Source organism: Notechis scutatus, chromosome 2 (genome assembly GCF_049901735.1).
Source record: "Notechis scutatus isolate UNSWTSFEM ecotype Mainland chromosome 2, rNotScu1.2, whole genome shotgun sequence".
In the NCBI taxonomy this organism is placed as follows: domain Eukaryota; kingdom Metazoa; phylum Chordata; class Lepidosauria; order Squamata; family Elapidae; genus Notechis; species Notechis scutatus.
This window is the reverse complement of record NC_142010.1, coordinates 211,603,181-211,747,359: the sequence shown is the minus strand read 5'-3', so window position 1 is coordinate 211,747,359 and position 144,179 is coordinate 211,603,181. Positions and strand designations below refer to the sequence as shown.

Here is a 144,179-nt window from a genome sequence, read left to right as displayed (position 1 = left end):
ACCTCCTCCTCCTCCTCCTCCCGAGTGGACTGAAAGCAGCTGGGACTGAGGAAATGAAGCCAAGCGGAGCTGAAGCCACTGCTCGCGTTGTTTTCTGAGCCCGCGAGCCTAGAGCCCAGAAAACAACGCCAGCCACCACCACACCACCACCTCCTCCTCCTCCTCCCGAGTGGACTGAAAGCAGCTGGGACTGAGGGGAAACGGGCCAAGCGGAGCTGAAGCCACCTCGGCTCGTTGTTTTCTGAGCTCTGCACGCGTCAGGTCCTTGTGTATGTAAACTATACAAACAGAATGTCGGAAATAAAAATGCCTGGGGGTAATGAGAACGGTGCGTGCCAGCGCGACCGTCCTCATTACCCCTATGATTTTCAGTTTTTACCCCATTTGGGGTAATTTACCCCTGTTCCCAGACCACTGCTTTAATTTATAAGACTGAATATTTGGGTATGAACCAAAAGGCAATAGATCAGAATAATAAAGGTATTGTCCGGTGATGGGATTCAAAAAATTTTACTACCGGTTCTGTGGATGTGATTTGGCGGGCATGGTGTGGCTTGGTGGGCATGGCAGGGGAAGGATACTGCAAAATCTCCATTCCCACCAGGGAAAGGATCCTGTAAAATCTCCATTCCCTCTCCACTCCTGGGGGAAGGTTACTGAAAAATCCTACTCCCTTCACACCCCACTAACCTGCTTTCCAGTTCCGTTCTCCTGTGCAGGGCAACAAAAGAAGACCAAGCTGATCAGCTGGGACTCGGGAGGCAGAGAATAGATGGAGGAAGGCACGGGTGGGATTCAAATTTTTAACAACCGGTTCTGTGGGTGTGGCTTAGGTGGTGGGTGTGGCTTGGTGGTCATGTGACTGGGTGGCTTGGTGGTCATGTTATTGGCTGGGTGTGGCCAACTCAATATCACTCACATCGAGGCACGCATCTCCTCACCTGGCCTCTCATGACTGTGGGGATGCTATAACAGTCCTAAGTGTGAAAAATGTTATAAGTCACTTTTTTCAGTGCCATTGTAACTTTGAATGGTCACTCCACACAAGCAAAGTACCAGCAAAGAAAGGGAAAAAAATTCCAGAGACATTCCTGAGACAGGAAGTCTAGTCCTGCCAAGAATGTAATAAGGATTAACGGAGTGGCAGTTTCTATAAGCAACACCAAAATGTTTCCTTCCTTCCTTCCTTACAGGATTAGGCCAGTAATTTCTTCTAACAACCGGTTCTCTGAACTGCTTAGAATGTTAACAACCGGTTCTAGCGAATAGGTGCGAACTGGTAGAATCCCACCCCTGGGGGCAGGGCCAGTCAAAGGTGATATTTGCTGGTTCTCCAAACTACTCAAAATTTCCACTACCGGTTCTCCAGAACTGGTCAGAATATGCTGAATACCACCTCTGGTATTGTCCGTTTTAAAAATCATTTCATTCATAAATCATATATGTCTGTATACAAATAACAGGTCTTGAAGGCAATGAATTACTGGGAAATTGCAAACTTTTCAGACCCTACCAAGCAAATGTGAAATATGACAGGATTGTGTAGAATTCAAAATATAAAAAATGCTGCTTTTCCTTTTTTAAAAATCTGCCTTTGATTTATTTTTTATTTTTTGAGAAAATGAATTTGAAAGTGAAGCACTATAACTATGTTTTAATTTAAATATATATATTTGCTAATAGACTAGATCACAAGTATAACAAATTCTGTATAAGTTATTATTTCTGCAGTTCAGGTCAGATGTAATTACAAACAGCTTCTTATGTATGTAGTGCAAGGGGTACAGGAAACTCAAATGACCAGTACTTCCTATTGTATGCAATACCTTTCATGTTGCATCTTGCAGTATTTTTGTTCCTGTTATTAGGAGAAGTGGGCATACACAGATCTTGGTGACAAATGAAAAAGCTTCTACTTAATCCCAACAGCAGCAGCAACAATAAAATGGCTGAAACTTAAGTCATTTATTCTGTTTGCCCAGATATATAAAGTTTAAACCTCCCTTTAGAATTGTTTTTAACTTAATTTGCATCACAATTTTGCCCTTCCTTTTTTGGCATATATATAAACAGTAAAGGGAGTTTTGCTGAATAACTATACGACATCTTGCAATAATTGTAGCTAAGTGATCATATTTAAAATAATTCCAAAGAAGAAATGCTTGCATATCAGAGATTTGTGCTAAAGATTAAACCTGGAATGATACAGGACAATAATAATATGCACTAAGGCTCTCATCCAAATTATGAGTTTTACATAGTATAAATTCTTTGCTGGCATTTCTTATGGATTCTATAACATACCGTGGAGGCAATTTTTCAAAGGCACTTTGTAATCTGTGAGAATACAAAACCTGATCTGATCATGACATAAATAAGTATCTTGTCTCTTGTCTATCTGCACATAAAAAATGTATATGTGAAGACAAGCAGACAGAAAGAAGCAAAGGCTCAAGAGAATACTTTAAAACCGTGAATCAGAATGTTTGCTTTTAAATGCATTTGGGAGTTTGCTGTTCGTTTAAGGCATGATGAATTCACCAGCTCATCAACATGGATTCCTAGGCACCTTAAGTAGTATGTGGCAACAGTCTTCATGGTATGAATAGCAGAAAACACTTAACGCCCAAAAATGCTGCTGATTTTGTACCATGGAACTGAATAATTTTTGCAAAGAGCCCAGAGATTGAACCTTTTAAAACTAATCTAAGAAGATAATAGCATTTCTTTATCCAAAACTTAATATTACCTTCATCTCTCATATGTTTAATAAAAAATAAATCTGATCCTGAAATAAGGAAAGGGAATTTAAGTAAAATTAGTAATAACCATTACTTTAGCAGGTCTTGCTATTTCTCTTAATGAGCAGACTATGATGAAAGATTAAACAGGAAATGTTTGCAAAATTTCCTCAAAATACACAACAATCTAACCAAAGAAATTGTGCAAGGGACTTGTGTAAGAACCACCAATGCACCTGCACAAAAGAAAGTTGTACTAATGTACAATAGAGGTGCATAAATGACAGATATCATGATTACTTGAGAAAATTGTACTTTTTTATTGTTCATCGGAAATTTGAATGAAGGAGTTGAAAAAAATATAACCTCTTTTAAAATATACAGTTTCTAGTCTTATTTGAGGAAAGATGTATTAAATTATGGGATGGAACAAAAAATGTGCTAAAGATAGCTGAATTAAAAGTACTAGATCAGGGGAGTCAAACTTGATTTCATTGAGGGCCGCATCAGAGTTTGACCTCGGGGGGCTGGAGTGGGCATGGCTAGAGTAGGCATGGTCAGCTTGATGTCACTTATGTTGGAGGCTCCTATGGTGGCCTGAGCACTCTGCCAGTGAAAACGGGCTCCTGAGCTCTGTTTTCAGCTGTGATGGCCTCCTGCAGCCCTCTGCCAGTGAAAATGGAGCCAGGGCAGCTGTGTGAAGCCCCTGAGCTCCATTTTTGCTGGCAGAAGGCTGCAGAAGGCCATTGTGGCTGAAAATTGAGCCTGGGAGGGCTACATGTGACCCTCCCTAGCTATGTTTTTGCTGGCAGAGATACCATGGGCTGGTCCTTCACTGTTTCCAGGTCAGCCCTGCGGGCCAGATCAAAGCACCCCTGTTCTAGATAATTTTGCATATGTACAATATCAATTGATTTCATTCTCATCCTATTTGTGTTCTCCATTTACATAGACATGTGTGCACACACAAATGAAAAGTTATTTTCATATTGATATGCAAATCTTAATAATGCTCCAGATTTTTAACAATTGTGGTGAATGATCAGGTGCAAAGACGATGGTAACCTTGAATATGAATAGTTATGAAGAAAAAGAGAAAAAATTAGAATTTAACCTGCTGAGATTCCCTGCTGAGATTCCCTGCCCTGTAGGATAATTTTTTTGCATTTATGGTTAGGCCTAAATTCTGAATCGTTTGCAAATCTAGGTCTAGCTAACAGAAGTGAAGATATTTTGTTCCTTGCTAAAGGTGTGTTGGATGGAAAAGAAGATCCTATCTAATGTTTAATGTTCCATAACAACCTCCACTTAGCAATATATTTTTCATTTTGTTACATCCTGCTGGGTGGAAGCATATTGTACCTGAAAAATCAGTGGATGTGAAATGACTTCCTGGCTTGTTGTTTCCTGGAATGTAATTAATCCACAGATTTTCCTAGTGTTATTGTGGCTTATTTTTACTTTCAGATAACTACATTATCAACATTGTGTCCCCAAAGCAATTTTGCATGTACCCTCTTCAAATGGGAACATGGGAAAAACAAATGTGGTTCTTGAAAGATCACCTTTGAATTCATTTAATGAGATGCATGTGTTTCCGTTGCATGGGTTTAACAAATGGAATCATTTTGCAACATCTTCATTGGAATCTGATAGTGATTATACTGGGGAGATCATTTACAAGACCAACTTCCTATCCAGGAGTTGTTTTCTATGGCACTAGCATTTTGAGAACAAAAAAGGGAAAGTGATTCTCTTGATAATTACAGAAATAAGTATTCACTTGAAAATTAAAAATTATTCCCAAAAAAACTTTTCTGACTTGAAATGTATTATGCCAAACTATTGTTTTAAGGCCCTTTTAAGGATTGTTTTCTAGTTTTCTATTGGCCTCCATTTTACTTCTCAAGTAAATTTAAATTAAATCAATAGCTAAATGCCCCTTGCAGTCTTTTTGAACAATTTCCTGAATGTAAAATATATGAAATGAAAGCGATAATGGACTGCTATAAAGAAATCTGTGCAGCTATGCCAAATCAAATTCAAATTTATCAGACTCCTTTTTCTCTTTATTTGCTTATTTTGGAGGACTGCTGAGTAGTGGAGACCTACTAAGGTCTCAAACCAGTAGGAAACAGAGATTGAGGTTTAGTTTGATCAGAGAATCAGAGGTTCAAGTTTCACTCCAGCAAGAGGGGGCAGAGGAGCTGGAAAATGCTTTAAGGCTACATGAAATGGAGAAGACACAGCTGGTGGGAGCTCTTCCGGTTTATTCTTACTCTTCTGGAATATTAAATGTGCTTAAAATAACAGCATTAAAAATAATATGGAATTTAAAAATTCAGACAAGCGTTGAAGGAGATTTGTAGGGGTGGAGAGGAGACAGTCATTGCTTTGAGTCATTGTCCTACAAGGAAAAAAAAAACTCATAGAGCAGGGGTGTCAAACTGGTGGCCCGCAGCCTGGATGCATCATGTGCAGGCCACGCCCACCCCAGCTCCGTGACAGCAACATGACGCTGCAAGTTGACACCCGTGCCATAGAGATTCAGCCAATCTTTAGAGTCATGATATATCATCCATTTAGAAATAGGTTCATAGTCAGCAACCTAAGACTTAACAAGTTCCTCTAAAACTGATCCAGGAAGGACCAAGGTTGCCTGCAGGGTCTGGCATGCCCATTGTTTCCAGAGGCTGGTAACACGTTTAGTGGCTGCTTTGCCTTGGATTGCGAGCATTTATTTTCTCTACTGGTCAGCAGCTACTAGCTCCTTGTCGTTTATCCAGCAATGGCTATTGAAGTCAATGAGCTATTCTCGACCCTAGAAACTCATAGTCCAATCAACTGCTACATTTCTCAATAGACATCAATTTGGTGTTGCTCATACTCCTCTTATTTTCCCACTTGCTACCCACAGTACTGCAAAGTGTCCATCCTTATTTTTAAAAAACATATTTAAATTCCACTGTAGGAACTTCATTTGTTTCTGCAAAACTAAACTCTTGTTTCTTCCCTGTTATAAAGTTTCTGTTGACGTACAAAGGAATATAAGATCAGAATAACAACTTTTTTCTTGTTTCTTTAATTATTTTAACATCAGAACAATTCTGGTACCATAACAGGGGGGAAGAAGAAGAAAAGACCTGCTTTAGTGACAATGTGAAAGTATATGTTTATTTATTTTATTTATTTATTTTTGTCAACTGTTTACAAGATAATAGGTATAAGTAAAAAACATAGTTATGAATACATGGATACATGTAAGAAAAAATAAAAAAAATAAAAGAAACAATAGGACAGAGACATTAGGTACTTTGGTGCACTTATGCATGCCCCCTACAGACCTCTTAGGAAAGGGGTGAGGTCAATAGTAGACAGTCTAAGGTTAAAGTTTTTGGGGTTTGGGGAAGAAACCACAGAGTCAGTTAGAGCATTCCAGACATTGACCACTGTGTTGCTGAACTCATATTTCCTGCAATCAAGTTTGGTGTGATTAACCTTGAGTTTGTATCTATTGTTTGCTCTTGTGTTGTTATGGTTGAAGCTGAAGTATTCATTGACAGGTAGGACATTGTAATGTATGATTTTATATACTATACTTAGATCGGACTAAAGGCAGCGTAGTTCTAGGTTTTCTAGGTCTAGAATTTTGAGTCTGGTAGCATAAGGTATTCTGCAATGAGTAGAGGAGTAGAGAACTCTTCTTGTGAAATATTTCTGGACTTTCTCAACTGTGTTAATATCAGATACGTAATGGGGGTTCCAAACTGATGAGCTGTATTCGAGTATTGGTCTAGCAAATGTTTTGTATGCTCTAGTTAGTAGTGTAATATTACCAGAGAAAAAGCTATGTAAGATTAGGTTAACAACTCTTAGCGCCTTTTTGGCTATGTAGTTACAGTGGGCTCTAGCATTTAAATCATTAGAGATGAGTACTCCAAGATCCTTGACAGAGTTTGGATCATCAACAATGTCTATGTGAAGTGATCCATGTGTGCAAACATCTGAAAAATAAAAGAAAGGAAGGGGGAAAAAGGGATGGGCACAATCTCTGAAAAGAAAAGACAGGCACTGACAGAGTAGTCCACTAGGATCCAGCCAGCAAAGCTTGTTTTCCGTGCTGGGATAGGAAGGGCAAGAAGCAAAGGAGCAATCAGGTCTTAAGGTAGCTCTAGCATGAGCTCAGCTTTCTGATCAACTCCCTGCAATCCGGACTGAATTTCTGGACTTGTCTTAAGAAAAGGCAGAAGCAGCATAGGAGACAAGCAGCATAGTCTGGAGTACAGCACTGCCCTAAGTTTAGCATTAGACAGAGTCAACAGGGAAATTAATAACCTTGAATGAGAAAACACAGAACAGAACCAAGCTGACAGACAGGCACATTATATAAAGTGCTATGAACACAAAAGGAGGGGGGAGAGGAAAATATTACATTCTCTGTTACTAGGCAGCTGTCTTCTGAAGGCAGAAATGTCAGGCCCTGAGGGAATATTAACAGGAAGTTCTCGTAGCTAGTATAAAAGCTTACTGAGCTATTGCTGATCAATAAGATGATAATGTGGCATTCTTTTTTAATTTCTATCCAATGTTCTTCATTAATTACACAGATTATATTCAGTAAATATATGCACCCTAAATACAATCATGATAACCCTTTGGACAATATTAAGGGTAAAGGAGAAAAAATTACTTTTGCAATACAATTTTGTCCCCAGCTAAACATATTCTATTCTATTCTATTCTATTCTATTCTATTCTACTCTACTCTACTCTACTCTATTCTACTCTACTCTATCCCATCCCATCCCATCCCTTCAATGAAATAATTAAACAAAAGTTATGAATGAAACGAAGTTGTTGACCACAAATGGATCTTTTAAAAACAGGCTTTGAATAGTTGGTGCAAATGTGGGTGGAACTTTGCAGCAATGTTGTAACCTTTATCCACTGAACTGATTTTTCATACAAAAGCACATCCCCACCCAAAGTGAGCAGCTACAGTATTCAATTTCATTTACAACAGAATAATATGCATTCCTCATTCATAAGCAAAAACCTTCTGCACATTTTTATAAAAATATTATGGCAATGACCTTAAAAAGGTACATCCACACTTGTAAAAAATTAACCTTGCTTAACTTTTGATCAACTTCTTTTTGACATTTACTTTCATATAAAACTTACTGTAATTACCTCATTATATTATGGTAAAATATTGGTTTATGAATCATGAAGCCAAGCTATTTCTCAAGGTTTTAAAACATTTTAAGTACATAGTTCAGATAATCTAGGGATGTCCAGATCTCTGGGGGTATATTCTTGAAAACAGCCAGTATTTTTCATTTGTGCAGCTTCTTACTATTAAGGAGAAAGAGTTATTTATACCTACCAGACAGATGCCCTCACACAAACCTTTATGCAACAAACAATAAAATACTGAGAGTGTTTGGGGGATGGTGGAAAGGAACATTAATTTTTAAAATATAAATAAAACTCCCTGGACGTAGCAGTTCTAAGACTATAAGCAATAAACCTGCATACAGAAGTACTTCTGCAGCTTGGCGGCTTGCCAACATGGCATCGAATAGCACAGAAACCCTGTAGCTTTGAACTTGATGGAGTAGTGTAAAAGCCCTTCTCCTTCAGGTGGGATGAAGATGGGAAGAAATATTAGTTGTAAACAGTTAATATACAACTATTCAGAAATTGGAAGCTCTGAGAACCTGTGAGATGGGCAAAGAAATAAGTGATGACAGATCCTCTAATGTTCAGAAATGGCATGGAAGTGAAATGCTGAACAAGGACCTAAATAGCAAAGGATTTCAATGTACATATTAAATATATATATTTATGATTCCCTGGATGGATTTTAGATGAATAATACGAAAGCAGATTTTAAAAGCCAAGGACAACTTCGGGCTTTTCTACACACACACACCCTGGTGATTTTAAATCTTCATAGGCTGAGCCAGTTTTGACTCAGTGGCTGTTCCAGAGGAAACACTGCAAGAAGAGTTTTGTGGTGTTTTCCCAGGAGTGGCTCAGAAAACAGTTTTCTGTTAATATGAACTCCTGACTTGTCCTGCCTCCCATTTTTCCTAGGGAGGAAATTGTGAGAATAGGAGGGGGTGGAGCACTAGCTGGAGCATCAGTTATTCCACTCCCCAATATCCATTTACGGCATTTCTGTCATCCCTATTCTTCCAAAGACTGGAGAAGTAGCAATGAGACTACATCAGTATGTAGCTGATGCAGGTGTTAAGGGTATTGGCTATGCGCAAATGTGCATCGGTTTATGCCACTTGCCTTTCAGGTTTGTATGGAGTAACATTACCTTACAGAAGAAGCTTAATTACATATATTCAGGATTCACTTTCAGTGAAGGTTACTTCCACAGGATTCCGCTTGCAGTTTTTGTCTACATAAAATGCTGTTTTACATATTAAAATAACTGGTCCACAATATGGACAAGTCCATATTATGTGTAGTAACGTTCAGTATTTCATTTTTAAGAGAGAGTAGACATCTTTGTGCAATTAATTGAGATGCGGACTTATAATACGGCCCAATTATAGGCATGTGGAAAAATCAATCAATCAAATCATTATTCATTATTAGATATTTTTTAATCTTACAGCTGCAGTTCTCTTCCACTTTTTGCTCTTTTATGAAACAAGTGTGACTTCACAAGAAATCAAATGCTTTCACATAGTTCAGCACATTAATTTATTCTTTACTTCACATGTGTTCCAGTCCAAAAGACCTTGATCAGCTAACAAGAATGAAACAATCAAGAATATAAAATTATTAAAACTTTTAAAATACAGCTTTTGAAATTACACATAGAATTTTGGGAGAAGAGGAGTATTCAAATGGAAAATTACAAAAATGCTTTAAGCTTGTGTTCCCATTGTCCAACCATTGACAAACCTTGCTGTGGCTGACAAAAGATTAGAAGCACTTGGAAATCACAGGTTTCCACCAATTTGACCTATGTCATTGGTATTAGCCAATTGAATATAAAATTAGCAAACCAACAATAGCAAAATTAAGACTCATGGGATAATTCTTCATCAGTGTTTACATATTATACAAGTTTACCGTATTTGCCGGCGTATAAGACGACTGGGCGTATAAGACGAGCCCCCAACATTTCCACTCAAAATATAGTTTTTGTTATATACTCGCCGTATAAGACGACCCCCCCACTTGGAGGCATGTTTTTCAGGACAAAAAAGTCATCTCATACGCCAGCAAATACGGTAAGTTGTAACACTTGGGGTATTCTGGATATAATTCTTGATTGACACCCCCGCCCCTTTCCCCCAAACTTACAAAGCCACCAAAATGCTTTAGAGAGGCAGCTTCGCCTTTCTCAGGCTGGCACTCAATTCCTCTCCCTTTCTTTGTGACAGCCCCCGCGTGTGTGCCATCGGGACTCCAAGAGTGGGGGATGGACAGCTGCCAACTCTCCCCCCCCCTCTCTCTCTCTCACTCTGTTTGTGTGTGTGTGTGTGTGTGTGTGTGTGGTGTGGAGGGTAATTCCGGCTATCTCTGGCCTCCGCTCGGTTTTAAAGTCGCTTGGCCGGTTCCCAAGTCACAAGCGCGCGCTGGCCGGGAGACGCGGCGCCGGGTGGCAGCTCGGTGCCGGGGAGGCGGATCTTTCTCTCTTAAGCGGGGAGGGGAGGAGGGGACAAGAGGAGGGACGGGACGGGACAGGGGGCGGGAGGAGGTCCCACCGCCCACCGGACCCTTTTCTTCCCAAGGGGACCCTGGAAAGCAGCTCGGGAGCCCAGCGGGGTCCCATCAGGAACTTCCAGAGGACACCCCCCCGCCCCAAGCACAGCCCTCCCGGTCTTTCAAAGAGGGAGGGAGAAGTGGGAGGAGCAAATTGCCGCCCCCGCCCCGCTGCCCAGAAGGAGGGGTGCCACAGTCCACCCCCACCACCTTCTTCCCCCCACTCCCCGGGCCATTACGCGGCTCGGGGCTAGCTGGGCGAAGCGGCCCCACCAGAGATCCTCCCGCTCCACCCCCACCCCACCTCCAGATTGGCCTCCGCAAGCGCCCCGAGCCGGGTGGAGGGTGGGGGGGTGGGTGGGGGGAGGAGGAGGAAGAGAGACTCCGGCTGGGCTTGAAGGGGCTTCGCAAGTTGCGGAGCTCCGCCCCCGTCGCTCTTGCACCGAGTGACAACGTATTTACCGGCGTATAAGACGACCCCCCCACTTGGAGGCATGTTTTTCAGGGCAAAAAAGTCATCTTATACGCCGGCAAATACGGTATGTACAAAACCAAACCATGACAAATGTATGCTATGTAGAAGTCTTGCTTAATTTCAATGTAATGATAGATCACCATGGTACAGAGCTATTAAAACACTTAAGATTTAAGCATAATAAACCTTTTTTAAAAAAGTACATGCCTTCTCTTTATCAACAGACTTTGAATCAGGTTCTTTTAGGTTTTACTTTTATGCTGTATAAATTTCACTGCAGGGACTAAGCACCTGTACATGTACATTGCCCTTTTATATTTTCTTATGTCATATTTATGTGTCCTAAATTCTCTCTGTAGACTTATGTTAATCAATTATATTGTACATACATTGCTCCAAACTGTGAGATGACAAAGCAGTTTCTAGGCAGTTTTTCACCATCTCCAATTTTATTCCCCAGATCCTCTGAAGAAAATTTTGATTACAAGACACATTCTTAAAATTCTGTCCTCATAGCATACAAGTTGTTCCTAAGCCAACAAGTTTTCTTTCCAGATGAGAATATAAAAATCAGTAGTGAATCACTAACCAGTTTTTGGTAGAACTTCACTCAGCTTGATGTTCACTGATTATTTTGGGCCAGCCACTCGCAGCCTAACCTTCCTCCCAGAATTGTTGTTATGGGGATAAAGCGAGGAAAGGCCATGCTGTCCGCCATTCTGATCTCTCAAAGGAAAAGTGAGATCTTATATGTAATTCTCTTTAAATGATGTTGTAGCATTCAAATGATGAAAATGTCTCTGTGAATAGATTCTAATTAATTCATCAGTGTATATCCCTATTCCCATAACCCAAGCAAACAAGATAGTTTGTTTTGCAATTTTCAATTCTGTGAATTCTTTGGCTTGTATTTTTAAAACATAAGTATTGCAGTGGTAGGATTCAATTTTTTTTACTATCGATTCTGTTGGCATGGCTTGGTGGGCGTGGCAGGGGAAGGATACTGTAAAATCTCCAGTCAGGGCTGGTATTTGCCGGTTCTCCGGACTACTCAAAATTTCCGCTACCAGTTCTCTAAAACTGGTCAGAACCTGCTGAATACCACCTCTGAAGTGTTCTTGGCTGGGGAATTCTAGGAGTTGAGGTCCACACACCTCAAAGTTGCCAAGGTTGAGAAACACTGACATACTGTATCATTCTAACCCTCTCCTAGTATGCAACATTTATGTCCTCTTTCAGGCCATGCCACTGTCTGCAGAACCTCACAATTGAGAAATGGAATTGGGAAGAGAATTTCTGCCATATATCAAATGACAGGAAGACGAGTAAAGAGGCTTCTCAAAAGATCTTAAATCTCCAGGGGAACATCTGAAGAAGACAGACATTTAGTTAGTTTAGCTAACAAAGACCCAAGATCACCCTCTATGTCATAAATAGCTCTTGGAATAGTACCAAGGTAATTAACTGGCATTCAGTCCACTTCCTAAAAGATAACAATGGGGAGTACCTATTGTCAAAGCCTGGCCATTGCTTTTTAAACAATTTTGAAAATATTGTACCAATAAAGTAGACATAATCTAAAAGACAGAACAGTAGAGAATAGTGATTAGGCTGTGTAATTTTTCAGGTTGAAAGGGAAAATGTGCTTCATAGCATGTTTCTGAAAAATGGGATTTAAAGAGCTTGACAAAGGCAGAGCATGCCACTGGGCCCTCCAAAACAACTTTCTTCTTCTGCTTTCTTTTACATTCAAATGATTCACAAGCGATATAGTAATGGCTAAGGAGTGGTTCCCACAGATAAATAGTTGCAACCTTGGTTGAAGAGATTCCAGGATACCAAATTAAAATGATAAAACCGAGAGTAGGAAAAAAGTTAAGCATCATTTATTGTCATAGTCTAGTAGGAAAACCAAATTGTTCTTAACTTTAAATTAACCTCTTGCTTTTTTTTTTTTTTTGAAAATTTTATTTGGGTTTTCACAAAAACAAAATACAAATAAAACATCTTTTTTGAAAATAGCATGGTCCCAGGTTATCACTTCTTCATACAGACACAAAACTCAATTTCATGCTCATTTTTATATTCTATTCCATATCTTATTACCATTTTATATTTTCTACATAGTTTTTCCCCTCTTCTAATTTTCTCAAACTTTGCTTTAATTATCTCAATTCAAATAATTATATTTATACTTTTGTCTGTCCTGTTACAATTTCACATTATCTTTTCTTATTAAGCAAATCTTTCCCTGTAGTTACCAATTAGAGTATGACACCTTTATATCCTTTAATTTTATCCATTCAAGCTCTTATTTAAGCTTCAATGTATAGCTTTAAGATTATAGCATTCAATATAATACATAACTTCCAATTGAATTCTGCTTGGTACATTCTTAAAATAGACACTATATTCTTAAAAAGAAAAAATTATATATATATGTAAATAAAACACATTCAATTCCAATTCAATTCTATCATTAATATGCATTAAAATCTTAAAATCTTTAATATTTCTTTTCAATTGAATATCATACTTCCTTGGGAACACTTATAAACTTTCCATAGTTAATTCTTTTTTTTCTCATATTTCTCACTTATATTTTTATAAATCATTACTAATAATTAAAAATGTTCCCTTTTAATTCTCTCAATCATTTTAATTCATTTATTTATTAACAAACATCCCACTGCATTACAACAAATATTTTATCCATCATCATATTTTCTAAAGTTATTTCTATTTGTAATATAACAAAGCTATCTTATGTACCTTTGCAGAATCCCTTTTACAATTAAATTTTCACCCAGTATCTCTAAACAAACTTATGGTTACAATCCTTATATCTTTTCCCTGTTTCTCCATTTCTTGTTTCTGTCTTTTACAACTTCTTTTCCTTGCCTTCTTCCCCCTCTTCTTCTCCCTCCCTTTTACCCCTCATCTCTCTACTTCTAAATCTCTCATCTGTAATCCCCTCTTCTGTTGCTTTCTAATATTATACTTATCTTTCAAATTGTTCTTCTTCTTTTTGGTTGTTTTTTCTAATTTTAAACCTTTCACTCTCTTTCCCCCCTTTTCTTTTTTCCCCCCACTTAAAATTATTTGATCATTAAAGATGGCTTCTTCTTTGTCCCAATCTTCTTGTTCTGCAAGCATTTCTTGTTGCTTCTCATAGTTCCAGATCTCCATTTTTAAGAATTGAAACACGAAGCCAAAAGAACTTCTCCCTTCTGGTGCGTCTTTTTTCCATTTTTTAAGTTCCATTTTCAGTTCTTCTAAGAATGATACCATTTTAAAAACTTTTAAATAACCACCCAGTTAATTTTAGTCATCTAGATGCAAAAACCAAAAATCACCAAGTAATCCAAATAATCTAAGGCTGTTTCTACTTGCTTCTTTTTTTCCACTTTCTCTTCCTGGGGTTCTATTATTTTGTTGCCAAGTTTCCATTAAAATGTATCTTTGAGGAATCTTGTTAAAATTTCACTGTAAGTTCCTTTTAATTACAGTTCCATTCCTTAATTCCAGGCAGTCTCCTCCATTTTTCCAAATCCTGCCCTTCTATTCTTTTTTTTTTCTCCTTTCCAGCTTTGAAAAACTTTTAAATGTCCAGAAATCTTTATTATCCCTTTGACTTTTATTTTCAGCTTAGATGCCTATTAATGTCAAAGTGGATTTTTTTTCCAGTTTCTTGCTTAAGTCTCTTAGCTGTCAGTATAAGGAAGGGAAGAAAAAAAACCTAATCCTTTCCCTTCTCTCTCTCCTTCGCAGCTTCAAAATCTTCTTTGGGAACAATGTTGTTAAGTTTAAATTCCAGGCTACCTTATTTGTTGCTTTTGCTGTTTGACCCGGTCAACCAAAACTTTCTCTTCTTATCTTCCTCCTGCACATTCTTTTCCGGTCGAGTTCTTCTTTGTGGTGGCCATTTCTGACCACTGCTACAACCGCCGGAAAGGGAGTAATGGCCAGCTGGGGAGGAGAGATGCGGCTCTCCTCAACCCTGCAGGCAGTCTTCCCCCTCTTCACCACCTCTACGGGGTGGCTTAGCCCCGAAACCAGCCGGCTCGGGACGCTCCAGCAGCGAGCACGGATCGAAGCCTCGGAGAGACGAGGTTTCGGTCTGTCGCTGTAGAAGCTCAAACCTTAAATTAATCTCTTGCTTTGAACAGCCTTTCCCAGTAAGATACCTCTTCTAGATGCTGAAATACCATTTGTTATCCATAATCACGGGCCACTGTTTGTGTGAATGGAGATCTATGAAAGCTAAATTTCAACATATTTGAGACTACAAAGTTGGACAAGTTTGGCTTAGAACTAGTCAGTCAAACCTTCAAAGCAGTAGGACAATATTTCTACTCTTCAGGTGGATAGCTACCATTTAGGTGAAATGAAGTACTATATTTATTTCATTTTAGGAAAAAAGCAATCTAACAGAAACAGAGCATGGAAAATACTATATATTCATTTTAAGGGGAAAATGCAATTATATACATAAATATAAAACATGTTCTTGATGGAATGTTTAGTCCTGCCCTTCTAACAGGCCAGTCCGCTACATCTTTTTCTGCGATCAAAAGTGCATTTGTCATGAGGTGCAAATACATCTCTTAACTTCAGTCCCATCAGGCATAAATGATATTACTAGAGAAATATGGCCATCATCCTACAGTGTTGTCATTGAAAAGCTCAACTCATAACTGACACAGCGCTGGATTACCACTTCAAACACAATCAAGTGGGCACAGCTGTCCAAGAATGAAAGTGGTGGGATAATAGCAACAAAGCAGTAGCCTCCATATGTCCTCCACTCGATGGATTTGGTTCAGATGAAAATGGCACATGAAAAGGCAATCATGTGAGTTAATGTTAAGAGGAAGATAAATCCACCCATGCATGGCTGCCAACTGAGCTCATTGTGCATAGGATATTTTGTCTTGGTCCACAGTTATTTTCTTGTTTTTCTCTTGTGTAAAAAAAAGTCCACTTGTACTTTTATAGGATTTCCTGAACATCTTCCACCCAAGTACTAACTAGGACTGGTCTTGTTTAGCTTAACTGAAATCAGCTAAGGTCACCTAAATGCTACTATATTAGTTTGCAAGTTGTTTTAAAACTGTTCTTCTTAGCTTATCCAGATTTGAAGGGGAATGAAATGACAATCCTGTTGTTTCTAAATAGAAAAAACTACAGAGGTGCAGAATAGATGACAGGAACAAAAATCCTGATCATATTCTTTCATTCCTCCAGCACTGGTTTAATCCTGAAGTTATGACTGTTCAGGTCTCTGCGGTCAGCCTTTTATTTATAGATGTAAGCTATGGTCAGGAGACCTACACTTAAGTGATGCTCACATGCTTTTCCCAAAATGCCAACACTTACCATTTTAGTTCACGTATATAAACTATTCTATATGTAATGATTGTTAATTCTAACTTTACTCTCAGATAAGCAAAGGCTCTGATTCCAATTCAGCATTTTATCAGTAATTTACTTTTTCAGAAACATCTCATTGCCGTGGAAATATATGTTGAAAGTGAGTCATTCAACATGGGCAGACTTGTTAATAAGTGGTTTCTTGGATGGAGGAAGGCTAATCATAGGTGAACCCTAAGCCCAAACATAGAAGAGTTATCTCAGCTCTTTCTAACATGTATTCATTTGATGTTTAATTACAGTAATGGAAGTAGAATGAAATCTGTGAAATATTTGACTTGAATTCAAGATTTGAAGCCAGACTTTCTTTTCTTTTTTCTTTCCTACAAAGACTTGGACTTTTATTTTTTATGCAGGGTTAGATATATATAAATAAAAGAAAATAAAGTATTCCTAACCTTTCTGGTCATTTGAAATTATAGAGCCATAGTGGCTCAGTGGTTAGAATTCAGTATTGCAGGCTAATTCTGCTGACTGCTGACTGCCAGCAATTTGGCAGTTTGATACACACTGGCTCAAGGTTGACTCAGACATCCTTTGGAGGTCAGTAAAATGAGGACCCAGATTATTGAGGACAATATGCTGACTCTGTAAACTGCTTAGAGAGAACTGTAAAGCACTGTGAAGCAGTATATAAGTGTAAGTGCTATTGCTATTATTATAGTCAGCCCTATTTAGAACACACTCACTTAGGAATGTTAATATATACTGTATTTTTTGGGACTGTAAGATGCACTGGACCATAAGACGTATCTAGGTTTAGAGGAGGAAAACAATTTAAAGTTTTTTGTTTCCATGCGGCCCGTTTTTGCCCTTCCTGGCATCCAGAAGCACTCTGCAGGCACAAAAACAGGCCTGTTTTTGGCCTCCAGAGCCCTCAGTGGGTCCTGTTTTTGCCTTCTCTAGCATAAGGGAGGCTGAAAATGGGATGCATGGAGGGTTTGGTTGGGCAAAAATGGGCCTGTTTTGGGCTTGCAGAGTACTTATGGATGCTGGGGAGGGCAAAAATGGGATGCATGGAGGGTTTGGGAGGCCAAAATCAGGCCCATATTCGCTCTATAAGACATACAGACATTTCCACCCACTTTTTTTTGGGGGGGGGAGGGGGAGTGCATCTTATAGTCTGAAAAATATAGTACCTAAAAATTAGGACAGGGAAAGCACAGTGCATGGGAACATAGTTTGCAAATCCTTTTTGCAGTCCCCAGTAACACCCCACACGCATTTGCATCATGAAATTTAGCAGTACACTATGGAATAACAGTGATTGCCCATGTATTTTTAATGTGAAATAAAAAAAAAATATAGGAGGGTTAAAACACCGATAGACTTAATGGGCCAATAAAATGCTAAAATGCCTGTCCAACAAAAATATAAAAATGCAAGGACAGGCTGAACATTTTGTTTTTGCCTTTGAGAATCTTCTGCCTTATGACATCACCACTCCACCCACTGCGCTCCTGATAAAACGTAAATTAATGAAAATATTATTCAATCTTATATAAATAAATCACTTTTGCAAAAGAAAAATAAGAGATGAAATCATAAGAGGGTATTTCGTTATCTACTTTCTTGTTTGCAAAGAAGAAAGCAATAGAACAGTGGTGGGCAACTTTTTCCCTGTTCAGACAAGCATAAGTTTATTTCACATGTGGGCGTGGTCAAATCCACAAGTATAATCACAGCCACACAAAGGTAAGCTAAGGTAAGGGTTTTGCTTGTTTGTTATGGTAGGACAGGAAACCGAGTACTGTCAAACTGTTTTGAATCACCCTTCTATTAGCTCAGCAATTTGAGGAAGTTGTGGAACAGATGAAAAGCAATATGTTGAATCCCTTCCTTTACAATAGTGAAAAAGGGATTTATCATCTTGTCATTTTTTTTGTCCCTCTTTCCCTCACCCTCCCTATTTTTTGCAGTTCCTTTCCATTAGCTATGTAGATATGAGACAGAGCAGGAGTGTCAAACTCAAGGCCCAGGGGCCAGATATGGCCTGCAGGGTGCTTAGATCTGGCCCATGGGGTCGCCATGGAAACAGTGAAGGACCGGCCCATGGTGTCTCTGCCAGCAAAAACAGAGCTCGGGAGGGCTCAGTTTTTGCTGGCAGAGGGTTGCAGGAGGCTGTCTCAGCCAGGTGCGGCTTTCCCAAGCTCTTTTTTCACTGGCAGAGGGTTGCAGGCTGAAAACAGAGCTTGGGCGCCCGTTTTTGCTGGCAGAGCGCTTGGGCCACCACAGGTGCCCCCAACATGAGTGACCTCAAACTGGCCAGGCCCACCCTGTCCAGGCCCACCCTGTCCTCCAGAGGTTGAACACAACCCTTCATGCGGCCCTAAATGTAATCTAGTTTGATACCTCTGGTGTAAATGGTTTTTTAAAATGTGGAGAAGGAATGGTTCAGACTATGCTCAGGTGAAATAATTATCACCTGGAAGCGAGTTTGGAGATCTGGTGTCGAGATTATGGAGGTCTAAACATGACCTGCAATATAGATATTTCTCCAATGTGCTAAATGAAAATCATCTTTTCAACAAGATAGGGATTCTGATATTCTGATTTTTGAATGAGATGAAATTTCCTTTTTATTGGTGTCTTCAAGTATTTTTCAAGTACCAACTTAGATTTTTTTTAAAAATTAAAATCAACATATTTGACCTTTTGTGAGATTCCAATGCTAATGAACTTGGATTCATAGACACAAGAGACTGGACATATTAAAGAACCCAAGAAGGCTGATGGTTCATAAAGTGCAATGTATTTTCCACCCACAATGACTAATCAAAAGAATCCAAGAAGCCCACAAGTAGCCCACCCTGTTACTCCCAGTTAGTATTTCTTAATTATATATTTCCTATAAAGTCACCATGGTAGCCTGCCCAAGCCTGGCACAATTTGAATGTGGTATTTATGCTGACTAGAAAATATGGGAGTGACAGTCCCCACATATCTGGAGGCTGTCCTTTGCAAAAGACTTCTTTTTTGTATTACCTGTGTTTCCTATACACTTTCCAATGGGTATACATCACAATAAGCAAGGAAGCATCATGCCTCAGCAACAATTTTATTTATCTTTCTTCAGTAGGTTTATCCAGAGTACTTCTACTGATTGATGTGTTCAGTCATCAATATTTTTTCCCTGAGTAATTCTTTGATGATTATTATTTCCGTTATTGTATTTACTTATTTCATCATCTAATTACTCTTATTGGAACTAAAGTAAAAAATACTATAGATGATTATGCATATGCATATAGTTTTAGAAGCAATTTTCATCCATTCCAAAGACCATTTTATTGTAAAATTATTAATTTGTATATAGATTCCATTAATTTACTAATATAGTCTTTATATATTTAACACACGCACACATATTAACATAAATGATATATTTGTCACTGATCATCAAGCAAAATGATCTATAATTCAACATAACTGCATGCATTCATTCATTCTTTCTTATTAGGGAACAATGATTATTTTAACCATATGTGAAACCAAACATTTTTTCGAAAGTTCAGTCAAAGGTTATAGTTTCTTTCTGAAACATGTATCTCCATCACAATCATTCCCAAAGTTTACCCACATCAGTGGTGGGATTCAAATTTCTTTATTACTGGTTCTGAGGGCATGGCTTGGTGGGCATGGCAGGGGAAGGATAATGTAAAATCTCCAGTCAAAGGTGGTATTTGCCGGTTCTCCGAGCTACTCAAAATTTCTGCTACCGGTTCTCCAGATCTGGTCAGAACCTGCTGAATACCACCTCTGCCCCAGATACAATCAAAATATTTCTGTTATGCAAAGAGAAACCAGCTACATAGCAGATGACTGGAAACTGAAGTGGGATCCAAGAGGAATGTAAACTGAAAATTCACTTGAGTGGAATGCAAAAAATGTTGAAATACAATATTTTTTCATCAAATGTGTACATTTCAAAACTGTGGCTTAATAACACATGTGGCTATAACATGCCACTCTTTTTCTCTGAATATGTGTGTTTGTACTTTCATACAGCAATATAACATTCACAGAACTGGGAGTATGGAAGCATTGTTGTAAGAGAGTGCTACATTCATTTACCTTTCACATTTGAGGCATAAAAATGTTCCAAAGTTACTTTTTAATCTTCAGTCACTAAATGGGGAATACTTTATACACTGTATTCTAAAATAAGAAAGAACTCTGACAGAAATGAAATGAAATATTGTCAGTGCATCCCATTTTATGACAACTGCACCCGCTAGTGAAACTGATTTCTGTTTACTGTTTCTGTAATTGCCAAATTTCCTCCTTATTAACACTGTTAAACTTTCAGAAAAGAGAGCAAGTGAAAATTCACGTAGGTAATTTTAGATAGAGCTCAAAACTTGTAAAAATTGTTCCAAAATGGAAATACATCCTAAACACCGTTGAATTCTCATTGATTATTCCTTGGAAATATGCAAATTATTCTAGACTGATATAAATGGGAAATTCAGTTCAAAGAAGGAACTCAGTTTGTTTTAAAGTTGAAACTTGTTTCAAATTTGCAATATGAATCAGCAGGTATGTGTCTGTACATGTGAGGTCAACGGAATCTTCAAATTGACTTGAAAACTGATTCAGTTTGATACATTTAATTCAGCTGATGGTTAAGCTGAAGATTCAGCCCAAAATGAGTCCAGACCTATCCAAAATGTTATAGAAAATTTCTTTTTATAATGAATAAAACACCGCATGAACCGAGTAATGTTTCAAACAAAAACTCAACTACAGTCTTCAAAATCAGTCAGGAGAATGTACTTTGCTTTTCAATGATTCCTTCTCTCCCATTTTCAGGAATTCCTTCCCAAGAAGGAAAAGTCCTTTATTTGCCCAAAGAAGCTTTTTCTTCTGCTACTCTCCTCCTGACCTGTACTATAAGTCAGCACCCAGCAGCTTCCCTTCAAGTGCCACTGAAATGCCAAAATTCCCTTTACTTTTGTGACCTCCCTGCAACAAAGGTCACATTGAAAAACCTGGAAGGTGTAGTCCATTTTGGCATAATAAAGTGAAGTATTGAAGGTGAGTGTTCTAATCACTTTTACTTGGGACACATTTTTAAATAGATTTTTGTCAAATTTTGTAAAATTCTAAAACCGTTAAATTTAGATCAGTTATATGGCATATACTTACTGACTTTAAAACACAATGTTACCTATATAGTTTGGAGGAATGTTGCCTTCAGAAAAATCTTATAAGCTTAAAAAAAATTCTTATTTTACACTCTTAGATGAGTCATACACTCTGTTTAGAGTACACACCCAATTGGCCAGGCCCTTAAGGAGGCACTTAGCCTATCCCTTTCCTTTCTCTCTTTGTCTTAAAAGATAGGATTTCCCATGTAGCTCTCACAAAGAATGACATTTAGTACTCTATTATTCTAAGCTTTTCTATAGGACAACCATTTCCAACAAGAAATAGTTATTTTGAAGTTTGGCTTCATGTCACCAAGTTCAACTGAGTTTTTCTTAGCAACATTTACTTCATGGGGTAACAATCCCTGAGTATTTGTACTAACAAATGGCTACCCATTAAGGAAAGGATTGCCAGCAGAAATCTTCAAGCTACAAAACCACTGGAATGGCCATTCCTCTGTTTCTATATTATTTGTTTGATTATTAATCAACTTTTTTATAAAAAATATCCCACTTAATAATTGAATTATGGTGAAAATTTTTAAATTTAGAAACATTTCAATTATATGAAAAACCTATAGAGACTGGTGCAGATTTGAGTGAATCTGAAACTCTTCTGATATTTTCAAGTGATATTATTAATGAGCTAAGTCCAACATTGTGTGAGTGTTCTATAGAACCATTATACTTTTATTTCCTCTTCTTCTGTACAAAACTTGTGCGTGTGCTCAGTTTCATCTAATCTTCCAAAGAGAAGAGAGTTTACATTGCTGGCAAATGCATTTCCATGAACGGGCAGAAACAAACTGAACATTATTAGAAGTGCCTTCTGAGACAATTGTCTATAGAAATTACTATGCTTGTTTGCTTTTCGGTACCCCTTAATACAGTTCCTTCTTCAAATGAACTTGGTCTGAAATTTATCATATGACTTAAGAACTTTATTCTCTTGAAGCCTTGTTTCCAGTTAGTTTGGAGTATATGTATATGTATATACTAGCTCTATACCCATGCTTTGCTACGAAAATATGTGATTGGGCTTAGTTTTTGGGAAGGAAAATGGTGGGGGGGGGGGGAATTGTGCCTCTGCCTACCAGCATCCATTGGTATTCATCTAGCTAGCATCCTGTCAGTGTGAGTGAGTTGAGGACTGTTTGGAAACTGAAACATGGAAACTGAAACAATATTTGCTGTGTGAGCAAGAAAGAGACAGCAAGGAGTCTGGGCGTGGCTTAGCTGAACTGTTCTGTACTAAAGCTGGTTGCTGCTGTGAAAGTAAAACTGAAACTGAAACTCTTCTCCTCTGCTTGTGTTTTGCATTTGGAACAGATTTCTTTTCAGGTGGGGAGGAGGAGTAGAACTCCTTAGCATCAGAGCGTGTTAATAATAATATACGAAATACTAATGCTCTGATGGTCATTTTGAAAAAACCTTTTTTAGTGAGCACCTAGAAGCCAAGAGGAATATACAAGCCAAATTTCAAGTTTCTAGGCTTTATGGTTCTGGAGATTTTGTGATGATGCGTGAGTAGTATTTCACTTCTATATATATATATAGATATGCTGGTAGGCACATTAGTGCAGGGTGCACATTAGTGTTAAACTCCCAACTCATGGGCCGGATGCACTGGCCACACCCACACCCATTTTAGTGAAATGGGGGAAAGTCCCAATACATCATGTGACACCGCTTTGACAATGTGAGTTTGACACCCCTGTATTAGTATATACTTAATACAAATATCCACATAGCATGGATAAAGAAAATAAACAAATTTGTTACTTCCATTCTCAGGGGCTGAATATTAGAATATGTGTTTGGAAATTCTAAAAATAATGATACTGTATCATTTACAATGATTGTTATGAACAGTTCTTAACAATATTATATATATTTATGTACAAATTATGCAGTTAATAAATGGACTGATATTGATTTGTTTGACAGCTCAGCTAATACCGTGTTTCTCACAAAATAAGGCCGGGCCTTATTTTTTTTTTGACCCCTGAAAAAATGGCTAGGCCGTCTTTTCAGGGGTGACTTAATTTCCACCCCCACCTAGAGCGGCCCATACGCACTCCCCTCACCGTGAGGCTGCTTCTATCAGCCGACGAAAGCTCCCTTGAAGGCAGAGTCCCCAGCTGCTTTGGGACATGGCATGGCTGCCCATGTCCCCTCGCCATTAGGCAGTCTCTTTCGGGCAATGAAAGCTCCCCAAGTGCAGTCACCAGCCACTTCGATCAGCCGGTAGAAGTGACCTCGGGGCGAGTGCACACACAAACTCCCCTCACCGCGAGGCCGCTTCTATTGACCGACGAAAGCTCCCCAAAGGCAGAATCCCCAGCTGCTTTGGGGCAAGGGGAGTATGTGTGTGCTCATCCCGAGGCCGCTTCTACCGGCCAATTGAAGTGGCTGGTGACTGCACTTGGGGAGCTTCCATCGACCGAAAGAGGCTGCCTAATGGTGAGGGGACATGGGCAGCCATGCCCCGCCCTGAAGCGGCTGGGGACTCTGCCTTCGGAGAACTTCTATCGGCTATCGGGGTATTCTAACCTAGGCTACCTGCAGGGCACTCCTAAAGGCAAGTTTTCTCCCCATACCCCCCACCCTTCCCCCCCATTTCTCTTCACCACGTGTAGTTCTAACGAACGATGTGAGAAATGGCGGGGAAAAGCATGGTTTAAATAGGCCTAAATTTTGGGTTGTGGCTTAATTTTACCTCATGCCTAAAAATCATGCTGGGCCTTCCTATTGGTGGAGGCCGTATTGTTGGAGAAACACAGTATCTGTTTTACTATGCAGTCTTTATATGCATGCTACTGTATACTTTGCATTTTCCACATTAAAAAGAAAACAATACCTCAGTATCTCTTTAAAAGAAGTGTGACCCTGAAACTTCTGAACATTTAAAAAAACCAGAGATGATTAGAGATCACATATTTACAAACAGAATTGTCTAGTCTTATTCCCTAGGATTTAAAGTTAAATGAATCAAATAGTTGATGATGCAATAGACATTTAAGATTTGCCGCAAATCAGCATAGACTCAAGAAGATTTTAGGGATAACAACTTTAATATGGACATATTAAACTTGTCACCATGGAAGTTTCTATGTTCTACTCCAGTGATGGCTAACCTTTTCAGCTTGGTGTGTCGAAAATCGGGAAAAAGTGTAGCCTTCCTCGGGTTGTGTGTCACTTCAAGAAATATCAATAATTTGGTTTATGACGGACTGGGCTGGGGTGATCACACAGGGCTGTGAAACTCGTCTCCCTGGTCTCAGGGCTGCAGGTGCAGGATGTGGGGATCGGAAGGCCACCTTACAGGGCTGTGAACCTCATGGATCTCCTTTCCACCTGTAGCGTTCCTGAGGTAATGAAACTGACAAACCTCAGTTTATGGCGGTTAAAACTGGTTCTCTGCTGCAAAGATCTTGCGGCAGCGGTGACACCACGCCTCCACGCAACAAGCAGGGAGCAGGGATTGGAGCAGAGCACAGGCAGCCTCTAAATGTGCAGGTTTTCCCCACACCAACAGGCGTTTCAGTCAAAGTGCCTCGGCGTGTCACGAGTGACACGCGTGTCATAGGTTAGCCATCACTGTTCTACTCTGAGGTGGACATTCCAGGTAGAAAACTTTAGATTTCAACACAAGGTGACAAATTCTCAGTTATTTATTACTATTTTATTGAAAAGTAGGTGAAACCATATGTGAAATTTCCAAGCAGAAGTGTCCAGTTGACCAAACTTAAGAAATAATACAAATACAGGTAGTCCTTGACTTACAACAGTTCATTTAGTGACCATTCAAAGTTACAATGGCATTTTCCAGAGTTATGACCTTTGTAGGATCCCCATGATCATGTGATCAAAATAAAGATCCTTGGCAACTGGTTCATATTTATGACCACTGTGGTGTCCTGGGGTCATATGATCACATTTTGCAACCTTCTGACAAGCAAACTCAATGGGGTAGCAAGATTCACTTAACAATCAGATTACTAACTTATTAACTGCAGTGATTCACTTAATAACTGTGGGAAGAAAGGTCATAAAATGGGGCAAAACTTATTTAACAAATGTCTCACCTAAAAACAGAAATTTGGGGTCAATTGTGGTTGTAAGTCGAGAACTACCTATAATGTATTCAAAGGGCATATGGATCTTCTTGATCAGCGACTAAGTGTGTACAAATGCTATGCTAAAAATAAAAAATAAAACATTTTATTTCCTTCATATTACCAGCATTAATTCTGATGGCAAAAGAGAAAAGAGGACAGGTAAAGCTTACGTTTTCCCAAACCATCAGGAATATATAATTATCCATTTACCAGGTGATTTAAAAATATTATTAAAGATCAACCTAAGAAACATGGAGCAGTTTGCACCCTCCATGACAACATTTAAAATGGCATTGAGAATCCTGAAAGAGGAAAATGGGTTTTAATAGGCTAAATGTCTATGAATATTAATAGGCATAAATGTCTATGGAGATTCTTAATATTTTTGAGATACTCTCAATACTTTTAATAATCATGTTTTTCTGGATGCATTCCCATTTCATCAAGCTTTTATTTTTATAGTTTTTGAAATAGCATATTTTTTTGGTTTGACTTGTAATATATGTATTGCTGGGCTTTTTAGTTTTTAAGCAGTACAATTCATAAGAGGAAAAATAATTTGTTTGCTGGTCATCTCAAAGAACCCATGATCACTCATATGACATCACTCTTTTAAACACAAACAAAGGTATTGCATCACCAGAGTCATAGAAAACAGAATTGTTTCGTTATGCCTAAAGTAATTGTAGTATCCAATCGGAGGAAAGTAAGGCTGTGGTTTACCATGACTTAACACTACGTATCATGTTCAGAAGTACTAGATCTAACACAATATCATTTCTGTCATAATATTATTCATAAAGCCTGGCCTTTGGTGTTGTTTTGTTTTGAACTGATAGCTGTTTTCCAATTTCTGTTATATTAGGGTGCAAAATCATCATGTGAATTCTTCTGCCTTGGCATTACTGAGAAAGAGAGATGGAAAAATTATGATACTGCCCTGCCATTTGTCTTTGAACATTCCTGACAGTCTGTTACAGATGAATGTTGCTAATTTGGAACAGGCTGACAGATACAGGATTAGCATGCTAGCGCAACTGCTAATTCAATAGCTGAATGAGGCCTGCCTATTTCGTTGTGAAGTAGCATTATTGAAGAAATATGTAGATTTTTAATTTATGTAATTAGAAATCAGCTATGAACCAGGCAAGTTCAGTATTATTGTGTAAGTCTTACACCACGAAACATTTAAAGTAATTTTCAAAGCACACAAACATAATTAGCTTTCTTCAGCTCCTTGTGAAATGAATTTGAAAATATTTATGCTCTTTGCTTAAAGAGAAATTCTAACTGAGCAAAAACTGCACAACTGATATGATTTGGAATACATTAAAACGTATTTTAAATATGTCTTTTAAATTCAAGCTTTGTACAAAGATGAACAATTGACAGGGACATAGCCTTTCTCTGTTTTTTGAAATGATAAATGGGGAATGTTGACAGCACAGGTAGCAGAATACCTGAAGGTAGACCATTGAAAAAAATAGTACAATACGTTCAATTCTAGATTTGATGACTCACACCAGAATGTTTGGAATTCAGTGCATGAAATGTCTACCAATATGCCTAAGCAAGGAACATGTCTTCACAGGACCTTTACAGTTTCATTAATAGCAATCTGGCTATTAGAAGTAAGACTTTGAAAAGAAAGTACAGTGCCACACAGAAGAGCTTCATTGTAGTGCAATCACACCTTAGAATATATAGCAAAAACAAATCCAATAAATAGATCAAATAAAAAGACATCTTCATTTAACAAAACTAAACAATTATCCCCAATAGCAATTTGCCAACCTGTGTTCCTTTTTCTTCTACCTTCTTTTGTTGCTTCTGCAATTGGCAGGACATAAATTCTACAGCTGAAGCATGAAGTAAGCAACAGAAAAAAGACAACATTCATATTATATGATCAAATATAACACTAATGAAAACAAACAAATCATAATCACCATGAATTCTGAGAGTAAACAGAATGTCAACTATTCATGTACAGAAATTGGGAACAAAACCTCAATTTTCTTTTTTCCTCTCTTTCCCCCCCAGAAAAGCTGCTTTAAAAAGGTGAAAACAAAGTATTGGAAAGTGAACAATTGATCAAAGATGTATGTATCTGTATGCATACTGAAAGCAAGACAATGAATTCCTTCTCTTCCTGATCCTTAGAATTGCCCTTTTCCAAAGCCCATTTCCCAACAGAATGAAAAAAGCTTGAATATACACATCTGCACTTCAATAGGCAACAAAAGCTTAATCTTTTCATTACCTAATTTAGCACATAGATAAAATCCGTAAAGAACTTTTATACAGAAACATTTAACATTTTTTTACAGGAACATAAACATAATTTAGCTCATCAAAACTCCTCATAATACACCCTGTTAAGAAAAGTTTTTGAATCCCAGCTTCTGACATAAGAGGCTCATGAAGTCTCATGGAAGCACACTCAGCTGAAAATTGAAAAGTCTTAAAGAATATACTTAACTAGCTCAAACCCATGCTTCGCTAAGAAACTATGTGTTGGGCTTAGTTTTTGGGAGGAAAATAAGGGGGAAAAATTCTGCCTCTGCCTACCAGCATCTATCGGTATTAATCTGGCTAGCATCCTGTCAGTGTGTGAGAGAGTTGAGGGCTGTTTGGAAATTGAAACAGTATTTGCTGTGTGAGCAAGAAGGAGACAGCAAGGAACCTGGGCGTGGCTTAGCTCAACTGTTTTGTACTAAAGCTGGCTGCTGCTGTGAAACTAAAACTGAAACTGAAACTCCTCTCCTCTGCTTGTGTTTTGTATTTGGAACAGATTTTTTTTCAGGTGGCGGGGGGGGGGGAATAGAACTCCTTAGCATCAGAGCGTGTTAGCAATAATGTGTGAAATATTAATGCTCTGATGATCATTTTGAAAAATCCTTTCTTAGTGAATACCTAGAACTCCGAAGGAACATATGTGCCAAATTTCAAGTTTGTAGGCTTTACAGTTCTGGAGATTTTGTGATGATGTGCGAGTGGTATTTGCCTTTATATATATAGATAAGAGAGCTCATTAATTCAGACAGAGGGGTCTGTAGATCTCGTATAATATGTGGATATTGTGGGACATCAAATGAGTTCAAACAAAGCCAGCTCCTGTTTAATGTCCTGTTATTTGGAGAATCGTATATCTGTTATTATAATTTATGTAAAGTGGGGTACATTTATGTAAAATGTGTAGATTTTAGAGTGTTCTGAAGCTTTTGAAGAATATTTGAAACAGGGTGATCTAAAATGTTATGCATTTTTTAATATTACTAAGTATGGGATCTCTAGATAAGGACACATCTGCCAAACAGCATGGAAAATCACTTGATATGTGTTCTCAAATGAAACTATGACCTCACTTAAACCTCAGAAAGAAAACCTCTTTTCACTCCCCATTCCCTCCCATCTGTATACCTTTATTTTTTTCTTCCATTTTATTGTTGAAAAGTAAAGCAAATAGAGAGCAAAGAAAACCCAACCATGTTGCACAGCTATAATAATAAGTGCGTTAATTGTTACAGAACTATTTTTAACCTGTACATTTCTGCAAAGAACGAGCAGTTGAATATTAAATGACATCTGGGCATGAGTCAAGGGCTGAAGGGATCTGGAGTTTCTGCACGTTGCTTATTTTGCATTAGCAACATTGATCCGTTATTTGTTTGAGGCTGCATGACAAATCACATTCTTTGGAAGAATGTTAGCACAGGAAATTAGGCATGAGTCAGAAAATCTCAGGCAACCCTTTTCTTGACATGAAAGGTATTGTCCCAGATTATTACTATTATCATCATCATTATTATTACCATTTTACAATTCTAGACAGACAAAGAAACAGGAAATATGTTAGTGGGAGGTGCAAGAATTCTTTCTTCATAGTGTACTTTTTTTTCTGGTATTCTCTAGTTTTCCTGTATTAATTACAAAGAAAGTCCTTGAAATGGAGTGACCTAGGAGGAGTTTAGTGACTCTATTTTCCTTTAGTGTACTAAAGTTTCCATAGCAGATACAGACAATTCCAGTGTTGAGTTTAAGGTATTTTAAATATCATTTGAGAAAATATAAATTAAGAATTCTGCAACAAAGAGGGCGAGGTTAATAAGAACGTGAAGGTGTGCTGAATACTTTTGGAACACTTTTTTTTCTTAGGAAAAAAAGATAAAATTATCCTTTCCCTAGCTCCAGGTTTCTTTTTTTAAAGAGGACCACTTTTCAAAATTATCTCTGGATACTTTTCAATCTTTTTTTTTTTACATTGTTGGACACTCTTTCATCGCACCCAGTGGAATAATATTAGGATTGGATCATTGTAAGTGATGTGATAGAAAAAAGGAGTGAATTTCAGTCATTTAGAAACCTTTGGAGAATTTCTATTTCTCCTCCAGAAATTTGATTAAATGATCTTTCCACTTTCATTGCTCAAATGAGGAGATGAGGAATGTTCCTGGGTCATTTATACACAAGAAAAGCTTCTATCTAGAAAGAAAATTAAGGGCAATTACAGGACAATGAGTTTTAAAAGCAAATCTAAAAGAACAAAACACCTCTACTTCCCTTATATTTGAATTAGACGAGAACTTAAAATTCAGAACAAAAGACTATTCCAAAGGATAGTTTGTAAAAGGTGTGTGTCTCTGTGTAAAAAGAGAGAGAGAAGGTGTGTCACAGAAGGGTCAATTCAAACCCCACATTTCTTGTTTTTCAAGCTTTTTTGTTTAAAACTTGAAAGGTGCAGAGATACCTATTTGAACTTAAGCCCTTCCTTGGCACAGCATGCTCTCTGAAATATTAATTATTCTTGTGAAATGCAATACAGCAAGACAGATCCAGACAAAGGTATTTCGATTACCAGAATATGGATTTAGACACCTACTATTTATGAGAATTGGAGAAAAGCAACAAACAGCTTTTCATACTAGGAGCCCTTTCTACTTTCTGCTCTGCTCACTCCCATTCTCTACTATTTTGCTATGCATACATGTCAGCAACCAAAGGACCAGAACAAAAGGGACTCCTGAACAGAGGACAATGGAGCCCTCGATACTAAAATAATACTGCTGTGAGCGTGCCTAAATAAGGCAGTTGGTGTCATGAATAACTATGTACTTTAATCTTTGGGGCTAAAGTTTTATTGAATACTATTCTGAAGAGACAAAAAGCAGCAGCAAAACAGTTCCCATACATAAGTAAATGTCTCCTACTTAGATATGCATTACTAATGAGTTTATTTTTTTTTCCATTACAGCCAAACACACACACACCCCTTTCAATGATGTCACAGGCTTTGTGGAAAACGCAAACAGAATTAGCTCAGACACTAATGGATTTTCCTGCAGTTTCTATTGATTCTTTCGTTTGTATGCTTTTATCTCATCCAAGGAAGCTACTAAGGATTTTTCCCCATGTTGCTGCAGGGTTAGAGTCCATGATGCCAGTCCTGGTTTAGGCATGGCTTTGACAGATTGCGGGCAGAAGAGCACTTGGCATCTCCTTTTGTGGAAAATAACATTTATTGAGCATTTTTTTCCAGTTTAATAGTTTTTAAATTAGTGCAGGAATTGGCTTGTTTTGATCATTGATGTTGGCTATGTTGTTGCTTATGTATTTATGATAGTTATATTTGCTTTTTCTTAATGAGCTCAACATAGATCATATAGGGGTGTGTGTGTGTGTGTGTGTGTGTGTGTGTGTGAATGTTGATTGCTGGTGATTGCCTGGACAAATCCTTGCAACTTTCTTAGTAAAATTTAAGAAATGGTTTGCCATTGTTCCTTCTAGGGCTAAGAGAGAGTGATTAGTCTTAAGGTTACCCAGCTGGCTTCATGCCTAAGGTAGGACCAGAACTCAGTCTCCCAGTTTCTAGCCTGGATCCTCCTCAAACTGGGTCTCAAGCATACAGGTAGTTCTCGAATTACAATAGTTCATTTAGTGACTGTTCAAAATTATGACACTGAAAACAATGACGTAAGACCATTTTTCACACTTATGACCATTACACATGATCAAAATTCAAACATTTGGCAAATGACTCATATTTATGATGACTGCAGTGTCCTGGGGTCATGTTTTCATGTTTTGCAACCTGCTGACAAGCAAGTCAAGGCAGATGCTAGATTCACTTAACAACCATGTTACCAATTTAATAACTGCAGTGTTATTAACAACTGTGGCAAGAAAGATCATAAATTGGGCAAAATTCACTTAACAAATGTCTCACTTAGCAACAGTGAGCTCACTTTGGGCTCAATTGCAGTCATACGTTGAATACTACCTGTAGTATACCTTCAGTGACATTCCTTGTCATTGGATCATTTGGTATGAGAGTTTATAAGAGACACAGAGACACAAAGTCAAACTGTGGATTTGCAGGCTATGAACTTGTCTCCCCAGATCCTGTTGGCTCTAAAAATCAATCTGATCTTGATAAAAACAGTAACATATAGCACTGCAAAAACATGAGGTAGATGAGAACAAGTTAAAAGTTCAAGTAAAATTCAGAACAAGTTATGCTATGGTATCATACTGATAGACAGATTACATGCTTTCATAAAAACTATTCTGGAAACATTGGCCATATCAAACAATGAGCAGCAGCAAACGAATGAAGACATTTTTATGGCCATTTTCCCATCCAAACAAGCCACAATGCCAGAACAATGCTGCTGATAGGGAGAAAAAAAAAGAATTTTCTATTTATTGCACCAGCAAATATTTTCAAAGTGGCTTGCAGATCAATGAAGTAAACCAAATAAAAGTATAATAGTGGCAATGTGTTTAGAAACAGCCAGCTTTGCCTATATGCACCACCTATTCAGCTATAACCTCAAGTGCTTAAAAGCCTGGACACGTGCCAGGCTAGGCTTTCCTGTTGGTGAACCATTCAATCTATATTTATGTACTAAAAATGAATATGCTTTTTACAGGAAGAAGCTCTTTTTTTACCCAGTGACTCCTTGATCTATCATCAGCTTTTTTAAACAGTTCATCTCTGACTTTTTAAAATGCTTTTGACAACATTGTCTTCCCTCCATTTTATTCTTGTCTAGAAAAGCCTTTAGTAACTACAATCAAGCCAGGGCTGAGAAAGAAAAGAAAGAAATTGGACATGAAGATAATAGTGAGAACTCACTATAAACATAATAGTGAGAAGTCACTATTAGCCTCTCTAAAGAATTGCAGCTTCATGGAATTTTGTCCTGTTTAAAGAAAGAAGCCATACAGCAGGCCATGGAATTAATTACCTCATAGCAATATCTGTGTGTCTTTGTATGACAGTACAGGTAGTTCTTGACTTACAACTGTTCACATAATGACAGTTTGAATTAACAACAGCCTCTGAAAAAGTCAGTCATAACCTAATTCAGACACATCATTTCCCCCTCCCACGGTCATGTGATCACAGTTTGGTCACTTTGCAATGACTGGCATTTCCAACCAGCTACAGCATCTCACATTCATATGGTTGCAATCTGTGGGTTTTTTTTGCCAGTTTCCAGAAAAAAAACAGCATTGATTATGTTGGATTTGAATTTATGACCACTTGCCTCAACTTACAACCATTGTAAAAATGGTTGTAAAATCAGTTCTGTTCATGTAATAACTCAATATATGACTGCAACCATTTATTCAAAAATTCTTATCCCAATTGTGGTTGCAAATTGAGGATTGCCTGTGTAGTCAAGATGGCAGTTGCAGTATTGTGATTAAAATTCTGCCCTTTTATACATGTGTGTTACACCAAATCTGATTCAAAAGGGGTGGGGACAGAGATTAGAATGCTATAATTACCATCTTGATGCCCCTTTGCAGGCAGTGCTGTAAGTTAACATTACTGCTAAATATTTGGACAGAACTGCCATTTAAATGTCCCTTTCTCCCAGTCCTAGGAAGAAGGCAATGGCAAACTGCTTTTGGCAAAAACCTTGGCAAAAAAAAAAAAACCCTGCAGGGAGTGTGCAGGTAGTCTCCAAGAATCAGATGTGATCGAATGGAAAAAGGGAAAAGGCCATATAAATGCAGGATTTCAGAGATTAAATCTTACTGCTATATGTCTGAATACAGATTGTAAAATGGATGTCAGGGGATTAAATATTTCCCCCTTTGTGCCCCCAGTGGTTATTATAATATGGAAATAAGTAAAATAGCTATTCGTTGGCAGTGAAATGAACTTTGGGAAGTGTTATTTTGCTGCACTTTTTAAGGAGAGAAGTAAAATTCGCCAATAATCTAAATAGGGCTGTTAAAACAAACTGCAAAATTCTAGTTTACTTAATGTAAGTTATAATTACTATTGGTAGATGGAGTCAATTAGCAATAAGCAACTTGGAGGCCTCCACTTCAGCTCTACCAGCTGCAGGCAGACTATGGGAATTGATGGTGAGAACAACCGTCTTAATTTTTCTGAAAAACACAAGTTGTCTTTCAATGGTGGGAAAAAATAGCAAGAAATCAGCTGTTTGCTTCAATGTTATTAACATATATATTATTGTATATTATCTATAACAATATTAAAGCTAGACCTATAACTGTTAATTATTTCTAAGTTCTCTATATCCATGGGAAAAAAATGAAGAAGGCCCATTTGGCCAAAAACTTGTCCAATAGTTCCCATAGAATTTGAAAATTTACTTCGGTCCTATGATGTCTAACAAAGCACTATTAAACCAATACATGAACATTTATTTGAATTAATATGAGAGTTTAGTAACTTACACTTAAGTTCACTCTAATAGTAAACTTTGTTACAGTTAGGCATGGGTCCCATAGCTTCTTTGTGAAGACAGGGAGAGAGCATAGCCCCATTACACAAATTTCTCACAATTCAACCCAAGACATTATGGACCATGATTTATTGCTGGCAATCTCCTTTATGCTTTGTCAGGACAGCATCTCATCCTGTGAACATAGAAACTTTGCAGGGAAAAGACATTGTTCTTTTGAAATTAAGATGTTCTCTATTTAAAAACAAAATACTTCCTTCCTTTTGATCCTCTACAAAACAACTGATGAGAAATGAGCTTATTTCAGGGTTTAAATTTAATTTGCCTTTATAAAGTACAGCAAGTAATCTCCCTAGTTTAAAAGATGCTTACGTATAGCTAAAAAATAACAAAATGTGTTTCTGCCTCTAAAGTTTCTTGAGCTGCATTAATTAATTCATGAAATGTTTGAAAAAAAAATGTGTCCTGTTAATTTACTTCTTGGATGAGAATCAATGGCCTTACTGTTCTGCCATATCAGCTTTCCAAATATCAGCACTGTGCTTTTATTACCCAGGACACAATGGATTGTATGTTGTGGAATGAAACACAGTCTGGCAACAATTCCCTTAAATTAAATATACATATTACTTGGGGAAAGAGGCTTTTATCTCTTCTATGACAAATAAAATGCAATAGCTGACTATATAGCTGATGTCTGAGTTTTAACTAACATTTAAGTCAAGAGCCTTAATTGCAACTCTAGTAGTACTGTAAATCATTTTTCCCAGCTTGGCACTTTCCAGAGATCTTGGTTGCCTGGTCACAAAATTAGTAAGAATGAAGAATCATTCAGTCTATAAATAAAAAGACAGGATGTAATTGCTATTCCAACATTTTTTTCCTTCAATCTCATTTCAAGTAATCCAGTTAAAAGGGCTACTTTCCAATAAACAAACCACTAATTTTGCATGAAAAACTGAATATGACTATCAACTATGCAAATGCTAAACTGAACTAGTCCAAATTTGGATGACTGAGTATAATAAAAGCAGAGCTTGTAAGTTTTTCTTCTAGCTGATAATAATCAAGGAGAAAAAAATGGGCAGCATGGGACTTGATGAGTTGCATTATGGAAAATATTTTGGTATTTTTACATCACATTCTCCCTAATGAAAGAGCTAGCTCTGATGTAATTAGTAAAATACAATAATACTAGTGTGAAAAACTAATGAAATAGGAAGGCTTGCACACCTCCTGAAGTATCTAAACATAGCAGCAAAAACGTCTTATTAGATCTCACTTAGATCTCACTTATTAGATCTCAAAGAAAGAGAGAGATCTTGGAGAAGGAGCTTGCATATTAATCAAAATGAAAAACAAATGAGAAATGTTTTCACAGCAAGAGCTGAATTCAATCAGTGAGTGAACCATCTCGAGCAAATTCTGACAAATGGGTGGAGTGATGGAGAAAAGTGCAAAATGAAAGTAATTAAATACACTTTATGATAACTCTTCATTTATATCTAATAATGTTCCTCTTGTCATATAATTACAGGGGAGTGAAGTAGTGGAGCTGCTCAGGTCCTTTTACAATTTGAGTGCATGCGTGAATCCATGTGTGAGCCCCTGAATCTAGGAATGAGTCAAACTGGCAAACAACACAAAGCTGTGCAAAAGTCCTCTTAGGCACATTTGCCACCTGTTCTTTGAGCAGGAGTCCAGATGACCCCCACAGATTATGCACTGGGTCCATTTGAAGTAGTGCAACCCTATCCAGTGCTAAAGATGATATAGAACTGGCAAGTCCCAAAATCCAAAGCCTCTCAGTCTTGCCAGGGTTCAACGAAGCCTATTGTTCCCCATCGAGACTGTCACAGTCTCCAAGATAAAATGTTCTGGGCATTGCTTAATTTGCCAGGAGCAGAACTCCTCTATGTATGGCCTCATATAGACGTTGAATAGAAGACAAGAGAGCATTAAACCCTGTGGCATCCCACCTAGTATGGGCTGAGGCAGGATCTCACCTCCCTAGTCACCACTGACTGGACAATCCTGGAAAAAGGAAGACAATCAGCCCGAGACTGTGCCATCCTGTCTCCAATCCTCTGACCCAATCCTAATATTGAAAGCCTCAGAGAAGTCAAGTAGAGTAAGGATCAACGTCCAATTCCACTCTTGTCACAGTTGTTCCTAAAGTGTGACCAGTGTTGTTTCCATCCCGTATCAAGATCTGAATCCCAACTGAAAGGTATACGGATAATTTGTTTCTTCTTGCCTTCTAGTTAAGGTTCTTCTATTATGTGCTCGTGCTGGCTTTACTCTAAATTGCCTTAAGTGATCCCTGTCCACGCTGAGACTCACTGGTAGCAATTTGTAAACTATTTAGTTCAGTCTACAGGCTTCCTCCTTTTCCCATTTACTTGCTGCTATGATTTGCTTTCTGTGGGTAGTGTTCTGTATTTGCATTCTTGTAAACCTGCGTTCGGATTGGCTGAGACGCACAGCAACCTGATTGGTCGAGTGTGCGGCACTGATTGGCCGTTACGAAGCCACTGCGATTGGCCGAGCCGATCGCGGGAGATTCGAACGGCTGCCATTGGCTGCAGCACCCTGTGCGAGACCAATATAAGCCGCTGCCGATCTGAGCCAAGCAAGCAGATCTACCTAACTAATAAAGAGCTTTTAAAAGTCACTCGCCTCGTGTCTCTTCTTGGGACCGATTTGCCAACACAACACTGGCGACGAGGGTGGGATTCTGAACAAAGACCCACCCTGCACGTGGCACCGCGGCCCGGCGACCGGCATCATGGCCAGCAGCACCGCGCCACCCGCACCTTTCAACCAGGCTGCCGAGAACTGGGAATCTTACATCGATAGATTCCTCATGTTCCTAGAAAGCAGCAACCTAAAGGACGCAAATGGACAGAAAAAAAGAGCCGTGTTCCTGACTCACTGCGAGCCCGCAGTGTTTAAGATGGCGAAAGCCTTTGCCAAGCCCCTCGATGTGAAAGCGATGGACTGGGCCGACCTCGAGCCACTGTTGCGAAGCCACTATGCGTCCGCTGTGCCCACCCTCATCCGCCGGCACGACTTCTACCGGAGGGATCAGAAGGAGGGTGAGAGTATCAGCGACTTCGTGGCTGATCTACGAGACCTCGGGGGCATGTGTGGGTTCACCGACATGGATGAAGCCCTGCGAGACCGTGTCGTTCTAGGACTCAAAGACCCCATCCTGCAAAGCCGACTAATGGCAAGGGGCGACATATCCCTCACTGATGCCCTCACCGAGGTAACTGCAGCGGAGGCGACCAGGAAATCGGCGGCCCGGATGCGGCAAGCGAGCACAGAGGACCGGCCCGCGACAACCGAAGCAGCCTCAGCCCCCGAGAAGCACGCCGAAGCCAGTCGCCGAGCAACCACCACCACACATCATGGCGACCTTGACTCCCTCACCGACACCGAGGACGAGGAGGAGGACATCCACCGGCTCCAGGTGGAATGGGACCGGCGCGAGCGACAAGGTCGTAAGTCGGGATTCCAGTGCGCCGGGTGCGGGGGTGACCATCCATGGGCAGAATGCCGGTTCCCCAACGCAATCTGCCGACACTGCGACAAGCGGAATCACATCGCCAGAGTGTGCCAGTTCAAGCTGAACCAGAGGCCCCGGTGTCGAGACAGCAGCCCCCGGAGACGAGACGGCACCCCCAGAAACAAAGACCGGCATGCCGAGAGCCGATGGAGCCGGGAAGGAAGAAACAGGCGGCTCAATGAGGCTCGACAACGAGAAGAGACCCACCAAACGGTTGTTATCAGCATCGAAGACCGACCATGCAAACTGGAGGTGGATTCTGGATCCTACCTCTCCATGGTCGCTTGGCGGGAAATCAAGCGCCTAGTGCCCACCATCCACAGACACGAACTGGAAAGCCAGAAGCTCATCCTCAAGGACTACCAAGGGAACCACATCCCCGTAGTCGGAATTGGACACTTTAAAATTACATTCAAGGGGCGCACCGAAATACTTCCCCTCACCATTGTGGACAAGGACCGCCCTAGCCTTTTGGGACTACAATGGTTCGCACCATTAGGAATAGAGGTGACGGGCACCAACCACATCTCCGAGGCAGACTGGGAGGAGCAGCTCGCAAGAGATTTCCAAGAGGTCTTCGACGGCAGCCTAGGCAAGTACCGAGGGGCCCCGATATCCTTCAACCTAGACCCTAACATTGCCCCAATCTGCCTTAAACCCCGGCGAGTACCCTTCGCGCTCAAACCTAAGATCGACGAGCAGTTAAACAAGCTCATCGAGCAAGGGGTACTCGAGCCAACAGACTATGCCAGGTGGGAGACCCCATAGTCCCCCCGCTAAAGCCAGATGGGTCGGTGAGAATTTGTGGTGACTACAAGGCCACCCTCAACCACGCCCTGCAACAGAGTGCCTATCCCGTCCCAGTAGTACAGCACCTTCTGCACTCACTGGGGGAAGGCAAGGTTTTCACGAAACTTGACCTGGCGCAAGCCTACCAACAATTGCCGGTCGACGCGGAAACCGCAGAGGTGTAAACCATAGTCACCCACCGTGGAGCCTTCCGCTGCAAGAGGCTCCAATTCGGAGTCAGCGTAGCCCCGGGGGTCTTCCAGAGCCTGATGGAGAGGCTGCTCCAAGGCATCAAGGGGGTAGTGCCCTATTTTGACGACCTGCTGGTGTCAGCAGCCAACCAAAAACAATTGGAGAGCCGTCTGAGGGAGGTGCTTCAAAAATTCAAAGACTCGGGGTTAAAAGTCAAGAAAGAGAAATGCCAGCTGTGCACCGAGAGAGTTGAATTCCTAGGGTACCTCCTAGACCAGCACGGGATCCACCCAACGGAAAAAAAAATCAGGGCCATGAAGGAAGCCCCCAGACCGAGAAATAAAACTGAACTACAGGCGTTTCTAGGACTGATTAATTTCTATAATGTTTTCCTGCCCCAAAAGGCGACCGCAGCGGAACCGTTGCATAGGCTGTTGGACAAGACAGCCACCTGGAACTGGAGAAGGCGAGAGGAAAACGCATTCAACCGGACTAAAGACCTACTCACATCGGACGCTGTTCTCATCCAATACAGCGAGACCCTACCACTAGCAGTCACTTGCGACACATCCCCCTTCGGCATCGGGGCCATCCTCAGCCACACGCTCCCTGACGGAAAAGAGGCGCCCATCGCCTTCTTCTCAAGAATCCTCTCAAAACCGGAAAGGAATTACAGCCAGCTGGATAAGGAGGCCCTGGCAAGCCCTCCCGCCGCCCCAATCCTGGAATGGGAAACCCCCAGAGGGCCATGGTCCAGGATTCACATAGACTTCGCCGGGGCCACAAAGGGACACACGTTCCTGATAATGGTAGACGCTTACTCCAATTGGTTGGAGGTAAGCAACATGAAAACGACTACCACAGAGGCCGTTATCAGAGAACTCAACAAACTATTCTCAACCCACGGCCTCCCAGATGTAATTGTATCTGACAATGGGCCCCAATTTACTGCGCTACCGTTCGAAAAATTCCTAGCAGGGAATACGGCATGCGCTGACAGCGCCAGCACATCCGGTGGCGAATGGGAGGGCGGAACGAATGGTACAATTTACCAAAAAAAACAATCCAAAAAATTGAAACCGGGGAAATACAAGAAAAGATAAATAAAATGCTATTTATACAACATATAACTCCAAACACGACAACCAACAAAAGCCCGGCAGAACTATTAATGGGGAGGAAATTAAGGTCCCCACTAGACAGGCTGCACCCCACATACAACCCCGAGAAACCCCCCGACTCATCCAGCAAGCACCGAATGTTCACACCGGGCGACACAGTAGACGCCAAGAACTTCACAGGGGACCCACTCTGGGTACCAGCAACTATAACCCAGGTAACAGGTCCCCGCTCGTACCGGCTGCAAACAACCGACGGACGAGCATGGAAAAGACACATCGATCAGCTAAGATCGAGAACCAACGCAGGAAATACAACCAACACGAAAACCAGAGGGGGAAGGGGAAACCCAAACAGCACCCAAGAAAGAGAAGAAAACCCCGCAACGCAAAACAAACAAACCCAACAAGAAAGAAACCAGCAATACTCACCAGAGACAGACGACCAGCCCGAAGCCTCACCTGGAAGGAACAGCCAAGCCAGTTCCACCAGCCCAGAAAGACCAGGCGGGAACAACAAAGCCTGCAGCTCAACCAGCCCGGGTAGACCGGGAGGGAGCTGTGGCGAAAGGCCCGACTCACCCTTCCAGGCGGTTCCATCAATGAGGCGGAGAGCAACACAGAACCCGACCGAACCAGCCGGAGACCAAGGAACAACTAACCTGCACAGGTCCAGTAGACAAGTACGGAGCCCCGCCTACTTACGGGACTACGTTACGTAGGACTGAACCAAGATGGGAGGGGTGTTCTGTATTTGCATTCTTGTAAACCTGCGTTCAGATTGGCTGAGACGCACAGCAACCTGATTGGTTGAGTGCGCGGCACTGATTGGCCGTTACGAAGCCACCGCGATTGGCCGAGCCGATCGTGGGAGATTCAAACGGCTGCCATTGGCTGCAGCACCCTGTGCGAGACCAATATAAGCCGCTGCCGATCCAAGCAAGCAGATCTACCTAACTAATAAAGAGCTTTTAAAAGTCACTTGCCTCGCGTCTCTTCTTGGGACCGATCTGCCAACACAACAGGTGGATATGCATACTTGTGTGTGGGGGTATGTGCACATGTCTACTTTGAAGTGAGTATATATTGAAGGAGGGAGTTGGATAAAAATAATGGGATCAGCATCCACCCACTAACTAAATAGCAATAGTTCAGATGCCTCCTAGTTAGTGATAACTCTCATTTTATTCTTGGAGCCCTGACTCTTGAGTCTGCACAGCCATATAGTCAAACAAAGCATATCACCATATTTTTTGGATAATTTTTGCTTACATTTCTGCCTTTGTGAAGCAGCATGAGAAAAGAACATTCAGTTAAATTATTATTACACCAATTATTTTCTGGTTGAAACTTAGATTACAAAAACGTGCCTCTTTCTATGCCTGACATTTTCCTTTTATGGAGAACTGAGGGGGAATCTATAATTTTTAATTATCTATATCCAGAAAACCCACACATACCCTTCTGTATCTATCCCCAAAATTGTGGAACTAGACCATGCACATCAGATAATTTTGAAAGAATCTTGATGTCCTTCCAATAAAGCACAGATTCCTCCAGGGCAGCATGTTTTTTTTTTCTTTTTGTATGTTCAATCCTGATATTTTTATTAGGATACAACTGGTATGGACTGTGCTGAGTTTGTAAACAAATAATTTTATTCTGTATATGATAGCTTCCTATTTTTGTAAAATGCAATAATTAAACCTTAAATATTACATAATTTTGACAGAGAGATAGATACAGATATAGATATAGGCATGAAAAATGGTTTTGACTCAGCATGAACCTGGGAACAAGCCAGCAATATAGATTGTACTATCTCCTTCTGTAATGTTCTTTTTAAAATTGGAAAGCCTTTAAAACTTAGTACGAACCATTTTTGTATAGTGATTAAAGTGTCAGGCTAGATATTAGGGGACTGGGGTTCTAGTCTCACCTTGAGCACAAAGCCAGCTGGGTGTCCATGAGCTAGTCACTTTCTCATAGCCCTAGGAAGGAAGCAATGGCAAACTACTTGTAAAAAAAAAAAAAAAAAAACACCTTGCTAAGAATACTGCAGGAACTTGTCCAAGATAGTGTCCAAGAACAGAAAACAACTGAAAGGAAGAAAACAAAACACTTTTCCTAATGATCTAAAAAGAAATTGGACAAGTTTCACAACTTACCAGCTTCAAACCTATATCCAACTTGATCTAACTACTTGACAAGGAAGCATAATATTAGGAACTACATTCTTGAAGTGATTATAGCAACAGGTGTTTAAGTGTGGGAAGTGTTCCTTTTCATTAACAAGTTGGCCAGCAAGTTTCTTAGTTCTCATGATCTTTTTTAATTACTGTATATTTTTCTAGTATTGCAAATAGCTTCCTGTATTACTTTTAAATCCTCCAAGCATCAAATTCAAAAGCATTTTTTAAAAACAATCAATGTACTTATTTTTTTAAGGAAGGGGAATGAAGGCTTAATTCCCTTAACGTCCCTATCTGAACTTGTAATCTTTGTATGCAGGTTTTGTGAGGCACTCATTCTATTATACTTCTCAATCAAACCTGTATTGTCTGCCATTTTTCCAACCAAACATCCTCCATGCTAGTTGAAAATTCTTTGAGTTGCAGTCCCTGTATACAACAAAAATACGAAGGTGGAGAAGGCTGCCATGTTTTAATGGGATTGAAATACCTTTTTCACAGGTTTTTAGTTTGTCTTAAAATAAATACAGCAGTGGAACAGTGGAAAAACAAATGGTAACAATCATTTGGAGATGAAGTTATTAAAGAAGAATATTCTTACTATATGTTAAAATTGCATTTAACAAGCTTTGAAATTTTCATTTATGAACACATGGAGTGGCAGGTAAAGATGAAGGTCTATTAACAGCCAGTAAGGAGTTAGAAAATAATAAAAGAAATGTTTTAGGAATTTTGAAACAAAGAAATTTTCAGAATTCAGAATTAAAAATGGATGAGAGAAAAATGGGATTTTATTTCATTCATTCATTCAAATAACTTTGGGACATATGTATTCATGCTGCCTCCTTAACTTTCAGGCAAATTTTACTGGGGGGAAATCATAGCTATATGTTGCCAGAATATAGGAAATTTATAATGCTCGTCTTTTAACTCAGGATAAAAGTTCCCCTGTAATGATAAACATGTGGTGAACTCCAGACATGATTTAAACTGCTAATCTTCTTAAATTCAAACTGCTAAGCTAAGAGAGCATGTCACTTACCGTGTTTCTCACAAAATAAGGCCAGGCCTTTTTTTTTTTTGACCCCCAAAAAACGGCTAGGCTGTCTTTTCGGGGGTGACTTAATTCCCCCCCCTTTCATCCTCAGGCGGGCAGGCGGCGACGGCTTGGATGTTGACTTCGGCGTTGGTGGGGCACTCCAAATCAGGAAACCTTCCACCACCATTGCTTTCCCTTCTCCCCATGCTGCCGTGGCATTTAAAGCAACGCCACGGCGTTTGGTGCAGCCATGCGCACCCAGCCAGGGCTCCTCCCTGCAACCGGAGCCCGGCGGAAACACTTGGCTTCAGGTGCTCCTGTCGCCGCCTTCCCTTCGTCTTCGAAGGCAAAGCCAATTCTTTTAAAAACGACGCCCTACTACTGGTACGACAAAGACTCCACTGCCCGAGAGGGCAGCCCAACCCCACGTGGGGAGGCGAATCTCCCGGGCTGCAGCGCAGGATCGGCCCAGCCCAGGAGAAGCGCCCAGTCGCCATCCCTGCCTGGTGCCGGACAGAGCGCAAAGAGCTTCGCCTGGGGCTCCCAGCACAGCTGACAGGTGGGCCCTCCTGCCCGGCAGTGGAGATCTCACCAAGGCAGCGAGCGCCTCCCCGCCGGACCCTCTGCTCATCCCACCAGAGCCATACAGGCTGGGCAAAGCCGGGAAAGCGAGCTGGGGGTACGTGTCTGCCTGCCAAGCAAAAGAGCCGGGCTGACCCAAGCTTGGCTTCCTTCCCAAGTCCCTCCAGTCCGAACCCGAAGGGGCCACCGGGAGAGGCCACCCGAGGCAGTTATAGTGCCCACCCATCTGTGGACAGGGAGGCAAGGCGACGGCCTGCACCGCGTGCTCCTCTGAGCTGAGCCCCACCGAGTGAGCGCCTCTGCCCGATGCCCATGCCACTGCAGTGTTTGGAGATGCTGGCGCGTTTGGAGATGCATGGGGATGGGGACGGGCTGGGTGAGGGGTGGAAAGGATGGGCGGCTTTGGGCTCTCTCCGCCGGACCCGCTGGCCAGGGAAGCAGTGCTGCTGTCACCTCGCCTCCCTGTCCGCAGATGGGTGGGCTCTATCATTGCCTCGGGCAGCCTCTCCCAGTGGCCCCTTCGGGTTCGGGCTTTGAGGGACTTGGGAAGGAAGCCAAGCTCAGGTCAGCCTGGCTCTTTCGGTTGGCAGGTGGGTGCGCACCCGCGGCTCGCTTTCCCAGCTCTGCCCAGCCCGCACAGCTCTGGCGGGATGAGCGGAGGGTCCGGCGGGGAGGCACTCACTGCCTTGGTGAGAGCTCTGCTGCTGGGCAGGAGGGCCCGCCTGTCAGCTGCGCTGGGCGCCCCAGGCGAAGCTCTTTGTGCTCTGCCTAGCGCCAGGCAGGGATGGCAGCTGGGCACTTCTCCCGGGGTGGGCCGATCCTGTGCTGTGGCCCTGGGAGATTCGCCTCCCCATGTGGGGTTGGGCTGCCCTCTTGGGCAGGGGAGTCTTTGTCGTACCAGTAGTGGGATGTCGTTTTTAAAAGAATTGGCTTTGCCTTCGAAGGCAAAGGGAAGGCAGCGACAGGAGCGCTTGAAGCCGAGTGTCTCTGCTGGGCTCCGGTTGCAGGGAGGAGCCCTGGCTGGCCGCGCATGGCTGCGCCAAATGCCGCAGCATTTCTTTAAATGCCACGGCAGCACATGGAGAAGGGAAAGGAACGGCGGAAGGTCTCCCGATACGAAGTGCCCCACCAACGCCGAGGTCAACGCAGGTAGCACCATATCCGGGTATGCAACAAAAGTACTTCCTAACGGCCAACCCCCCGCCATTCCCCCCCATTTCGCATGTTTAATATAGGCCTTAATTTGGGGGGAGGGGCTTAATTTGATTTTATGACTATAAAGCATGCTGGGACTTCCTATTGGGGGAGGCCGTACTGTTGGAGAAACATGGTACCTTCAGATAATACTTTATTAAAGTAAAAATCTAATTCATTATTTATATAGATATTGACAATTAGAAATTATAAAATGAACCTTGCATTGTAAATGTATTAATACCATTCAAGATTCATAATTAAGTATTATGAAACAAAACAGAAGGAGGATGTGTTGAATATGCTCAATGCCTTGAGTTATTTGTTAAAGGTGGGGCATACTGTAAATAAATAAATAAGTCATAAATGTAAAAAAGTTGTAGTGTTGCAAATACAAGTTCTTTCAAACTGAACAACTGGGTAGAATAACCGGAATGAACATTTAGAGTTGGACTGTAATAGTTAAAAATGTCCATGAGGATTTATGTTCCATGCAAAGTCTCCAGGGAGAATATTAGACTGTCCTATGATACAACACTTACAAGCTACCCCATCAGTGAATGACATTATTGGAAAAATACTAATACTGGATCAGAAAGGAATAGTAAACAATAAATCCATTGCTATATTTGGAGTAATTTGTTTTCTGGCATTCATTCCTTCCATCTTAAACATCTAAATAAAATGTAACCCTTTATATTCTTATTTGGTTAAATATTTTACACATTCTATTTCTGCTTGATTGACATATATGTTATGTGTTAGAGTTTAGGATGAGTTATTTATTTTTTATTATCTATAGTATATACTTCATGGTTGTAGAGATAAGGGCAGTTATTACAATTCTTTTCTTAAGGCATTCTTTCTCTAAAAAAATCTAAGTCAAGGCCCAAGCCATTAAAATTAAACACTATTTACATCACACAGGTTAACATTAGCTAGAGAATAGAACTGGTTTAAAAAACTACTGGTGTAGCTTGAATCAGAGTAGTTCAAAATTTAAAAAAAAAAAAAAATTAAGCCAAAAGAAAGTTAGTGAAAACAAATGTATGCTGTTTCTTATTAGCTTTATGTGTACTGGCAAATATTATCTAGGGCAGGAAGAGAATAAAATACACACAAACTTGTCAGATTGATGGCTGGAGGACTGGCACTTGGAAGGTATTGTACAGCTTCCTTATCGGACATATGCATTCAGTAAGGGTCAACACAACCTTGACTGTGAACTACACATTGTTTTCCTTTGTGTAGAACTTCTCAAGAAGAGAAGCAGCCTTATCTTGCCAAGCTTAAGAACAGAGAAAAATGAGAGGGCAAAAATGTACAATATTACTCAAGGAAAGGGCCACAATAACTTCCCCCAAATTAACTTTCCAAAACATCATAGTACATCAGTCATGTAGTAATTCAATGTGTGCTTGGTTGGGTCTATGAATGAGGTGTCATTTTTATGTTCCAGTGGTCCAGTGGATCAAATGCTGCAGATGCAAAAAATAATTTTTAACTTTAACTTTAAAACTTAATGTGTAACTTGTGACAAAAATGCTTGTAGATTAGAAGTAATGAAATATTATTATCCTCAGTTGGTAGATGCACATAGAGACATTTTTTAGAAATTTAGAGACTATGTGGACAGGACAAAGCATATCAGGGAAACAGGAATGATGTCTGCAAACACAACATCACCCAACATACCATCCCCTTATCCAGACCTTCAATCTGATTCTAGGAAAGTTTGAAAGGGTCAGAAATGGACAATCAGTAGAGATCTAAATGTGGGATGACAGAATAAAATGTATTTGACATTTCACTAAATCAGGGGTCCTCAAACTTGTCAACTTTAAGACTTGTGGACTTAAAGCTGCCTGGAGAATTTTGGGAGTTGAAGTCCACAAGTCTTAAAGTTGACAAGTTTTGAGACCTCTGCTCTAAATCATCCCTCTGCCCCATCAATTCCTGAAAGGCAGAACATTCAGATAAAATAAAATGTAAACAAATGTATAACAATATGAGATACAGGGGTGAGGGTATTTATCACAATAAAACCAGAAAGTAACAGTAAAATAAACTGTACAGTAATAAACAGGACTCTAAGTTCCATAATTTGGATCGTATTATAGGAAACGCCTTTCTTCTATGCCCACCAACCTAACTTCTAGGGATTCTATGGCACACAATAAAGCCTTTAGTAACAAATATGGCAGAAAGACACAATATTTCTTATTACCAGTCCCAAATTTTAGATGTATAAGTAAAAACTGGGTATTGCATTGGCCCTGGAAGCCAATGGGAAGCCAATGTATTTGTCAACATTGACCAGCGTTATATGATTCACAAAACACATTTTAGACAAGAGGATGGTTGCCATATTTATACTAGCTAATTTTATGAACATTTATCAAGAGAAGTCTCAGGGTGTGTTATCTTAATATGAAAAAGTAATTACATAACATCAATTTGCAGTATTAATGTGTGTGCCACCCAATGCCCAATGAGACTGAATGGCTCACAATAATCAAAGAGATTACAATAAAACCAATAATAAGTGAAAGATGACAAGTGTGACAGACCACATGGAATGAAGTGAAGGGTTTCACTCTCCCTTGCCAAAGGCCTAGATGAAGAGCCACAGCTTTTCTCAACAACAGCGGGATGGGTGGGGGGGAAGAGTATCCATATCCCAGGAAATACAGTTTATACAATATATAAAGCAGACTATTATATATCAAAGAAAAGCTGGTATACTATACAAAGGCACTACTAACCATAGCAGTTGGCCTTAAAAATTGCAACATGTACAATCGACCTTGCTCTTGGGGGGGGGGGGGACTATACCTTTTATGAATAACAGAATAATTGAGTTGGAAGAGACCTTAGAAATCTTCTAATCCAAGCCCTTGCTCAAGCAGGAGACTCTATACCATTTCAGATAAATGGTTGTCCAATCTCTTATTAAAAACCTCCAATGAGTTATATTACTAACTGGGGTTGGATTGTTCTCTTGCCCAAAAAAGTTTTGAGACTCAAATCCTCATTTATTCTATCTAAGTAATGGTTCAAGGCTAATGCAGCCTTATGGATACCAATGATACAAGTTAGAAGAGGTTTAGCAATCCTTGTGGTACAAATTTGATGTACCAAAGATCAAAAGGCTAAGCAAAAGGCCTTTTAGTATTCCCCCTTTGAGAATATATGACCAAATATAATTAGATACATGATAAGATAGCATCTTTAATTCCCAAGAATGGGTGGAAATAGTATTTCTAAGAGAAATAGCTGATTTGGGGAAAGATTTTTTTTTGCATGTGTTGAATGAGGTTAAGTGCCTACTAAATGAGCTTGAGATTAATTTAGATAATCAGAACTGTGGCAACTAATATCTTTCCTGACACTGCACCAGGTGTGGCATCCTGGAAAAAGCTGACCTGCCCAATCCTGCTTATGCATATTAAACTTTATAGTGTAGTCTGTGTAAGACTGTCTTCAAAAATGGGAAAACTGCTGACAGATCTGCATCAGTTACAACAGATTCCTTTTTTATGGCTCAAAGATAGCAATAAGATATGAAAGACAAGGCTATTGCAGGATTGTGAGAAGTCCAGCATCCTAAATGGTAGATTTCAGGAATAATTGGGGATTGTCAACAGGATGAATATTTTTTTTAAAAAAAACAGACTCTAGATCAAGGTTCTTCAAACTTGGCAAGGTTAAGACTGATGGACTTCAACTCCCATAATTCTGAGCTAACATGACTGGAGGAGGAATTCTGGGAGTTGAAGTCCACAAGTCTTAAATCTGCCAAGTTTGAAGACCCTTACTCTAGATCCTTGGGTAACCAGTAAGACAGAAGCTGAACAACCAACAGAAGCTTCAGATTTTTTTACAGAAGGAAAATGCCTCCAACATCCCTTTATATTGGGGTGGGCAATTATGGCAACTTTACAACCCATGGACTTCAATTCTCAGAATAGCTGGCTCAGGAATTCTGGGAGTTGAAGTTCCCAGGTCATAAAGTTGCCATAGTTCCCCACCTTTGCTTTGATAATTCACTGATGCAATTGCATGTGCTTATGCATCAACCAAATGAACACAGGTTCTGCCAGATGTCTCTTTTAAGTATAGACCAGGGCTGTCAAACTCACAGCCTGAGGGCCAGATGCATCATGTGCTGGCCACGCCCATGCCCGGTTTAGCGAAGGGGAAAAAAGTCACGATACGTCACATGACACCACCATGACAATGTGACACCCCTGTATAGACTATTCTTACAGACTTCATGTTGAAGAGCTCTCAGTTTCTTGTACTTGAAGGGAAACCGCCATGAAATCATCTTCTGCTGTATTGTCCACATACGTTTATGGACTTTCTGAACCTAAGATTTATCCTCTGTACTCTCTTCTGATGAAAAATCCTCTAAGGAGGCATGACACTTAATTTATATTATGCTTTTATTTCTCCTCCCCTCCCCTTTTATTTATTTCCCCACTTTTTCACTCTTTTAAAAAGCATTTTTATATAGGTTTTTAAAGAGTGTGTTTGCATTATAAATATTTTAGTACTTTGTTCTTTTCCCCTTTCTTTTTCTGGTATTATTTTAAAAGCCATAAAAATAAATAAATAAAAATGAAGCTTAGCTCTCTATAAATTTTGGGTGTAAAATTTAATGCTGGATGCCCCCTCGGGCGAGGGGGAACCTGATGGGTCAATTTCTCATTGTCTCTCTCTCTCTCTTAGGGAAAAGCCTGACAAAATTATCAGCCTGGTCATAATTTAAATCTGGATTCTGTAGAATCCATTCAACTCTCTGATATTTATTTCAAGCTGCCTCCCACCCTTTAGAAGATTTCAGTTCATCTGTCCCTGCAGTTTTTCAGAAATGTTGTTCTAATACATTCATGCTGCAAACATTTCTGTTTGTAATTTCTCAGAAACATGTGTATGCTTTAATAATTAATCAGCTTCAGATACTGAAAACTCAGAGTGCACCATGAACTTCACTTTCTTCTTTTGCAAATACTGAAGAAGAAACAAGCACAGGACAGCCCTGTATATAATATAGATATTGCCCAAGCTACATAAAATGCTGCTGCTTTCCGCTAGAAACAGACACTTTTCTACCCCTCCCCACAAAATATTCTGCTAAAAGTCTTGACAAGGACAAGTTTTCTTCTGTAACTCAAGTTTCCTTCATGCAGCTTTGCTACAGTAAACAAAATAAATGTCCCAAATTCTCAAGCAAGACCAATATTCCTAACTGGCACGTTGAACCAAAACTCAACAGGGTTTGGAAGAAAAATGGAATTACTGGGGAAGGGCCAAAAGCTATTACAAGTTCTTGAAGCAGGCAGCTTGGCTTTCATAGCAGCACCAACCTGTAAGTGTTCTAACAATAGCTGGCTTCTGGAACGGGACTTCTTCAGACATTCCAGTCAGGTCCTTTTCTCAGGAGGATAAAAAAAAAAAAAAATGATAGAGGGCGCTTCAACTCAGCTTTGCCTGTTCTTACTGGAAAAATACAAATATGTTTGATTAAAAGTTCATATTGCGTTTCCTTAATCTAACAAGTTGGTACTTAGAGCCCATATTCCTTCAAGCACTCAGAGTGGAGATATACAGGTATTACATTATGTCATGTCCTCCTATATAGGGTTTTTCACACACACATCCTTTGGGGAGGGGAGAATTTCTCTTTTTGTATACAGTGAATATCTTGCATGGTGTTTTCAGTTACACTAACCATCAGCAGGCTCAACTGTGTCCTATTTGGGACTCCTGTTGGCAGCCAGGCATTATTCCACAGAATAGAGATGTTATTTTATAACATACTAATTTTTGGAGTAGTTCAGGGTGTGTTTATTTTTTGTTTTTGTTTTGGTATACAAATTAATCTTGTATGGGTAGTTATTGAAAATTCTGTTTATTATTTTTGGATGGATAAATTGCTATGATAAATAATCATAATTCTTTCTCAGTACTCCACTTTATTTTCCTAGGTTTGTTGAAGGATTGTACAAATCCTTTACTAACCTGAAGGACATGCAAATCGGGTAAGTAATGGAGACTGTTCCCTGTTATCTGTCTTTCATTTTCCAGAATTTTATCTCTTCCCGATAAACAGCTCTTATTTTTCTACTCTTTCTTAGTGCTTTATTTTTTACTGTGGCTTTCTACTTAGTGTACTTAATTTCTGTGACGTGTTTTGGCAATGAGACTGTGTCTTTTATTTCTCTGAACCCTCTTTAAATGCCTACACATTCACACACACACCAATTAGTCATTTCACAGCTAAGGCAGGTGCAAAACTCTATACCTCTCCCATAGTAATGTTATTTAAAGATTAAGCTTCTTTGGAAAAAGGAAAAATTGCTTTTCCATTTCATTGGAGAAAAATGGTTCCCAAAATACCACACTCCAAAAACTTGATCATTTTAGCATAGAACTAGAACTAGTTTAAAAACATTTAAAAGAACTTTAGTCATAAAATCCAGCATCAATATCTATGGAGATTCTCAGTCTTCTAGGTCATTGTTGTCCCAAAAGTGTTTTGCATGAATTTAATTGAATAAAGCAGTTTGTTGTGTTAATGTAGCTAAAAATATAAGTCATATTATATTACATAATTGAGATTATTTAGTAAATAGTTTGGTTTTTTTTAATTCGAAGCTTACCTGTGATCAATCAAAATTTACAATTTAAAAAGTATACCCTTTCCTAATGGCATAACATTCAGTTAGTATTAAGTTAAGAAGACTGTAAGTGCTATTTATTTTAAATGTTAATCTTCCTGAAACACTCCGCTAGTAATGAGGCATTTTATTTATTGTTGTTTTAGGCACAAAGTTCCATTGTTAAAATGTTCCAATGAAACTGAAGCTAAAAAGCAAGGGGGTATATAATGTGGTTTGAAACTGGGGTCTTTTTTCTGCTAGTGGCAAGAAATTCTTATAGAAATGAATTCAGCTCTCCTAAAGTGTTAAAAATCTTTGAACATTCTTCCCAAATTATTATTATGTTGCATTTCAAAATAAACTTTCTCTTGTTCCGAAAGCCTGATTCAGTTGCTTGAAAATAATTCCGCTGATGTAAAATTAGTGGACATAACTGATAATTGTTATATACAGCTTCATCCATTACCTAGCAAAACCTGTTATGGAAGCAAGGGAGTCTATTCAAAGACAGTGTCAGTCATAATGAAAGCATTGTGGTTGCACATTTTCTTTTTCACTACTTTTTTTCTTTTATTGCACCTAAGTCTCTTAATCATCTCACAAAGGCTTATGACATTATCTGCCTTTATGAATCAGAGAGTCCAGCTTAGATTTTTTTTTAACCTTATGCCTTCCATTTTGTGGTTTCCCCATCCTGAATAATTTTATTTTATTTGCCAATTGTTTACAAGAAGTATAAATGTATCCATAGTTGTGAACACTGTGGTTACATAATCATGAAAATAAATCTGAGGAATCAGACAGTTTCTACCATGGGTGTCCACAGTAAATAGAGCTTTCATCACTACATGTGCTTTGTGATGGCACAACAGAAGTGCTGCCTCCTGTGTACTTGTGCGCAATGTCATGTTGTAATAATAAAAGGGGCAGAATTTGCATTGCAAAGTTGTGGTGCCCATTGTTATCATTTGCTTTCCTTCCATTCAACCTCAGGACACACCTGTGGTCATTATCTTTGTTTAAGAATATAAAACCACATAAGGTTTGATCATATAATTCAACAAATGGAGCCCCATTTACTGTAATTCCCAGTTGCCTTAGTGACATAATTTCATGCATTGTCATGATTAGCAGCCCTACTGCTAGATCCTCATATTAATCAACTTAACTTCCTTTTAAAATTGATTAAAGTGGTGGCTGTTCTTACAGTGTTAACTTTTGCTGGATGTTGTCAATGGACTAAATGCCATTACAGGCCAGAGAAAGAAGATATTTCTGCAAAAATTTGGACAACTGAACAACTGCCCTTTTTTTTCCTGTTAAAGAATTTTAACATAAAGTATCTTCTGAAGCCTAATATGGGCTTATAAAAGTACTGTTTTGTTTTGCAATACCATATAGAAAAATACTTATTTTTCTGTATTGGGAACAATTATTTTTAGTATTTTTTTCTATTATCATTCAGACCTTTGAAAACTACTACAGTACAACATGAATAATCATTCTGTGTGTGTTGCTATACCATCAGAGACTATACTAAAAATTCCTTGTCTTTGCTTTCTGGGATGTGATATGTCATTTGAAGACAGTGCCACAAGGCATAGAATAATATTGTCTGGATTTTCAAATCTGAACATCTTTGATAGCAGGGCTGAAGAAGATTTTTGTCTGATGAATTGTTAGTTTCTCATCAGCTAAAGAAGACAATACTGGACAGAAGAGCACATGTTTTAAATTTTGATGGTGAGGATAAGGTATGGGAAAAATTATTTTGCTTCATGTTTTAAAATGAATATGTTTAGCTGATACTCAGTATAACTATATTTAAAACAAGATAAATTATCATTAGAATTTTTTTTCAAATAGTTGTATTTCAAATCTTTGCAATACTTTGAAAATGCTTGAATAGCCAGACAAATGATTTTATGTAATAAAATTCAGTTTTCCAGTTTTAAAAATACTTTGTTGTACTGACAAAATTGTCAAGTGATTTTGCTCTTTATACTATAAAACCTAAATGTCTATAGCGATTCTCAGTCATCCAGGTCCTGGTTGTCCCAAAGGTGCTTTTTCAAGAGGCAACTGGACTTTCTGGTTTTTCTTTGAAGACATTTCACTTCTCATCCAAGAAGTTTCTTCAGCTCTGACTGGATGGTGGCGAATGAAAGGATTTATATTCCTTGCAGACAGCTGGACATTTGCATTCTATAACACAGTCCTTTCAACAGTTCCAAGAAGGCTCCACACCCATTTCACCACTCAGGTGACCCCGATGGCACAGATAAACCTCCAGGTGACCTTAATAACTCTCGCTAAAAGAATCCAAATGACCAGCTGTCTGCAAGCAGTATAAATCCTTCAATTGCTCACCATCTAGTCAGAGCTGAAGAAGCTTCTTGGATAAGAAACAAAACATCTTCAAAAGAAAAACCAGAAAGTCCAGTTGCCTCTTAAAAAAGCACCTTTGGAACATAAAACCTAAACAAATCAAAGTTGTTGATCCAAAGCCAATGTATACTCAACTTAAGTTTAGTTATTAAATTCATGTGGCATATTATGCAAAACTTAGTTTTAACCATGTTGAAGAAGCCATAATATAGGATCTGACTTTGTATCTAATATAAACTGCAAATCACATTTTGGTTTAGTGCAATGTGAGAACTCAATGTGTGTATCTTATTTCCAAGGAAACATTTAAGTTTATTCTCTCTAGATTTCCTACTAAAATATCTAGTTTCTATTCAGTTATGTTCGGTCCAAATTCAACAATAGAATCTGCTAATTAAAACTGCATTTAACATCTGGTTTCATGTCCATGTGAAAGCTCTAAGGAGGCAACAACATATCATGCCGGCAAAAGGTTATCCAAGACCAACAAACTCTCATCCCTTTCTCTCATGTTATGGCATTGGCAGCACAGTTACAACTAATGAATCATGCATGCATTAAATCTTCTCCTTGAAACAAACCCTAAGTAGAAAAATGCCCAGAGTAGCACAAAGCATACCTACTGCTTTATATATAAGGTTTTTCATACAGTTTCTTATGTAAAATGTCAGGATTTTGTTTTTCTTCTGAGGAAAAGCAAACCTGTCAATCTCTGCTATACTTGCCAGTTCCTAAACTTGCTCTGCTTGTTTCTCTGAACAAAGGAACTGTAACTTGGTTTCCTGCTTAGCAGTGACCTTAATATGAAAATTTGGAGATATCAAAATTCATTTTTCTTTTACTTTACCAAGTTTCTATTCTCTTCTGTTTGGGCTCTCAGAGCAGTTCACGCTACCTCCATTTATACATGTGAGAATATACTTAAAAATAAGCTGAGCCTTATTTTCATTATATCCGTAGCACACTATGCTGCAATGGTGAAACTATAAATAGTTCCCACTAGTTCCACAATTCTGTACTTTCACATGGGCAACTCTAAGCTAAAACAGTGGCTGGTAAAACATGAGTGTTGTTCTCCACTTCAAATGTTGCCAAAAGTACTTATCTATAACCTGAAACAAATGGTTCAAAGGAGACAATAAATGGAAGAAAGTAGTATGAAAATGTATCTTTATATCAGAACTGGGCAAAATGTCTTTCTATGTTTTGAACAAAACTCTCTTTCTCCTTCCCCCTCCCTCTGAATTAACACAGTAATTAATGATAAGTGTTTTTGTATCAATCATGAATGAACTAAATGAACTGTAAACAACTTTTGTTAAACTATTCATTTGAAAGTGATCATTAGCTAGATTGTTCATCCAGAGTATATGCTGTAGTGTATTGATGACAGCATGGAACAAAATGTATAGAAGTGTAATTCAAAGTTTTTAATATGTGCTGATACCAATCAACAACATATGCTTCAGAAGAAAGCAGTTTTCTGTTTAGTAGCTTCATCTTTTGGACAACTAAGGGCATTTCTAAATTTAAAAAAAATTAACACTGTGCCTCTGAAAACAAGTTATTAAATTTCCGCATAAATTTCTATGCTTATCATTATGAGTCCATATATCTTCCATTGTCTTGGACTGCAATCATCAGCAGCAGCCAAAAAAACCAACCTATTATTAATTTATTTAGAAATGATATTTCTCTACTGCTTCTTATTGCAAATATTAGAACTCTACAAACATACACATGTGTTTTATTATAGCTGAACCAATGTTCTGATCTCCCTTAAGCAGCTACATGAAACCACAATGCTGGCTTTCCCCACTTGCTACATTTCCAGATTCAATTGAAAATGATGCCTGGGAATTTGATGTTTCCACATTGAGGAAAGTTCTGCAGTGTGTGTAGCAAGGACCAACTTGTATTTGTAATAGTAAATGTTTGTTTTTAGAAAACAGAAAACATTTTAAAAATGAGATTCTGTTCCAGTACAACTGCCTCATCTGGTTAGATTGGATCCATCCAACACCTTTATCCAGCCAGAAATTACAAGCAGCTGACCCATTTTCTGTCAGATTAAAAACTGCAATGAGAAAGCAGGATGTTTTAAATAAATCTTATTTCTTGTCTTTGTTGTTAATTAAACCAAATTAAACAATTAAAAGCTCTTTTTTATACCAAACAACACGGCACTGAATGAAATAACTGTTTATGAAACCAACAATTGTGGTTTAAAAAAAAAGAGAGAGAAGACTAAGAACTCAGCAGCTGGTTTACTCAGTTCGTTTTTATAGTACAACATATTTAATCAATAAAGCATAAACTACAACTTTGTTTGAACAAGTGGTTTAATCCATGTGTGAAACCAGTTACTGTGGAAATGGGAAACAGAACTCTGCTTAATAGCTTTTGCTTATGTAGAGCCTTTATACATGATGGGAAGCTAGCAGTAGAATATTGATTAGCACAATTTGCTAAATAAAGATTTGTTTAGTAAGCCACAATTGATAAAGATTATGCAACAACCAGGGCTTATAAACACCATGAACCAGGTTCACAAATCATGCTCAGATATCTTGACTTAGCATAATCTATGAAGCCAAGATGATATGAATATTATTGTTGAATAACAATATTCATAATAGTAAGGAAAGATAATCAAAGTTTACATCCTCCAACTATATCTGTAACATCAAATACCCACATCTGCCAATCCCAGGTCCTTGGGAAAGACTCGATAGGCAGACAAGAGTGCCAAATCCAGTCTGAACATCTGTGTGATGAACAAACAATAAGGAAAAATAATGTCTATAACCCTAAAATACAATACTAGCTATTGGGCCCGGGTTTTATTTTTTATTTCTTTGAAGAACATACCTATTTTTATATGCAATTGTATTTTTATTTGAACAACTATAGACACTGCCCATACAAAGCAATTGTACCAATAACTGATACATATTTTACATACTGGGAGAAGAATAAGAAATAAGATTAAAGACCAGTTTGTTGGAGTGCCAAGTGATCTTGTCTTATCCTGAAAATTAATCAAGGTCAAACATGATTAGCATTTGATGGGGAGAGGCAATCACAAGATTTCATAATGGACTGTGGGCTAGTTTGGGAAGTTTGAAAAAAAGTGCTAGAATATTATAGTGGGAAATTGCTTCCAAATTGTTGCTGAAAAACTAAGTGAACATATCCATGAAGATACCACAGAATAAAATACAGCCTAGATATCAGCTGATCAAGCACATTAGAGAACAGTAGCTGTCACAGAACAATAGTAAGAATGTATCAGTCAGGAAGAAATAATACTTTATTTCTCTTGGAAAGGATTAGCTGACAAGCAAGTGACTTATTTGTAGGCCCTTCTAAAGACAGTAGGGTACTGTACTGTGCTGTACTGTTCATCACTACTGTAGTGCATTTTTGATGCAGCTCACTCAGGCTGTTTACAGCAAGGCTACCATCATAAGCACCCATTAAAAGCTAAGACATTGAAATTATATTATACTATATGTAATGATACTATACTACAGGTAGTACTCCAATTACAACATTCATTTTAGTGACCATTGGAAGTTACACCGGCACTGAAAAAAGTAACTTATGTCTGCTTTTCATACATATGACCAGTGGTGGGATTCAAATTTTTTTACTACAGGTTCTGTGGGTGTGGCTTGGTGGGCATGGCAGGGGAAGGATACTGTAAAATATCCAGTCAGAGGTGGTATTTGCCGGCTCTCCAAACTATTCAAAATTTCTGCTACTGGTTCTCCAGGAACTGGTCAGAACCTGCTGAATATCACCTCTGCATATGACCATTTCAGCTTCCCCATGGTCATGTGATCAAAATTAAGACGCTTGGCAACTGACCCATATTTATGATGGTTTCAATGTCCTGAGATCATGTGATCCTCTTTTCCCACCTTCTGATAAGCAAAGTGAATGGGGACGCAAAATTCACTTAACAACCGTATTAGTAACTTAACAACTGCAGTGATTCACTTAACAAATATGGGAAGGAAGGTCGTAAAATGAGGAAAAATTCATTTAACAACTGTCTCACTTAACAACAGAAATTTTGGGCTTCATTGTGGTTGTTAGTCAAGGACTACTTGTATATGTAATATCACTTACTTTTATCCTTTCCGCCCCCTTCCTGTGGACATCTATTGCTAGAGTATATATTTGTGGATATAATTGTTTAATGCATGTGTTATCTGCCAGAAATAAAAAAAAATATAAACATAAAAGGAACAGATCAAGACAATGGGTCATTTAGTTCAGTATTTGTGTCACAGAGTCCAGCCCAGCGAAGATGTGTTCATGGAGCTCACATGAAGCAATAGAACAATAAATCACTTCCATTGTTCCTTTGAAACAGATGCTATGTGAAGTAACCTGTTTTGATTTTGGACACAGTAAGTATCCCTCTGGGCTAGTACTAGGCCAGGTCCTTATTAATCTGTGGAGTCTCCTTTTTAAACTGTTGACATTGGTGACTCCCCCTTCCAAAATTAAAACAAATCTCTAAAAATTGGAGGGAACTGAACCACTAATTGACTCACTTCCATCAAAAGTGAAAAGTTCCTATATTTCAGTGATTGACTGTACGCTAGAACTTGGATTGTAGTTTCTGACATTATGTTAAAATCCCTGACTTCAAATGAGATCATCTGAAGAGGTTTGCTTAGAGTTGCCATAGTCTTCTCTTATGATTATTCAGTGCCAGGTTTTCTGAAATGTGCTCCGATGAATGGAAAGCCCTCCCTTTAACTTTTTAAAAGATCCTTCAAATATTTTTTTAGAACAAGTTTGTAAGATTAGACTTTACTTTTTATCTTACTTTTTATTGCAAACTGCTGAAAGATATTAATAATCCACAGTGTAACAGGCTTCAAAAATAAATAAATAAATACTAAGGAAAGTTGAAAACAGGATATTGTGATGATTGCCATCTACTTGAAACCCGGATTATGAAGGTCACCTGTTATTGTACATATTTCATCTGGAGCCAAGCCAAACCACATAGGCAACTGAATAGAAGATGTGGGAATTCTTTCATCACCCATTTGTTGAGAGAGACATCATTTGCAGTGGCCATCACATACACAAAACCAAACAATCCAGATATGTAAAAAAAAATAAAAAATGAAGAGGGTGGGAGTTACTGGATCCTGCTCAGTACATCTCAGGTGTAGAAGGAAGTATTTTAAAATCACCAAGTAATGTCTTTGCAGTTGCAGAAATTCAAATGATGGTTGATGTATAAATAAATGCACAAGATTTTTCAGTAAAGATATTTGCTTCAACATTAAAACTAGTATATCATAGACTTGCTTCCTGATAATCATGTGATTAATGCATTCTTCTTGTAATCCTTGCATGAAAAAGGCTAAGGAAGCTGGTGGATTAATCTCTAAAATCAGTAATCAACATTTTCTGAACATAACCTCACTGATCAGGTATAGAGAGTCACAGAGATGACCTTGGAAAAACTATTTAGAGACAGTTACAACAGAATATGCAAAAACGTAAGCCTGGGAAACAGGGACAAGGTTAGGAAGAGGTTCAGACAGACTTCTCCCTGATTTGTTGAGTGGAAGAGGCAGGGATGGAAAAATGCAATAAGTTTTGCAAGATTCTGTTACAATAGTTTATCTCAATAAAATGTAGTTGCAGACTTTTTGAGGAGTTTTTCTGTTTCTCATCTGATTAATCTTGAACGGTTGGAAGAAGGTGTGTAAAAATGCTTAGATACTTCTATAACAGACAAAATATTTCCAACCACTGGGATATGGCACTGGCTGACTACAAGAGTTATAATGGTAATCCATCTTTGGCTATGATTCCATCATAGGGATAGACAAGTGTAATCCCAGAGTTTATGTGGTCTTGGGCAACTGTATACAATCTGGTCTACAAATATCTCCAGATAATCTTGGAGAACACAAGTGATTAAGAATTTTATTACTCTGCTGCCTTCTTGTAGTCAGCCAGATTTTTGCAGGCCTTAAAAAGCAGCATTTTCCAAGCCTTTTAACCATGCAGCATTTGTAATTTCAATGCAAAAATTGTAAAAACTGACAAAATCTACCCTATATTCAATGCTTAAACATAGTTTCAAAAATTAGACAAGGCTATAAACTCAAAACATAATTTATTTTGAAAACCCTAAAGAACAAATCCTAAAGAAAATTCTTAGCTCCATTCACAAATGTGATCCTGATCGACTATTATTCTTTTCTCCAAATTAAGCCCAAGCCTTGCTCCTCATAATCACAGAAGAGTTTTTATAATTGATCTACCTTGTGCCTTCCAGATATATTGAGGGCAACAATTCCTTATAATAATGTTATCTTGGAATACAAGGACATGTAGTCCTCAAAGCATAAGATTGAAGAAAACAGTTGTTTCTTGGATGCTCCATGTTTAAGTTGCCAAAGAGTTCAAACCCTGATTTAGGGGGATCTTGGAACTTGAGGATGTAATCCAGGAAACTTCAAAAAGGCAACTGCTGTCATATAGTCCTAAAATTGTGTCTTGGCCCTCCAGATGTTGCTGCATCATACTTTTCCATCATTAAAGAGTTGCATCCAAAAACTGAGCCACTGATTACAAAAAGCCATTGAAATGAAAACTGAATATTTAAAGAACCATGGATTAGATTACAAGCATGATACCAGGAAAAATACTATTAAGAGCAAATGCTAAGGGGAAAATAGGCTAAAATTGAACCTGTGTGTCTTAGATACAAGTGAAGATGGATCCAGTTGGTCCCAAGTTCCAAGGAGGTTAAAAAAAACTTATTTCTGACAGTTGTGAAGGAGAGACTATATGTAACATTCTGGTGTAGGAAAAAATTCTATTGAGACTACTAAGTACTATCCAATTCCACCACCACCCTTAGGAAAATAACAACAGTCATGTAAAGTATTCTCCCCAGAGACATGTTGAGAAGAAGAATAGGATCTTTCATTCCCTCTTCTATTTATTACAATATGGATGGCAGCCTTATCACCCTCCCCCTCACACTTATAATAGTAACAAACCACAATTAAAAACAGAAATGAACACCTTTAATAGGTTTGTTAGTTTGTTTGTTTTGCAGTCATAAGGGCAGGAAAGAGAAGATAGATGAGTTTGAGCCTATAATACTAAACTATGATTTAGCATTATGTCTGAATCTGACAGCCAGTTAATTCTTGCTTCTGAACTGAGCCAGTCTGATGTAAAATGGAACCCTGAAGGAAGCAAACAAGCAGCATGAAAAAAATCCTATTTGGGTTCTCTGTTTAACCAGGAAAGGCCCTCTTGAGGTGGCTTATCCTGTTTCTCAAGAACACCCTTGAAAATATGTACCGAGTACAGAAGTAAACATTTACATTAAATAACTCATGTTTATTAGTACCATAAAAACCTGTTCCATTAAAATATATTATACATAGCTACAAGGTTGATAAAAATGGTATTCCTTAATTTTGACACAAAAAATTCAGGATCAAGATGTAAATGGTAGCTGCTGTAAGAAAATAGTAAATATTACTATACATTTTGGTTCAAGGATCTGAAATGCTTCTGATGTCTAACCTGATTTCTTCCTCAAGGGGAGCTTGCATTACATTTAGAGGATATAAAACAAAGGGTAGCAAATACTGTAAGGATGTAATAAATATATCCCCAGCTCTGGACCTTAATTTTATCAAGATGCCATTCATCTAAGAGACTGTTTCCTTTCAAAATAAACACAAAAGAATCTTATTTTTCCCCAAACCAGTCTAAGCATATTAGCCTTCTCAGGGGACCAAGCCAATGGTTACTCTAATTGTAAGGTTAGTTTTAGTAATTGTGCCATTTGTATCATAGCATTCTTTTCAGGCATATATGATTCTATAAGCAAATGGATGTAGATTCTTGTATTACTAACATATTTGTCTCTCAATTTTTTCCTTATTTTATCATTTTGTTCACTTTGTTTACTTATATAAACTGATTTTGTTCTTTAATTTTTAATTTTACATAAAAGTTTTTTATTGTGTAGCAGACAGCACAAGTACTTATGAGACAATTGAATTTCATGCACATTAGAAATAATCAGGTCTGTTGAAATCATTAGAAAAAAATGATATTTCTAGTTCCCTGGTTGACGTATTAAAAGTTCAGCGACCTGATTCAGATATTATACTGAGATATGTTTTGGTTTAGTTTTGGCTTAGCTTGGTGAGAATTTTGTTACTGTGAATTGGTAAACCACAGTTTATGGCTGGCTTCAATCTAGAGTCTCACATATGAATTCAACCAATTGCAGCCAGAGAAACAAAGCAATAAAATCTTGCTTTATTGGAATATGTGAATTCAGCTACAGGCAGTGGTGGGATTCAGCCCATTCACACCAGTTGTTAACTTTCTGAGCAGTTTGGTGAACTGGTTGTTGGAAGAAATCATTAGGGCAGAGAACCAGTTGTTAAATTATTTGAATCCCACCACTGGCTACAGGGTTTATTTTCTATTTGCAGATTTGCAATATCAAGTGGCAAAAATGACTTCTTTAATGAACAAAAACCAAAACAGCAGCATTTAAAAAAAAAAAAAACAGAAAATATTTAAGCAAATAAACAATAGTACAACTCTCTGCTTTGTTTTTTCCATGAGTGCTTTCTTTTCAGCACTAGTTACCCCACTTCACTTAGACATTGGGAAAAGAAATGATCCTTCTTAAGGAAAAAAACAACAAGAAATATCTCAACATCGATGCCTCATATACAACTAAAATACCAAACTGAAAGCAGTTCCTTGGTGCTGTTTTAACAAGCATTCTCACATCTGTAATTTGGCAGAAAGGACTGTTGACATGGCCCTGCTTCCAATCTAAGCTTTTATGTGCCTCAGTGGCAAGGCTAGTGAATAGTGCTGTTCTTGCAAATTTAATGTGAGACTATTTCAGGTCAGCAATTGGGGAATTCCATGGATTCTTTTTCCCTTCTACTATCATCATCTGCCCGAGGGAAAAAGATAGCTACCAACTGCTTTCCATAACAGATGGGATGAGGTGAGAGACTCTAGGCATTATATGCAGTCATTGAACTTTGAATCACTAGTGGTGACTGAATTGCATTCAGAAAAAGCCTTTTATGTATTTGCATGAGCTCACAGGTGCAATGACAGAGTTGCTTTTAGATTTATTCTGATTTCTCATTTGTCACTGACTTGTCAGATAGAACTTTCTTTTTGGAGGCAGACATTCTGGTTTTCCAGAGAACATATATTCCTATGTTTAAAAATATCCTATATAACAGGTTATGGATGGAGGTGAATGTGAAATCAAGGAAAGCAAGCTCATATATACCTGCTTCCACCTTCTTTATCCTGTAATTTCCTATGTCCCACTGACATGTCAACTGAGAGATATAGGATGAGATGAAAGGGAAAGGATGGATGTCAGATTTTCAGGACATACTGATAACCAGGAAAGTCTAAAAGGAAAAGGGAAAATCTGAATCTTGTTAATTTCAATATGTTCCCATATATCCCAAACTGATAAATACCATACAGAATCTGTAAGTAATCAACAGCTGCTGGAAGTATCCTGTGCACCATAGTATGAAACATGGAGTTGGAGTAGGCAAAATGACGCACCTACCTCCGAAATAATAAAAACAGTAGAAACTATGGCTATGTGAAACCTCTTGTCAGCAGAAGCAGTTAAAACCTGTATTATTAGATATAGAAATAGCAAGAAATGACTGGTAGAACCTAATTTCTTCCCTAAGTTAAATTGATCAGAATGCCATAATTTTTTTAAGGACAAGTCTGTCTGTGTAATATTTAACTGCAAGTCCAGACTACTACCTCTAAACAAGCAAAATTGTGATAAACAAGCAAATCTGCTGGTGACCATGCTAGACAGAATCTCATTATGAAAAAGAAAGTTCGAGAGGCAGATGAATAGAAACATGAAACCTGTTACCTCAACTATTTTACCTGGTTGGAATAAGCCATATTGAAATCAAGTGTTTAAACATGGCAATGCAGGCTGATGTTTTTTTTTTAATGAAACTTCTGAATACTTTTTTGCATATGCAATTCTAGCCAAAGTCTCCTAATAATCTATGTGTATATATAAGATTCATTTTACTCTTACATGTATGATTATCTTAATATGATAGCAAAAAGAAAAATCTTACCAACTCAGGATATATACTTCGTTTCAGATTAGTGCTAAGGATAAAGGAATAACTTTGTTTAATTTGGTTCAAGATCCATCTTATTATTCTCTTTTCAGCAGTGTTCAGAACAATACTTTTGGAAGTATGAAGACAATAGTGCTATGTTGCTGTTTGCCTGCAATGTTCGCTCATATGAAGAATTTTGGAACTATAATTGTAATACTTGGAAATGAACAAGATAAATGATAAAAAAGCTGTTTATCCTCAAAGGCTTAATCTAAGTCATGTTAATTTTTCTGCAAAACAACAACAACAACCAGTCAGCAACATGCTGAACTGAACATTTTGCAGTTTTAATCAGAAATATTTAAAAACCAGAAGACTGAGACAGTTCTCAATATCTAAGAACATATCTAAATTAATGAACATAATCTACAGTATACATAACAAATCATCAGCCCTCCCCTAAAAATTAGTGACATAATCAAAACAAATAATATTGGAGCTTTCTCCTTCTGCCGTGTTTCATCAACAACTAGACAGTTGACAAGTAAAATGCAAATATATGTACACATGAAAGTTACTAACAATAAATTTTACCAGTAATAAAATTGGAATGATTTTAAGATTGTTTATCTTTGTTATTCTCACTGTCTGTAACTCAAACCTTTAGAATTGGCCCTAATTGTGAAAAGTAAAGCATAGATAATTCTTTTGAAGAAACAGCATATTTATGTGAGGACTCATTGCCCTAATAGATAAACATTAGATTACAGTGTTCAGGATACACAAATCTAATTATTAAATCTTTAGCTTCTCAGCATAAGAATGAATTAGTAAAGATCTTCGTGGTGGCCTTTTCCAATATGTTGTCTAGAACATATGTTGGAATAATCTGGGCTACTACTCAGAATCTCTCTGTTTTCTTTTCTTCTAAAATGCCATAGATAATAAGGGAAGACGGTCAAAAATTGTAAGTTGCCAGCCACAACTGAACACTATTGCCTCAGTGAAACTTGTTTCTTGCTGTAACAAGTTCCCTCTTTTTTCAAGATGATTGGACCATGTTTATAACATTGTCTCGTTCAGCATAAAACTTGTGAATTTCGTACATGCCCTAAATTCTCCTATTTGATGATTCTAGGAATGTTAAATAAGATACACAGCAGAATCAAAACAGATGTAAAGCTTTTTAATCTATAAAGATCAGCAAAATTTTCTGATTCCTATGTTATACAGTTGCAGTTTTGTACAACAGTTGTACAGTTGTGCAGTTATTCATGCTATTCCATTCTGAAATGAGGAAAGTTCAGGCAGAAAATCAAGGGAGTGTTTTTGTATGGAAGATTGAATTCTGTTCAGTAATAACATTTCTGAGCTCAGAATTCTTCACTTCCAAGTGTACTTTTTTATACCAGTTTTTCACAGGACAAATGTATGGGTTATTTTTTAAAAAAGAAAAGTAGATTGCATAAGTTTAAAATCTGCTATTCCTGGCTGAAGCTATATCTCCTGTGAGTTCACCAAAACTTACTTTAGGCATATCTCATGCACCATTTTGTCCATGAGTGCTGACCCTAATCAAACTGCCAAACTTTGTATTATGAATTTATGTGTGGTTTTTTTTTTTTTTTTTTTTGGGGGGGATTGGCAGACTGAAAAGAAAGGATTTTTTTTGTTTTTGAGAATCCTCAGAATCAAAAATAGCAAGGAAATGCGCAAGACTTCAGTTTATAAAACTTAGGGAAATTAATCAATACAGGTTATAAGATATATGTCCTCATTCATTCCAATTCTGAAGTTCTTGTTTTCAGAAAACAGTTGTGTTTACTAAATTTGATTACCAGAATCTTGTGCTACCTATTCAGCAACTGATTACCAGAATCTTGTGCTACCTATTCAGCAACAGAATCTTGTGCTACCTATTCAGCTCCAACAATCCACTTCTCAGATAGGTGTATGACATTTTGTCAAATCCTTGCTTTCAGGGCAGCACTGAGAAACAACTTCCAGCAATCCTGATGACTGGCAATGTTAAATGGGTCTATTGGAAGGCTAAGTAATACCTGAGGGTTATCACGTTTACATTCTTGTAGACATGAGTTGATAAAACTTTTTTATTTTACAAAATAAGAGTTTTGAATTAACCACTAACTCTCACAGCACTGTGACTGCTATTGAATAAGAATCACATGTCTCCTAGTTCTGACAGTTCATACATGAAATATGTTTACAATGCTATTAAAGGATCTTTTGTCAACTGAAAGTTACTAAGTATTTTTGCTGTTATTAAATTATCTTAAATGCCAAACAAAGCAACTTGATTTCAAATCCAAACTGACCTTATAGGAAAACAGATGTCATCTTATACCTGAAAGAGGGACCAGAGAAAATCTTACCAAAGGGAGAAGTAAGAAAGAGACCCAGTGTTGGTGACTTAAAACTAAGAACATGCTGTTCCTGCTCCCTAGCCAAGTAATTTAGGGAAAATTACTGTGAGCTGATTTATGTGAGAAGTACAGAAGTAAATATTTGAGGTTTATTTAAAAGACAGGTTATATTTCAAGGAAAATGCAGGAAGTATACTGTGGAGATACAGAACTGTTTTCATCTCACAGAATAACAAATAACGTTTGTTTGGCACTTTAGTATTTTTGCATAGAAATCAGAACTTTAGTAAGAAAAGCTGAATGCATTAGATGTCAGGTGGATAGCTCCAAAATTCAATCTAATTTGTTGAAATTATAGGATTTCCTTCTGATACCAGTATTTTACAGCATTACAATCTGGAAATGACATTGTTTTGAGTGGAAGCCAATTTGCATTCATTAAAACAGAAGCATCCATAACTTTATTATAGGAAGAATCTATAAATAGAAGATAAGATGTTGAAAAGTAATGTGAGACAGTACATTTGAATCAGGAAGGCCTGCATTTAAATTTCCCTGAGTGCTTATGTAATAGTCACTTCATTTTTCAGAATAGACAGTTTTAAAGGAAAGGAAGAAAGGGAGGAGGAAGGGCAAAGTTTGGACTGCACTGGGCATTAGCTTCATAGAGCCATTACATAGAAGAAACAAATGTGTATACTATCTATCCTCACCCATTTAAAACACACAAACACACACAGAGAGGATACTGATGATGCAATGGCATCACAGAGGAGCAGAGAATACCTACAAAATGCCTGCTTTTCTCCATGTTCTGAGGAATCAGCAATATCCAATCAGACTCCTTATTCCTAATATTTTCATGTTTCTGTTTCTGTGCTACTGAATATATGAATCAGTTATATCAATAACAGTTAATAAGCCCTAATTATAGTTACTTATTGCTAGATTTATACATTTTTACCATGTTTTATTTAATTGCTTTTGTATTTTTACAGCAATTACTATGATTTCTATGCAAACTCCACTATAGAATATAATAGATATTTTGATGTAGTATCTTTTGCAACTATCAAATAGTTACATGTAATGTCATTATTATTTATAAGAATGGGAACTCTATGGTCCAAAAGTAATGACTGACAGTGAACCAAAATATACAATGGGTTATTAGCTGCTTTCAAGAAAGGAGCAATGATAATCATTGCAATCATCATCCATCTTTTACAATACTGTTACTCATGATATTCTACTTAAGCATGCATGGAAATCAGATGTCAATATTAAGCATTCTATGTTCCATCCAAAGAATCCACTTGCTGCCCTTATCATCTTATCTAACATAGCTAAACCCATAGTGGGAAACCAGAGACAAATAACTCATATTTTTAACTTCAAGTGGACTTGAGAGAGATTCAGTAGGAAATACTCAGTAGATAAGATGCTACAATTTCAACTCCATCTATGCACTTTTGACAAAAGAACAATATGAATGTTAAGCATTGTTTGCTTCAACCCTAGAATAAATGGAAACAGTCAACCACTGCATTGACTTTTATGAACTCCATTTCCATGCAAGCATGGAAATCCTGTGTGATATCCTATAACAAAAGGTATGAGATTGAGATAGCAGTATTTCTATGGAGACAATTTCTGAGAAAGCATAGGATTCCACTCACGCACCACAATTCCCTTGCAGTACTTAATTTTACTCCTTGCACTACTGGTTTCTGTTATTCAGAGGCCAAGTTGCCTATTACTGGTGTTATTACAAGATTTATTCAGACTTTACCAACATAATAGAATCCTGTCCACACCCAGCAGGTTTAACTCAAGGATATGATTAATAAAAGCTGTGTTAATGCTTATGAAAAATGTCAGTACAAAGCACAATTGTTCAAGGTTATTATAATTCTTATCTGCCACTTCTTCAGAAGTTATGCAAAAGATAAAGACATTAACACCAGTTATATGAGTATGTGAGATAAGGATTGAAAGTAGTAAGAAACCTTTTTCCCAACATACCTTCAGGTTCACCTTCCGTTGCAGGCAGCCAGGGATTTACAGAATCTGACACAGCTAGAACCCAGTAATAGACTACCAGGCCTCTGACCTTCTCCAATAAAACTCACATATTTCCTTGTCTTTTTGGAATCAGGCAGTAATATTCTGTCAGTATTCTCCAGCTTTTGGGGATACAGTCTAAGGTGTGCCGAGTTGAGGAACGGTGCCTTATGGTCGTTGGGATTTTGAAGCACCCCTAGGATGGGGGTCCATTTTATCTGTGGCGGGTCTCCATCTGAAGGACTTTTGAGTGTTTGGGCTTCTAACACCCAGAAAATTGCTGGTTTGGGGAATTCTGGGAGTGGAAGGCTGGGGGTTGGACTAGATGACCTTCAAGGTCCCTTCCAACTTTATTAATCTGTTATGTTTGGTAGATAATAGATTATTATGTGTTGTGTAATTCTGTAACCCAGTAGTTCTCAACCTTTTCTTCACCATGGACCCCCTTTAAATAACCTTTTGTAGTCATTGACTATGGCCAGAGACTACCAAGACTTAACTCGAGATTTAAATCATAACATTTCTTAAAGCTTTTATGGACCCCCTGTGATGATATGAGGACCACAGGTTGAGAACCATTGCTGTATCCTGTTTGATTCTGGATTATTATCTACCCATGGAAAAACTTAATTAACTAATTTTGATATTTATTCAGATTTTTCCCTTGTATTTCCAGGGGAGAAGTGAATAACCTGGTTTCATGAGTACCAGTTTGAAATAATCACTGGAGTTTAAGGCATGGAAACAAGAATACACTCAGACACTGAAGATGCCATTGTTCTCAACTCAGTAGTGGTTGAAAAGCAAACCCATTTATTTGTTGAGTCAATAATAACTTGAGGCAGGAGATAAATGAATTTGGTAGGACTAATTCTGCAATTGAAAAATAAGCAGTTCAGTATTGAAGAGAAAGAGGAAGAATATAAATACCGAGGTGGGAAATTCTGGTGTATTCTTTGAAATATTTTCAGAGACAAACCACAGAATGGGAACGTCTAATACTTATGTGGCATACCTTGGATTCTTGGCAGATGATATCCATTCAACATATATTCTAGACTTCTGCTTTACATTTTGTAAAAATGTAGTTTATATGTAGTTTCATAACATAAAATAACCTGTCTCCAATTCAATGCCCTCCAGATGTGGTGTTATTAAATTCCCAGAATCTAAGGTAGTTAATAGTAAGTTTTATGTAAATACTTGGAAAGCTATCATGAATGTATTCATTACATTATAATTCCTTTATTAACCTCAACAAATAGGCTTATGGCTATGGTTTTATCAAATATTCCAGCCAAAGTTTTGACATTTACTTTGTATGCAAGCAAGGAGAAAACAGACTCATAACTTTCTTAGAAGCAAGTTTCCTCCAGAAGACTGAGTCAGCGCAGTAAGTTTGTAGATTTTATATCATTTAGTAGCATAAGTTTTGAGCATAGATATTTTCTTATTTTCTAGGACAGGAGGCTTTTATAAAATGCAAGTTTTATAATTTTATAAAGCTATCAGTCTTCCTCTAGTTAGATGCCAGTTTACAAAGCCACGGACCAATATTAGGTACTTGGGATTCCTGATTCATGCATGACAAAAATAGTCGCACCACCCATCTAAGCATTAATGATTAAGCTTGCAATGAATATCTGATGATGTGAGAAAATACAAAGTATAAACATCAAGTACTACAAAGATATTTTAAAGAACAGTCTTTATTTAATAACTGTGTTCCTGAATCAAAACTTCAGCGTAGACTGCAAAGCAGAAAACATAGTAGCAATTATAAATATCACATGAGCACACTGTGTAAAGAGCTTTTTGGCGTCTGAATTGAACAAGGAGTGCAAATTGCTTTAAACTGTTTTGGCCAGAAAGGATTAATCATGGAATTTGCCTGGCAAAATTTCAGAAGTCTACATCACTATAGAAAAACAATAAAATTGTGTTGTACTATACAAATGTGTTCCATTAATAATTTATCCATTATTCAAGAAGAAACATAGCATTTTCTAAGCCTTTTCTCACATTGAGACAATGACAGCTGAGTGCTCATCCATCTACACTAATTGTGCAACAAAAGAGAAATAAGTCATTAAAAGCAGAGTGAACATTTGAATGGAAAATATAAGACTGGAATTATTTTTATATAAAGTGGCACACTATTTTCTCAAGACATACAATTTTTATGAAATGAAATTAAAATTTTGAACATGATCTAAATATATGGGTGTTTTTTTTGCAAATTTTTACTTTACATAATGCAAAAGTGGCATATGATCAAATGTATTGACATTGAAGGTTTCATTCTTTTTCACATTTGCACAAAAGGGAACCCCATTATCATTACTTGAATTATCTACAAAAAAGCATAAAATTGGGTGGCCGGTGTCACCGAGTTCAATATTTAAAATATTTAGAAATCCTCATTGATATTCAAAATGCTTATTGATTTTAAGTCACAATCCAATTTTTAATTTGATTTCTGTTGTCAACCGAGCTGACTTAGGGAAAAAACTCTGGCTACATTTGGGCTGAGCCTGAAAATGTGTTTATCTGTAATAATGATTATGTCGTAGGCATATTAGTTCCATTCCCAGTCCAAGAAAAGAGACTACATTCATGCACAGCGCTATGCTACAGCCAAATCTTAACACAGGCTAGTAGGATGCATTCAGATTTAATGCCTAAATAGACTATTGGGTATGGGAGATATTGAAATTAAGTATATCTTCCTTCAACTTTTATTATCTTAGCCTGATTTCTATTTCCAGATTATTATTATTATTATATTATGAAGTTAACCTAAGAGCTGAGGATCTCTGAGCTCTGAGACAGAATGCTGATTTGAACTTCACACCCATTTTTTCTACTGTTTATTACAAGGCATCTTAAGTTCTTTCGTCCATACAAATCAATGGCCCGGTTAAGAGAAATGTGCTATAAAACCTGAACTATAGAAATTATTGGGGTCAGGATTTAATTTATTGCCTTACATTAAAAGAATTTATCAATCTAACCATTTCAGGTATTGAAATGATTTGCATATGGTCCCTTTTAATGTAAACATTTGAGGGAATTGCCACAGATTTTGGTTCCATAAATCAACATTAATGTCAACCTAACAACTGTAACTTGAAGTTTATACAGGAAACATAGCCAACTATAGTTTGAAAATAGAAAGAAATAAGACAGGAAATCAATATCTGAAAGGAGATTGGACATAATTAGGAATGTTCACAATTCAACTTATACATTTTAAAATTGAAAAAAAAGCTATTCAATATCCAAATTAGATTTCATCAACAAATAGAAATCAATCAAAATGAATGTATCCATCCATAAAAGCAATCACTATTTTACAACTGTATACCACAGTTGTTCTCAACTTGTGGTCCACGGACCTCTGGGTGGGTACAATGTCATCATAAGAGGGTCCGCAAAGACTTGAAGAAATGTTATATTTAAATCTTGAGTTAAGTCTTGGTGGTTCATGGCCTTGGTGTGTGGCCCCAAAAGATATTTAAAGGGGGTCTCCCGGTGAAGAAAAGATTGAGAACTGCTGTGGTACACAGTAATGTCCCCTTCCCATGCCAAGCACAGTAGTCTTAGATCTGTAGTGCAAACTAAGATAGTAAAACACTACAAATTGTTTGCATTTTGTCAACAAAATATTAATTTTATAACTTTAGGCTCCACAACATTATTTCCAAAACCCTCATTCCTATAAGCAGCTGTTTTAAATTTGATTGGGATATTAATTAATTTCACTGTCTATATTATAGTATAAACGTGCAATATTACTATAGGAATTACTATAAAGATTTGCATTTATATTAAGTTCAATTTGATTTAAATTTAAATTAGTTTTTGAAAAGGCATGTACCTGATGGTGTTTTCAGATATATACATACATACTGGTTTGCAGACAAATACACTACTAGGTAAACATACTTTCCCTCCAGTCTTTCCCTCATTGCTATAGAAAATACTGGTTTTTCCATATTAGTCAGAAACAAGTGAAAATGGAAATCCTGCATAAATATTTAATATTACTCAAAGTTATTCAGTAATGATTTTCTCCCAATGATAGATCTATTTATTTTTATTTTTATTTAGAAGATCCTTAAGATCCTTAGTGTACGTCCCATAAATTTGTTGAACATATGAAGCAGAAAAGCCTTATAAATTTGTTGAATTTCATTCCAAATTGTGATAGCAATAAAAACTGTAATGCAAAACACTGTAATCACAGCCCTGTTGTATTCACATTTCTCTGTCTTCCTTAGATTCTAGTCCAAATATTCTGGTTTATATTTTCCATCTTCTTTATTCTTTGCTGTTGTGTTTTAACTTAATCCATATTATTACTGCAGATTTGTTCAGAAATATTCAATGCAAGATATAATTATATCTTATATGATTATATATTATATCAAACAGTTAAATGTCCATTGAGATTCTCAGTCATTCAGATGACGGTTGTCCCAAAGGTGCTTTTTCAAAAGGCAACTGGACCTTTGTTTTTCCTTGAAAACATTCTGAAGTGAAGAAGCTTCTTGGATGTGAGGCAAAACGTTTCCAAGGAAAATCAAAATCTGGTTGCCTTTTGAAAAAGTACCTTTGGGACAATATATTAAATAGTTACAGAGATCATGGATTAGTGTACCATATTAAATTTCAGCAAATACAGTATGTAAAATGTAAAATAATTTTTTAACAAATTTAGAACAAAACTTAATTTGTGAAATTGTCCTAACAGATGTTGCATGGGTCTCATGTTGGCATGTTGTTAGTTATGCCAGCTCACATTGTTACTAAGGTTAGGGTTCTCCCTGTCTGTAGGGAGCTTAGCGTTGCCAAAAGCAATCAAAGCTTTATGATTGCTAGATGTTTCAACAATGGCAGAGTTTCTTGAATTGTGATGTCCTTGTCAACTCTGTAGTCTGAGCTGAGGCTTCTTTGTTTATATACAAACCTAAACCTTGATCTAGTAGTGAAGAAGCCACTGAAACGCCTTGGCATCAAAATAAGAACCATAAGAGTAATATAAAAACATTTGATATTTATATTAGCTGAATAAATATTAACGAAAGATGAAAGTATGCAATTAGTAATGAATTATATACAAATGTTGGATGCAGGCAATTGACACATTATGTTGCAAATAAATACAGATATATGGCTGATGTGACAGTATGTTACACCCAATTACATAGACAAAACAGCAACATTTCACACCCCAAAGCATAATGTTCCCATAGTTCTTTCCTCACTACATACATGTATAACCTGGTTCATAAAATACGTGGTTTTGGTTTATTATAAAAATCTACATCGTGATTTATAAAGCAAACCATGTCTTACCATGTCAAGGTTATTATAACTTCATCAGTAAATGCCAATATGCTTTCTAAATACCATTTTGTAATGAGAAAGCAGATCCTACCATCAAATCTAAAATATGTCAAAAAGTATGAATTATATGAATTAAGTTGTTTCCAGATGACAGGTTTCTACTTCTAACAATCAAAAGAAATTGTGCAAATGCTCCTTTACCCCTTTTTCGCGTATGTGTTGGAAAAACCGAAAAAACAAAATCAAAGCAATCTCCGGGCCACTGAAAAATTATTTAATTACACATTAAATAAAAAGTTTCTGCCCAAAGAATGCAATATTTTCTATATAAGCGTTTTAAAAAGAAATATTGACTATAGGTAGAAATATACAACATATTTTTACCAGTTTTATATTGTTTGTAGTATCTTTCTATTTCTGCCATAACATTGGATGTATAAATATTAACAAATGCAGGACAACTTGTACATATTAGATTTCTTTACAAAGCTCTAATTTAGTCAGCTTTTGGGAAAATTTTATGAATTTCAGTCTGAATGTCCTTACAAAGCTGATGCTTTTTGCTGAAGAAACAAATTGTTTTTTTCTTATGGTAAACAGATTCAAATTGATAGCAGTTATGGATTAATAGGTGCCTATCAATTTGGAAATAAAAAATAAGGAAGTTGTAGATGCCTTTTCCTGATTATTTGTTCAATTCAGTCTTGTATAATTAAGCTATTTTGAAACTGTTTACATGTACATAGTGTTGGTTACCTTTCCTTGAACCCGCCTGAATTGTCCAATACTTGTCCTAAACTGAATGGGCAAGTGACAAATGACCAAAACAAACTAACAAACCCCCAAACAATAACAAATGAAGTCACATTAGAAGCAATCCACCTGGGAGATGTTCAGGGGCTGCTGCAATGGGTTGTTGGAAATTAAAACCCACCCCTCTCCTAGGAAAATGAAATATTTTAGGATATATTAAAAGGGCCACTAAAAAATACAAAAATTAATCTAGCTGTTTCAGCTGCAGGATTTGCAAGTTAACATCAGTTGCAAGAGTGTAAACCAGTGGAGTCAAACCCCTGGTGTAAACCATAGACCACGGGTGTCAAACTCGCGGTGTCACATTGCCATCACGTGACATTTTGCAATGTTTTCTCCATTCGTGGAGCTGGGACGGGCGTGGCCTGCGCCTGATGCATCCAGCCTGTGGGCTGCCAGTTTGACACCCCTGCCATAGACTGAATAATTAACTAGAGTAGGTATTATTAGTACAGTAACAGATTACATCTCCCATTCAGGAACACAATATAAAATTGAACCACCCATTTCAGGAAACATAAAAGCAGGTAATTCTGAATCAATATTTTGTACTACAATATAGGAAATATAAACTGAATTAGTTTTGCCACAACCTTGATCTTATATCCATGCTGAGAAAAATAGGAAGAGCAAAATTCAACAACTGCATTGGCTCCCCTAAACTAGAACATCTCGGATGGAGAATGAATGCATATGTTTATGTACAAGTAATCCTTAATGTACAACCATAATTGGGACCAGAATTTCCACTGCTAAGCAAGGCAGTTGTTAAGTGAGCAGAGCACAATTTATGATCTTTTGCCATAGTTAAGCGAATCACTGTCTCCACCTTACCTAAGAAAGTAATCTATTACAGACATGGGTTCAACCTTATGAATACACATTGATTGTATTAAAACTGGGTTCATGCAACACATTGACTAAAAGAGATTTTGACCCAATGTGATATGCAAACCCATTCAATATCCCCTCCCGTGGTGGGATTCAATTTTTTTTTACTACCGGTTCTGTGGGCGTGGCTTGGTGGGCGTGGCAGGGGAAGGATACTGTAAAATCTCCAGTCAGAGGTGGCATTTGCTGGTTCTCCAAACTACTCAAAATTCCTGCTACTGGTTCTCCATAACTGGTCAGAACCTGCTGAATACAACCTCTGATCTCCTCCCAATTTCTCAGATTTCCCTTTAAGGTTTAGAAACAACTCCCATGCAGGGCGAAGGAGTAACATCCTTTCATCCAGGAGTTTTCTACCACAACGCTAAATATGTTAAGAGCCTACTGTTTTCTACTAGACCCAAGTTGTTTGAAAATCCATGACGGTCCAACTAAAAATGCAAGAGACAGGTGGGGGGGGGGGGTATATCCATTTCCCACCATTTATATGCTACATTACTTGGAGAGAAGTCTTGGTTTTGTAGAACTACTCCAAGTGTTATTTCACAGAAAAAGAGTTAACTTGGGAGTAAAAGCTTTCTTCCATGTTCACGTGACAGTTGATTTAGAGATACCCTCTGCTAAATAGGTTACAGAATTCACATGACATCAGCTAACCTTCCTTGACTGGGTTGAAAGGGCGAAAAAAGGGCCCTTAACATAAAATAGCATCATAGCAGAAGCTTCCTAGATGCGAGGCTGTTACTTTTTTTTTTTCCTTGAATGGGAATTGTTTCTAAACCTCAGGCCTTGAGGGAATAATTTCCACATCACTGAGCCTGCCCAGGAATCTTCGCTCACTCTTGGGATTAAGGGGAATTTTTGGAGGATGCTCAACTCAAAGCAAGTATTCACTAGTATATACCACGCCAATACGCATGGCTCAATGTAACTCCTGTGCAGCAAAAGCCACCAACTTAGTTCTCGGAATTGTGATAAAATAAAAATAGCAATAAAAAACATTAGGTTTTCGGTTTGTATAACCATGCGTGGACTGTTTTTGTGTGGGGACTTTTTTTCTCCCCCTCACGTAGGCCGTCTTCGTCATCCTAGGAAAGCAAGGCCTGGATCAATGAAACGCACTGTATCTTATATAGCAATCGAGATGTCCTGAGCAGCTTTTCCTGAGAAGCGAACATCCCCCTCGGAGCATGCGGAGATCGCTCCTTCCTTCTATAAACCGTCCGCCTCAACGTAAAGTTTGCTAGGGCTTCTTGCAACCTCAGTTGCGTCTGCGCGCCTTGTTCGCGAGATTTTGAAGCTCGGGTTTTTTTTTCCTTCCTCCATAGCAGAAGACTCCGGGAACTTTCCTAGCCGTCCAGCTCGCCGTCCGCCCACGCAGAAGCCGTTTCTTTCAAAGACCCGCCCATCCTCACTTCGAGCCGAGCGACAGTTTTATAACCCGCCATCTGCCTCAGAGCTCTTCTCCGTCGGGAGGAGGCGGAGGCAAGAAGCCCGCCGGGCGGATGCCTTCTTCCTCTCCCTCCTTCCTGACGCGACGAGAGTAAGCGCGCTGCTGACTGGTTCGCCCTGCAGGGGAAAAGCGGGCCACGCTGGAACCGCGACCTCGCTCTCTCTCTCTCTCCGAAGGGCGTTTTAGCCAGGCTGAGGCTTCCGGCGGCAACGCAGTGGACAAGCTGTAAACCTTGAAGCACGCCAAAGCCGGGCCAGCATCCGCCAGCAGCGCCTAAACGCTGCTCCGCCCTCGCCGGGCCAGATCCCTCCCTGCTCGGGCTTTGCCTCCGCCTCCCGCTCCCTCGCAGCGGATGCTTTAAAGACTCGTCCCCGAGCTGCGCGGCTGTTAGGCGATTGGCTGCCGCCGGCCCGCTCTCGTTCGCTCCTTGGCGCCGGCTTTCGCTCGCTTTTTTGGGGGGGAGAAACCGAGGGGAGTGTGGGGAGGATAACGGAGGGCCCAGCGGAAGCTTTGCGGCTGACTAGCCTTGCGGCTAGTCCGCGCACCAAGCCGTACGCGCACGTGTCGAGACTACTCAGAGAGAAAGCGTAGGTCTGCGGAGGGTAGGACAGCCGGCTTCCCCCTTCCCTCCGCGGTACCTCAGGGACCGCTGTCGCCTTGGCGCCCGCGATACGAAGCGTGCGGTGTTGCTGCTTCCCGCAGTCCCTGAGACTTCGAGGGTGCTTCGAGACGGACCGAGGGTGGTCCTTGTCTGTGGGGACGTGAGGTAAGAGAAAGCGGGAAGCAAGGCGGTGGGGTGGGGATAGCGGGGATGGAGACTCTTTCCTCCTTCGGCTCTTCCCTTGTCTCGGGTTTCGAAGAGGGGGACCCGGTAGGCGGAGGAGCGAGAGGGGCCAGCAGCTGCGAGATCATCACCTGGCGTGGCGGCGACCCTAGAAGGACTGGGGCGGAAGGACCGGGAGCGAGGGAGGGGCCGCGCCGCGCCGCGCGGTTATCTGCCGAGGAAGTGCGGCGTGTTGCCTTGCTTTCTCGAGGGCGGCGGAGTGGAAGCCCGGCAGCGGCGGGGCGCCATTTGGTTGTTTAAAGCGCCCCGAGCGGCAGCCGACTGTTTTGTTTGCTTGCTTGCCAGAAACGAAGGGACTTCATTGAACCAGCCAGAGCAGCAAGGAGGTCTGTTCCGGCCCGCATTGTCGCCGCCCGAGGAAAAGCAGAAGCCATGGAAGCAAAGCCTTCGCGCGCCTCCTCCCCGCCGCCGCGCTCCGGCTCGCCGAAGCTCAAAGCTGCAGCAGCTGCTGGGAGAGAAGGAGGAGGAGCCGCCGATGCAGCAGCAGCAGCAGCATCCACAGGCGCGGAGGAAGTATCTCGTCTGCCGGCGAGTGACGGGGATGCACCGGTTGGCTCAGGCGACTCATCGACGGACCTCGCGAGCGCCTTGGCTCCTGGCTCTGCAGCCGCTGGAGATGGGCTTTGCAGACCTCTGGGTCCCACGCCCAGCCAGAGCCGCTTTCAGGTGGATCTGGTGGCAGAAAACTTGAGTCGGGCGGCCATGGCAGAAGAAGGGAAGACGACGGAAGGGACCTCAGAAGTCCCCGGTGATGGGCATAAGAAAAGCAGTGAGGAAGCAAAAGGCCGGTTCCGGGTGAATTTCGTGGACCCCTCAGCTGGAGACGACAACTCTGATGAACCTGGAGGTGGTGGCCCAGAAGGCTGCAGCGTCAGCTTCCAGAATGGTGGTGACACAGTTCTGAGCGAAGGGAGCCTACATTCCGGGGGAGGCTCAGGAGGGCACCATCACTACTATTATGACACTCATACAAATACGTACTATCTGCGCACCTTTGGCCACAACACCATCGATGCCGTGCCAAGAATAGACTATTATCGGCATACCGCTGCTGGTCTAGGAGAGAAACTTATTCGACCCAGCCTTGCCGAGTTGCATGATGAGCTGGACAAGGTGAGTGATGGTGAGCAAGTCAAGAACATCTGGTAACCTCATTTGGGATAAAAAATGGGGCATCAGGCTGATGCGGTGTCATGCTGAGAGTATAGAAGTAGAAAAATATGGTATTTTACTAAATGAGATGAGTTTTAGCTAGAATCTATAAAAAGTTACGTTTTCTATGCTCTCTCTGCATGGACTTTGGCTTTATAGATATGCATTGCAAATATATTTTCTGTCTTTCCTTACGTTACATATTGTCTCATGTTTGTGCAACTTTTACATGGAGCTAGTATACTTTATAGGTCTGTAAAAGTTAATGGAACACTACAGCAATACTTGTCTGGTTTAAGGTAATATTTCCCCCAGATTTCTTAGTTCATTTTAGGTTAGGACATGGGATTAAGTAGTTGCTGGAGAAACACAGTGTAAAGTCTCTACATGATGTAATAACAACCAAAGGCCATCTTCAGATAGGCCAGAAGAAATACCTTTATCTCTATTTTGTATCACGCATCCATATTAATATTCTCCTCCAGCTTTCTGATTTTCTGTATGCTCTGATTATTTCCTGATGCCAAGTTCTTTGTCGGTCAACTGGCCAGCCTTACTGCAATGTTCATGGATTTATAAGCTGTTTATAGATATGTAAATTATGTTTGAGAGACTATTTTCAGAATAACAACTTTTTAGCTTTTACATAAATAATTTAATAACGCAGGCTACTTTAAAGTTGCTTCTTTCCACTAGGTCAGAATTAAACATCCATTTATTATAATATGATGAATTTAAACTCAGCAGCTTAAGTAGTTCAACTATGTAGGTCTGAAACACATTTAAAGAGTTTATAGTTCATTATGAATTTTATTTGTGCTTATTTATATTGTATTTGAAAGTTTTGATAACTTTCTGAGCTCTTGTCTTTTTGAAAAGTACAACGTATCAGTTATATATTAGCATTTAAAATAGAATTCTGCTTGGTAAGTCTATGTTACCAGCCATTGTTAATATTTCGTGTTTTATTAAAGAATTAAGATTTCCCAAACAGAATTGCATATTGAAGCTAAGCTATTGAAAACCTATTTGCTTAATTAATATAAAGGTTAGATAGTTTATTGAAGCAATATGTTAAATGTTAACAATAAGGTAAATATACAGTGGAAATCTGGTTTCCATCTGGTTAACAGCCTTTTAAAGATATAGTCATTGTTGCTGATAGGGGAAAAATTTGGTAAGATGAATGTTGAACAGATATTACACTACCTTATCCAATAAAAGCTTGCTCCAAAATTTATCTAGTGCCTAGCGTAGTATGGAAGAATTATATTAGTAGAATATAAATGTTCTTTTCCTGTAACAGTGCAACTCTGTTAACTTCAGAATTCATTGAGTTGGCTTGGAGCTTAGGATAGACATATTAAAATCTATTGCTCTTGAGTATTGTCTAAATTAGAGTTCCATTTTTTTCAGGAATATTCTAAGCATGGTAGTTTGAATCTAAATACATAGTGTATTTATGGAAGAAGTAGGGTATTGTCTTGAAAGAAGTGAAACAGGTTAAGCAGATAGTTTTAGATAAATGAGTATTTCCTATTAAAAGTATAGATTGCATTTTAGCAGTTAGAAAAATTGCTACGCATGTAGAAGCAATCTTAAGATGGGCAGTATACTCTATAAATGTAAATAAATGGTTATTAGTTTAAAATTTTAAGTTAATGTAAATAATCCTGCTTAGAAAGTGGTTATGTTATTTGTATGTGAAAGATTAATGTAGCTTTCTCATCAAGAAATCTTGCAGTATTAAGGAAATACTTAGGAGTTGTGGTTATGTTGGTTGTGTGAGGTCAGCCTGCTCTATAGAATTACATGCAAATGTGGCATGTTTAAAGATTACTGTCAGGTCAAGAGCTGAAATGTTAGCTGGATGGCTCTTTAAAGCTTGCTTAATCACGTGGCTAATTATTATTAACTTAGCATTAAAAGTAAGCAACAGAAAATGTTAAAGATATCCAAAGAAATATATCTAATGAAATCTTAAGCTAAGCTGAAATGCACCAATTCAATTGGTCACATTGGTTCTGCATTATTTTATATCTTTTTAGATATAAAAGTGACGGTTACCCTGAAGTGAGGGGGTTCCTTGACAAGAGTTCTTTGAAACTAGTTATGCATATAGCACTACTGGTAATTCAGGTACTTTATGATATCAAGTCAGCTGATGTTATAAGAAGGTTCAGTCAAAACTACTAATGCATCACTGAGTAGCAGATGCATTAATCATCTTGGCAATCGTTTTGGCTTTGCTGTATTGTATGGCATGTGATCTTGTCAGTAACATTTTATGTTAAAATTTGAATAAAATATAATTTCTCATTTCTTAGAATATTTTAAAGTTTATTTATGTTATTTGGGTAGATGAAGAGGGGTTGACATTTTGATACAGGTAGTATTTGTGGATATATATTGTATAAAACTAGTGAGAGTCAGGATTAAGAATAGATTGTTAACATTTACTAGTGCTGAAAACTAGTAGATGCAGTTTAAAATAGATGCAGTTTACAGATGTCATTATGCTGATTGTAACAAGTGTATTTGGACTGAAAACAAGTGGTTTGATGAAAGTCATGAGACTGTTTCAGCAGCACTCCAAATTAAGAACAAGGCCTAGAACAGCGGTCGCCAACTGGTGGGCTGTGAGAAAATTTTGGTGGGCCGCAAAGAAATCTCACCCCAGAGCACCCCCCAAAGCAATTAATCCAGGTTGCGCAGAAACACAAGGCTGCTCAGCCCACATGGCCCCCGGGAACCCTCCCCGCCCACTCACTCCTTACGCAGCAAACTTGTCTGATAAGTTGCTATTTTTCCTTTTTCCGACCATCATCTGTTCTGCTGTGCCGGGAGATTTAGATTAGCTAGGAAGCAGGAAATGGTTGGATTTCTTGCTTTCTAGCTAAGCACAGCCGAACCTCCCTTAGGACTAAAGGTTTGCTTGCAAGCAAATTCAGTGCAGACTCATGGCAAGCAAATTTGAGAGACTGAGCTAGTTGATGGCAGATAGATAGATCACTGAATGGTTCTGTGAGCAACTCAATCTGCCTGCTTTGCCTGATTTTGGATAAAAGTTGCTTTTTAAAATAAAAAAAATCAATATTTACATACATGGTGTGTTGTGAGTTAATTTTGTGAGTTTGCTTGCAAACAAATTTTATGTGACAGACTGAGCTAGCCAATGGCAGATAGATAGATTTCTGAATGAATCTGATTCTGTGGGCAACTCAATTTGCCTGCCTGCTTTGCCTGATTTTGGGTAAAAGTTGCTCTTTTTTTAAAATAAAAAATTCAATATTCATATAAATATTTATAATATTTACACACAAGCCATGCCCAGCCAGTCACATGACCACCAAGCCACATCCACAAGTTAGGCCATGCCCACAGAACCAGTGAGTGGTCCCTGGAATCTAAAATTATGAGTTTGGTGGTCCCTGAGGTCCAAAAGGTTGGCGACCCCTGGCCTAGAAGACAGGCAGAATGAACTGTCACCTGTCTTAAAGAAAGGCAAGTTTAAGTTCCTACAGAAATAGAGGATGAATGGCAGCAGAGAAAAGCTGAGCAGGTGGAACACTGCCACCCGTCATAAAGTCAATTTATGGCCCTTGTAAATCAAGATGCTTCCCCTTGCTATTATCTGATGGGCTGAGCTTGATCAAAGATCAGGAAGAATAAAAAATCACTAGGCTAAACAATTGTCTAACCTACTGGATAGGCCGTCCACAACTGATCCTGATGTCCTACAGCAGATTCCTCAGCTGTCAATTTTAGATGCCCTAGGCCGGCCGGCCTCCTTCTACTGATGAGATCAAGACAGTGATATTGCATATGAACTCAAATAAAACAAGCGGGCAAATGGTATTGAGATCTATAAAGCTCTTCATCTAAATGCCTTATAATTGTTTCAAGGAAGACATTTAGTTCACGGAGGAGATGCCTGATGATTTCTGTGATGCCCTCATCATAGCTCTCTTTAAAAATAAGGGAAGTTAATAAAACTGCAGAAATTATAGGGGCAGCTCACTGCTGTCCATTGCAAGACACCCCCCCCCCCCATTCTCCTGAATAGACTTGTCACTGTTTTGGAAAAGAACCTCCGGGAGCCACAATGTGGCTTTTGGCCAGAAAGAAGTATAGTAGACATGATATTTAGTGTAAGACAAATCCAGGAGAATTTCATTGAGCAGAACAAGCCTCTTTATTCTGTTGTCATTAAGTTGACAAAGCCATTTGACACCAGAAACAGGGAGATTCTCTGGATCATCCTGAAACATTATGGATGTCCAAATAAATTGATTGAAGTTGATTCAGCTGCTCCACATCAGAATGACAGAATAGGTCCTTTACAATGGTGATAGGTCAACTGCCTTTACCATTTCCATTGGGGGTAAAGCTGAGTACTTGCCCCAGTCCTGTTCAGTCTGTCCTTTGCTTGCATGTGGTCCTATGCTGTCCAAGGTCTGAAAGAGGGAGTTATATCAGGTATCCATTGGACAATTCTCTTTGACCCTTGTCCCTTGAATACATGAACAGAGGGCATCTATACATTCAAAAATAATGATTGCTTATGATTGTGTGCACTTGACGCACAAAGACAGTGATCTAGAATTGATGTTAAATAAAATTTTAGGCATTGGTATGTTATTTAGCATGACTATCAACCTGAATAAGACTGAAGACTTTGCCAGCTGTGTCAAATACCAACCCTATAAAAGATCACTGTTGATACCCAGCTAACTAATTAAACAGCTTCAGATGCCTGGGAAGTATTTCGATCTATGTGTCTTTGAACAAAGGAATTGACCCCAGGATCAGTAAGGCCAGCCAGATTTTGGGGCAGTTGTGTACTAGAGTGTTTAATCATCACAGTATCCAAATCTCTACAAAGCTGAAAGTCTGTGGAACTATAATTACCCTTTCTCTCCTATATGGATATGAGACCAGAGACAACGGGTGAGACACATTCAGAATGGATGAGCATTTATGTCTAATTAGTAACTGTATGGTGAATTGGAAACCAGAAAGAGACCTCAAGCTTTTCTCCTCCATGCTGCACTGAGAGCCCAGGATGGGTTGACTCCTTCCATTTAGCTGAGTCTGTACTAAGATATAAAAGCCAGCCCCCAGGAGAGACCCCAGCTTTTGACTCAGCTCCTTTCAGTCAGTAGCTGTGTCTCTGAAAGCGTTCTGTTAGATAGCACTCACCAGCGATCTTCAGTACATTTTTTTCCTCGCTTCAAGCAGCTCCCAGGGCAGCTGCTCTTCCAGGAGAGCAGGGCTCTCTCTCCTGCAACGTTGGGAGCAGCGTTACAGAGCTCTGCAGGCAAGCTGGGCAGCGTCTGTAGACCTCCCCCATGCCTGCGTTTGGAGCAATCGTAAAAACGATCGGCAAACTGATAAGAGCACAAGCCAGCTGATCATGTGGCTGGTTGCTGTGTTTTTTCCTTGCTGACTTCTCTTGGGCTCTGTATAGCCTAAGGAGCGATTCTTCGATCTTGGAGCCTGTTTCCTGTAGTCAGCAGCCATCTTGGATTCAAGCCTTCCACCACGAGGTGAGTGGCCATTTTGTAAGCCCGGGGGCCATTTATATCCTAAGGGGCTTAATAGAAAAATTTATAAACAGCTTCTTTCCAACGCAAGAGCCCTTATTCTACAAATGGAGCAAGATAAGGCTCAGGCAGAGCTTCCCCCCCCCCAGTGGAACAGTCTCTTAAGCCCAATAAGAGAAAAAGGCGTAGGCAACGCACCCAATCAGTCCAGAGGGAGGTGGCTGCTAAAATCAAAGCTAAGGCTCTAGCCCCTAAGAAGGCAACTCAGGCTGAATTGAGGGCAGAGAAGCACAGACATGCAGCTCTAGAGAGGCAGTTCAACAGAACTATTCAGCAGAAGGGAGTGCAACTACAGCATGTGTCAGGTGATACTCATGGGCCCCAACCAAACCCTCCCAGGGGAAGAGAAGTTATCTATGAGCCTTTCCATCCTCCATCCTGGTCTCCTGAGGCTCTTGCAGTACAATCAGGTCCTCAGGATCTAAGCAGATCTGGGCCTTATTTCCAACAGGCTTCTGTGCCCTATGCTCCTCTCCCTCCCTCCAGGCCTCAAACCTCTCTTCAATCTAGGCCTGAAGCCACCTTCACTCCCACAGCTCCGAAATTGGCAGGCGGAGTCACACCGAAAATGGAAGCTGGCTTCAGTTCCATTAGCAGGCAATAAGCTTTTTGGCGATGCTCTGGAACCTTATTGAAACCAGAAATAAACATAAAATTCTCTCTTCCTCTGGGAAGAAAGCCGACTATCACCCTGCTCCTTATCGCCCTTCTGCCTTCCGAGCGGAGAACTCATCTCGCTTCCCCCGCTCTCACAGGCTGTACTCCCAACGCCAAGACCAATGGGCGGAAGCATCTGGCAGGCAACAACCTTCTACTGGTAAATGGCCCTTTTGGGAGGGAGGGGGTCATTCCTTCCATCAGTAATCCCTTGTTCTTCCCACCCATCGGAGGTCGCCTAGCCTTCTTTGCCTCCAAATGGGAGGAGTCAACGACGGATGCCTGGGTGCTCAGCACTATTAGGTCAGGGTTACAATTGGACTTCCTAACGCCACCCCCCCAAATTTTTTTGATCTGTCCTGTCTCTCGGGACATTTCCAGGCAAGCCCTCATGAATCAGCCCATTCAGCACCTTCTTGAAATCAGGGCTATTCAACCTGTTCCCCCCTCTCAACGGGGACATGGGCTTTACTCTCGCCTTTTCATTGTTCCAAAAGCCTCAGGGGGATGGCTCGCCATCCTTAATCTAAAATTTCTCAACCAATTTGTAAAATACAGGCAATTTAAAATGCAAACTCTGCATTCTGTTTTAGAGAGTGTTCGGGAGGACGACCTCCTCTCCCATTGATCTCACTGACGCTTACCTCCACATCCCAATTTGGCCTCATCATCGCCAGTTTCTCCGTTTCTGTTATCAGAATGCCCATTACCAGTTTCGAGCACTTCCTTTCGGCCTCTCATCGGCTCCAAGGGTCTTCACAAATGTTTCCGGCAGCATTGATGGCATCTCTGCGTTCTATTCCAGTGAGGATCCAATGCTACTTGGACGACATTTTGATTCTATCCTCTTCCATCCTTGCAGCCCATCGGGATCTGCAAATTACCCTGTCATGTCTTCAGAGCCACAGATTTTCCATCAACACCAAAAAGAGCCAGCTCTCTCCCACAACCAAATTGCAACACTTGGGATCAGTCATCGATACCATGTTGTGCCAGGTTTTCCTGTCCCCAGCTCGTGGAAAGAGCCTTGCAGAGATCATCATCCAGATCCAGCAAAATCAAATTGTCTCCCTGTCGCTGCTGTCCAAACTTCTGGGGAAGATGGTCTCCTGTATTGGCATCGTCCCGTGGGCTTGGCTCCACTCCCGACCCCTCCAATGGTTCCTGCTTCCCTACCAACGAGCAGGAACCAGCCACTCATCCATCAAGGTCCCACTCCCGCCACAAATCTGGAGATCTCTCAATTGGTGGCATTCCCTGTCAATCTGGAGGGGACTCCTGTTCAGGAACCCAGACAGGCTAGTGATAACCACCGATGCCAGCCTTCTGGGTTGGAGTTTCCATATGCAGGGCCAGATAGCTCAGGGCGTTTGGTCCAGATCAGAGCAGACCCTTCCCATAAATTGGCTAGAGCTCAGAGCCATTTTTCTGGCTTTCAAGCATTTCAGGCAATCAGTGACCAGCTCTCATGTTCTAGTCCTTACGGACAACATGGCCGCAAAGGCTCATGTCAACTGGCAAGGGGGGATGAGGTCCAAAGCCCTCATGAGAGAGGCTCTACGGTTGAGGTTATGGGCAGAGAAACACCTGTTGTCTATTTCGGCGGACCACATCTCCAGGGTCAACAACTCCCAGGCCGACTGGCTCAGCAGGAGCCTAGTTGACCAGGCAGAATGGTCCATTCCTCCGTCTCTATTCAGGGATCTTTCCCTCAGATTCGGAACTCCGGAGGTGGATCTCTTCTCCACTCCTCAAAACGCCCAGGTCACCAGATTCTTCACCAGGTTTCCTTGACAGGGAGCAGAGGGGACCAGTGCTCTTCGGTGCAGATGTCCCAAGGGTCTCCTCTATGCCTTTCCCCCGCTTCCCATCATTCTGGCAGTAATTCGGAAGATGTTGGAGGAACGTGTGGAGCTCCTCCTCCTGGCACCCTATTGGCCAAGGAGGCCCTGGTTTGTGGACCTGGTCAACCTAGAGGCTTCTCCTTGGAGGATCCCAGCCCATCTAATTTCCATTCACCAGGGGGCCCTACTCAACCCAGAGCCCCAATGGTTCAAGCTGACCATGTGACACTTGAGCAGCAGCGGCTAGAGGAGGCTGATCTTCCAGAAGGGTCATCCTCACTATCCTCACTATACAAGGCGCATCTATGATGCCACCTGGAAGGCTGTTTCCCAATGGTGCCTCAGGGAGGGTCTTTCTCCTGCTTCAGCCCAGTTGGCAGAAGTTCTTAGCTTCCTTCAGCATGGGCTGGAAAAAGGTTTGGCCCCCAACACCTTACGCAGGCAGGTTGCGGCCCTCTCCTCGGTCCTTTCATGAGGTTCGCTTCCTTCCTTATCCCATCACACTTCAGTCAGGAGATTTTTGAAAGGGGCTTCCAACCTGCACCCTCCGGTGGTTCACAGGTATCCTTCCTGGGACCTTCATATGGTCCTTAATGCCCTTACAAAGCCCCCCTTTGAACCCCTTAGAACAGTGTCTCTCTGTTTCCTGACTCTGAAGGTAGTGTTCCTTGTTGCCATCACTTCTGCCAGGAGGGTTTCCGAGCTTGCTGCACTTTCCATCAGACAGGACTTTTGTTCCTTTCACGATGATAGGGTTGTTCTTCGTTTGGGTCCCTCATTTATTCCGAAGGTTAATACCTGGTTTCACAGGTCCCAGGACATTGTTTTGCCTGACTTCTGTCCTCTCCCGCACCATGACTTAGAGCGGCAGTGGCACACGCTAGACGTAAGAAGGGCTCTTAGAATATACATTAAGCGCACTTCCTCCTTCAGGAAGTCGGAAGCCATGTTTGTTTCCTTTTTCCCTTCTCACTTGGGGCACAAGGCCTCTTCTCCTACTATTAGCAAGTGGGTCAGGTCTTGCATTGAGCAGGCCTACAAAGCTGCGGCCCTTCCAGTTCCCCGAGGTCTGATGGCGCACTCTACCAGAAGCGCGGCCACTTCTGCTGCCTGGGCGACCCAAGCATCCTTGGAGGAGATTTGTCATGCGGCCATGTGGACATCCCCGTCTCCTTTCACCAGACACTACCGTCTGGATACTTTTGCCTCGGCGACTGCAGCCTTCGGCAGACGGGTGCTTCAACGAGTAGTTCCACAGTCGGTGTGATGAGCCGGACGAGGACCCGCCCATGGACATGCAAGCTTTGGTATGTCCCATCCTGGGCTCTCGATGCAGCATGGAGGAGAATGGGCGTTGGTAGAAGTTACCGTGAACGCCCTTTCTATCTATGCTGCGAGAGAGCCCAGCCCCTCCCTTGATTTGTCCGGAGAGGGTAAGACATATTTTTGTATTTATTTTGGGCTTTCAGAGACACCTTTCAGTCTGTCAAGTATCTTCGCCAAAGCTGGGGTCTCTCCCGGGGGCTGGCTTTTATATCTTAATACAGACTCAGCTAAATGATGTTATAGGAAGGAGTCAACCCATCCTGGGCTCTCTCGCAGCATAGATAGAAAGGGCGTTCACGGTAACTTCTACCAACGCCCATTCTATGCAAGTGCTATAGAAGCTGTCACCAAAAAATATTGTGAGTAGCAGCACAGAATATTATCCACAATTATTGTAATAATGGACTTCTACTGCCCCTATTTTCTAGACTCTGTGCTTCTAGACTGGGACTGCCACCTCCATGTTCATAAATGCACATCATTGTGTCTTCTTTGAACCCAAAGGACTACCTATTATTTTGTGAACAAAGCTTAAAATAGTTGCTTTAAACTGTCCTGGGGAGACAGCAGGTTTATAGCTGAAATAATCATTTATTCTGCCTTGTATTCTTGGCTACTACATTGGATTACTTCTATTTCCCTCCAATACAACATATTTGGTTGAGTGTATACTTTTGGTTATAAATATGCTGTGTGGTAATCAGATTAGGAAATGAAAAAAACATGAAGGGTTATATGAGTAAAGGCATTTCTTCTGCCAGAAGGCTTGTTGAAGAATCGTTCAATCTATTAATCTTACATTATCTGAGGATTACCAGATTTCAGAAGGTTTAATGAAAAGTAATGACTTTGATGCTACAAGTTATTAACATGGAATTTGTAATTGAATTTAGCCTAATGAAGTTCACTGTCAAATTATTGATTATTTATCTAAAACATTTATATAGCTTCCCTTCATACCAAATTCTAGGCAGCTGCCAATCAAGAATTAAAACAATATAAAAACCATGTAAAATTATTAAAACTGTAATGTACAAACCAAAAAAACTGACACCAATTCAAGCCTTAACCTGTGCTGGTACTTGATGGAAAACCCAGGTATTTAATGTTTTTTTTGAAAGACTTGAAGTGCTAGTAAGGTTGATGTTTGGCGTATTGTGTATTGCTGAGCCCCCCACCCCAATAAAAACAGTGAACCAAATAGTGGTGATTTGTGTGATTTAGAATGATGTGGATGACTTGCAAGAGCAATTGACAAGTTCCTATGAAAAAGATTAATGAACTTTATTCAGATATAAATTGCTGACAGGCTTGACATTTCATAGGAACGCATGTGTCTTGTTGTTGAAGTTCTTAAATTTTGGAAGATTGATGCAAATCAAGTCTTCCTTACATCAAGGGTCAAAAATTGCCAGCAATTATTTTCATACTACAAGAATAAATGTGAAGAATTTCTTCACAGAAATTCTGACAACCAACAAAACAAGTCCCAGGAACAAAATGTCAGTCCATTGACTATTGTAATAAAATCTCATATATGAACAAAGGATTCAAAAAATAGGGTTTGACAGGAAACTTCACGGTTATAGTTTTTGATATGCAGATAGTGTTCACACAGATTTCCTTGAATCTGGCACTACTATTAATTCATAGCACTGTACTACAATACTTACAATAACACACATGGTTTGGAAGCAAAATAAGGAAATTTGGATTGCAACTTTGCAGTGTTAGGTCCCATATCTCACAAACCATCAAATAATTATTTGTGAAATTGAATTTTGCAACCTTATTCCATCTATCACATAGTCCAAACTTTGTACCATGCAACTTTCATTCTTTCCCAAATTTAGGAATACTTTCGTGGATATGCATTGGACTCAAATGAAGAGGTAGAAAAGACTGTCAGTAGGTTTAAAAAATAGCTTGTCCATGGTGATGATTATAGGACATATATAAAATACATAGAAAATAGGAGGAAGGTATGTTATATATATTTGTGGCCTTGAGTTGTTTGTAAAAATAAGAGACAGAATATATATAATGTGGAGAAGTAAATAGAGATTAAAAAATAGAGCTTATTTTGAGGATTATTTTTTTCTGTTTCACTTATTGTAATCTCTATATGGATATTATTCTATTATTCTTTATAATCTTTTATTATATAATTTTATAATAAAATTATAATATTATAATATTATTTATAATATAATAATACTGTTCTTCTCATCCTTGATGTTACCTATCTCCTCCCACTTATGACTATAACCATTGCTTGTATCTTTACGATTTATATTGTTTTATTTAGTTTCCTAGTATGATTTGATTGTTTATTTAGTATCCTATGACTATCACTAAGTGTTGTATCTTTTGATTCTTGATGAATGTATTTTTATGTACACTGAGAGCATATGCACCGAAGACAAATTCACAGGATGTTGTGAGAGTCATAAAATGCCCACCAGTTGTTAAATGCCTGAATATCATGTGACCATGGGGACACATTGACAGTTGTAAGTAAAAGAACTGGCTGTAAAGTTACTTCCTCAGTGCTGTCGGAACTTTGAACAGTCACTAAACAAGGCAATTATTTAGCAAGAAACATCTGTATATATAATACATGCTTTATATAAATGCCATGGGAACTTTCTATAGTCTTTTGTGAAAGTCATTCATTTAACTGTATTTTGTATATCATGCAAAGCATATTTTCATTTAATAAATGAATCATATAAAGCTTCGTTAGCTTTATACAAAAGATGTTATTATACAGTGGTAGACTACTTTTCTACAAAGAAAAAACATTTCCAGGCTTTCTGATATTAATCAGAAAGTGTTCTGCCATTTAATCCTTGTTGGTTACAACACTATCAACATTAAACAGATTTATTAGAGGCTCTTTCTTATAACCTCCCTTTCCCTTCTGATTGCTATTATGTCTTAGGAGCTATTTGAAGATGGCTATGCAAATGGAGAAGAAGGAACTCCTACTGGAGAAGCCACTGCGGCATATACTCCTGATAGTAAAGGGATTGTCAAATTTGGTTGGATTAAAGGTGTATTGGTGAGTATAAAACTTCAGTATTTCAAGTAATTCTTGTCTTCTGTTTAATGTTTTAAATCGTGTGGAGTGAATTTCATGAATTATAAAAAACAAGGTTATGATAGAATTACTTGTAAAATAGAGATATTTTAATTTGGTCATTTAGCTCACAGTATTTTTTGTTCACCCAAATACTAACATTTAATTGTATTACTGGTTTGATATGTAATATATTTTCAAGTTCATATCTAGGATGAGATAATATAGGATATCCATCTACTAAAAGCTGCGTAGACTCTGCTTTTTTTCTTGTCTTGCTTCTCTTCAGTCTTTTCATTTTTGTTGTCACTTGATGTTTCTATTTTTGCCCAGCAGAGTTTTCCTTCTCTTTGCCTAATAGCGATATCTTTTGTTTGCTTGTTGCTCTTCTTCTTGCCTGGCAGAGAGGGTGAGAGCAGGTAGGAGTTCTCAGGGAATGGTGCTGCTCATCACAAGGAGATTTGTGGGGTTGATAGTGTCCTCTATGCCTGGAAAATATGCTAGGCTGGCGTATTAAGACAAGTTGTGAGGCTGATATTTCCAGACTGCTTCTATTCCAGGCCTTTTCCTGTGGCCGGCATTCACATCTGTAGAGCAGTCATTGCCCTGCCTTGCTGTTTAACATCCATGGAGTATCATTATAGGCCATAGAAAATGGCTTGGAAAGCCAGCATTTTGAGGCCCCGTCTGTCTGTCTGGCAGTTTTCACAATCATTGCCCCAAATATTGTTTTTTTAAAAGAAGGAAAAGTAAATTTAAGAGTATCACTAGGTAAAGAAAAGTAAGCTATGAAAATGTTTTCATTCGTGTCTTTTCGTTCTTTCCCCCCCCCCCCAAGTTTTTAAAAATTTATTCTACTTATAGTCATCAATATATAAACAGTGTGGCACCTAGTCATCATACATTTTGGTACAAACAGAAATAACATTAATCACATCCCTTAACATTCATCACATTTGTATATATAATTCTAATATTGATACATATATTTATAATACTTTATGATCCTTCATTGTTTAATTATTCAGCATTCTAATACCTTCTTCTAATGCCAATCACCATACTGTTTAAACATGCATAATAATTTCATTATTCAAATTCTTCTATAAATTTTTAACTTTAATTCTTTTTTCCCTTGTTTAAATGGTCGTTGTTACACTTGATCTTCAAGGCTGATTTCATCTTTGTTTAACTCCTCCCCTTCTGGTTCTCTTTGTTCTTCAAACTGAGTCACCATTTCTAGTTTTTGTAATATATTGTTGCACATTTCCAGATTCACGTTCATAAATTCTTTCATATTTTGTAGATCCAATCTCATTTCTGTAAATTGTTCTCCCATTTTTTTAGGCTGCTCCTTTCCCCCCACTTTCCTTGATAATTGTACAATCCAAATGTCCAGTAAGTTGTTTCAACCAGCGTCTTTTATATTTAATTTCAACAATGTCCATTAGTTTTTGTTTCCAGGTTCCTTCTATTGGTTTTTCCAAAGTCACCGGATAGTTCCAAAGCAATTTCTTCGATGTCTTCCCCTTTTTAATCATTAATTCTAATATTTCACTTTTCAGGGTTTTTCAAAGCTTTTATTCTATTATAATGAAGTTCCTCTTATTTTCTTTTAAGTTCCAAGTCAATTTTAAAAGGACCAGACACTTTTCAAAAAATCACTGAAATTTTTCCTGTACCATTAAGTGGCGCTCTCAATTCTGTTTCCACGTCCCACCCTTTCTTTTACTTCTTTTTTTATAAAACCTTTGTTAATTTTGCTAATTCCAATTATTAGCTATTATTTCTTTTCAACACATTCTATTCCAGCATTTACTTATGCCTATTTAGTGCCAAAAATCCAAAAATTATCCAATTTAAATTCCAAGCCTCTTGTGTTCAAATATTTTCCTCTAGATTTTCACCCCCAAATTAATTCTTTCAATATTCAAAGCCAATTTTATAAGTTCCAATTTCCTTCTTTCTCTCTCTGGTCACTGCTTCAATACACTTTCACAAAATAGTTCTTTATTCCTTAATTCCGGGGTACCTTAATATCCATATGTTGAGCCTGGTAAACACTCTGCTCGTAACTTCACTTCTCCAGCAGTCTTAGTTTCTCAGACTGCTTCCCATCTTTGTGGTGGCCATTTTGACCACTGCTGCAACTTGTCTTCGGAGGGGGTTTATCCTGTCAAGGAGGGGAGATACGGCTCCCCTCGACCCTCCAAGCAATTCCCCCTTTCTTCACCACCCCTCCAGGGTGGTTCCGGTCCCAATTGGACCCTCCAACAAGTGAGCTCAGAGCGATCACAGATTCCACTCAAACCTCGATGGAAGAGCCTTGTCTTTTCATTTTCTTTTGTTGATTGGATTACTGTAATCCAGAGATTACTTAGAAAAAACCCACATCCCATATAATTTATTAGCTCATTCTATCACAGAAATATTCTAGAGCAATATGGTTAATAGTAAAAGGCATACTGTTTATATTGTAAACTTTTAATAAGCTATATTATGGTTAGTTATATGTAATTAGTATCTTTCTAATTTATTTAATTTGAGATTTCTGTCTTTATATTTTCTGCTTTCCGTTCACTTATGCTGGCTTCAAGGATAGTATTGTATCTTTCCAAAACAATTTTCAGTTCAACATGTTAAGAAACTACAGCTCAATACTCACACTCTTCCTGTAGTCATACAAAGCAAATAGCTTCAAAATGGTGGAACACAGAACAACAAATGATGTAGTTTTTGGAGTGACATTATATATTATGTTTGCTTTATTACTATACTTTTGGTTTATAAACAGTGATCAGTCTTTTGCTGGTGAACATATTTTCTTACTATTAGGAATCTAGAAAGGTGATACATTTGTTTTTTGTATATAGTCTATTGACTAGCTGTTAATAATAATGCCTTTCAATGCAACTAGCTTTTTAAAATTGTCATCATGCAATCTTGTTTTCTAAACTATCTTGCTATATGTAAGTTAGATGGATTCCAAGTTGCTTCTTGAAAAACTGCTTGAAAGCCTGAGATGCTTGGTTCTCTTGTAAGAAGCATTTAACTCGAACTGTTACAATTTCTTCAAAAATCTAATTTTAATATAACTGTTATTTATTTTGATGATGGTATAGGTACGATGTATGTTGAATATCTGGGGTGTGATGCTCTTCATTCGACTATCCTGGATTGTAGGAAATGCTGGCATAGGTAAGAACTTCTAAACATCACATTTTGGTATTGCTAAAATTCCTGTGATTTGACATGTGACAAAATATGGATTATGGAGTAGGATTACTCTGAATACTCAGATTTACTGAGTAATTCTGATTACTCAGATTACTCAGAATTACTGCTGAATGTTCATAATTTCTCAAAAAGTAAGAATTGAATGGTTAAACAAACGTTGGGTTTATTTTTTGCAGAACTTTTACATTTGGGGGGTTTGTTTCTATATTAAAACATAGCATACCTATGTTTGATTCCCAGAATATTAGTAAACTGTAGCCGGTTTCAGCCCGCGGCAAGCGCCTGGGCACGGCCCCAGCCGCGGGGGGGGGCCTTCCCCCCCCCCCCCCCCGGGGGGCGGGCGAGCCGCCGCCCGCCGCGCGGAGGGGCACGCTTGCTTCCCCTTGGAGCGGGAGCCGCCCGGCGCCCCAGCCGCGCCGGGGGAAGCAGCGCTTTCCTTCCCCCGTTGCACCGGGGCCCCGCCCCAGTCCGCGCCTCGGAAGGAGGGCCGCCTTCTCGGGGCGTTCCCCCGCGCGCCCCCGCCGGAGGAGCGCCTTCCTTCCGGGGGGGTGGGGGCCCCCGCCCCACGCCGCCGAAGGAGGCAGCGCTTTGCCTTTCCCTCGCGGGCTGGGCCAGCGACGCGCCCGGAAGGGGGCCCTTGCCTTAAGCGCGCCCGGCCCCACCCGGAGAGCCGCTTGCCCTTCCGCGCTGGGGCTGTTGGGAGTCGCTGCCGCCGGTGCGGCCCCAGTCCCGCCGGTCGAAGCGGGAAAGGCAAAGCGCTTTTTGCCTTCCCTTCGGCTAGGGCTGTTGGGAGTCGCTGCCGCGGCGCTTGCACCTTTCGTTCCGAGGCGGCGGGACTGGGGCGCGCCGGCGGTAGCGACTCCTGACTGGGCCTCCGAGGGAGGGGAAGAGAGTGACTCCTGCCACCCGCTGTCATCATCATCATCTTCTTTTGGGTTAGTGAATCAATTAAACCTTTCATGATAGTGAGATCGTTTCCCAAATTAATTATTTTTATTTTTGAAATTTACCAGTAGCTGCTGCATTTCCCACCCTCGGCTTATACTCGAGTCAATAAGTTTTCCCAGTTTTTGTGTAAAATTAGGTGCCTCGGTTATATTCGGGTCGACTTATACTGAGTATATACGGTAGGTGGCTTTCTTACTAAAATTAATATGGTTTCTACAAAAGCTTCACTGAAAAGAATATAGAGCAGTTGCTGAATGTGTTTCATTTGCCATGAACTAGCAATATTTTTTATACTCCCATCGTAAAACATGTTTCCATATTTGACATTTAAGCTGCTTTTGTTACTTTTATATATTGCAATTGATTGTTAACCATGTTTAATCAACCTGGTATTAACATTTATTGACTAGATAAATAGATTTGGATCTTTGGGTCTTCCAACAGCACATCTATTGCTGCTGTAACTGAGTCCTGTCACCTTGCTGATCGTTATTGTCATCTTCCCTTTTCTTCTACCTTTCCCAGCATTATGGACTTCTCAGGGGACCTGGTCCAAAATCTGATAATTTGATCCTGATAATTTGTACCTCAAGTCAGAATTCTTGATTGATTTGTTCTATGTTTCATTTGCTTTCATGGCGTATTTATTGACTGCTGAATTCTATACTGTTTGATAAGCAGTCCTAAAATACAGAAGCTATTCACCACTTAAATGTATTTAAGTTTAAGGCTGGGTTACTGTATCTGTTTTTACTAGTTTGGTTTTCTTTATATTTAATTATACTCCCAATTCTTCTCACAAAGTCTTTGACTTTGATTACTACAGTAAAGCTCTCTAGTGATTTGTACTTTCAGCTTTCAGAGTAATGTCACCAACATAGCCCAGTTTGATGATTATTTTTTCACATTTAAATTACATTCATAATTTTCTGATCGAGCTTCTTTCAGTATATATTTGATACATAGACTGAATAAATAAGACAAAGAATTCAGTCTTTGCTGACCTGATCTGCTTTGCCAGGACTTTTACCTGGACTCCTATTCTGTGTGGCTTTTGCATTTGATCTGAGAATGCCATTTATAAAAGACATATCACAGCTTGACAGAATTGCAGTTCTTCCTCTAATCAATGAAGTATATAGTGAATTATTTTTGGTATTCTTTGGCCTTCTCAATTATCCAGAGAACAGTATTGTCTCTTGTTTTTAAAACTAGCTTGAACATAGTATTCTGTTCAGTTTTGGATGATCCTAAGAATTATTTTGCTCATAATGAAATTAAAGATATGGTGCAACAGTCTTCTTTCTTTGGTGTTTGCATTAAGCTGATCTATTCCAATCGCTTGGCCACATGTCTTTCTAGATTTACTGTTATAGGATAGAATCATTCAATCATTATTTTGTTACTTTGCCACATTTCTGTAAATATTCTATCAAATCCTTTAGCTTTTAAACTTGATAGTGGATTGTTGACCTAAAGTTATGATCTAGTACTAAAGGTTCTTGTAAATAGAGATTATCTTCTAAGGCAGTGGTTCCCAAACTTTTTCAGTCCACTGCTCCCTTGGTGCTACAAACTCATCCTCAATGCCCCCCACCCAGGGGCGGGATTCAAATTTCTGTGGGCATGGCCTAATTTGAGGGTGTGGCTTGCTGGTCACATGACTGGGTGAGCGTGGCTTGCTGGTCACGTGACTGGGTGGGCATGGTTTGGTGACTGGCAAACCAAATACAAGTGGTCCTCACTTAATAGCCAGTTGCTTAGCAAGTGTTCTAATTTATGACTGGCCTCCCCAGAACTACTTGACCTGTTTTTGGAGTTTTTACAGCCATGCACACACATATACACATACTCCCTTCCAACCCTGCTGGAGCAGGTCATTGGACTAGAATTGGCAAAGCATCTCTGATTAGATTCTAGTAGTGAATAAAATCTAATCAGAGATGCTTTGCTGATTCTTGTTTTGTTTTATTTGTATTTCTTTATTTTTATGTTGCTGAATTGCATTGACATATGTGTCCCTTCTTGGGCACAACCCAGAAGCTTTTGTGATTCTTTGCAGCAAAAATTACCGACCTCTGGCTTTGCTCTACTTTTCAAACGTGCCAGCACTGCCGCTTTCTAGGTGCCGGCCCCGCAGGACCACCCCATTGAGCCCGCCGCACTGGAGGGACCTGCCCAAGCAAGTCCGAGCAGAGCGGTTCACCAAATCAATGGGGTGAGCCTGGCAGAGGGAAAGAGAGAAAGAGAAAAAAGAGAGAAAGAGAGAAGGAAGAAAAGAAAGAGAAAATGGAAAGAAAGAAAAAGGGACAAAGAAAGGGAGGAATGGAGAGGGGAGGGGCAGAGAGAGAGAGAGAGAGAGAGACCTGATGCATCAGATTGAAATGACAAAGAAAGGAAGGATGGAAGTTTAGAGGTCCTTTTCCACATTGAAACATCTTTGCCAGCATCTTTGCCAGCACATTGAAACATCTTTGGCTTCTATTAATTAAAGGTTTTGTGGACGAAACATGGCCAAGACTATCAGGAAGCTGTCACATTTTGTTGAGGCTTTAAACAGGATCCATTGGACCAGACCTCCACCCTAAAAAATTACTTTCCCCCCAATGTATTACAGTGCCAATTCTGAAGAAGGCAAAACCAAAATGTATTGGTAAATTACAAGGAGAACACACACACACACACACACCCTTCTAACCGTGCTGGAGCAGGTGATTGGACTAGAATAGATAGCTCATTATCTTTTTCTCCCCTCCCTCTTTTATTTCTTTTTCTGTCCCTTCCTTCCATCCCCCCTTTCTTTGTCCCTTTTTCTTTCTTTCCCTTTTCTCTTTCTCTTCTTCCTTCTCTCTCTCTCTCTCTCTCTCTCTCTCCTCCCTCCCTCCCTCCCTCCCTCCCTCCCTCCCTCCCTCCTCCTCCCTTCCTCTTCCTCTCTTTCCTCTCTCTCTTCCTCTCTCTTTCCCTCAGTCAGGCTCACCCCATTGACTTCATGCACTGCTCCGTTCAGACTTGCTTGGGCAGGTGCCTCAGGTGCAAGGGGCTCAATGCCACTCAAAGCCACTGTGGCTTTGCTCTCCTTTCCCAATGCTGCGTTCAGGGCAAGGCCCCGCAGGATCACCCCATTGAGTTCCTTGCACCAGAGCATGCAAGTCAATGGGGTGATCTTGCGGGGCCTCGCCTCGAACACGGCGGCAGCGGGATTTTTTCTCAGCCCTGAATTTTTTCTCACCCCTGCCCTGCCGCTCACCTCCAGCGCACCCTGCTGCCTCTTAGCGCACTCCTGCCAGCCCCCTTGCCTCTCAGCGCCCCCCTAAGGCATCCCACCGCCCCCCAGGGGGCGGTACCATCCACTTTGGGAACCACTGTTCTAAGGTAATTTGGATAATTGACATTGCTATTATTCAGAATTGCATTACATATTTTCCATCTTTCGTTGAATCAGTACTTTTTGTTAAATAATATGTTTTAGGAAATATATAGTTCTTAGAAATCATAACAATTCTGTTTTCCTTACAGGACTTGCTCTCTTGGTTATTGCAATGGCCACTGTTGTAACTACTATCACTGGCTTGTCTACATCAGCAATAGCTACCAATGGTTTTGTGAGAGGAGGTAATACATGATTAGTAGTCTTCAAATGTAGCTGCTATAAATGATTTTTAACCCTACATTTATCTATAATAACTTATGTGTGTAAATTCCCTGATGGAAGTATTTTTCGTATAATTTAAAGAAATGTTTAAAGACCATGAAATATATGATTGATGTGCAACCGTATAGCAATTTGATACTACCTGCAACAGCAATAACAAAATATTAAAGTAGCTTGTCAGTGTCAGTTGGTTTAAAAAAACATGTTTTTGGTGACTTGTTATAAAAATCCTCTATTCATCGTGAATGTTTTGCTTAACAAGCAGAACAGTTACTTGCATGCAGTTTTATAGTTCTTTGGTTGTAAGGAAAGTTCTAGAAAATACATCACTGCTTTATCCCTTGATCTTTTTCCATACAGTTAGTATCTGTAATTCTCTCTATCTTTCTGCCTATCTTTTGTATCTATCTGTCAGTAGGACAGTCTGTCTGTTAGGTGTTGTTTACTTCAGTACTAAACCGATGCAAATGTTTTCTTACAAGTGAATAATAAAGGTAAAGATTCCCCTCACACATACGTGCTAGTCGTTTCCGGCTCTAGGGGGCGGTGCTCATCTCTGTTACAAAGCCGAAGAGCCAGCGCTGTCTGAAGACATCTCCATGGTCATGTGGCCAGCATGACAAAATGCTGAAGGCACATGGAACGCTGTTACTTTCCCACCAGTGGTCCCTATTTTTTTACTTGCATTTTTACATACTTTCGAACTGCTAGGTTGGCAGAAGCTGGGACAAGTAATGGGAGCTCACTTGGTTATGTGGCACTACAGTGATAATTAATTCTATACTTCTTAAGACTGCACATGAAAATCAGAATTGACCTCAAATAGAAAAAAGGGGGAAATCAGTTCTTGTAGGACATAAACATAAATTCTGTGCATAAAGATATAATTTGTATCATAACTTAACATCTTACACTGTCTCTTCTTTTTTAGGAGGTGCATATTATCTCATTTCCAGAAGCTTGGGTCCAGAATTTGGTGGTGCTATAGGCTTGATCTTTGCATTTGCTAATGCTGTTGCCGTAGCCATGTATGTAGTTGGTTTTGCAGAGACTGTTGTTGACCTACTTAAGGTAAGCTAATGACTTCTAGTATTCTGTTTGTTATCTTTATGTTTCACAGTCTGAACAAGTTTTCCTCAGAATAATTCTACTTTGGAATAGTTTATAAAAACTTTTTAGGGAGATGTGAGACAGCTTGGATTTAATGGTGGTAGTACGGTAATGTAGTGGACAAATATTTGCTGAGATCAGCCCAAGATCAAATGCATCATTTAATTATGCTTACTGGAAAACCTGAGGTCTATGATACATCAAAATATAGTTCCAGTAGAAATAACCTGTACAAAGCCCAGGAGTTTGTAAAGTATCCCTTTTAAGGTTTGGTGCAACACTAGGAATAATCATAATGTGGGATTTCATACTATGAAGATTGTTTAACATCTATTTACTAATTATTGTTGACTATAGTTTGTGCTCTATATAGTGTACTTTCCTTCCAAACCAGAACTTGAAAAAAATTTGAAGTCTGATTAAAGAGCAGAGGCAAGTTATATTTCATTGATGACCAACCTAAAGGGAAATTAAGGCAACCTGATAATAGGGAGCAAACATATTTTTCATGTATTTCTAAATCACAATTCGATTTTTTTAAACTTAGTAATCAGTTAAAAACATTACAGTTAGAAGAGTTTAATCTCTACTAGAGATATTCCTTATAAAATAGAGCAAAATGTCAACATTTGTACAATTAGGATCTTCTTGCTCTAATTATTCTTTGTCACAAACTAAAATGAAGTTCTGCTTTCAAATATTCTTCCTAATCTTTGTATTTGTTAAAATATGATTTTGGCTTGTTGCAATATTAACTATTACAATTATCTCAATTTTTTTGTAGCAATATGAATTACTTATGCTGGATCCAAGTAATGATATCAGAATTATAGGAGCAATTACAGTTGTTGTTTTATTAGGCATCTCGTTAGCAGGAATGGAATGGGAAGCTAAAGTAAGTAACTATGATTTTTAAAAAGATATAAAAGTGTAAAGTAATGTATGAAAAATGTGCAAAAAATATGCATATGTTACAAAAACAGAACAAATATTCAGACATCTAGCAAAGAACATTCTTGCAATAACTTTATCATATAGTTACAATATAGAGATTATTTACATTTTCTGTTAACATAGTTTTTCCATTAGGGTAATGGGAGGGAAGGATTCTTCAAATGTGACTGTTGCAGTCCTAGACCATAGTATCAGAGTTTTGTTGTGAATAAATAATTCAAACAAGCATTAAGATTTTGACAGTTCTGTGCCCCCCAAAAGAAAATTTACAATTCTATGGAAGGTGTGTGTGTGTGTGTGTGTGTACATAAAATTTATATATATAATTTCAGAAGGAGGCAGTTAAAACAAGGTAGTATTTTTTTAGATTTAAAAGAATGCCATGACCCAAACAGATCCTAATAAAATATGTTTTATATAGGATATATTATTTGCATTCTATAAATCTAAAAAGATACTATCCTAGTTTTAAATACTTAAGATCTTAATCTGATTTACTTCAAAGAATTAATATGCTTAAGTTGCTTTTATCAAATAGATGAATTATTATCTTCTAGGTGAATTATATCTGTTACAAAACACTTTCAAGCACAAGCTTTTCTATGTCTTAATTGAAGAAAGGTTGACATATCTAAAGAACTGTATAACATTTATTTGACTGCCTACTTAATCGAAGTGATCTGAGCAACTCCCCCCCCCCCAAGAAAATCTAAGAAAATGACTACATATTTGCAATACATATACCTACATACAGTGAAGAAATAATAAAGCAGTAAAATAGTGATCCAAACAATAATAATACTGGTACTATCATCCAATTTCAGACTATTGAATTTAACCTTTTGTTTCTGTTGTTAATACCTGTTTCTGAGACAGGTTTTTGACACCTTTGAGTAATTAGATTATAACAGGTAATAGAAATAGGTGAACTATGCTTTTAAATTTATTCAATATGAAAGATTATTTTTGATAAGCAGATGGCATTAATTAAAAACAGAAATCCCAAACTTTTATCATGTATATGTCACTTAACTAGTAGACTGATATATCTAGCGTTGGATTTAATTTGGAGAAATGTTTTATATAAATATATTAATCACTTGATATTAACCACTTGAAAATTACAGGCACAGATTGTTCTGCTGGTGATATTACTAGTAGCTATTGTTGACTTCATCATAGGAACATTTATTCCATTTGAGAACAAGAAGCCTAAAGGATTTTTTGGTTACAAAGGTAAGACAAAAAAGCAAGTAATTTCTGTAAATAATCTCTCCTTTGCCTGACTCTTTCCTGCTTTCAGTACAATCACATTGCTTTCAGTGTGTACAAGAGCAAATAACTTGCTCTCTTACAATCCTATCTTTGTTCTGCAAGATGGGGGAAAAAGAATAAAATCCCCCAAAGGTCAGATTCAGGATGTGTACTGTCTATAATGGGGGTCATGTGACTGAAGGGTATTGCAAAGGTTATAAATGATTGTAAGTGGGCTGTAAAATTGTTTTTTCCAGCACTGTTCTAATTTTAAGCAGTGATCTAAAGCGTTCAATAAGTGAGGACTACCTTTGTTAGAGGCGAAGATACCTAATTCTTGAATGGAAGCATATATTACTCTCATACCAAAAGAAGATTCAGACTTGCAACAGATTAAAAATTATAGACCGTTATTGTTATTGAATACGGACTACAAAATATTTGCATCAATTATTGCAGAAAGACTAAAGGGATTTCTAAATCAGTTTATACACTCAGATCAAAATGGCTTTCTACCTAAGAGACAAATCAAAGACAATATGAGAGTAATTCTGAACACATTGGATATGAAGCACATCCAGAGAAGCAAATGGCGTTGAACGTTTTAGATGCACAGAAGGCATTTGACAATGTGAACTGGCAGTTCATGTTGGCATAGTTAAAAGAGATGGACTTTGGGGAGTGATTTATTAAAATGATCAAGGCAATATATCATAAACAAGCCGCAAAAGTGATGGTAAATGGAAATATGACTGAAAAGATTTGTATTAAGAAGGGTACAAGAAACATTAGACAAGATAGGAAGATAAAAGGTATGGGAATTAAAAGGAAGAATACAAGTTACAGGCATTTGCAGTTGATTTAGTTTTTATTTTAGAAGATCCACAAGAAACAGGGTTGAAATTAATGGAAAAAATAGAAGACTATGAAGATGTGACAGGATTGAAAATAAAGAGGAAAAAACCCAAGATTTTAGTGAAGAATATCACAGATAAGCAAAAAAAGGATTTAATGAAGAGATTAGATATTCAGATTACCAAGAAAATAAATAATTAACAGCAAATGTGTAACTATTAAAGAAGATAATTATTATAAATTGTTACAACAAATTAAGATAGACTTGGAATGGAAAGGTTTGCAATGATCGTTAACAAGAAGGATAGCCATAATTAAAATGAATATACTACCAAGATTATTGTATCTTTTTCAAACAGTCCGGATAAAACTGGAAAAAATATTTTAAGGATCTGAATAAAATAATATTAAAATTTATATGGCAAGGGAAAAGAGCAATTAACTTAAAAATGCTACAGGATAAAAGAACAAGGGGAGGTTTTGGACTGCCAAACTGGGAATTATATTATCAGGCTGGGGTATTAACATGGATGAAAGAATGGATTGTACTGAGGAACACAAGATTATTGAACCTGGAGGACATGATTTGCAATTGGGTTGGCATGTCTTTTTATGTTATGGGAAAAATAAGATACATGGTTACTTTCAAAGACACTATATAAGAAATGCTTTATTGCTAGTATGGGAGAAAATTAGAGAACAGCGCTATTTGAAAATAGCAGTTTGGCTTTCAACAATAGAAGCACTTATTCATCCAAATGTTTTTAATATGGGAAATGTTAGGTACAAAGATATTTTGAATGAAAAGGGTGAGTTCAAAACTAAACAAGAATTGGGGGAGCAAGGGATCAAAGTAGTTTGGCATTCACACATACAATGCAAATACAATTTAGATATGAAAAAGATGCAAAACTATATGGTTTTTATAGAGGATTGACAATTGGATAAGATACTAACAGAAATAGAAAAAAGATTGATAAAAAAATTGTATAGCTATCTGTTGGGCATTAAATTAGAAGAGGAACAATTGAAGGAGACAATGATAGCATGGGCAAAAAAAATTGGCTATACCATAGAATTAGATAAATGGCAGAAATTGTGGGATAGAAACTATAAGTTAACAATGTCAACTGCATATAAAGAAAACTTGTATAAGATGATTTACAGATAGCACCGGTGAGGTTGGCAAGGATGTTTAAAGATAAATCAGCTAAATGTTGGAAGTCCTACCAAATGACCCAGGTGGGTCATATTATCATATGTGGTGGACATGTGTAGAAGCCAAAAATTACTGGACAAATATACACACGTGGTTGGAAAATATGATACAACAGCATATTGATTTAAAACCTGAAATATTCCTGTTGGGGATCTTACCTGAAATTTATAGTAAAGAGAACGTATATTTGATTACTCACGTATTAACTGCAGCTAGAATTGTATTTGCTCAAAATAGGAAAAGTGAAAAAATTCCTACTGATGAAAATGTGATCAGAAAAATATTAGAATGTGCAGAAATGAATAGATTAACACTTGCAATTAAAGAGAAGGAGCAAACCGAATACTACCAGATATTGGGAACTATTTTATTGATGGCTAAAGAAAAAAATATGACAGCTAGAAATAGTTAATGGACTAGTGAAATATAGAAAATATATTAATAGAATTAAACATGTTAAGAAAAGGTTATAGTAATAGAAATATGTATATCAATAAGATAAGAATAGAGAATTAATATCAAAGTAATGAATATGGTTGTAAAATCTGTTATTGCACGTTATTTGTACCCAGACGACACACCGTTAAGTGAAAGGTGAAAAGTATGTATTTTAAATAAAATAAAACACACACACACACACACACACACACACATATATATATATATATATATATATATATATATATATATATATATATATATATATATATATTCTTAAGTTTTCGGGTACTTACATGTATGGCCTTCAGCTTTGTTCGGGTATTTTCCCACGTCATAGTAGTGGTGCTTTATTTTTTTTGAGCCCGAAAAAATGGCTAGGCCGTCTTTTCGGGGGTGACTTAATTCCCCCCTTGCATCCTCGCCAACAGCCCCTTGCATCCTCGCCAACAGCCGCTCCTAACGGGCGATCATGGCCAAGCACAGAGAGCTCCCTACTCCCACCTTTGCTGCAGACACCTTTGGCACCCGCCGCTGTTGCTTTCCCTTCTGCCCATTCCGCCGCCACGTTTGGAGCTGCCGCTTCCGTGTTTGGAGTGCCGCCGCCATTTGGAGCTCCAAACGCGGAAGTGGCAGCTCCAAACATGACGGGCGGGATCTTTTTATTTTGGTCTGCGGAGTTCAAAGCGAGCAAGAGAGGGAGACTGCGATGCCTCCATCCGAGATGGCAACCTCACTAGTGGATCACAACGTGGCTGGAAGCCCGAATCGACGGGATACGATGGCGATCTTTTTGGAGCGAGAGGAAGCGAGAGAAGAGTTGCAGGCGTAATTTGCAGGAGGAAGTGGGTGTACCCCACGGCAGGGAGCCCAAGGAAGAAGGGCTGGTAGGCAACGGAGAGCGCCCTGTAGCTCCGGAAGCAGCCTAGAGACGCGCCGGGAAGAGGCGCAGATGCTGCCTTGTAGTCCCCAAGCCAACTGCGTGCGCCGCCTTTAGTTATGTGCGCTCCGGCGCTTTGGGCATCTCCGTGTGATCCCGACCCTGTCCTTTCCACCTGGCGCCCTTGCTGCTTTCTGGCTCTTTAGCAACCGGCTTCGTGTTTGGAGCACTGCCGCTGTTTGGAGCTCCAAACGGCGGCGGAAGCTCCAAAGGCGGAAGCTCCAAACATGACGGTGGGCGATCTTTTATTTTGGTCCGCGCGAAGTTCAGAGCGAGCATGAGAGGGAGACCGCGATGCCTTGCTAAAGAGCCAGAAAGCAGCAAGGGCGCCAGGTGGAAAGGACAGGGTCGCGATCACACGGAGATGCCCAAAGCGCAGAGCGCACATAACTAAAGGCGGCGCACACAGTTGGCAGCATCTGAGCCTCTTCCGGGCGCGTCTCTAGGCTGCTTCCGGAGCTACAGGACGCTCTCCGTTGCCTACCAGCCCTTCTTCCTTGGGCTCCCTGCCGTGGGGTACACCACTTCCTCCTGCAAATTACGCCGCAACTCTTCTCTCCCTTTCCTCTTGCTCCAAAAAGATCGCCATCGTATCCCGCCGATTCGGGCTTCCAGCCACGTTGTGATCCACTAGTGAGGTTGCCATCTCGGATGGAGGCATCGCAGTCTCCCTCTCTTGCTCGCTTTGAACTTGCGCGGACCAAAATAAAAAGATCGCCGCCGTCATGTTTGAGCTGCCACCGCGCTTGGAGCTCCAAATGGCGGTGGCACTCCAAACATGGAAGCGGCAGCTCCAAACGTGGCGGCGTAATGGGCAGAAGGGAAAGCAACAGCGGCGGGTGCCAAAGGTGTCTGCAGCAAAGGTGGGAGTAGGGAGCTCTCTGTGGTTGGCCATGATCGCCCATTAGGAACGGCTGGTGGCGAGGAATTCCGGCCCGCCGGGCGCTCCTAACGGCAAGTCTCCCCGCCCTTCCCCCTTATTTTGCATATTTTAAAATAGGCCTAAATTTGGGGGGAGGGGCTTAATTTGATTTTATGCCCAAAAAACATGCTGGGCCTTCCTATTGGTGGAGGCCGTATTGTTGGAGAAACACGGTGTGTGTGTGTGTGTGTGGTGTGTGTGTATTATATATATATATATATATATATATATATATATATATATATATATATATATATATATATATATAATGAAAATATATATATATATTTTCTTAAGTTTTCACGGGTACTTACATGTATGGCATTCAGCTTTGTTCGGGTATTTTCCCACATCATAGTGGTGCTTTTAAAGTTGGTAGCAACGTTTCAGCAGAATCTCATCTGCCATCATCAGGCTTTTGTATAGTGTTCGTCTGCATATATATATATATGGACTACCTGTAGCTGTTTCTAATCAATATGTCTACTGTAATCCTACAGGAATTCTTGTGAATCTGAAAATGATTAAATTAATATGTGCTTTAGTTAATAATGGGAGAAAAATTACAGGTAGTTGAAGGATACACTGATTTGGTGAAAGATTGTATTTGATAAAAAACAGCACATTTTTAAAGGTCCACCTTACAGTTTGTTTTTTTAAGTATTACATAATTTTTAAAAGTTTCATTGTAGTTTCTTCGAAGGAATAATAAATACAAAGTTTATTTGACAACAGAACATTAAAATAATTCTTTTTTATCATTCTTATTTAATAGCTGAAATATTTTCAGAAAACTTTGGACCAGATTTCAGAGGCGATACAACTTTCTTTTCAGTATTTGCTATATTTTTCCCAGCTGCAACAGGCATTTTAGCTGGTGCAAATATCTCAGGTGATCTTGCGGTGAGTGATGTTCAGTTATTTTGTCGTTATTCAATTCTTGGAGTGTTCTTGTGGTTCATAAATTCCATTTTTTCCAGGATCCTCAATCAGCCATACCTAAAGGGACACTGCTAGCCATCTTAATCACTACAATAGTTTACATGGGACTAGCAGTATCAGTAGGTAAGCAGTTTTCACTTCTTAAATGGTTGGAAGTTTCTTGATGTGTGTGTGCATAATTTTCATAGGTTGGTTTTTACTATTTGAATTATTGTTTATGCTTCATATAGTGACAATCATCTTATAATTTACCAAATACAAAATCTATCTATATCTATCTATAGTCTATCTGTATGCACCATCTTAGACCAACCTTCTATGTTGTAGTCTACTTGATATTACCAAGTATTTATATCTCTATATAGTCAGAAAAGGGTATGGCAAGAATAATATTATAAATATTGTATATACTTTTAAAGGAGAATAAAAAGAACAAGAAAACCCAAACTGCAGTACAGGTAAATTAGTTGTTTAAAATTTTCTAAAAATAGATTATAGATATTTTGAAGTTAGATTTGTTTCTTTATAACACGCAATAGCCATTTCAGTAGAAATTCTCCCCAAAGCCAGACATCGCTTTTGCTTTTTATGGTATTTATGTTTTATGTTACTTAAATATTTACACTACCAGTATAAATTTATAGTGTAGGTCATCTACTTGGGTTTCTAAGCAGTGCTTAGCTGTTGAAAATACCAGATTTGCAGTATAGGATACTAGAGCCAAGCATACAGAACATATATTGTTAAGGAAATTATTAAAAAGTTGAATCAAAAAGAAAGAAGGGTCATTGCTAAAGACCTATATTTCTCCTTCATAACATATAAGACAAACTTTTATTTAAAAAATAATAATTTGTTAAATTAGATAAAACAAACTTAATTTTACCAGAGTTTAGTCCATAGGTTTTTTTTTTACACTTGTGAGAAGTGTTGCTTCTCTAAAATTGCTTAAAATTAGATTTATGAAGAACAATCTTAATTACTAAGACAATCTGATAAGTGTATGTTCATTCTTGGTAATATTTTTTACCTAGTTAATAAAAAGTTTAAATGATGTACCGTATTTATCGGCGTATAACACGCACAGGCGTATAACACGCATCTTCATTTTAAGAGGAAATTTCAGGAAAGCGCCCGTTTCACCCCCACTCCCACCCCCCCGCGCGCTTCAATCCACAGTGTCCCATTCTGCCTGCCTGCCTGCCTGCCTTAGTTTCTGGTTGTTTGGGAGCAGCTTCGGCTGAGAATAATAACTATTCGCCTCTTTTACTCAGCCGAAGCTGTTCGATTCAACCATTAACGAAGGCAGGCAGGCAGGCAGAACGGAGCACTGCGGGCGGGCGGGCGGGCGGGGTGGGGGTGGGGAAGAACGGCGCTTCAGGAAGCCCCGCTTCTTTGAAGCAGTTTCTTCCTGTGCTGGTGGAGGAGCGAGAGAGCGACTGACAGAGCTGACCCAGAGAGAAGGACAGGCTTCGGTTGCTTCCTCCCTCCCCTTCTTTCATTTGTGTCCTTGATCCCGATCCCAGCAGCATTCACCGAAGGCTTCTTAACATTATATCGGCGTATAACACGCATACATCATTTGCCCCCTATTTTCAGGGGGAAAAAGTGCGTGTTATACGCCCGATAATACGTATATATGGCATTTAAGAATCATATCATTCAGGAATACAGCATTTTCACAATTCTGTTTCCCTAGTAGCATAGAAGGTAGGATGGGGAGATGAGGCCTCCCAAAATCCCCCTTCCCCTTTCTTTCCACAAATAAAATGTCAACCTTTTTTCCATGGACCCCCTTTAAATATTTTTTGTGGCCACAGACCTCCCAAAATTTAAATCATAACATTTCCTCAAGCCTTCGTGGAGGGCAGTGATGACATTGCACCTCCCCCGGGGTCAATGGACCACAGGTTGAGAACCACTGTTCTAGTAGATTCAATTACTCATTTGGGTTTAAGGCTATATAGACTGAAACAAACAAATTTACACCTGCTATTTTTATCATGGTATATGTCTCATTGCAATTGCAACCTCCACAGATACTGGTGCATGTTTGTGAATAAGTTCATCTAATATCACTAGACACCAAGAAGCAAAGGATTTATCAATTTTCCTTTCTCTTTTCCAGTTACTAATTTGTGTTATATGTTTTATTTAATTGCTTGAATTTATTGGGCAACCAACTCCAGTATTTTGCATGTATTGTAAAACTTAACAATTTGCAGTATTCCAAAGTTTAAATACTGGGAGGAAAAGACAGTTTTCAAATATGCTTGTTTTTAAATCGTTTTCTTTTTGTTTATCTTCCATAAACTGTCTTTACCTTCCTGTAGTTTTACTACATTGGAAACTCTTCAGATGATTGGGATACATCTCCCATAGTTTTAACAGACGTCTAGGACAGGGGTCTGCAACCTTAATCACTCAAAGAGCCATTTGAACCTATTTCCCACAGAAAAGAAAACACTGGGAGCCACAAAACCTGGGGTGGGTGTGGCCAACTTGACATCAGTCACTCCCACTCAGTCACATGACCACCACCCCCAACTACGCCCACCCAGCTGGTCATTAGGGTAGAAAACGTGAGCCACAAACCCCTTTTGACATTTCTCTCTCCCCCTTTCTGTATCTGTGTCTTTCTCTTTCTCTCCTCTCCCCTCTAGCTCCCCCTCTCTGTGTATTCTTTGTGTATGTCTCCTTCTCTATCTCCACACTCTTTCCCCTCTCTCTCTGTATCTCCTCTCTGCATCTCTGTCTCTCTCTCTCTATCTCCCCCCGTGTGTGTGTCTCTCTCTCTTCCCTGCTCTCCCCCTCTCTGTATCTCTTGTGTGTGTGTGTCCCCCCCCCCGATTCTGATATGAGGCATCGGGCAGACCATGAGGCACTCTTGCAGTGCCTTGTGCAGCACAGTGAACTTTAGCGCACTTTACAATGGGGTAGATGGAGTCCCCTCCTCCTCCTGGATGTGGAGCCACAATGCGACCCTGACCCATTCGCTCCTTGCAACAGGACGTGGCTTGCAGCTGTGAGCCCAAGCGACAGGAGACAATGGCTACCTGAGTGCAAATGTGGCGCGAAAGCAAGTACAGGGCCGCTTCGCTCCTCTGCAGTAAGGCTCTAGCCATCACCTTGCCGTGTCCCCCACCTGCAGCTCTTCGGCTGAGTCGGAGGGCGCAAGCTCCATCCTGAAGCAACAGGAGGCAAAGGTGCCTAGAGCACAAATGTGGTGCAAAGGCAAGTCCAGTGCCACTTCACTCCTGCATTAAGGCTCCGGCGATCCTCCTCCTTCTCTTGTGATCCCCTGGCCAGCTGTGGCGGGGTTGCAGGGCACGCATGAGCAGGTAATCCTCAATCGAGCACCCGGGCTCGCCAAAGCACAGCAAAGGCATACAGGGTGGGCGGGTTGACCGGCTGATGAGCATCTTTGGTGAGGGCATTCTTGCTTTCTCTGAGCCTGGCTCCCGGGGTGGGCATGAGGTTTGGCAGGGCCAGCCCCCTTTTTCTGCTGCCCTAAGCTTCTTAAAGCCACAGCTGGGTGCTGTGGGCCCATCCTCCTTTCTGTCGTCCCATTCTCCAAGATCCCATTCCTACTCCACCAGCTGTTGTATTAGGAAGGCTGACATCGGTCGTGGCTGGGTTGTGCCAGTATCAGGGCAGAGAGCAGGTTGCTCGTCTCCCCAAGCAACCGAGGCATGCCCAGCATCAACAAGGGCCGGAAGAAGCTCCAGCAAGAGTGAGGCGCCAGAGAAACAGCCCCGGCCGCTTCTCCGTCTCCCACTGTCACCCTTCTCAGGCCAGGCGAGGAGTGACTGGGGAGGGCGAGAGGAAGGGCCACCCAGTGATGTGACAGGGAGTCGCAGCAGAGGGCCCAAAGAGCCGCATGTGGCTTGATTCGCAGGTTGCCAACACCCAGTCTAGGAGATATAATACACTCTCAGTTTAAAGAATAGAGAATCCTAGTTTGTAAATAGTTTTTAATTACTGCACGTAGACACTCATGCCCTGGTCACCCTCCGGTTGGGTTATTGCACTATGGTTTACATGGGGCTACCCTTGAAGAGTATTTGGAAGCTACAACTGATACTGAATACAGCAGCATGGATATGTCATGCCCCTGTCGGAGTCTGAACCCAAGGAGGAAGTCGAAAAGCTGACGGAGTGGGAGTGTGGCTCCATTGGCTATGGAGGAAACTGGGGAAGGGCAAAGTCCGGCTGGGCAGAGCAGGGGAGAGATAGAACAAGGGAGAGGGAATTCAGAGGAAGACCCAGGCCCACCCCCTCTTCATCCTCGGGCACGCAGGGAGGAATGGAGAAGAGAGCAACATGGGTTGTGTGGCTTACAGGGGAGAAAAGGGCCCTAATTCCTTTCATTAGCTGCAGCTGGGAACACAGTTTATAAAAAAGGCAAGCTGCGTGCGGCAAGCTGTTGGCAGAAAACGTGATTTTATCTTGTATTGTCATGGTTTATCTGTGTTCCTGGCGTCTTCCCAACTGTGTGAGTTTTGCGATGCTTTCAAGCCTGAAATTCTTACTCCTGCCCTGCCAAACTAATTACTTCAGTTTGGCTTGTTTGGACTTTAAGTTACAGTTTGTGTTTACCCTGTTTTGGATCGAATTTTCTGCAGTCAAAGGTTATTCCTGGGAGAGTTTTTTCTCTATCCAGAAGGTAACCTGGACATTGTGGGGAAAGTTGGAGATAATAAAGGGACTTTTATTGATTATCTGACTCTGTTGCCTTTGTGCCATGCCCCAGGTCATCACAGGATAGTTCTGGAGAACCTCATGTGGTACATGTGATACCACTGTTACATAAGCAACACTAGCTGCCAGTTTGCTTCTGGGTCCACTCAAGATGTTGGTTATCACCTTTAAACCCTTCATAGCATCATGGTCCAGGGTATCATCTCACCCTGATGGAACTAACCCATCCCACTTTTCCAATGGAAAATGCCTACTTTGGGTCCTGGTGGCCAAAGAATATTGTCTGGAATATTCTCCCTTCAGAGGTGAGATCCACTCCCACATTTCTGGCCTTCAGGAAGAGCCTAAAAATATGACTGTGCTGTTTGGCATGGAAATCTGACAGGGGCTTGTTATATTGGGGATGGCTGATGGACTAGAGAAGATTCTTACCCCAAGCCATCCATCATCTTGGTTTTTAACTTCTCTATTCAATTTTTCTAATTGTAATGGCTTTTTAGGGCTTTTTAACTATATCATATCCTGAGATGCCCAAAGTTGTTTTATCAGTGAGATGTGCAGCATAGAAATTTAATGAATAAAATAATGAGAAAAAACCATAATTTACAAATGTGGGTTTTTCAAAAAGCTAAATGTGTATGTAATGGGCTATTATTTTTCTTTTCCTGTTCTACCTTTGGCTATCAGATGTTTGGAATTTTTTACTCCCAGACGTCATTTGTTCCTGCAAAAGAATCTGTACATCAGCATAAGCTGATGCCTAAGCAACATAACTTATATTTCCTTGCCTAAGTAACATAACTATATTTGTGGCCAGAGGCATTCCATAAATGTGTAAGGCTAACACTACTGAATTGCTCGAGGAAGTCCTTGACATTTCGTGTTTGTTCAAAGTTACAACAGCACTGAAAAAAGTGACTTGTCACTGTTTTTCACACTTATGACCATTGCAGCATCTGCATGGTCACATGATCAAAATTCAGACAATTAGCAACTGAGTCATATTTAAGACGATTGCAATGTCCCAGGATCATGTGACCACCTTTTGCAATCTTCTGACAAGGAAAGTCAGTGGGGAAGCCAGATTCACTTAACAACCATGTTAATAATTTAACAACTACAGTGACTCATTCAACAATTGTGTCAAAAAAAGTCATCAAATGGGGCAAAATTCACCTAACAAATGCCTCACTTAGCAACAGAAATGCTGGGCTCAGTTGTGGTCAGAAGTCAAGGACTACCTGTGTTTGGATACAAATTCAGTGGAATAAGTTACTTTAGTAGCATTCTTATGTGTTCTAAACTTGACTTGTTAAATCAAGGAATAACCTAGGAACATCCTAGGAACCACATGTTGAACTGAAAATTTCTTCAAGGTGCTTTCAACCACAACTTAAGTATGGTTTTCTGTCATTTGGAAGCAGGAAATATAACCCAAACAAACACCACTTCCAAACTCCAGCGAACTGAAAGAGATATGTTCAAAACATTCACATTTTCCTGTAAATCATGCCATTCTGGAAGTTTTCCAGTATATTTTATATATACCTTATATTTGAGAAAATGAGCACATCCACTTTAAGCTATGACTACTATGATCATTGCGGCATTCCCATGGTCACGTGATCAAAATTCAGATGCTTGGCAACTGGTTCATATTTATAATGGTGGTCATATAATCCCCTTTTGTGACCTATTGACAAGCAAAGTCAATGGGGAAGCCACATTCACTTGAGGTATGCTGGCTTGACAGCTGCGGATAGAAAGACATTACAGAGGGTGGTGAGCACAGCACAAAACATCGTGGGCTGTTCCCTGATACCACTACATGACATTGCTAGGGCTCGCTGCCTTAGAAGGGTGAGGATAATTCTCAGGGACAACTCGCACTCTGGTCAGCACTTCTTCATTCTCCTACCATCGGGTAGGAGATATAGAAGCATAGCTAGCTGCACCAACAGGCTGAAGATCAGTTTCTACCCGTGGGCTGTTAGATTTCTGAATGGAAAATAACTTCATGTCAACATAGCATGATAGACTTGTAGGGCCGGTGCATTGTGCAACAAGGTCACATAGTGTAATAAGATTGGGGCTGGGTTAGGGACTTCTGTCCTCACTGTGAGCTGTGTTTTGGGGGGGGGGAGCACGAAGGAAGGCTCAGCCAATCTCATTGTACACATGTTGTACTCTGACAATAAAGGTAATAATAATAAGAACCATGTTACTAACTTAACTGCAGTGTTTCACTTAACGAATGTGGCAAGAAAGATAATAAAATGGGGCAAAATTCACTTAAATGTTTCACTTAGCAACAAAATTTGGGGCTCAATTGTGGTCATAAGTCAAGGACTTCCTGTACACATATTGTCTTCCCTAGTTAAATTACAACAATATTAGTTTCCCACCCTTTGTAAAACAGGTCCAAAGAATTTTAAATTACTAACAGACTAAATCTATTTACAAACTGTTAACCTGTCATCTATAGAGCATTCAGAAAGTATTCAGAACCCATTCACTTTTGTCAATTTTGATATGCTGCAGCCTGATTACAGTTAATGAAATTCATGTTTTTTCTCATAAATCTATGCTCAGTAAATGACAAAGTAAAAATGGAAGATGACAAAATAAAAACAGAAGTTTAGAAATGTATTAAATATATAATCTGTAAATGTATTAAATATACTATATTAAAAACAAAATAGTTAACAGAAGAACAGTAGTAATACAAAAAAACAAGATTAAAATTCCAAAACCCTCTGTCTACCACAGTTTCTTAACTTTCCCAAAACATCCCCAAAATTAATCCTGGTTAATCCTGGAGCAAATATCCACAATTGCTCTTTTAATACCATCTCTCATCAATGGTTTTTTTTTTATTGAATGCAATAAATCCAATTTCCAAAGCCAGTCTATCTTCCTAAAATAATCCAGATGAAATTGTTCCCTAGTTAAATGTGATAGATTCACATTTCCTTCAATCCACTTAAAAAAAAGCAACTTACAATTTACCCACCTAGACAGTTTTCTACTCTATATAGAAGTACAGACTTGGAGTTGAGGAAGATATATAAAGTTGACACTTATTTCTGTGTCCATTTTTCTTTTCAAACCAATCTACTGCTTTGAAATTACACCCTTTTTGCCTCTTAATGTTTTCCACAGACTCTGTTATTTCTGACTCCATATTTCTTCCTAATGAATCTATTGCTATGGTCACATTCCTTTTGTGGATTTGATTTACTGATATTCAGTTTCATCTGAATGTCTTCTGTGCTCTTTATGAGTTCATCAAACATTTTAGAAAAACTCACCTAAAGATTACATGTTGCCAAGCAGATATTTTTTGTCCCAGTGTCAGCCTCCTTCCCTCTGTAATCCAATATGTTGTTGGTCAATGTAGATAAACAGAACAGGGAAAAGACAAAAGAACAGGGAAAGTATTTTCTGGATATCTCATTCCAAGAAGTTAATGAAGTTAAAGAGAACAGCCAAATAGATCAAAGAAGAAAAGCAGGATAAAAAAAAACCACAGATAAATTCCAGTAGGGGGTTAAAATAGATCAGCATTCAGTCAGCCAATTTAACCTTTAAAGATAAAGAACAAAACAACATGTGGAAAAATGAAATTAAAGCCCAGGCTTGCTTACAAGAACTTTCTGCTGATAGGAAGAGATGGAGAATAGACCAATGACTTTCTGGGTGCTCTTACAGGGTGTTGGATCCCTCCTCCCATGTGGTCCGCAGCTGTCCAAAAGTTCTCTTGGATCATTCCTAGGTGCCTCCACTGAAATCCAGGAAGCAACACTGCCAAAGAAGCAGCTTTGGCAACAAAAATAGCAGATTGTCAGCAGGGGAGAAAAAATTCCCTACCGGGCAGCAGCATCCTAGGGAGGAGTAGCTGTTGATATATTTATGAAAATAACAAAATCTAAATGACCTTTTTATAGGAATGGGTTAAGATAGATGTAATTTAATGTACATTACTGCTTGGTAAGTAATCTCTTCTTTATCTACTTTTCTAGGTTCCTGTGTTGTTCGGGATGCTACCGGGAAGCTTAATGACACAATTGTTAATGAGCTGACAAACTGTACATCAGCAGCTTGTAGACTGAATTTTGATTTCTCTTCCTGTGAAACAACAAAATGTTCTTATGGGCTAATTCATGACTTCCAGGTAAAGTACCATTTCCATTCCTGGGAATTCTTTGAGGGAGGGAATTTTCCATATTAGAAACAATTTTACAAAGAAAGGTATTTTTGTGTTAAAAGGATGTGAAATCAAATACTTAAAATGGAAAACGTTTCTGTTATTGGAAGTTTGATTGAAAGCCATGCTTTTCTATGTTTTTGTCTTGGCGGTTCCTTTTTGTTGTCACTTTCTTCATACACTATCAGATTTTCTTTCTATCTATCTTATCTATCTATCTATCTATCTTATCTATCTATCTTATCTATCTATCAGATTTTAATTAGTAAAATCTAATACAAAAAAAAAGAGAAAGTGAAAGGTGCAGAGGAGAAGAAAAAAAGGAAAAGGGAAGAAAAGAATAGAGAAAAATATATGAAATAGTGTGTTCTATCTTCATCATGTTCATCATAAACATTTTTGTAACTTTTCACCCCCTCTTAGTTTACAATCTCTTCATCCTATATTCCATCTCTTATCTGTAACAAATCCATAAACCATAATCTTTTCAGTCCTTACATCAGTAAAAAGTCCATTAAGGATTACCAGCAATAACATATCTTATTTTGACCTTGATCAAAGAAAACCAACTTTTATATTCATTCCTTTTAGTTTGAAATCTTAATTTTTTGTCCATTAAAATAATGTTGCAAAATTGGATTTCATTTCTTCTTTGTCCATTCTCACAAGATTCTTGAAAGCTTTGACAAGCTTTTTTGTAAATCTAATGTAAAGAATTACCCAGGTCACTCTCTTGGTTTATTATTTTTATTTTCCTTTTTATTATTAAACATCAACATTAGACTTAGAATAACTTTATTGTCACTTTAAATGTACACTAATTGGCATATATTAAAATGAAATTTTGTAGCATACATCTCTCAAAGTGTCACCACTTTGAATCTACACTACATAAACATCAATAAATAAATAAATATGCATATACCCACATGCCCACATATATTATATGACACAGAAAAAGAACACAGTCTAGTTTGGATGTATACATGTACATGGCGAGAAAAACAAATCTTGTGAGTTTACCAGACAGATGTTACGTGAACAAAGCTGTTACAGAATCAGGTAGTCCTGCTAGAAATAGTTTGTAACCTCCTTCCAGAGGGGAGTAAGGTGTGTGTGGGGTCTCTAACAACGCTTTGAGCTCTAAGCACATAGCTCTTATAAGCAATATCGGGAAGCGAGCTTCCTATAATCTTCTCGGCTGTCCTTACCACTAACTGTATGGATCTTCTATCTGAGGCAGTCTTGCCACCAAACCAAACAGTGATGCAGTTTGTTAAAAGGCTCAGTCGGGCCTCTGTAAAAAGTGGCCAGGTCAGAAAGAAAAAGATGTGGTCTCCTCATCCGATGCAGGAAATGCAGATGCTGGTCTGCATGCTTCACTAAGGGTGACATGGGGACACCAATTCAGATCGTTAGTTATCTGCACCCCCAGATACTTAATACTGTTGACCACCTCCACAGCTGCAGCCTTGATACTGGAGTATGACTATGTTGGCTCTTTCTAAAATCTAGAACAATCTTTGTTTTATTAATGTTTAGAACCAGGTTACTTTTATTGCACCAGTCCACCAGAACCTTCACCTCTTCCCTATAAGCATCTTCATCATCGTCCTAGATAAGTCCCACCACTGCCGTGTCATCCGCATACTTCACAATATGATTCGTAGCAGATTTGGCACAACAGTCGTGGGTAATCAAGGTGAACAGTAGTGGATTCAAGACACAGCCCTATGGGGAACCTGTACTCAAGGAGGATGGAGTTGGAAACTTTTCTTCCAACTTGCCCCAAACTGGGGTCTATCAATAAGGAAATCAAGTCTCCAGTTACATAGAGGAGTATTAAAACTTAATAGGCCCAGTTTGTTCATCAAATGCTGAGGAATGATTGTGTTGAATGCTGAACTAAAATCAACAAACAGCATTCACACATGAGTATTCTTCTCCAGGTGCATCAAGCTTTTCCATGTCATTTTTATAATGGTCATTTGTAGCTCCATTTCTATCCATATCTGTCTTGTCAAGTAAAACTTGTTCTTCACTTGAAATTTCTTCCATAATATTTTTGGGCACAAACTATTGATAGAAACAAACATTGCTATTGACATTGAAGATACTAATTTGATTCCGTGTTTCCAAAAGTCCCCTTCAGTATCTATCCCAGTTAATTAACTGTTAATTAATTAACTGTTAATTTTCTCTTTAACTAAAATCTTTACTTCCCTCTAGTGTCCAATTTTTAAAATTGATTTATTTTCATTTTTAAAAAATTCTTAAACTTTGATTAAAATTTTATTTCATTAAGGATTGAAGGGAAAGTCCTGCATGGACCTAAAAAGCCTGTAGGGATCGAAGTGGCGAGAAATGGATCACAAGATGTTTTGGGAGTGGATGGAGGCCTTGAGAGGGCCTGGGCCTGCACTAAGAGGCCTGAGGTACCTCATGCCCTGCTTAAAGACTATTCATTTAATGACAGCATCAGAGGAGCAGGGAGTTGGGTCATGAAGCGAGGCCACCTTGCTTAAGAGTCACCATGACATACAACCAAAGTGGACAGATTTCAGTATGATTGTATTTTGAGGATTGTCTATACTCTTTTCTCTTCCTATTTTCTGCACAACAAACCTGTGAGGTAGATTGAGCTGAGAGAGTGACTGAATCAAAGTCACCCAGTCAACTTTTATTTGTTTTTCTTTCCTTTTTTCTTTTCTGTAATAATAATTCCAAAACTAATAATTTAGTTTTGGCAAACACTTTTTATGACTTCATGTTTTCAAAAATTATGAGGGCATTGAGGCCAAACAGAGTATGCAAGAAATATTTTAATTAGAAATATTGCCACTGAATGTTTTTTAGGAAGTTGCATTTCTTTTATAAAATTTAAACAGTTTTAAAGCTATAATTACTTTGTAGTTCTTTGAGAATAATAATCTCATTGATAGCTCATATATTACCCCACCATTTTACAGCTGTTTCAAAATAAGAATTCACAGTGTTAATTTTTTCATGAGAAAAAATAAATACATTTAAATTTTCTGTCCAATAAAGCTCAAATAAGTCTGGTCCTCTTCAGAGTTTGTATTGTAATTGGAACCAAGAGCTTGCCAGGATTACAAGGGTACTGAATAGTAACTAACCCATAATGGTGAGTTAGTGTTAAGAAATATCACAAAAATATTGTTTAAAATATGAGAATTAAAACCACTGTTTGAAAGGGATATTATCTGCCTATCTGCTGTCTCAGTAATCTTGGTAACTTGAGTGGCTCCATCCAAAAAAAATAAAAATAACAATTCATTTATGAAACAGTTTAAAATGTTTAAATGCAAGCCTTGCTTTCAAAAGTCTTAATACAGATTCCATTTTCATAACAATAATTCTTCCCAGCGAACTGTTTTCTTATTTCCTATTCAATATACAGGTAATGAGCATGGTATCAGGATTTGCCCCACTGATAACAGCTGGTATATTTTCTGCAACCCTTTCTTCAGCATTAGCCTCTCTTGTCAGTGCACCTAAAATCTTTCAGGTAAGAAGGATTGTTTTCTTCAAACATTTAAAAAAAATACTTTTCTCAGCTTGCTTTTAATTTATGTAGTAAGTCTTCATTAAAAAAAAAAAGGCCATATACTTAATAACGCTGCCTGCTTTGTCTATCAACTATATTGTCTTGTGGCTAGATTGTTGATGATCTGTACAGTTTTAATGTTATTGAAATTTTTATTACTGCATATATGTGCTTGGCCCTTGTCTTTTAAGATTTAATGCCTTGAATGTTTTTTCATATGTCCATACTTTAATTGGTCATCTCTTTTGATCCTAGGCATTGTGCAAAGACAATATCTATCCGGGTTTTCTGGTGTTTGCTAAAGGCTATGGGAAAAATAATGAACCTTTACGAGGGTATCTTCTCACTTTTTTGATTGCTCTTGGATTCATATTAATTGGTTAGTTTAAATGATATTTCTATACAAAACTTTTTTAAAAATCTGAATTATATATATATTCTGTAAATACATTCTGTGTATTTATACCTTTTGCTATATTCTTAGTAAGAGATATTTCAGGCTTGATTTCAGTTCTAGAGTTGTCTCATCCTGCTATTCCAATTAAATGCAAAAAGCTTTAGCAGAAAAGCCACTTTTGCCACCCAAATCCAGATTGCATATGTCTGCATATATGAAGAAGGCAGTCCTTTTAATTTGCAGCACCACTCTTGGAAGTTCTGTCTGTCTCACTATAAAAGACTACAAAGAATACAAAATCAAAAGAACCACCAATTCAAGTAAGGAGCTGATTTTGCATAGCAGTCTGCTCAAAAAATCAATATGATTATGTGTTTCTGTCTTTGCAGCTGAATTGAATGTAATTGCTCCAATTATCTCCAATTTCTTCTTGGCTTCCTATGCTTTAATTAATTTTTCCGTGTTCCATGCTTCACTGGCAAAATCACCAGGTATGGATTTTATATTGATCCTAGTGAGAGCATGGGGTCTTTTTAAAAATACTTTTAAACAACAATGCTAATTGTACACCCTTTTTTAAAATAAACGCCAACAGGCATAAAAAATAATTTCCAGCTTAATCAGATTGCAAACAGCAATCTGAATTGCAAAAGTTTGGAGGGTGGGAGAAAAGCATAGTATTACTATACTATTTTGTTTCATTTTTGATATATTTAAGTACATAGCAACCGCATATATGAATGCTGGCAAATTTATATAACAAGTTTTTGTTTATACAACATATTAACATGTGGCAATGAAAGGATAAGTTTTATATATGTCATAAAACATGTATGTTTATTAAATTTTTATTTGCTTTTGAATAGGCTGGCGTCCTGCTTTTAAATACTACAACATGTGGATATCTCTAATTGGAGCAATTCTCTGCTGCATAGTTATGTTTATTATTAACTGGAAGGCAGCACTCCTCACATATGTTATTATTCTAGGACTCTACATTTATGTAACTTACAAGAAGCCAGGTGGGTACATCTTTTTCAGCCAGTTGGATATGCATGGTTCTCCCCTTTACTGCTACTTCACACCAAGCCTAATGTTAAGTTTAGGTGAAATAAATCAAAATCAGAATTTGTCTATATGGTAAAATTGAAACTTTCATTATTGCAGAGTAACAGTTTGTCAAGGGAATCAGTAACAAAATGAAATAAAGCACTATTTTTCAAATAATGGTTGAATAGTTCAATCGTTTTATTATATGTTTACACAGCAGTCTTATTTTGCAAGACTTTCTTAGCTAATATGCCTTCAGTAGCTTTTCTTTCAGACCAGACTCTCTTAAGCTTCATCTCAGCAAAATTCACACAGCTTTGAAGAGAAGCAGTAAAGGTTTTCTTGATTACATCTGGGTTTTAAAATCAATTCATTTTCCATATCTTTTTCCTTAGGTTTCTTTTTCTTAAGTTTCTTTAGCCATTAAACTGAAATCTGATACTCTGTGCCTTGAAAGTTCACTATTACCTCACGGTATAGCTTCTTGGCTTCCCATTGATTACTTCTGTCCTCTGGGACTTTTTCAAATAGGATTCTTATATCTTTTTCTTGAGCTCAGATTACCTCATCACTTTCTGAAACTCTCCAGAAATGCCATTCTTTTTACCAATTAATATTTTACTCTAATTTCTTATAGTTGTGTCCTATAATCATTAATCTATAGTCAAGATTCTAACACTTAGAAACTTAAGATAGTTATTAATTATCCTTCACATTAAAATTTGAAGAATCCCATTCCCTCTTTTTATTTAGCTATAAAAAATATAAAGAGACCCTTAAATTTGAAAAAAATGCATATCTGATTATTCTTGGAACTTGTCTGAAGAGAACATATTATGCCTCCATAATATACTGTATTTGATTATAAAAATAAATTTTAGGGTCAAGTAAATTACTAATGATGCTGCCTATGTGGTTTATTTTTTTTCTTAATGAAGTGCTAAGATAATGTACCTTAATATATAATTCTTGAGTCGGGTTGGGATGTGGCTTGCCTGGTAAGTAGAAGCATGAGTATAAAATATTCAGTTATGTTTCCTTCAAATTAAGATTGCTATAGGGCATTTTCTGTTTCAATATTAAAGTTGTTTTTTGCAGATGTGAACTGGGGTTCCTCAACTCAAGCTTTGACTTATCTAAGTGCTTTGCAGCATGCTGTCCGCCTTACTGGTGTAGAAGACCATGTAAAAAACTTCAGGTAAGTTGGAAAATAGTAATATTGCTAGACTTGAAGTATAAGAACAGTCGTCTGGGGAGAAAAAAATATTTTTGAAAAATATTTGGAAAATTAGTGTTGGTTGGCTTACACTGAATTAGAATAATCAAAATGTGTTGCTGTTGGTATTGGATGGTTAGGATACTTCCCTATTGCTGATTTGGACTAAGCCTTCCTTCGACAAAGCATATAAGTGGCTAGTTTCTAGCTTCACTATGTGATACTGTTATGAATCACAGAAGAATAATTTTAAAACTTACTCAGTTTTTTTATTAATTGCAATCTCCCAGAGCTGGTAATTCCAGGTAGAATATGCAAAGGCCAATATGTAGCAAAGGTTCATAAATTAGTTTTTATATGCAGCTGGGAAAGAGATATTTTTTTCTGTGGGAAATTTGCTTAAATAGTAGTTGATGACTTAACAATAACATCAAAATATTATTTAGTTCTTCTATCACAATACATCCTTGTGCTGTATTTGTCTCCTTTGTTTTGATGTTTAGACTAGTCCCTGACCAATAGATTAGGTCAGAATCCATCTCCTTATTTTAGTAAATATATATGTAGGCCATATTTTTCACTTGGACAATGTTATTCAAGTCCAGTATAAGAGAGTCTTGATATTACAAATAAATAACAAATGGTGATTCCAGTCACATGAAAAGTATGATGTTAATTCCAAATTGTTTTCATGTGCAGATACTGCTTAATGACAACATTTTAACAACAGTTCAGATTGGATTGCAAAAATGTACATGTTAACTGTTGTTTGAATCTAAAATTAGGCCACAATGCCTTGTCATGAGTGGTGCTCCAAACTCACGTCCAGCTTTGCTTCATCTGGTCCATGCCTTCACCAAAAATGTGGGATTGATGATCTGTGGTCACGTACATAGGGTAAGTCTCTAAATAATTGGCTATACTTCTCAAAAAAATTATTTCTGTCCTGTTGTAATTTTTCCCTTTCCCCTCATTTATCTAGAAGTCTAAGATAAAGCAAATTGCATGAAATAGAAGAAATGAAATAAAACAAATGATGATACTCTAGTTACGGTATCAAATAAATATTTGTTTAACAGTTTTATCTTTAAAACCATCTTGATTCTTAATAATCATAAAGCAGGTAAAGATGAAGAAATAGTCTTCTTTTCAGATAATTACTTTTTTATGTAATGTAAATAACAGTGACCATTCAAAGAATACTGTTGATACAAAGACAATACTGTTGTCAGTCAGTATTAGAAATAACATCTGTAACATGATACAAGTTTCAAATATTAATTCAGGTATGGGCTAAATTCAATTTTTATTAAGTCCGTTTGCTGCTGGAAGTTACAATGTAATTATGTGTCATAAAGCACTAAAATGTTATTAAAGTTTTGCATGTTGCCATTCTTATATTCTTTTTATTATTAGGGATAATGTTTGTCTTATGTATGTTTAATAATGTTGTAATAGAAGCATGAAGATATGATGTGTTCTTGGAGAATGAGTTTTGTTTGCCAGCTACTAAGGAACAATTTGATAAGCCTAGTTTGTCTAATATTCAGATACCACAGTACACAGAAATACTTGAGTTGCAAAAGGTTTTAGGTATGCAGTTTCTCATACCTTGTGAAATGGGTAACATCTCTCTCTCTCTCTCTCTCTCTCTCTCTCTCTCTCTCTCTCTCTCTCTCTCTCTCTCTGTGTGTGTGTGTATGCTTGCACTGGCACGAAGCCAAAAGCACCAGCCTGAGGATGGCGAGTGGGACCTCGCCGAAACGTCACCAAGATAATCTTACATGGGAAAAGACCCGAACACACCTAGACATACATACATACATACATACATACATACATACACACACACACACACACGTACATACATTTGTAGATTTTCATAGGTACAGGTATGTAGGTCTAGGTGTTTTTGGGTCTTTCCCCGTGTAAGATTAAGAGTATCTTGGCGACGTTTCGGCGAGGTCCCACTCACCATGCTCAGGCTGGTGCTTTCAGCTTCGTGCCAGTGCAAGCAATGCAAACTGCATGACTCCACCAGATTGTCAATTATCTGGAAGCCTGCACTCTCAAACAAAAAATCTCCACACCACAAGCCAAGCAAACACCTGGGCATAAACAGACACCCCCCCGATACCTCCAGCTCAAACACACCCCAACCAGGCACCCAGATTAAACCTAGCTTCCTAATAAATGTTAGCCGTCCGTTTACTCAAAGCCAAGCCGCACTAAAAGCCTCCAATACAGGAAACACAATGTTGCCAGCCAATCAAGACAAAAAAATGCTACAAAACAGACAAGAAGGTATTAGAAACACCAATCAAGCAGAACACAGCAAACTCCAAGACCAATAAACACAGACCAAGACTCCCAACCAATCAGGATGAAGAAAAAACCATTCTAACACCAGCAGTAGGCTAGCACCAAATTTAAAACAGAAACGGCTATGAAAGCCTGACTCACAGAAGAACACAATACAGAAGTCTGATGATGGCAGATGAGATTCTCCCGAAACGTCGCTACAACTTTAAAAGCACAACTATAATGACATGGGAAAATACCCGAACAAAGCTGGATACCATACGCATACGTATACATATACATACATACATACATATGTATGTATTATATTTTTTCGTGGGTATTTATATGTATGGTACTTAGGTTTCTTCGGGTATTTTCCCACGTCTTAATATTTGTGCTTTTATTATAGCGACATTTCAGCAGAATCTCATCTGCCATGGTCAGGCTTGTGTATTAGGTTCTTTTTGATCGTGTGTGTCAGGCTTGGCAGCCATTTTTTGTTTGAATTTGGTGCTGGCTTTCTGCTTCATTTGAATGGTTTTTTTCCTCATCCTGATTGGCTGGGAGTCTAGATCTGTTTTTATTGGTCTGATGTGTTTTCTTGATTAGTTGGCAACATTGTTGTGCATTGGGGTTTCTTAGTGCATCTTGGTTTCTTGTGAATGGCCAATAATTATTTATTAGGAAGCTAGGTTTTATTTGGGTAGCTGGCTGGGGCGTGTTTGGGCTGGAGGTATTGGGAGGGGTCTGTTTGTGTCCAGGTGCTTGCCTGGGTTGTGGTATAGAGATTTTTTTCTTTGTGAGTGCAGGCTTCCAGATGATTGATAGTCTGGTGAAGTCATCTCTTCTATTCATACTATTAGGTCTTTTATCAATTTCTCTGGCTTCTCTGATGATTATGCATCCGGGGTTTTCTATAGTAGCTAGAGTTTTGGTGCCATTGAAGTCGATGCTATGACCTGTGGCTTTCATATGTTGGACTAGTGATGAAGTGTGTTCCAGCTTTTTTATTGAACACAAGAATGCAATAAAAAAGCTGGAACACACTCAGAGTTATATTTTTTGATAGAGCAATACATAGTCTTCAATAAGGAATGCACATTTATTTTTTTTCCAAAATTTTTCATAAAAGGTTATGTGTCTTTTAGGGTCCTCGCAGGCAAGCCATGAAGGAATTGTCAGCTGACTTGGCCAGGTACCAACGGTGGCTTATTAAAAACAAAATGAAAGCATTTTATGCTCCAGTGCATGCAGAAGACATGCGAGATGGTGCACAGTACTTAATGCAGGTAAGTGATCTTTCTAAAAGGGAGTTTTCTTTTTTGTAATTGTTTGTGTTTTTTATTATATTATTATACAAATTATTTTGTATGAGTTGTGTTATATAACATATATCCCAATAGATGGAAAGGCTTTACAAGATTGTTTAATAAATAATTTCTGTTTATAAATAGATATTATCTATACATGTTTTAGAATTACAGTATAGGAAAAGTAATATTCAGAAAATAAAAATGGTCAGGAATAGGTTAACACTGTTTCTCATACAACAGAAATTGAAGCTTGATTGTTTTTTATGTATTAGAATTTGACATTCTTTAGGTTTTGAGTATCAAAAAGTAAAGGAAGGGAAACTAATTTTTCTGCAGCTGGGTTTCATGCATCATTCATTGTCGCTCACTTGCTGCAGATTATTCTAAAAATTGCTACAGTTTGTAGAGCTCCTCCTTCTATTCTGCCATATTATTAAAAGGTACAGGTATTCAAGAAATGTGTATTTGAATATTCTCTTCATTAGACAGTGAGATGACAACAGATTTGAAATAAGTCTTAAAGCTGTAAAATTCTGTGTGGTCTTATAAGATGACAAAACCACTCTCCTGCTCCCTTTTACAAAGAATTCCATCCAGAAATAGAATGAAAAATATTAGGTCTCTGTGCAGAGATAATTCTGATGGCCTCCTTTACCTTTATAATTGTACCCTCCTTTCTGAGTTTCATTAGAAGAATCTGGAGAGTGCTGAGAGAAATCACAAAACAACTGCAAACCCTGTACATTATTTCAGTAGGAAAATAGGTGGCGTTCTCAGAATCTCTTTACAGCCTATTCTGGGTTAGGAGAAATGCTACTGTTCTCATCCTTCCCACAACCACTTTGAATGATGTAGTAAGCTCAAAAAGTATGAGAATGTGGATAAAAATATTGATTAAATGCAATGATTCATTTTATATAAGTAAAAAAAAAATTACTTATGTATTAATAATTTTATGCTAATGTTCTTTTAAAAATGTAGGAAGAGTTTTGAGACATTAACCTAGGCTTTGAGGAGATATATGTTGTCTAGGACCACAGATAGTACATACCAACATTAATATCATGCTATAGTGTAGATCGTCAGTAAAAAGCAACAAAAGTGCTCAAATCAATAGTTAGCAAGAAATTGCTCCAAAATGAGATTGGTCCTTCGGTTCTAGCAGAGAATATGGTTACCCAGATGCTAACTAGTCAGTGCTATGACATAGAAAGGCACACGTTTGGGCTTAAATTTGCTTGCAAGATTAGTTTTTATTTCAGTCCTCATCTTGAAGCATTTAGAGGGCTTCTAAATTTCAGCCAGTTGTCAAATGATTCCCAGTAAAACATAGGACTAAATAGGGTAGAAAAATTTCAGTGTTTTTATTTAATCTGAATAAAGCAAAATTTAAAGATAGGCATACCATTCCTATCTATCTATCTATCTATCTATCTATCTATCTATCTATCTATCTATCTATCTATCTATCTACCTATCTACCCTGTTTCTCCAACAATATGGCCTCCCCCAATAGGAAGTCCCAGCATGTTTTACAGGCATGAAATGAAATTAAGCCCCTCCCCCAAATTAAGGCCTATATTAAAACATGCGAAATGAGGGGAATGGTGGGGGCTTGCCATTAGGAAGTACTTTTGTTGCACACCCGGATATGGTGCTGCCTGCGTTGACCCCAATCACGAAGTGCCCCACCAACGCCAAGGTCAACATCCAAGCCATCGCTGCCCACCCGAAGATGCAAGGGGGGGAAATTAAGTCACCCCCAAAAGACGGCCTAGCCATTTTGGGGGCTCAAAAAAAATAAGACCCGGCCTTATTATATGAGAAACACGGTATCTATCTATCTATCTATCTATCTATCTATCTAGGTCTAGGTGTGTTCGGGTCTTTTCCTGTGTAAGATTAAGTGTATCTTGACGACGCTTCGGCGAGGTCCCACTCACCATCCTCAGGCTGGTCCTTTCGGCTTTGTGCCAGTGCAAGCAGTGTGTGATTGGAGCTGCCGTCTCTCTATAAATACTGGGGTGGGGTGGGGGGGCTAGTGTGCTGGGCTGGTTGGCTGCGCTGCTGCCTCTTGATTGGTTGGGTTGTTTGTGTTTTGATCTCTTTTCCATTAGCCTCCTGTGTAGTAACGGCTTGGGTAATGGGTTGTGTGATGAACCTTGTGAGATTTATTGCTGTGGTATCCTTGGTCTTGTGCTGTGATATCCTGGGTCATTTGCTGTGTTGCAACTTCTTGAGTTCTTGTGGTGTAATTTCCTGAGTTTGTCCTTCGTTTATAGGATGGGCTTGTGCCTGGGTCTGATGAGGGGGATTGGCGGTGGTGTCCCGTGTTGTTTCGGGTCTGGTGTTGGTTTTCGTGGCTGGGACTCATTTGTTGGTGAGGGCTAGCTTCCAGATGTCTGGTAGGCGGGAGGTATCATCCCGTCTATTCATGTTATGGGGGTGTTTCTCTATCTCGATGGCTTCCCTGATTATTCTCTTGCTGGAGTGTTCACTGTTGTATATTAATTTGGTTCCTTCGAAATTAATTTCATGTCCTGTGGCTTTAAGGTGCTGGAAGAGGGAGGAAGTATTTTCTTCTCTTCTGACTGCGTTTTTGTGTTCTGCGATGCGTGCATTTATTCTCCTGTTGGTTTGTCCAATATATGTGGCTGGGCAATTGTTGCATGGTATTTCATAAACTCCTTGGTCTTCTCGCTGGATCTTGTATTTGGGGTTTCTTAGGATGTTGGATTTTTTTTGGTCAGTGCCGAAGGCTGTCCTGATATTGTGTTTGTGGAGAATTTTGCTGATTTTGTCTGTGGTGCCTTTGATGTAGGGGAGGAGTGCGATGCCGTTGTCTTATTCTGTGTCTTGGTTTTTGGGGGGTACCTCTTTTCGGATTAGATTGGTGATAGTGTTTCTTTGGAATCCGTTGGAAATTAATATGTTAGTGAGGGTGTGTAGTTCTGTTCTCAGGTGGTCTTTGTCAGCTAGGCGTTTAGTTCTGGAGATGAGGGTCTTGGCTATGGAGTTGATCCTAAGAAACTGAACACTCCACCAAGAGAATAATCAGGGAAGCCATCGAGATAAACACCCCCATAACATGAATAGACGGGACGATACCTCCCGCCTACCAGACATCTGGAAGCTAGCCCTCACCAACAAACAAGTCCCAGCCACGAAAACCAACACCAGACCCAAAACAACACGGGACACCACCGCCAATCCCCCTCATCAGACCCAGGCCCAAGCCCATCCTATAAACGAAGGACAACCACCATCTAGAAAACAGACCACGGCTGCTTCGCCAGCTGTCGCACCCCCCGACCCCAAAACCAAACAAGCTGACACACGCCAAGAACACAGACACAGACCCCAAACTCGAAGCCAGACTAAATCCCAGAATGCTACATCACAGCCACCCGCTCAGGACATCACATCAGAAAACTCAGAAAATTATACCACAAGAACACAGCAAATGACCCAGGATATCACAGCACAAGACCAAGGATACCACAGCAATAAATCTCACAAGGTCATCACACAACCCATTACCCAAGCCGTTACTACACAGGAGGCTAATGGAAAAGAGATCAAAACACAAACGACCCAGGAGATTACAACGCAGGACCCAGGATACCACAACAAAAGAACTTGCAAGCCCATCACACAACCCATTACCCAAGCTGTTAAAACACATGGAAATGTGTTAGAGGCTAATGGAAAAAAAATCACTACAAAACCAACGATCCAGGAGATTACAGCACAAGATCCAGGATATCTCCACAACAAAACTCACAAGGCCATCACACAGCCCATTATACCAACATCAACTCCATCAACAGACTCCCAACAGATTCCCATTGGCAGCAGTGCAGCCAACCAGCCCAGCACACCAGCCCCCACCACCAGTATTTATAGAGAGACGGCAGCTCCGATCACACACTGCTTGCACTGGCACGAAGCCGAAAGCACCAGCCTGAGGATGGCGAGTGGGCTCTCGCTGAAACGTCGCCAAGATACTCTTAATCTTACACGGGAAAAGACCCGAACACACCTAGACCTACATACCTGTACCCGTGAAAATCTATGAAAATATATATATATATACTTTTGTTGTTGTATATACTTTTTCCAAGGCTGCAGGTTTAGGAAGAATGAGACCAAATACTCTTGTTCTTGGATTTAAGAAGGATTGGCAGTCAGCTGATATGAATGATGTTGACATCTACATCAACTTATTCCAGTAAGTAGTAGTAATTAAGATATTGTTCTTGTAACCAAATATCTATGCTTATCAATTTATCAGAGTTTTCAGAATAATTATAAACAGCCTTTTTCTGCTAGTATATTCTGATATTGTGGGCAGTAATTCAGGATTTCTGAAGGCAAGCCTTCTCTATGGCAGTTCCCTACCTTTGAAATAATGTGCCCATGGAGGTGAGAGTGGTCATATCCCTGATATTGTTTTGAGATGTGAAATGGACATTGGCTTTGAAGATAATGTGGAAGGATAAATTGTTCCTGGGGAAGTGATGCTGTATGTATGATTATGGTTTTTGCTTTTTTGTGTGATATCAATTGTTCTAAGTCAAAGACTACCCATAATGATTTTGCCAGTGGCGAGCATTTGAACAAAAAGCTGAAGCTACAAAGATCAATATTTTAGGTAAGTTTTTTGTTTTATAGGAGGATCCTTGGAGACATTTCCTATATGGTTTCATTGATCAAACTTGCTTGTCCTTTCAGATTAATTGTACTAATTTAGCTAATTTTGACTGCTCACTGGTTTTCCCACTTCACTTCATTTCAGTGATGCTTTCGACTTTCAGTATGGAGTGGTCGTCATTCGTCTGAGGGAAGGTTTGGACATATCTCATCTTCAGGGACAAGGTAATTCTTATTATGATTTGGGATTTTCATAGTATTAGAATAATATCCTTCCTTTACAACAACAGCAACCACTCATCTGATGTTCTCTGTACGTAATAGGCTTCCTAGATATTATTATAATGTCTTCATCAGACTCTTGAAAACCTGAGGGGAAAAACAAACCCTAGAATATTCTGTTAGTAGCACTGTACATAATCCTGTTCTCTTCCCACTATGGGCAGTTGAGTTAAGTTCAGTTCTATTTCATTCTAAAACATATTACAAACTCTTCTTGGTGGCTTCTTGGGAGTTTTGCTTTTTTTTTTTCCTTCTAAAAATGATAAGGATAAGAAACATTTTTAAAAGACATTTCCATAATCACACAATCACACAATAAACTTGATAAACTTGGCTTTAAGAATTAAGATCATGAAATTACTGCTAAACACCCCCCTCCCCCATTATCTCTTAGGTTGAAAATAAAATGTCTCTGTCACAGTAGCCCCAGGTCCAGCATGGAGATTATTGCATCTCAGTGATCAAATATTTCATCAGCTTTGTTTACACAATATTATTGAAATGTTTAGCATCAAGATATGCATCAGTGGTGCTCCCTTTTCCTGTTTTAGAATTGAGAGCAATAGCACTTGGAACATAGCAATGTATGTGTTGTGGCCTCAAAATATGCACCACTGCTGCTTTTATGAATATGTTATTTCCCCTATGGAGTTCTTCATCTTTCCTTCACTAGACTTCCTAAAGTACAAGTTTGTTTGTTTGCTTGTTAAATTTATCTTCTGCCTATATCACAGTGAGCCTACTCTAGGCATCTTACAACAATAAAAACAGAACTGAAAAGTGTAAATATAACAGTAGGAACTAATGAAACAATAGAACAATGAAAAAATAATGAGAAGATAGCAATATGAGAGTAGAGGATGGGGTAGGTAGGAAAGCAGGGAGTGAGGTGGGGAGATGGGGTTTGCTATCTATATCCAATGTGGATATAAGTTACTTATATACTGTATATAAGTAGCCATATATAAACATTGATTACAAGATTAATTGGCTTAATCTAGTCAAAACTAGCAGTTATTCCAATCTTTGGTTCAGATTTTCGATACTTCAGAATACATTTCTAATGATAGTGTACCTCTCTAGTTTTGATAAGAATTTCTATCAGTTGAACCAAGCTCCTTCATATGAATTGATGTTTCACCTAACTTGTTTGGATATTTTCTGTTTTTTGAGAATCCCAGCCATCAACTTAATTGTCTCAGCAATTAAAGGCCAAAGTCTACCACAAAGTAGGCCATAATAGATCAGAGACATTGATCTGCACAACTGCAATGGGCCGTACTTTGAATATGTTTTTCTTTCTGTGTTGTTACAAACATTTTCAATATGTTCTTAGATCCCTTGGTATCTTAGTCACTCTGTCACAGCTAAGGCAGCTGTGATTCTCAACCCATTTGTTATTTCTAAAGAACTCAGTGTGCTTTCTAGCTAGAGATAGTCTTCTGATACAGAGTAAGGCTAATTGCATCATTTGGACCAGCATTTTCTTTAGTCTGTTAACCTGGTTCTTTTTCAGCAGATGTTTCCAGTAGATTTAGAAAATTTCCTAGAAACAGTATGTAAACCTTCACTTAAATGAGGCTGTTGTTAAATGAGAACTACCCTATATTTCAGATTGATTATTATGATACTCTTGTGGCAACTACCAGAAGCATGGACAGTTGTCCCAGAGTTATAAGCAGAGCTTTAATGCTGGCTATCCTTTCTTTGTCTGTTCAGAAGACTCACGTTCCATTTTATCTAAGGTAGTTTACAAGTTCTACCTAGTTAATTGCCTTATCCACCCTTGGACTTCTGTAGACCAGGGGTTCCCAATTCCCAGTCCTGGGGACTGATATTTGTCAATGGGCTGTGCAAGTGAGTCCCCTTCCAACAGGCTGTAAATAATATCTCTATAAGGACTAATACAATATAGGTTGTCTTTGGTCATGGGAAACCATTACTGAAACCCCAAATACAGTTCTCTGCAAAGTGATCAGTATTGACCTCCTAGGGTCAATGACATTATCCAATATTTAAAGTACTATTACTCCAAGTAATGTTTATTATATTATTTTCATATAATAAGTGATTTGGGATCAATGAACAACCTGAATTTTGACAAAGAAGTTGATGAGGTGAAGAATTGGGGACACTTTATCTAATGCTGTGACATTATAATGAAAAGGCCTTTATATGCTTTATACGCTCATAAATGGATGTTTCTGAAACCTTTGGAAAAAATTCTTTTATATCTATTCTTTTCTAGCTGGGATCATTGCCAGTGATAAGCTTACTAAATAACTATGTATTTAATATATAGAAACCATGAAGAATGATGATAGACTATGTTCCTGTGATTGTAGCTCTTCAGTTACAGCACATTCACACAACCAATCTTCATTCTCTTGTGCAAATAGCAATAGCACTTAGACTTATATACCGCTTCACAGTGCTTTACAGCCCTCTCTAAGTGCTTTACAGAGTCAGCATATTGCCTCCAACAATCCACATTCTCATTTTACTTACCTCAGATGGATGGAAGGCTGAGTCGACCTTGACTTAGAATACTGCATTCTAACTGCTGCACCATCACGGCTTTTGGCAAATGCTACCATTAATGCTACCATTAATGTGCATTCTGAATATGAACATTGAAAATTTTAAATTATAGCGATTCTAGTGGAATACCTTCACAGAATCCCTATGTGCAAAAGCTGAGATTCCTCCAGGAAAAATCAGGGTTTCAGATAGCAATCCATCCTTGCATAAATATTGAGTCATATATATTTTAATGTTCACAGAAGAATTATTGTCATCTCAAGAGAAATCACCAGTAACCAAAGACATCATAGTAAATGTGGACTACAGCAAGAAGACTGATATGGTAACTTCTAAGCCTGTTAGTGAAAAAGGACTGATTCATAAAGGTAACTATGTATTTAGTACCTATATACTTTTTTTCTCCCTAGGAACTCAAGATAGCATGTGTAGTTCTTTTAACATAGGTATACATGTGCACACAGGCATACATACACATAATTATTATTATACCAACTCTACAATGGAGATTTGACTCCAGATAGTAACTGAGCACAATGTCATAATGCTGTGGTACTCCTTGTTATATAATGGAATAATTGGGCAGATCTTTTATTGGCCATATATCTGGTGAAGGGAATATGTTAAGTCTTTTCCTTCTTACTACATTTTGTTTCATATTACAAAGATTGAAGCTGGCGAGAGTTTCAGAACCAGCCGTGTTCAGTTTAATTGGTACAGTGAAGATTATTTTATGACAAATTAAATAAATAAATAAAGCTTTCTGTACATGGTGAATACTGTATCAAAGGGGGTTGCTGATATGATTATGGCAAGCTTGTTGATGTGGATTAAACTTAATAGATAAATATACTGGCTCTGTGCTTGTAGCCACTTGTGTAGATTTAGTCTGTTTTACCCAGTGGTACAGCTTGTCTTGAGTTAAATGTGAGACTGATCATGGATTTTACTTATGCTCTTTCCATCTTAAACTAATGTAGAATTTTAAATTCTATCAATATTTTCTCTCTGGATAAAAATATTTTTGTGTATATGTATGTTTGTATGGATATGTGTGTTTGTATGTCTAGTGCAAAGAGAGAGGGATATAGTGGACATTTATTTCAGCTGTTTCTTTTTTTAAATAGTGTAGTGATATAAAGAAAATATGTGAATATGCTAATTAATAACATTCATGATGGCATGTATTAATTCATATTCAATTTTTACCATTGAATAATAAACAGTGGCCCATTAACATTAATATTGCAAATAACCTTTTTTCATTTTTTGTTTACTTTTAAAACTTGTCCAGAAGAAGAAGAAGATATCAAGACTCCAACACAGCCACTTTTGAAAAAAGGCAGGCCATTTTCCATCTTTTTTTGTTTAATCCATTTTCCCTTTCTGTCAGCGTCCATTTATATTATTTCTTTCATATCTTATTTTGTATATTGCTTATCACAAGTAGGTTAATAATTCAGACTGCTTGGGAACTTGGGCGGGTGTTTTGGCTAGGACATTGTGTTAGCATTTTTTAAATTTCAATAACTTGTTTACCTAAATCATTTTTTATTGCTGTGCTAAAAATGTAAGGGTAAAATTACAGTGTATGTGCTTCCTTGTTCCAAATAGCTGATAAAAGTGATTATTTCAAGGCATGACAGATATCTAGATCAGTGATGCCCAACATTTTGTAGCTTTAAACTGGGCTTTTAACTGGTTGCTTGGGGAATTCTGTGAAGTCCACACAAATTAAAGCTGCCAACAACAGATCTAGGTAGTGGAGTAAAAAGTGGTTGACCATTCATTTAAGAGGGGTTGACCTCCCACTCCTCTCAGCAGTCACCTCCACTGCATGTTGGGAGCTTCAAAGGCATGCAATGTGATGACACTAAAAAAAATTCAAGTGTGATATTAGGGCCAGATATTTTAGAACATACCTTCTTTATCTCTTATTTTTTTTCTGTTCCTTGTAAACCAGCTTCTGCATTTGAATGGAGATGGCTGATCGGATATTTTGGACTTCATTTTCTTCCAAATGTCACTTCTCAATTTTACAGATCCTAAGGGCCCGTCTGTTCCTCTGAACTTGGCCGATCAAAAGCTGCTTGACGCAAGTTCCCAATTTCAGAAAAAGCAAGGCAAAAATTACATTGATGTTTGGTGGCTCTTTGATGACGGGGGTAAGATGCTAAAAAAAAAAAAAAAAAAAAAACATTACAAGAAAATTAGAAATGTTGTTTGGTATTTCTTTTCCAGAACTGGCTCCAAACTAAGATTAGGGCTTTTTTTTTTTCCCCTTTAGGCTTAACGCTTTTGATTCCATATCTTCTGACAACCAAGAAAAAATGGAAAGACTGCAAGATCAGGGTATTCATTGGTGGAAAAATAAACAGAATTGACCATGACAGAAGAGCGTGAGTTTAATGAATTAACAAAGTGGCTAAGATTATTGTTTCTATTTTAACCAAATCAATTAATCAAACCCAAACAGTGCATTGATATATTTATTATATTGTTTATATCAACATTCATAAATTGCTTTAGAATAATGCTAACGCCATAATGAGGGAAAAGTTTTTATATAATGACTCCTATATTTTGTTGATCATCTTCTAAGCACTTCATAAGGAATTGCTTATGAAATTAAAAGTGGAATGAAGAATTAAATGTATCAATTTTTACTTAATCGTTAGATTTAGAACATACTAAAAAAATGTCATGCAAAATATTTTACCCTACACATTTCATAGAATGTAAAATTGGAAAAAATAATTTAGTCTAATGTCTGCACAATGCAGAAATACACTACAGGTAGTCCTTGATACATGATTGGTTGCTTAGCAACTGCTCGAAATTACAGTGGATCTCTCCAGAGCAACTTAAACCCAGATTCAAAGTTCTGATGGCTCCCCCAGTCACATGATCACATATTGGGCTCTTGGAAACCATGTTGCATTTATGGCTGTTTACAGTGTCCTAGGGTCATGTGACTGTGATTAATGACAGGTTTTGCCAGAAACTGGTAGGTAGTTCCAGTTTACCAAAAAAAAATAATGCTCATGAACAGTGGATTTGCTGAACGACCATGTTCGCTTAATGATCCTGACGTTTGCTTTAGAAACTCTGCATTTAATTTAACCACAAAAAAGGTTGTACAGTTCGGTGAGAATTACATGATAAACCCACTTAACAACCAGCACAACCATAATTATGAGCTCAATTACTGTCATAAGTTGAGGACTGCCTATATTAACAATATACCTAACAGAGACCCATCCAGTTTCTATTCAAATGCCTCCTCTGAAAGAGGACCCACAACTTTCAAGGCACTATACATTTCATTGTTGAATGTTCTACCATCGAGATTTTCTTCTTGATGGCTACCTGCACTTTGTCGTTTAAAGCCATTGCTGCTTCTGTCTTCTGAAACAATCTTATTGTTCAGCTCTGTTTCCTACATGATATAGCCTTTCAGAGATTCTAAGGAACCATTAGAGTTCCCCATCGCCTGCTTTTCAGGCTAGCCATACCCAATGCCTCTTAGCCTTTCTCATGCATTTTTTTTATTGTGGCTGCTGTCCTCTGGAACATTCCAGCTTATCAATATCCTTAAATTATGGAATTCAGAATTGAATGCAGTATTATAAATTTCCACTGTTAGTTATGATCTTCTTCTTTAACTTTCAGTATGGCAACATTGCTTAGCAAATTTCGGATAGACTTTTCAGATATCATGGTCCTTGGTGATATCAATACAAAACCAAAGAAAGAAAAGTAAGTTGCATACTAATTTTGAATATCAATTTCTGTGTAATTTAAATGAGATATTACATTAATATTTAGATTCTAATGTAAAATGATTATACAATGAAGTTTCATTTTTAAAAATAGTTTAGAATAATTAGTAAGAAGCATAGATATTGGGTAAGAAATAGCTTTTACAGAAAATGGACTGAATTGCTATTAAAACAGAGAATCATTAAGTACCATATGAATGTCATGCTACTATTTAGAATTTCCGTATGATAATTTATTTTAATTATAGTTTTAACTTCAGTATCTCAATAATGAAAAGAATGTCTTAGTATGATTTCTTAATTACCAAATAACCCTTAATGTCATTTTCTTAAACCACAATCTGAAAACAGATGGTAATGTGGAAGATTAAAGATAGTTAAGAGCTGGAACTGGAACTGGAAAATTCTAGTGACAGTCATTAACTGGAAAATCACATGACCATGCCAAATTTACAATCAGTTGCATTGCAGTATTAATATTAACCAAATCACAATGGGTTGTTAATGTCACATGATTACAAATTACAGCCCAGCGCTTACATGCTGGAAGCTGATTCTGAAGGTTGCAATTGATAACCACATGCCCCTGGGCTTGGCTAGTCTAGTAAAGAAAAGGACCAGGGGAGACACAATAGCAGTCTTCCAATATTTGAGGGGCTGCCACATGGAGGAAGGGGTCAAGTTATTTTCTAAAGCTCCTGTAGGCCAGACAAGGAGTAATGGATGGAAACTGAACAAGGAGAGATTTAACGTGTAGATAAGGAGAAACTTTCTGACAGTGAGAACAACCAACCAATGGAACAGCTTGCCTTTGGAAGTTGTGGGAGCGCCATCACTTGAGACTTTCAAGAAAAGATTGGACTGCCATTTGTCAGAAATGGTGTAGGGTCTCCCACTTGGGCGGGGGGTTGGACTAGATGACCTACAAGGTCCCTTCCAATTCTGATTATCTGTTATCTGGCTGTAGAATGCTGCAACCATTGCAATTCAGGTTGCAAAGTGCCTGAATTATGATTATGTGACCATGTGGATGCTGCAATTGCCATTATTGTAAATTTATTTTTTCAGCACTCTCATAAGTCCAATCACACGCTGAATGGGCAGTTGGTAAACATGGACTATCTGCAATAATAAGCCCCTGCCCTTTAAAGTCTTAACCAGTGAATCTTGTCCAGATGTAGAAAGGCAGGATTAAAGTTTCAGTTAATGAAAATTCCAACTTTACAATGTATAATGATCAGCCCCAATGCTACCTGGGAAGACCTAGTGTCTTTAAATAGTGATAAATTGCAAAACAAATTGGTGGAGTCCTTAGTGCTCTCAGAACTTGATTATTTCCCCAGGAGCTGCACTGAAGAGATTATCTAGTTGAGCTAACAAAACATCCAAGCTCAGAGAGGACTAAGGATTCCATCGCTTAAGCCCAAACTACATTTATTCTCTTCTATTGGAATTTGTTTTTTTGCTAGGAACTAGGACACCTCTGTGCAGGGATATAGTAGCTGTTCAATCCCAGTTATTAGGCCTGCAGCTTTAATGGCATTATGCAATATGTGACATGCTAGTCGCACGCAGATATTGTGGTTAAAACCGAGAATTAATATATTCCAACTCTGATCAAATAACTTTCAGCATTGCAGCCTTTGAAGAAATGATTGAACCATTCAGACTTCATGAAGATGATAAAGAGCAAGATGTTGCAGACAAAATGAAAGAAGATGAGCCTTGGAGAATCACAGATAACGAAATTGAGCTATATAAAACCAAGGTATCTAGCATTTTTTCCCACATGTACAAATTTTTGAAACTTACATCAGTAGTTCAAATTAATTTTTAATTTTTAAAGTTACTTGCCTTTCAGAGATCAGCAATGCTTTCATTTTTCTTACAGAGTCACCGTCAAATTAGATTAAATGAATTACTGAAAGAACATTCAAGCACAGCTAATCTAATTGTTATGTAAGTACTCATTTCTGTAATTCTTGGCATCCTTTCTGGTAAATATTTGAAATAATAAATCACTCAAAAGTATTATACACATTTGTTTAATGTCCGTTCATTCAGTGAGTAATCGAAGTTGCAACAGTGTTGAAAAAAAAAAAAAGGATTGTGACTGATTCTTGAACTTAGGATCATCGTAATACTTGATCATTTGAGCCAACTCACACTTACGGCCACTCCCCCAGCTAACCATCCCGGACATGCGGGGAGGCATCATGACTTTGGGGCTTCTAGTGCTGTGGCTCTGGGGATTCTTGCACCCTTGTGCACCATCTCTCACCCTTGCCATGCCTCACCAGTGACCTGCTCCCTCAGTCCATAGTGATGGTACATTTTGCTGGCCATTCACATACCCTCCCCAAGTCCCATTGCACTCATCTCTCACCAGCCACTTGCACACCCCACCTGCACCAGTTCCAATCTGACCTTGAGCATTTCTTTGAGTGGACTACTTCTGAGATGATTCGGGCTGTATCTAGTGCAAACATGATAACTAGCTCCTTGGTAAGATGACGTCATCCTTGTAGAATAATGCCAATTATATGGTTGTTGCACTGGTTTGTCAGAAGGCTCCTGGGACCAATTCATTTCCTTTAAAGCTACTGTTGCAACAGGATAAGTGATCAGAAATTTTCCTAGCTTGAATCTGTCTATCTTAGAGATGCCTGCTGTGAGTCTTCCCTCCACCTCCTTCTCATGAAGTTTCTATGGAACAGATTTCCTGTAGGAACCTTAATTTTTATACTGGCCCTGTTGCCTTTGTTTTTGCTTTCTTTTTTTTTTTTTTTACAAAAGAACAGAATTTTGGGGGTTTGAGGAGATCTATAAATATTGCTAGTAAACAATAAATAATTAAAATAACCTTGGTAAGCTTAATTGGAAAAGAATTGAATGATAACGGAAAGAATATAATATGGTGGTTTTTGGTAAATTAATCATTTAATTCGGTGAATTCTGCTTGAATATAGGTCTTGCTACTAAAGTACTTGGGGGTGATTAGCAGAAATAGTAGATCAAATAAAAATATAAAAATGGCTTTCAGCGGAATTGTTTGTCAATACTACTCAATGAACAACATTGAGTAAAACTGTTTCATTTCAAAAAATATTTTGGATGACAGATCAGTTTAAAATAGATTACATAATGCAATTCTAATCCTGTCCATCTGTGAATAAAAAAATTTTCCCCTCTGTTTTTTAACAGGAGTTTACCAGTTGCCCGAAAAAGTGCAGTATCGAGTGCATTGTACATGGCCTGGATAGAAGCTCTTTCAAAAGACCTGCCACCCATTCTCCTTGTCCGTGGAAATCATCAAAGTGTTCTTACTTTCTATTCATAAACTCTCTTGTGCAAGATGCAACAGGGAAGAAATGGTACTTCAGTGCCGAGAGGAAAGGGACTGGGACGTTCGATTAAAATATTAACCTCATACAGAGGCAGAAAGTGATAACTTTCTCACTGTTCCCCTGACTCAAAAGCACATATGGAAAGTCACTATACTCCTAAAGTTGTGGAAGTTCCATTTTTTTCTAATTCTTCTGTAGTTTAATCTTGCTAAATGGGGGAGGATTCCTTAGTAAAGAATAAATAAACAGGTTTTTCTTTGCTACTTGAAGGGCAGCAATAAAAGTGTTTATTTTTGATCAATGAAAGGGTTATAGATTTATAAAAACCTTTTAGCCTTGAGGTGCCTTCTGAAGTTAACCAAATTTCATCCACATATCGTTTTGTAAATTTATAAAGTCAGTCTGCCATTGGTTAAAACTTTAGATCAGACTTCCTCTAGTTTCTAGACTCTTCCATCTTACAATAATAAAGATGCTGCATTCTGGTCTTCCATGAAGGTATTAGTTTGGACTGTTGTATGTTTCTTATTGTTTGGAACAGGAGAGTTGTATGTCTGTGGTCTGTGTATGTGTCTGCTTAAGAGAATGGTTAGACCTAAGAGGTAAGTGGGATGACTTGGCTATGATAATAAAGTCAGATTCGGGCAGTTAGCATTGAGGACTTTGTAATGTTCAATTTTTACTACTGAAAGATGTACTTAATTGGAAACTACTGATGTTCTCCAATTCCATCCCGTCCTATGTTTTCCTTGGGTTCCTATGACGGAAGATTAACTGGCTAGATTTTATTGTGCAGCTCCATTGTCAAAGGGTGCTTTTGTCACAGGATGCCATCAGTGTCGGGGTTGATATGGTGTGCGCCCTTTTGGGGGGGGGACCATTTGGATAAAGAGTACTTCTGTGGGACCATGTTTTGTCCAGGGCGTCCAAGGGCAGTTTATTTAAAATCTGCTAAAACTCTTGCTAAACACTCAGGTTTGGTTCTCTTGAGCTTTTTAATTTGATAAGAAGATGGTGTATTCCAGAACTGCCCATTTGTGTGCCCTCTGTTTGTAGATGGGTATATATTTCAATTGCTTTATATTTTTTTATTCTATGAACTGCTTCCTGAAGAATCTTTTGAGGCTTTATCCAATAATTAGTAACAATGCTTAGACCTGATACCTGTAAGTTGCCTAAAAATATGTTTAAACTTTTGGCTTTAATACAGAGCGCCATATTAGATCAAAGATCTATAATTTCAGCATTTGTAAGGGAACACATAGCATATAAAACACAACTTTCTTGCTAAGTGAAATCAAAATCTGTGAACAAATAATTGTTTTGGAAGATCTGGTTAATGGGACAACAGGATTCTTGCATATTGTAATTATCTTCAGTAACCTATTACTCTAATGCTGATTGTTTTTTTCCAGAAGTGCAATATACGTTGGCTGCCACATAGAGTAATTCATTGACAGGATATATTTTTCAAAGGAAATTGGAAATTTATAATAAAGTAGTTTATTGTTACTTTTTTAAAAAATCACATTGCAAATAGAGTGTTGATTACTACCAGACTGGTTGATTGTTGCTGTGATGAGAGATGTAAAATTACTCAGTGAGGCTGAATGTCCTTTCCCTTGTTTTGTTAAGTGCAGACTTAGAATAGGATAGAAAACAGTGTCACCATCTGGAAGAAATGCACTTGGACATGTAGCAGTTTGGCCCATTCAGGGCAGCCATTTGTGATGTGCAAAAGAAAGGAATTGCATTTCTGTCTGTGTGTGGTGGCTGAAATAATTATTTTAACATTTGGATCTATTGCTGGGTACCAAATGTAGTCTGTGACTTAAAAGTTCTTTGTCCAGTGAGAATTTCCAATATTAGAATGCAAAATGCCAAATCCTGATTATAACATCATTAAACTTCTCCGGGTAATATATGCTATTAACTTGTTAGCAAATTTAGCCATTCCAGTTTCTATTTACTATAAATTTAATTTTTTTTTGGACGCTTTTTAAGTTTCAATCAGTAACTTGAAATGGTTTTCCATTGACACTCAGCAATATCATTTTTATAAATTTATTTTGTGAAATTTGGAAGTGTTTAGAAAATAGTTGAAGAAATTATTTATTATTTTCATCATGTTTGTCTTTCCTTTTTACACAATTATTTTATATGCTATTTTGTTTATTTAAAAATGAACTACGGTCTTAATTTAAAGCTTGAGCTTTGGTTGGTACTATCCACAGTCCAAAAATGTTATGTCATATTTTGATAATGTATTGTAACTGTTATCTACAGTTATGACTTTTCTAATGTTTTAACAACACGGAATATTGCAGCTACTATACTGTACTGAAGAAGGATCACTGCAATAAATGGAAGTGAATTAAATACTTATTGTCTAAATCATTTCTTTTTTTTCTTTCTTTTTTTTTGACAATGTTTCCTCCTGCACTCGCCACCCCAGTGGGGCTCTGACCATATTTCTTCCATGTCATCTGTTTAGGCTATTGCAGGTTATTTCAAGCACGATCGACACTTTCTATCATGTCCAGATGAGAGAACTTTGATCTGTCATAGTTGGTCCACTTCCTTCTTCA

General features: G+C 38.6%; 1 protein-coding gene and 1 long non-coding RNA gene across 6 annotated transcripts; both read left to right on the top strand.

The window, feature by feature from the left end:
* Positions 1–62,821: 62,821 nt before the first annotated feature.
* On the top strand, positions 62,822–64,911 carry LOC148132496 (uncharacterized). The gene is made up of 2 exons (XR_015748105.1): positions 62,822–63,168; positions 64,402–64,911. It is a non-coding gene; the product is annotated as an uncharacterized LOC148132496 (long non-coding RNA).
* Positions 64,912–77,040: 12,129 nt separating this feature from the next.
* On the top strand, positions 77,041–143,970 carry SLC12A2 (solute carrier family 12 member 2). 5 transcript variants are annotated; one of them, XR_015748104.1, is made up of 28 exons: positions 77,041–78,014; positions 78,378–79,205; positions 91,622–91,741; positions 94,882–94,957; positions 99,461–99,556; positions 100,528–100,667; positions 101,491–101,601; positions 102,788–102,896; positions 108,064–108,191; positions 108,269–108,353; positions 116,954–117,105; positions 120,560–120,667; positions 120,962–121,085; positions 121,493–121,594; positions 121,970–122,125; positions 123,252–123,351; positions 124,155–124,266; positions 126,822–126,962; positions 131,111–131,217; positions 131,785–131,864; positions 134,705–134,830; positions 135,760–135,804; positions 136,426–136,627; positions 136,750–136,861; positions 138,135–138,221; positions 139,877–140,012; positions 140,136–140,203; positions 141,449–143,970. XR_015748104.1 is itself a non-coding variant. In XM_026673940.2 (28 exons), the coding sequence occupies exons 2-28, from the start codon at positions 78,465–78,467 to the stop codon at positions 141,582–141,584; spliced, it is 3,621 nt and encodes a 1,206-aa protein (XP_026529725.2). In that variant the 5' UTR covers positions 77,041–78,014; positions 78,378–78,464; the 3' UTR covers positions 141,585–143,970. The 5 variants fall into 5 exon arrangements, 3 of the variants coding, with proteins under 3 accessions (XP_026529725.2, XP_026529707.2, XP_087814119.1); XR_015748103.1 differs by having other exon boundaries at positions 135,757–135,804; XM_026673940.2 differs by having other exon boundaries at positions 136,505–136,627.
* The last annotated feature ends 209 nt before the right edge of the window (positions 143,971–144,179 follow it).

What these genes read in the sequence shown, in the direction of transcription:
- SLC12A2 (XM_026673922.2), top strand. Translation starts at nt 78,465, where the DNA reads ATGGAAGCAAAGCCTTCGCGCGCCTCCTCCCCGCCGCCGCGCTCCGGC. An exon ending in CTGTTGTTGACCTACTTAAG is followed by an intron (nt 100,668 to 101,490) that starts GTAAGCTAATGA and finishes ATTTTTTTGTAG; the next exon opens with CAATATGAATTACTTATGCT. An exon ending in GACCATGTAAAAAACTTCAG is followed by an intron (nt 123,352 to 124,154) that starts GTAAGTTGGAAA and finishes ATCTAAAATTAG; the next exon opens with GCCACAATGCCTTGTCATGA.